The sequence below is a fragment of the Mustelus asterias genome, chromosome 6, assembly GCF_964213995.1.
Source record: "Mustelus asterias chromosome 6, sMusAst1.hap1.1, whole genome shotgun sequence".
In the NCBI taxonomy this organism is placed as follows: Eukaryota; Metazoa; Chordata; class Chondrichthyes; order Carcharhiniformes; family Triakidae; genus Mustelus; species Mustelus asterias.
Genome location: NC_135806.1, coordinates 61,219,946 through 61,364,124, shown reverse-complemented (window position 1 = coordinate 61,364,124; position 144,179 = coordinate 61,219,946). Strand labels below are relative to the sequence as shown.

Sequence of the window (144,179 nt, the reverse complement as noted above, 5' to 3'; positions counted from 1 at the left end):
CAACTCTGGTGGGGGTTCAAAATCAAGCCAAGGTGTCAGTAAGTAATCCTCATTCAGAAATCATTGGATCAGTTGTCTTCTTTTTAGCCTGAGAACACTGAAACCACTTAGTGTAGCTCCGCGGTTGTACACAGACTGGAAATTGAACATGACAAGTCTAATGCTGAATTTCTTGTGTTGTTGTGAAGGTCTCAATTGACCATTATACTGATAGTATCTGAGCCAACGGGTCATAATAAGGACCCAGCTGCCAGGAAAGTGGAAAAACCACTGCACAGATATGAAGATTTCAATTAACTTGCAGGGAGTGCACTCTACATTCTGCCTAACTGATGACAGGATAGTGGGTATGAGCAGGATTCATATTTAACTCCTTAAAATTAACCGTGGCAAGGAATGGGGGAAATGACAATAACGTTAAAGATCAGTGTCAAGACCCACCAATTTCAAAATCCAGAATAAAGACCCTCCCCTAACACTCTTTCATCGCCAGAGCAGCTGCAATGGAATTTGTTGGCCTTTTTCTCCAGGTTTCCCAGTGTGTGTTTTGGAATTAGCCTTTAATTGGCTGAGTGGGGTTCAAAGGTCATTTTCTTCTGTCAATAGCAATACCAATTACAGTTTGATGAGTGACATTGTTATGTCATAAATATGCCCACAGACCAATTGAGCTAATTCCTGAGTGGTGCTCTAATGCTCCAAGGATTAAATTTATTTCCATCCTTCTATGTCATGGTGACCGTCTGATTTTTTTCAAACCATTCTATAAGTGCCATTCCGTAGCCGACTATTAGAAAGTAAGCAAGCAATCCAGATTGATTCCCATTAACTTTGCTAATGGATTATTAATAACTAAAAATAGATAGTTTGGAGAAATGCTGGCGTGAATCCCCATCCTATGATCCTGGACACATAAAACAGGCAAATTAGATGAAAAGTATCATTGCTGTTTGCTGATCTAATAGAACATGTCCAATAATTTCCCATTATCCTTTCAACAAAGTGTGGGGCAAATCTAGTCACAGCTGGCTGAAGAGCTGTTCAAATTGGATTTTGATCTTACACGAGGGACTAAAGTCTCAAGCTCAATGTCAAATCCAGAGCAACCATAAAACTTCTCAAGACCATTAGGCAATTATGGATGCATTCAGCCAAAGGACTATTCAAGATCAGTTACACCATTATCAATGAACTACATTGCATGGGTTATACCATTATTGCTAAGGCAGAGTCTTCCATTTCCACTAACAGAGGAATTTGTGGTGGGTAGGGGCACTTAATTTGACAGGATGCAAAAAATCTCTTTCCTTTTGGCGGGATATGGAATTTTGTTCATCCTGCTTTCGAAGGTATTAGCATCTCATGCATGCTACCTCATCGAACTCTAGTTCGCCTTCCAAATTAAGTGCCCTCCAGCAAGAATTTTTAACGTTCAGTTACATGACTGTATACAAGTGGTGTGCACCAGGCAAGCTTCACTTCTTTTTGAGATCAGCAAATGTATCTTTCACCTTCTTGGGGATCTCACATAACTTCATTCATATAGGATGGCAGTATCTAAAGCTGCACCGAGGCTGGATACGGGAGACAAGTGAAGTCTGAGGTTGAGGAGGTTTGGAGGGATGGAGCAAAAGCTGGACAGGGGAAGCTGGCTGAGTGGGAAGGGATGGGAGGAAGAGTGTCCAGGGAAGGGGGAGAGAGAGTGTCTGGGGTGGTCTGGTCTGGTCTTAGAGGGGGAGGTCGGTATTGTCGAATCTAGGTTCCTGGGGGTTGAACTCCGAGGACTGGTGATAGGAGGAAACAGTGATAGTTAGAAGGGGTAGTGGGATGTGGTAGGGTGGCAGGCCCAGGATGAAGGTCTCAAGGAGGGGGGGATGGGGTGGTGATCACAGTGGGAGACTAGACAGGTTGTTCAGATAACATAAGGGGATGGTAATGGGTGTTGGCTCAGAGAAGACATGTGGTGTCATAGAGTCATAGAGGTTTACAGCATGGAAACAGGCCCTTTGGCCCAACTTGTCCATGCCACCCTTTTTTTAAAACCCCCAAGCTAATCCCAATTGCCCACATTTGGCCCACACCCCTCTATACCCATCGTACCCATGTAACTATCTAAATGCTTTTTAAAAGATAAAATTGTACCCGCCTCTACTACTACCTCTGGCAGCTTGTTCCAGACACTCACTACCCTGTGCGAAAAAATTGCCTCTCTGGACACTTTTGTATCTCTCCCCTTAAACCTATGCCCTCTAGTTTTAGACTCCCCTACCTTTGGGAAAAGATATTGATTATCTAGCTGATCTATGCCCCTCATTATTTTATAGATTTCTATAAGGTCACTCCTCAGCCTCCTACGCTCCAGAGAAAAAAGTCCCAGTCTATTCAGCCTCTCCTTATAACTCAATCCATCAAGTCCTAGTAAATCTTTTCTGCACTTTCTAGTTTAATAATATCCTTTCTATAATAGGGTGACCAGAATTGCACACAGTATTCCAAGTGTGGCCTTACCAATGTATTGTACAATTTCAACAAGACGTCCCAATTCCTGTATTGAATGTTCTAACCGATGAAACCAAGCATGCCAAATGCCTTCTTCACCACTCTGTCCACCTGTGACTCCACTTTCAAGGAGCTATGAACATGTACTCCTAGATCTCTTTGTTCTGTAACTTTCCTTAACGCCCTACCATTAACTGAGTAAGTCCTGCCCTGGTTCAATCTACCAAAATGCATCACCTCGCATTTGTCTAAATTAAACTCCATCTGCCATTCATCAGCCCACTGGCCCAATTGATGAAGATCCTGTTGCAATTGGAGTTAACTTTCTTCACTGTCCACTATGCCACCAATTTTAGTGTCATCTGCAAACTTACTAACCATGCCTTCTATATTCTCATCCAAATCATTAATATAAATGACAAATAACAGTGGACCCAGCACTGATCCCTGAGGCACACTGCTGGTCACAGGCCTCCAGTTTGAAAAACAATTCTCTACAACCACCCTCTGGCTTCTGTCAAGAAGCCAATTTTGTATCCATTTAGATACCTCACCCTGGATCCCGTGAGATTTAACCTTATGCAACAACCTACCATGCGGTACCTTGTCAAAGGCCCTGCTAAAGTCCATGTAGACAACATCAACTGCACTGCCCTCATCTACCTTCTTGGTTACCCCTTCAAAAAACTCAATCAAATTTGAGAGACATGATTTTTCACTCACAAAACCATGCTGACTGTCCCTAATCAGTCCTTGCATCTCCAAATGCCTGTAGATCCTGTCTTTCAAAATACCTTCCAACAATTTACCCACCACAGATGTGAGGCTCACTGGCCTGTAGTTCCCAGGCTTTTCCCTGCAGCCCTTTTTAAACAAAGGTGGATCAAGATAGGATCCAGAGTAACAGAAGGAAGTTCAGGGATGACAGAGGGGAGCGGAATGGCGTTATTGGGTTGTTAAGGGTGATGGAAAATGGTTGGTGACAGGGATGAGGAAGGAGAGTGGAGCGAGTTTGAAAGGTGACATGCACTATTTTTCAAATCTTTGACTTTGACCACACAGTTAGTGAGATCACTCAAAGTGGGAGGATGATTTATTTTGGGTGGGTGGAGTTCAAGATCAACACAAGTGGCTGACTAAAGGGAGACCACAAATGTTATGAGGCAAATGGATGTCAACCATGCTGAATTGTCTTCTCCTCTCCATGGTGAAGCCCACATGGCTGCAGGTTTGTTTCCAACTCATGAGACATTGAGATCCCAGCAAGGTGTGGAGTTGTTGTTTGTTCTGTGCTATTTGCCATCGGCTGCAGTCAGGGACAGGTTGAAGGGAGGGAAGGAGATGGATGCCTCCAACAGGCCTGGCTGGTGGTGAGCAACCAACTCACAACTCCAAACCACCATCCTCCTGTGTAAATGGTCATGACTGACAAGGGTCCATACAACTCGATTTTCCATGCTGCCAAGGCATTGGTCACTATAGTGTTGAGAGTAGTGGAGGCAAGCGTGTGTCAAAGGAAGGCTTCTCACACATGGTTCATCATCCTGCTCAAAGAGCAATGTCTCCATAAGTATTTTCATGTAGGAATTGGAGGAACACTCATCTCTGCTCCTTCACCTGGAAGGAGTGGGGTGCGGGATATCATGTCTAGATGGAGGCCAGATGAAGGGCTGAGCACTGACCTGCTGGATTTGAGCTGGAAACTAAATGTATCATTTCAATTTCTTCAACTTGTTCACACATCCACTGAAGCGTCAATGATGCAGCTACAGGAAACCCTGCCTTGGTAATGGCACTCATCCAGATTAGGAGGAAGCTCATTGCCAGTTGGCACAGGGCCAGGAGGAGCAAGGTCCTACGAGAAAGAGGCAGCAGGAGTTCAAGAAGGACTTCAAGATGCTGGCACGTGTGGACCTCTGCAATGGCGAGCATTGGCTCAAGCATAGGTGAATCTCAGGTGGTGTCCTTATCTAGAGACGTGCAAAAGGCAATGCTGGAGGTGCCCTTGTATGTCCCGGGATGTGGTTGCTCACATCTGCCAGCTTCTCCAGTATAGCCTGTAGCCACAGGGCTCAGGAGGAGTAATGTGAAGCTCCTGGCCAGCATTGAGTGAATGACTGTCTAGGTGCCATTTAAATATCAGGTAACAGCAGGCAGGTGACTTCCTGCCAGCTGTGCCATGTGATTCATGGAGCTCCTTGTGGATGCATAATTAATGAGCTGAACAGCAGAAGATTGCACATGTTCAACCCTATTGCCGCTCATTGGGAATTACGCTGACTTTCCAGCCTGCCATCGGACTCCACAATGGAAGATTCTGCCCTAGATAACCAGAAAAAGCTCAAAGTTAAATTACTGGTTGCATTCTTTTATGCAGAATATGCAGTCTAAAATTACGATAAATAATATTTTTTGACTCTCATCTCCCAAGTAATGTGCAATTAAAGCATATAAATCCAAAGGTCTCAGGCATGATTCCTGGTCTCAGCGTGGGCTGTATTTTTAGGTGCCACAACAGACGTGAGTACCCTCGATTATGGAGGTGGGAAAGGAAGAGGGATCCCCGATTGCTATTTGGTAACCTATGCTATAAAATGTGTGTCATAGGAGAGTTCGGACCACATTGCGGTGATGCTGTGTTTTCACATGAAAAATTAACAAGGTATCCAAAAGATGGGAGAACCCACTTTCAGCTCCAGAATCTGAGTTCCGGAGTGCTGGGGAGTTAAATGGGAATAAAAGAATACTTGTTAAACACCTTTCATTTTGTGATTTCATGATAACAGACTATAAAAATAAAAAAGAGTGCCTGTGAGGATGGAGACATTTGGCCACAGTTTGGTGCACTTTTAAATTAGTTTGGCATTCCTCACTGTAACTGGTAGAAAACATATAATTGGACATTAAATAAAGACAAAATTAGACTCCTAGAAACATAGAAGGTAGGAGCAGGAGGAGGCCATTTGGCCCTTTAACCCTGCTCCGCCATTCATCACGATCCTAATCCTGCTTTCTCCCCATAACCTTTGATCCTATTCACCCCAAGTGCTATATCTAACCGCCTCTTCAATACATTCAGCTGGCATCAACTACTTCCTGTGGTAATGAATTCCACAGGCTCACCACTCTTTGGGTGAAGAAATGTCTCCTCATCTCCATCCTAAATGGTCTATCCTGTATCCTCAGATGGTGACCCCTGGTTCTGGACTCCCCCACTATCGGGAATATCCTCCCTGCATCTACCCTATTAGAATTTTATAAGTCTCTATGAGATCCCTCCTCATTCGTCTGAACTCCAGCGAAAACAATCCTAACCTAGTCAGTCAAGCTCTCCTCATACATCAATCCCGCCATCCCCAGAATCAGCCTGGTAAACCCGGTTGACTCAATACTTATACACTGTGGTCAAATAGCCTGTCCATAAGACGCAGGGGCAGATGTAGGCCATTCAGCCCATCAAGTCACCTCCACATTTAAAGGCGATCATGATTGATCTAATATAATCCTCAACTCCACTTTCCCACCTTATCCCCATAACCCTCGATTCCCTTACTGACTAATAATGTCTATCTCAGCCTTGCACATACTTAAGGACCAACCTCCACAGCCCTCTGCAGGGAAAAGGCGGAGGGGAGGGCCGGAGTAAGATGTTCTTTTGGAGGGTTGGTGCAGACCCGATGGGCTGAATTCTCTCTTCTGCCCTGTAGGGATTTGATGGTTCTATGGAAACAATTCACAGTATTTCAGTTGTGGTCTAACAAGGGCCTTATATAGTTTCAGCAAGATACTCCATTCCCTTTGAAATAAAGGTGAACATTCCATTTGCCTTCCCAAATACCTGCTGAATTTGCATGCTAGCTTTTTGTGATTTATGCACACAATCCCTCTGTGCTGCAGCTTTCTGCAGTCTTTCTCCATTTAAATAATATTCAGCTCCTTTATTCTTCCTTCCAAAGTGCATTACTTCACATTTTCCTACATTATATTCCATCTGCCAAGTTTTTGTCCACTCACCTGTCTATATCCCTCTGAACACTATTTGTGTCAGCCTCACCACTTGACTTCCCACCTATTTTTGTGTCATCTGTAAACTTGGCAATAGTACATTCACTTCCCTCATCCAAGTCATTATTACATATTATAAATAATTGTGGACCCAGCACTGATCCCTGTGGCATTCCACTAGTTACAGGTTGCCGTCCTGAAAATGCCTCTTATCCCAACTCTCTCTGCGGAATTTTCCTGTCCCGCCCACCACAGGAATCATAGTGGGTGGGACATGAACCATGCAAAGGTCCGTTGACCTCAGGTGGGATTTTCCCATTTTGGGGCGAGTGCAGCTGGAAAATCCCACCCTCCATCTTCTATCAGAAAGGACAGTCCAAACTTCCACATTAAGAATTGCATTTTTTGTTGGGGTAGAGGTTCAAGAAAACAACCAGTGTCCACGTCTACCCAACACGACCTAACATTTTAATGGGAAAATGGATGGTTAAAAAAAGATATTGAAGCTTTTACAATGCTCCAGTTCTGATCAGTGAAGGCTTTGTAAACCTTTTATTCATCTATGGATTATGAACTAACCTTGGCTAATTTCACTGTGAGCCACATTTTGTCACCGTGCTGCCTATTTTAAATTTTCTTTATGAAACATAGTGTGGTAAAAAGCCACATTATATTTCTCTACCACCTGCTCCTCGATTTTGTTCACTACCCTCCTGATAGTATTGGCTTAAGCTGGAGTGTGAGCCTACATGTAATCAATCACAGTCCTTAATACCCAATTGAGCGCGTGTGACAGCTTTCCCCATTCCTGCACATATTCAATGATTTAGATGCAGCCCATGTGTGTGCGTGTTGGGTAGAGGGCTAGTATAAATGCCTGGAAGAAAAAGCATCAGATTTTATTTTGTGTGGATACAATAAATCAGGTAAGCGATTCTATTTGATACTTTTTCATTCCCACCTATCCCATAACAGTCATTGCACCTGTAATAATGCTTTCCCTTCCCTCCCCTGAACCGTCTGTGCCTAAACGGCAGAATTGCTCCCGTGTTTACAGTCAAAAGAATTGATGCAATAAATAATTGTTCAACTCAGAAACTAAATAAAGTTATCTGTAAAAAACATATCAGCTTCGCTCCCCCCCCAGCCCCCGACTTCATACAGTCTGTGTTTCTGTAGTGATAAGATCAGTATGAAACATAATGGAGGTGACTTTCTCCCACTTGTCCACCATAACTTCAGCAGAAATGCTTCTTTTGTATTATTTCAGGGTTACTGCAGCTCCTCTGCCAAAGTTACGGAGCAGGTGAATGCAAGAGTCACTGCAGAAATTCATCCCGATCGATATCATTAATCATCAATCCAATGTAGTTTACTGTGATGTTCCATTCACTATTTCCTTGATTATTTCCATTAAGTTATTGCAAAACGTAAGCTGGTTCATAAAGTCTAAGCCAGAAACGCAATGTTTTCAGCAAAGTGACTTCTACAACATCAACCCCAAGCTGTCTCTTGAATTACAACTTATTTGCAAAATAATCAAACAACGCACCGACTTAGGGCACTCTTATTCAACCTCATCCTTTCCTGCTCCAGCCACTCCGTTTGCTTTTCAATTCTCTTCTCCCAGATAGCTTTCAGGTCATACTGGGGGCCAGCTGCTCTCTCCCGGCTGGACAAATAAGATAACCTGTCCATTTCCTAAAAGAAATAAGTACATGGTGACTGGAGCTCATGATGCTGTGCATTACCATCAGTTTTACAGCGATAGGTCCTGGTTTCCTCAGGGTTCAGCTAATACAGTTATGGTGACTTTCTACCTTTCTGATGCCCACATGTATCAGTTTAAGAAATGATACGCTGGAATTGGTTCTTTTTTGTGCACCAAGAATCTGGGCATTATTCCCTGCGAGATCAAAAGCTCCTTTAAAGTTCCATTAAATTTCAATCTTGGAACAGTATCCTTGACTATAATACAGGCAGATGTGAAAAATTAATTTATTAGTTTTCTTGAGGGTGCATGGTCCCTAGTGAAGTGAACTTGGATTTTCTTTGCTGTTTTTGTTCACTTTTACATGTCTCGTGTCCCTTTGCACGGTGCTTCCTTTTTGTTCTCTCTCACCATTCAAGGTACACAGCCATGATGTCACAAAATGACAGAAAATCCAGGGGAAAGAAATCCTCTCATAGCCATGTTTTTGTACCTTCATTGAAGTTTGCAGAATAAACCTCTTGATTCCTCAATATCCATTTACAGAATCACTACCCAATTAATTGCCCTGCAAACCACCCCCGCTTGTCACCTTCCTCCAACCAACAACTCCTAGTGTACGTGGGTAGAAAATCTCCTTGTTGCTTTTAGATTCCAGTGCTTCTGTCAGTTGAAAATCAAGAAGTAATTTTTCCAATTTCATTCTTAATCCTTTGATTTTTTTTTCTATTTGCGTTCCTGCACGAAATATTCAGAAATATAATTTTGGAAAATGAAAATGACATGGAGAATATGACTTTCTGGAAAATTATCCTAGATATGAAAGATTTACTTGCAAACTCCCCCCTCGATGCCAGGTTGTCCTAGTCCTGAAGGTGTTGATTCCCTACTGGGGTAAATTCCACAGTCAGTCAATCTAAAGCACCAATTATCTGAATAGACATTCTTTAAGGGCAACACAAAATAGCAGAAGGTCTACCCCAATCCTGTCTTCACTTGATGTTCACATATACATCCCCAAAAGCTGGATACCAATCAGGAATAGGAACATTTGTCACTTTGTTTCTTCACTCATTGATAGGCCAATAAGGACAACTCTGGTATTACCAGCTGCTAAGATCTGCTAAAGCAGCAGAGATCAGGGAATAAACCTGGGCCCCTATTGGTCTGTGTGGCTCACTGTCTTAGTCAGCTGAACCTTTAGAGGAACATATGCAATTTAGGGTTTTGAGTCTAATTAATACCACCTCATCCTTTGCAAGGATAGTGCGAATATAGGGTTGATTTTATTTGTTAAATGAACACCTGTTCATTTTAAAATTTTTTACACTGGCTCCCCAAGTATCCTATAAAAGTTGAACACCGCTTTAATCTTGTATTTGAAATACTGATACGTTCATTCACAAATGCACGATAATGCAACTTACGAGTACTGTCACTTACCATCGATATAAAATTGTTACACCTTCATAACCAAATTCAGTTATAGCATCAGAAGGATGGTATATTTCAGTCAACCTTTGTTTTAAACTTTGAATTTGTACCATACTTAATTTGGCAGTAAACCTGCACTGAAAACAAGTGTTAAATCTTTAAACATTTCACAAGATTGATGAGATGAATGTATAATTTTGGAACATATTTCACCGAATTATTTTATGTAGCTATAGCTCAGCAAGTTGAAATTCAGTCTCGTGACATGATTTATTGTACATAGTTCCTAGAACTTAGATGGATCTGATACGTTGAAAGATTGGTTTAAATCAGGATAGGCTTCCAGCTGAGAATATTTGGCAGTCATATCCAACACTCGCGCTTAACAATAGTGCATTTATTCAACAACCGCCTTGCATCATACAAACTCAGTCAATGCAAATGGTTGGAAACACTATAAATACCTCTAAATACTTAAAGACACACAGACACAATTGTGAAGCACAGTAATCTCGGAGAGGAATTTCGCATCAAAGAGAGTTAACTCAACATCAGAAATTACAGTAACATTTTAAAATACAATTCACTTACCAGAAGTGGATTTTTCTGTTTGCTCTGGCAAAGTGGTTGTGCCTCGAACCGTGGTGATGCCTATCTGTTTAGGGACGTAACCAGAGTGAGTAGTAGTGAGCCTGCACAAGCAACATTTCTTTTTGTTGGGTCTCCGCCTTGTTTATAAGAGAGCTGGTGACAAGTCTATTTTGAATACAGATCTTGGATCAGGGGGCTTGTATCATTCCATGCATTTTGTACCATAGTATGCATGATGACATTATAGACTGAGCTCCAGAAACATCGTCCATGGAGCCGGATAGTTGCTGGCAGGTGTCATTAGACGCCTGCAAGCCAATCATAACTTGGCAGGGATGAAATGGATATTTCTTTGAAAAGCACATCATTCACTTCAGTGCAGCTTTCAGGAGTCTTGCTCAATTTGCTTTTGGCCTAACAGGAACTGCAAGTGTGAAATAGCTGGTGTAACAATTCATGCTGCAGTATCACATAACCTGGAAACTGGCAGAGAAAATACATCTGATTCTTGACTTGTGATATAGTCAAGTAAGACTTCAGAATTTAACTGTTAAATGTCACAGGGTCACTCATTAAAGTACTGCAACAGCATCCTTCCATGTGTCAAATTCCGTTGTAGATTTAAATGCTCCGGTTGATTTGTAGCTATCATTTTAGATCTTATGTTTCCGTCACCATCACTTAAGTGAAACGAAACACAGCAAGAAAATTTGGTTTACAATGTTACTGTCTTATAAGAAACACAGGTGATATTTTCAATTATTCAAAACCATATTTTACGGAAATGAACAATCATGCAGAATTTGCTTTCATTCCTTCTCCAAACATAGGGTGGGATTTTCCAGCCAGGCTCGTCCCAAGGCTGGAAAATCTCGCCCAAGGTCAACGGACCTTTGCACGGTCTGTGTCCCACCTGCTACAGTTCCTGTGGCGGGCAGGACGGTAAAATTCCACCCAGTGTCTCACGTTGGATACGCATCCACAGGCCGGAGTGGTCATTCAACGGAGAGCGACTTGGTGGCACTGTGGTTAGCACTGCTGCTTCACAGCTCCAGGGGCCCGGGTTCAATTCCGGCCTCAGGTGACTGTGTGTGTGGAGTTTGTCAGCCCCATGTCACTATATATAAAGTCCAGGAATCCATATAGCTTTTTAACCATTTTTCCCAAACTGCCCTACCATCTTCGATGATTTAGGTATATACTCCTAGGTGTATGCTATTCCCGCATATCCTTGAGCTTATATTGCCTCTCTTCATTCTCACTACTAAAATGTATCACTTTATTGTATTAAATTGTTTGTCAAATGTCCACCTATTCCACCGTACTGTGTTTCCTTGAAGCCATTCACTATCCTCTCAGTTCACAAAACCTCCAAGTTTTGGGTCATCTGCAAATCTTCCGTTTTGACATTTTCATGCGAGTCTTGACAGTGTGTGTTCTGGAAATATCTGACGATGGAGGGTATCACACATACACACCCACCTGTAGATATGCAGAGTTATAGAGCATGAGATCGTAGAATCCCTACAGTGCAGAAGGAGGCCATTCAGCCCATCAAGCCTGCACCAACAACAATCCCACCCAGGCCCTATCCTCGTAACCCACATATTTACCCTGCTAATCCCCCTGACACTATGGCCATGTTAAAGTTGATCCGATCAACCTAACCTGAACATCTTTGGACTGTGGGAGGAAACCCACACAGACATGTGGAGAACATGCAAGCTCCACACTGACAGTGACCCAAGCAGGGAATTGAACATAGGCCCCTGGCGCTGTGAGGCAGCAGTGTTAACCACTGCGCCGCCCAAAGATATTTGACACAGTCACTAAGTTGTATGTAGAATTCTGCTGTGTAAAGTGTTATATACCCATGTCCCAAAATGTTTCATATGCATTCAGTAGGATGACCATCACTGAATCCCCCATTATGAAAATCCTGAAGATTACCTTTGACCAGAAACTGAACTAGCCATATACATACCGTGGCTACAAGAGCAGGTCAGAGGCTAGGAATCCTGTGATGAGTAACTCGCCTCCGGACTCCCCAAAGCCTGTCCATCAACAAAGCACAAGCCAGGGCTATCATAGAATATTCTCCATTAGCCTGGATCAGTACAACTCGAGACATCACCTTCCAAACCCATGATCACTATCACCTAGGACAAGGGCAGCAATGCATGGGAAAATCACCACCTGGTCATATGTTCTGTCAAACCTTCCAATCTTGTGTCACACCAGTGGGAAATCAGGTCGGAAAACACAGATGGAGAAAAGGATCAGCAACATTCTGGGAATCCATTATCCCAATCCAAATCAATGACTGGGAGTTAAGCGCGGAGGGTGAAACTACTTTATAGACTGGGGAAAAAATGAAAAAAAACAAAAACCTGATTGATAAAGGCAGCCTTCAGTTCACTAGAGACTTGGGGCTGAGTCCAACATTGTCTTAGTGCTGCGCCTGATGTGTTGGTCATCGTTCTGCTGGAGTAGCCTGTTCCTGCCTCCATCTCTATGCTGAACTAGTCTTCATGGACTGATGCTGAACCCATGGACCGTCCTGTGTCACGGAGTCAGATCAGTACTGAGCCTGGGGATGGGAAGTACAGGGGGTTTCCTTGCCCCTGGCACCACACAGCAGTTTCTGGACAGGACTCATGCAGCCCCACAACAAAGGCCCAAAGTTTGACAGGGGATGGAGTATGAGGTGAGGTGGGAGGGTGGCCTGACAAAGACAAAGGGGGGCAAATGTGAAAGGAGGGCTCAGAATGGTAAGCAAAGGGGAAGGGAGGTGGATGAGGGTGATGCACAACAGAAAGCAAAGAGAAGACCGAGGGGAAGGAAGGGCACCTCGACAAGGCTGTATGCAAAGCTCACAAATGAGGGGATCAAAATGAAACCACATTGTTTACTGTAAGGGGATGCAGAAAGATTCCAGATACGATGGGTAGAGATCCAAGTGTCTTGCAGGTGATGGGCTCTGCCGGGGTGGGGACAGTGAACAGATCTTGCCTTTTCCCTCTAGGTTGCTGACATTCTGCTCAGTCCGGCGAGGACAGGTGTGCCGGACTGGGATTGAAATACAGCTCCAGGATCTTCAAACCTGCAGGCCGACAGCAGGCAGTTCGATCAGCTGTCAGCCTGCCCTCGAGGGGGAAAAATGTGCCTGTGCAGAATATAATGAGGTTCCAAGCACAGACCGTGGCACAGGATCGCACCATTCTGACCAGTGGGATAGGTGCAGCCAGAGCTGCTCGCCACTGCACTCAGTCTCAAAATGGGAGAATTCCACCCTTTGTTCCCAAGGAAGCTACATCCTTTAGGATAGGGCGGCACGGTAACAGTGGTTAGCACTGCTGCTTCACAGCTCCAGTGACCTGGGTTCGATTCCCGGCTTGGGTCACTGTCTGTGTAGAGTTTGCACATTCTCCTCATGTCTGTGTGGGTTTCCTCCAGGTGCTCCGGTTTCCTCCCACAGTCCAAAGATGTGCATGTTAGGTTGATTGGCTATGCTAAAATTGCCCCTTAGTGTCCTGAGATGCGGAGGTTAGAAGGTAAATATGTAGGGATATGGGGGTAGGGCCTGGGTGGGATTGTGGTCGGTGCAGAATCAATGGGCCAAATGGCCTCTTTCTGCACTGCAGGATTTCTATGATTTGACTTGGCCCATGGCTAGGGGCAGGAGGGCGAGACGGAGTGAGGCAGGCATGGAGGTCAGGAAGGTAAAAGTGGTGGAGTCACAGCCCTTGCAATTCTCCACAGGTCAAGGTTCTTGCAGTCAGTATGAACCAAAGCAGGAGCTGCAGAGTGACTGAGGGAACTAACCATCTTGTTACATAATCCAGAGTTCATAGGAACACATTGGTAGGTAACAATATAGTCAGGGGGATTGACACTTCTCTGCAGTGGAGCAGGAGACTAGTAAGTAGTGTTGCCTGCTTGGTGCCAGGGTTCTGGACATCTGCTCTGGACTAAAGAACAACTTGCAATGGGAAGATTATCCAGTTGTTGTGGTGGGATATCAGTACCAATGACATAGGCAGGATTGGGTCCTGCTTTGAGAGCATGAGCAGCTAGAGGTTAGATTACAGCAGAACCTGTGTCTGCGTTATTACCCAAGCTGTGGCAGGGTAAATAAGATCAAAGAATTCCTCATCTCCAGGGACCCTGTTCAATTCTGGCCTTGGGTAACCATGTGGAGTTTGCCTGTTCTCCCCACATCTGCCTGGGTTTCCTTAGTCCCAAGATGTGCAGGTTAGGTGAATTAGCCATGGTAAATGTTTCTGGGTTACGGGGATAGATGGGCAAGATTATTATAGACTCATTGGGCTGAATGGATTTTAATAAATAAATATGGGGGAGAAATGAGTGTTCGATTCATGGGGCACTGGCACCAGTACCCCCTGGGGCAGTGTAGTGGAGATGTACCATTGGGACCAGTGTTCTGGCAAGTGCAACTAGGGCAGTCGAAGTGGGGGGGGGGGCGCGCTTGGTTCCCAAGTGAGGAAGGATATGGTAAACAATGGAAATGATAATCAGCACAATTCACAATAAAAAGGTAGATGAATTAATAGCACAAATGCAAGTAAACATAGATTAGGATGACAGATAGGATGCAAAGCTGGGCTGAAAAATGGCAGATGGAGTTTAACACTGATAAATGTGAGGTGATTCATTTTGGTAGGACAAATTTAAATGTGGATTACAGGGTCAAAGGTAGGCTTCTGAAGACTGCGGAGGAACAGAGATCTTGGGGTCCATATCCACAGATCTCCAAAGGTTGCCACTCCAGTGGATAGAGCTGTGAAGGCAGCCTATAGTGTGCTAGCTTTTATTAACAGGGGGTTGGAGTTTAAGAGCCGTGGGGTTATGCTGCAACTGTACAGGACCTTGGTGAGACCACATTTGGAATATTGTGTGCAGTTCTGGTCACCTCACTATAAGGAGGATGTGGAAGCGCTGGAAGAGTGCAGAGGAGATTTACCAGGATGCTGCCTGGTTTGGAGGGTAGGTCTTATGAGGAAAGGTTGAGGGAGCGAGGGCTGTTCTCTCTGGAGCAGAGGTGGCGGAGGGGAGACTTAATAGAGGTTTATAAAATGATGAAGGGGATAGATAGAGTGAACGTTCAAAGACTATTTCCTCGGGTGGATGGAGCTATTACAAGGGGGCATAACTATAGGGCTCATGGTGGGAGATATAGGAAGGATATCAGAGGTAGGTTCTTTACGCAGAGAGTGGTTGGGGTGTGGAATGGACTGCCTGCAGTGATAGTGGAGTCAGACACTTTAGGAACATTTAAGCGGTTATTGAATAGGCACATGGAGCACACCAGGATGATAGGGAGTGGGATAGCTTGATCTTGGTTTCAGATAAAGCTCGGCACAACATAGTGGGCCGAAGGGCCTGTTGTGCTGTTCTATGTTCCAAACAGGTATGATCTATTGCCATAATGGCAATGTGACCAAGGACGTTCCACATTTAGGAACAATAGGCAAAAAGGAAAAAGTCAAGATTTTAGCAAAAAGATGAAATCAGTGAGGGGGATCTTAGATCAGAAGATCAAGATGTAGAATCAGTTTGGGTGTCGCTAAGAAACAGCAAAGAGTAGTAAACATTGGGAGTTGTTTATGGGCCAGTGGTGGTAATGTAGGAATGGCATAAATCAGGAAATTAGAGGTATATGTAACGAGGGTAATACAGTAATCAGTCAGCTTGCAACAGAGGCCCTTTGGCCCATCATGTCTTCACTGGCCATCAAGCATCCATCTATTCCAATCCCATTTACCAGCACTTGGTCCATAGGCTTGTATGTTATGTTTCACTTGCTCCTCAAAATGTTGTGTATGGGGTAGCTGCTGCCTCTACCACATTAGGAAGAGCTAACATGGAAATTGTGTTTAACTAATCAAGCTACACTTCCAAGTGACTGCTAACTTGATCCCAAACAATTCTGGAAGCTTGAAATCACTGAAATTAAACTGACTGATCTACGCCTGCTGGGCTTATTCTTACAACCTTTTTTTGAACAACTTTCAGATAGTGGGGTATTTCAATCTAAATATAGACTCTGGGTAAACATAATTAAACTGATGCGGTGGAGGATGAACTCCTGGCAAGTATACAAGGTAGTTTTCTAGAACAGTATATTGGAGGAACCAACTAGAGAACAAACTATTTTAGATGTAGTATTGTGCAATGAGAAGAGGTTAATAAATAATCTATGGAAAGAGTGATCACAAACTAATAGAATATTGCATCAAGTTTGAAAGTGGTGCATTTTAATTCAAAACTAAGATCTTAAATCTAAACAAAAGGAAACCACAACGTACAAAGGGCAAATTGGCAGTGGTAAATTTAAAGTGCATTAATAGATATGATAGACAGGCAATGTCTAACATTTAAAGAATTAAAACAGTTCACAACAAATTTACATTCTTGTGGTACAAAAGGTGATCCAACAAATTACCAAAGTAAGGAGGATCAGGAAACCAAGAGAAATAGCAAGAAACAAAAACTGAAAATCTTTTATAGGTACTTCAAAAAGGAAAAGATTAGCAAAGACAAAAATGTGGGCTCAGAGACAGGCAGAGACAGGAGAATTTATAATGGGGAATATGACGGTCTTCATGGAAGACACAAAAATCCTCAGGGATATGAGAGCCAATAGCAAGAAGGAACTTAAAGAAATTAGTATTACCACTAGAGAAATTAATGGTAATTCCTTAGACTTGATGATCTACATCCTAGAGTATTGAAAGGTGTCTGAAGAGATAGTGAATACATTAGTGGTCATTTTCTAAATTTCTATAGATTCGGAGATAGTTCCCAGATTGGAATGTAGCAAATATAACCCCACTATTTAATAGAGAGAAAATGGGGAACTCCAGACCTGATGCCAGTATTATAGGTTCTCACATTTTCCTGACTGAAGGATGCAATAGCTATCCTGGAGAAGGCAGCAGGTCATCTCCTCGAATCCTCAGGGAGAGGATGCTGGTTGGCAGCCTCTGGCAATGTAGAGATGGTTATACAACAGATATGGGTTTTGGACTCCAAATTAAAATAAACTCAAAGGATTGCAGGAAATGCTAGTGTTGAGCGTCAGAATACCTTTGTCCAGATGTTGCAGCCCTAAATGAACTTTCTGGGCTGCATTCCCTCCTCCACACTAATGCTCTTGGCATCACCAGACTTTAATCCTGCCTGCATGCAAACAGATGAAAGGCTCTGTTTGCTGTCAGTAACTCCAGACTGTCCCTGATTTACAGTAGACAATTTACTCCACTGGAAGTTTGTCATATTATTCAGTCGTGGGTGCAAAGGGTCTTCAGCTTGTATTAACCATGGCATAGTTGACCTTAACATTTGATATTCCTAGGAAGTTCTATTTATTCTATCCTAGTGCAAAAACCAAAATAAAAATCAGTGAAATTGAATTTTTGGGAAGACATTTCCCCAATATAACTTAAACACTAAGATACAAATTGTAAGGCTCCAGACACAGGTTGGTTTTTGAATTACCACAAGTGTTGTACTTCTGTGATCCAGACTAGTGTCCAACACAGCACTAGAAAGTTAAATATTTTCTGCCTTTAAATACAAAAAATATGAAAAGTGGAGTTATGATAAAAGGCCTCAACTGGAAGTGTTTCTCTCCACAGATACTGCCAGACCCACTGAGTATTTGTAGTTTTTAAAAATGAGAAAGTGAGATCATTTGGCTGGACTGAGGAAGATCAATCATCCACTAGATGGCAGCAATACTTTGTCTATCGCTGCCTATTTATTTTTACACTCAAATCAAGACTGAAGGACTGCCCCATCTTCAGGCACAACTAGACATCCCCAGAAAACAACTTTCAGCTCCAAGTAAATGTAGATAGGAATGACGTTTAATTGCATCTTATTTCTGGCTTTACTGCCAGACATTAAAACAAACCATTCACAGAAAAAATTAGCAACATACTAATTAAAACTGATAAAAGATTTACAAGTTAAAACTAACATTTGCGGCATTGGAAGTATTTACATCTAATTTGTACTTAAATGTTCCACTGAAAGTTATTTTCCAACTTCAGTGAAGTGGCTTTCATATGGCCCTGCTTTACAAAGTATTGATATTGATTTCTGATCTCAGTACAAAATTGAATAAGGCTAACAATATACTACACAGAAACAGCTTTACATAAAGACATGCATTGTCTGCAACTGAACATTTTTTCGCCACATTAGAAAATCAGAGCTGTTGCATAACATTTTAGAGTACTTACATGACCATTGCACAATATTCCAGGGGCAGGGAGGGAAGAAATTAATTCAGACTGGCAAAACATCATTTCAGGATGGTTCTAATCTTTGCAACCTCCACCAGCCTTGCAATCAGTGCTAAATTTGGCTTCACATTGTTCAGGATGGTGGAGGGAGAAGAGCAGCAATGGGAAAGTCAGGATTCCAAATACTTGGGGATTATCCAGCCCCAAGTACAGGAAATACCAGTGTGGACACAGGTGAATATGTTACAAGACTTTGGTGTTGTATTGAGTAGTTTGTCAAAACTCACCATATAGCCTTTCGAATTAAGTCACTTGCATCATGTGCTAGAAATGATTGATGGTGTCTAAGGAGACGGAGAAATTTCCACCAAATGAAGCAACCACATAGCCAAGGGCCTGCCAATGTGTCTATTAAATATTTTGTGTTGTATAAATTCTATGAGATTCATAGTACAAATGCTATGGCAACACACATCACAGACAGCAGCAGGGATCTTGTTGGGATCAGGCCAGAGGCATCAGCAGTCAATGTCTCATAGTAATCATCCTGGTCTGGATCTAGAATGTAAAAATAATGAGATGTCACTTGTTTAACATGCAAGGATTGGAGAACAAAGTATTTCTGCATAGGTTCAGGTCAATTGGAAACATTCATAACTAATAGGTCAATGATGCTAGACAATTTTTCCTAGTGTTGCATTTTCATGTAAATTATCAGGCTAATGAGGTTTGCAACAGTCAAACCATCTGACAGAATAGAAAATAGCAGCCATCAAGCAAGTCTGGACAGGAGACCAGGAAGGAACCATTTCCTAAAACAGTAGGAAGCACTTCTGAAACTATGCATATCAAATATCCTTGGGGGAGGGGCAGTGAATTTAGTTCCATTCATTGATAGGTGTCATGGTTTATTTGCAAACCAAAACTTTAGGATAAAAGCAAATTACTGCGATGCTGGAATCTGAAACCCAAAGAAAACACTGGAAAATCTCAGCAGACCTGGCAACATCTGTGAGGTGAAAGAGCCGATTGAGTCCAGAAGACCTTTTGTCAAAGCTGATACACAGGGCTTTGACAAAGTGTCATTTGGGCTCAAAACATCAGCTCCTTTCTCCCCTTACAGATGCTGTCAGACCTGCTAAGGTTTTCCAGCATTTTCTCTTTCGGTTTCTCAATTAGGATTTTTAACCAAAAAAAAAATCACTGCACAAATGAAAAGCAAAATATTGCAGATGCTAGAAATTGAAAATTTTGGTAAAAGGTCTGGCAGCACCCTCCATTTCAATGAAAGGTCACTGGCCTGAAATGTTAACTCTCCGCAGATGCTGAGAGAGACTCACTATTTAAAGCATTTTCTATAATTCTTCCTCCCATCTCCTCCCCCACCCCAGTTAACAGCTCACTTTTCAAATACTGTCTGCCCTGCCCCTTCGAGTCATCAACTTAAACATAGTCTTGACCACCATCTTCCCTAATGACAAGTTATAAACTAACCTTTCTCAACTGGCCTCCAATCTTTGGCATGATAAACCACACTACCTTCTCCCATTGTCCAGCTGGATTGGACTGTTCTCACTTGTACAGATAATAATGGAACCAGCTGTAACCAGGGAATCACTTCCTATGGCATCTCTTCCCATTTACACAACTACCAAACTCCTTCAGGATCCATCCTTGCCCCCTCCATGTTGTTCGATAGATTTCCTGAACACAAGCAGGTCCCACATTATGGACTGCAGCTTTACCAACACCTCTGCTTTGATTTGTCATACAAGTGACATAAAAACTGGATGAACAGTCCAGCTAAGGGATGCCATTGTCTTTGATCCCTGTCACAAACTGTTCCCTAGCCACCCCAACTCCATCCTGCTCATGTTTTCTGTACCCTCATCCATATGCCTTTTCACTTCCAGGCTTAGAGCTTGTTGTTCATTTCCCGAGTAGCTTTCCATCTTCCACTGTACGAGCTCAGCCAAACATCTTGTGCACATACTCAGTCCAAGCCCCATTTATCCATCACTCCTGTGCTTGCCGACCTGTATTTTCTGTGTCCAGCAGAACTGTCTATTGCCTCAGGCATTCCAACAGTCCAAGATATTCTTGCTCTTCCCTGATGGTCAACCCATCATTTTGGCACATGGGCCTTCAGTTGCCTGGACCTTAAGCTCTGGAATTCCCACCCTAAATCTTTCCTCCCAAATTGTTCCTCAAAATCAACTCTTTCGCCAATATTTTGATCTGTCCCAATGTGTCTGGCATCAAAACTATTTCTCCCCCCCCCCCCCCCCCAACTTGTATAAAGTCCTGGTGATCACCCAATAACCTTTCCACCAGGGCTCATACTCCTGTGACACACTGCTTGGGACATTTTATCTTTTAAAAAATCTATAAAAATGCAAGCTGTAGTTCAGGACAGCAACTCATCACAGATGGATTAACAGACCATTTGAGAGCTGGCCTCATCAAGCTAACCAGTTTCAGCATAGACCAACTGACTTCAGTCACCTCAGTGAGCAGAGAAAGAGGGTGTTGCAGATGGAGCATCACCAGGATTTCTACTGCTCATTATCTAGTGGCACTTGCTTGAAAACATGGACAAGATCCAATTTACCACCAATGATCTTTCAATACCACCAAATGTCATTGCTGAGACTCAGAATGGTCCACGTGGAATGATACAAGGACTCTAAACAAGGGCTCATGGAAAGTTTGTATAAATGTGAGAAAAGAGATTAAAAGTCAGTAAGTCAAATACATTGACAACTTCAAGTAGTAATTAAAACAGGAGCACAAAACATTGAAGCAGAAAGACAGGTTAAAGCTGCTCCACAAGGCGAGCAGGCAGTCATTAAAGGCCTATTTAAACCAGGGATTAGAGGGACACTTGGGATTTTCCAGTATCTGGGGGTGGGGGTAAATGTAGCAGATGCAATGGTAGATTGCATAAATGTAGAGATTAGACAAGCACATCATAAAAGCACTGAGGGAGAATAAGCAGACTATGTTCTTGTGTCAACAAGATGCTATGCCATATTAAAATTAGCAATGAGTCAGATTTAGTCATAGTCTAAGTGTGTGTGAACATATCCAAGTGATTAAAACAGTTTAGATTTAGACAAGATGTATTTGAATGAGACTGTTCTTTGTTAACTGGGCAAGCCCAGTTAACGGCCACAATAATGGATCAGTGGGAGGTGGCTGCATTAGGCTGTGTGTAGATCAGTGTTGTGAAGGATGGGTCTGACCACTGCTGTGGAATGCTCCAAGTAGTTGGACCTTGCCGTACCACCTGTCCAAATGTGGAAAAGTTTATGCAGAAGAACACTTGACCACAAGTCCATCAGGCAGTGGTCTGCATGCAACATTCTAGAGGTCTACAGAAAACAGGATGATGGATCCTGTCAGATGGTAGCCTGAACAGACTGTCATCACTGGAACTTTCAAAACAGCACCAAAATGTAGCTTGACTGGTGGCGAGAAAGGCCCTCTGCCAGATCCTTCCTAAAAGCCCCGAGTCTCACCCCATCTGCATGTTGCCCTTAGTGATAGTGAAGGGGGGACCATTGTGCACCTTATGGAATGTGCCTTTGCAAAGTAGGTTGCAAGAGAGGGGTAATTTTTGTTGAGGTTCATCCTGAGCAGCTGTGCAGAACAGTAGCAGTGGTTAGCACTGCTGCTTCACAGCTTCAGGGACCTGGGTTCGATTCCCGACTTGGGTCACTGTTGAGTTTGCACATTCTCCTAGTGTCTGTGTGGGTTTCCTCTGGGTGCTCTGGTTTCCTCCTGCAGTCCAAAGATCTGCAGGTTAGGTTGATTGGCTTTGCTAAAGAAAATTGCCCCTTAGTGTCTGTCCTGAGATGCATAGGTTAGAGAGATCAGCAGGTAAATGCATAGGGATATGGGGGCAGGGCCTGGGTGGGATTGTGGTGGTGCAGACACGATGGGCCAGATGGCCTTTCTCTGCACTGTAGGATTTCTATGATTCTATGGGCTGTTCCCAGGGACACAGATAAACATCAGCTGTTGCTGGAAGATCTTCAACTCAGCGAAAGATGCTCTTTGGTCTGCCCAAAACTTCTTGTTGGTCTTCCAGTGCAAGAAGCTGTCCTTGAACGAGTGTTGCAGACTGACACATTCCAAAGCTTGTGACTGCATGCTGAAGGATGCACTAAAGCTTGGGGCAGCCACTAGAGGTACAATGGGGAAGGCCACTGTCAAGACCTTTCAGCCACAGTGAACCAAGGGGAGCTGAATGACTCACTGAATACACGTCCTTCTGCTGTTGGAGATTCTAAGTCACTTACTGCTTAGGCTTGCACAGAACAATTGCCATTTGAAAGAACTGAAAGACAGCTAGTGTCTATGGAATTATACCCCAGTGGAAAAATCCCTTCAGAATTAAAAAGGAGAATATTGGTAGAAAGTGAATATATAACTTGCTGGCACCTATTATTTAGAGTTTGGACTTGTGCAAATAGGTATTCGGACAAAGTGCTGGATGCACTTTATATGCAGGAGGTGGTGGCATAGTGGTATTCGTCACTGGGACGAAATCTCAAGGCCCAGGTTTGAATCCCATAATGGCAGATGGTGAAACCAAGTTATTTTTAGGGTAGCACAGTGATTGGTGTTGCTGGTTGAGTGCCAGGGACCTAGGTTCAACTGTGGCCTTGGATGTCTGAGTTTGCACATTAGCCCCATGTCTGCATGGGTTTCTTCCCCATTCCCCAAAAATCAGAATCCCACAGTGCAGAAGACCAGTCAGCCCATCAAGTCTGCACCAACTCTGACAGAGCAGGTGAGGTGGATTGGTCTTGCTAAATTGCTCCTTAGCGTCCAAAGATGTGTCGGTAAGGTGGATTAGCCATGGCAAGTGCACAGGGTTAAGGGGATAGGGCAGACAGGAGGGCCTGGATGGGTTGCTTTTGGACAGTCGATGCAGACTAATGGGCCAGGTGGCCTCTTTCTACTGATAGCGAGATATTTGCAGCACCCATACCAGTTCCACCACCCTAGGCTTCACAAGCTAATTTTCACTTACCACAATCCTCAACCTTCCCAAATGCTCCAATGCAGTGTAGACTCCCATAGCTACACATACACCACGTACAACGCTTTAAAACCCACTGGCCATCTTTAAATTTGCCACAGTCCCTGCCAATGACATGACAAACAATTTAGTCCAATTAGCACAACACTACATAAATTTGAAAACGACATGAGAAATATCTTCTTACTTAAGGCGCTCATCCAGCTCACAGTATCGCCCAATAAAGTGAATTGGACAAGCACAGAAACTGCCCAGAATGCATGTTCCACCATTCCTGCAGCAATTCCTATCCAGGGTCCTGCCTGGAGGCCAAGAACACAAATTAATTCAAAAATCTCTACAAAGTAGCAAGCAAGCTAGAATCAAGGCCAATAGCTCAGTTATATAATATATAGACTATGCTGTAAAGCCAAAACCACTTAACAGATTATGTGCTGCACCTCAATGTTGGATTAAGCAGAAATACCATGTTGGAGAATAAATCCTGAGGCAGCAGCATTTAAAGTGTAATAAGTGCAGTTCTTTATTAGAAAAAGGACCATAACACTTCACAACCATTAAACATTAACACTGCATCCATACATAAATGAGCAATATACTTACAAAATGTCACTGGCTGGACAATCAGGAAGTTAAATAGATCCATTGCACTAATGCACCCTATCCCTATACACATTCTGCTGAGTTAGTACGGCAACATTCAAAATCTAGGTAAAGAAACTAAAGCGTTTTGCAATAACCATTACAAAAGTTAAAATAAGAATGAGGTTTGAAAACTGAGAATTCGGTTTTTATTTCCAGATAAACCTGTTTACTATTTGATTTTGGAAAGACAATACAGATTTACTGGAACATTAAATTTAGACCTTAAATGTTAACAATTTACCGGTTTCTAAACAGAAAGATAGTCGAAGGAGGCTCAAACCCGACTTATAACAAGCATACAACTTACTCTCTGTCAAGCCAACGAAGCGAATGATGTTGGCAGTCTCGGAGGAATTCGGTTCTTGATGCCCGCCGTTGAGTCTCTTAAATTCAGTTAAAGATTCGGGGCTTTTGCCAAGTGGTTTTTGAAAAGTGGATTTTGCAATCTGTCGCTCACAACTCCGGTCAGCTCCACAATCTGAAACGGACAATACAGAATGTGGTCGGCTGAAATAGGTTCTAGTCGATATAGTAAATTGATCAGCAGACAAGAGCTCCACGGGTCACTTACCATTCCCAAAGCTGGCAGCCTGGAAGAGGAAAAACACTAGAAGATACCTGCAAAAAGCAGGGGCAAGATTACTAACTCAAATCCAACCATGGTTAAGGTTTTATTGTCGTTTGAAAAAGATACAAACTTACCGAGTAACTGCTGAAAATGTCATTATTTCACATTAAAGAACAGACAATCACACAACTTGTTTCTGGTTTTGAATGTGGAATCTGGAGAACAATGATCTGACCCAAGCTCCAGACAGTCACCAACACAGACCCCATCAACAATTATCAGGTCATTCTCACCTCCACCTTCCCAACAGCGCACCTTAAATACCAACTTCTGCATCCAATTAAGAACACAATTCATATTCGACAACCTGCTTGAAGGACAAAAGATAAGAACCAATTCACTGATAATTATGTCTCCTCCCAGCATGACATTCCTTCCTTTCTCGTTGCAAAAAAAGTAATTCTGCCTTAAATGGTTTCCATTTTCTTACCAAGTGCCCACACAAACCGCAATTTTATATTGAAACCGAAAGTTGGTATTTTTTGATCATGACATCTTTTCATTCGTTTATAAGAGCCAGTATTTCATAATTTTCTGAATAGAGAATAATGTTTGACGTGACATTTAAATAAGAAATATGCAAATATTTCTTCAGCACGCAAAAGATGATATCAGGGTTTACAATTTGACTGCTTTCGGGTAGAGACCACGGTGCAACGCAAGTATTGATAGTTTAATTCCATTTACACCGTATACCTTTTAACTTCCAGTTACATAGTTGTCACTTTCCTCAGTCAATTTAATCAAGTCTTGTAATTGGGGATATGTTACTCGCTATCTCTATTTATTTTGTCATTGTCTTTAATGTTCTTAATCCCTTTGCTGGGGATAATTTAATCAGTTATTTGCAACCCTCCTCTGATTTAGCGTAATGCTGCTGCTGATCTGGGTATATAAGATAATTGTCTTTTTCAATTGTCACCATTCAATGCTCTTGGGCATTATGTTCAAAATCAACCCATAATAGTGGAAATAAATTAGTGCCGATAAAAATGAATGACTTTTTTCAGTGTGTGGCCAACACCAAGGAGGAAACATAATTGCTGTGGTGATGGGCCTTTAACCTTCATTGATTTAATCACAGACAGACTCTGGATTTATTTTCATCAGTTTATCTAAAATAAAGGCTGGCGTGGTGGCACAGTGGTTAGCACTGCCGCCTCACAGCAGCACGGACCTGGGTTCAATTCCCAACTTGGGTCACTGTCTGGGTGGAGGTTGCACGTTCTCCCCGTGTCTGCGTGGGTTTCCTTCGGGTGCTCCGGTTTCCTCCCACAGTCCAAAGATGTGCAAGTGAGGTTGATTGGCCATGTTAAATTGCCCCTTAGTGTCAGGGCAACTGGTGGGGTAAATATGTGCGGGTACAGGGATTGGGCCTGGGTGGGACTGTTGTCAGTGCAGGCTCACTGGGCCGAATGGCCTCTTTCTGCACTGTAGGGATTCTGTGATTCTAAATTATTTTGAGAGGGACACAAATAATACAACCCAGATTGTACAAAAGGAAAGAAGCTCAATAAATTAAATGTTATTTGCCTTTTTCCTTACACATTCCACTCCCTACAGAGAGCAGCTCAAACAAGCATTAACTTAAAAAAAAGTGCTAATTGCTAATTAAGTGAACACGATTCACCTGTATTGACCTATCTTTATATTTTATTATTAGACAAAATCTTCAGAACCCCTTGACTGGTCATCATCCCCTGTAACCAAATTTTATTAAGTTTCTCAAATGTTTCTTCAGCAGTCATGGTAAATATTTTCCTAATTTTTAGTTTTTTTGTCTCTTTAGTAATTCTCACTTGCCAGCATTGCCAAAGCGTTCGGGCATTGTTTTACAGGTTAGCAAACAACAACAAAAAATTATATTTTTATGTATCTCCTTAAATGTAATGCATAGGTCCCAAGGTACATGCAGGAGCATAACACCACAAAGCATGACACCAAGTCACATAGGCAGCTTTTAGGTCAGATGACCAAAAGTGAGGTTCTAAGTGTCTTAGCCATAGAATGCCTACAGTGCAGAAAGAGCCATCGAGTCTGCACTGACTTTCTGAAAAAGCTTCCCATCCAGGCTCTCCCATCCACCCTATCCCCATAACCTAGCACATTTAGCATAGCCAATCCACCTAACCTACACATCTTTGGACTGTGGAAGGAAACCAGAGCACCCAGAGGAAATCCATGCCAACACAGGGAGAAAGGTAAGTCTAATTTGTTGCATTATCCATCATATTATGATGCAAATTCTGCATTAGATCTGTTTCTGTCCCCCCATTCTGAAACTAACAAGGTCGCACATAAAACACTAAATTAAATTGTCAATGCGATGGCCGGGTATTGAACCCAGATCAACTGCTTGGAAGGCAGCTATGCTCACCACTGTACCACCTGGAGGAAGGGAGGTGGAGGGAGGGCATTCCAGAGCTTTGGGCCGAGGCAACTTAAAGCACAGCCACCAACGATGCAGCAATTATAATTAGGAATGTACAAGAGGCCAGAATTAGAGGGATGCAGATACCATGGTAGGGTTGTGGGACTGGAGATGATTGGAGATAAGGAGGGGCAAGACCATGGAGGGATTCAACTCATAAATTAGCTTTAAAAGGGGCAAATAACAATAACATTTAAAGGTGTGTTTTTTGGAACCTGAACCCAACCTTGCTGGAGCTCATGTCATCCAGCCTATGCTGTATCCCACTGAGATGAGAAATGGGAATTCTAGGGAATCTCCCGTTCCCAATCCTAGCCCCCCTTCCCAATCCTAGCCCCCCTTCCCATTCCACCAACCGTCAACCCCCTACCCCCTCCCCTTCACCCTTCCCCCTTACTTCCCTATCTCCTCCCCTCTACTCTATTTTCCCCTCACCCTTTTCCCCTCACCAATCTCCCCTTCCCCTCACCCTTCTCCACCCGTTCTTTCCTTCTCCCTCCATTTCCCCCTCTCCCTCTTTCCCAATTCTCACTACAACTACCGCCCCCCCCCTTCAATCTCCACTGCACACCACTGGAATTACATAGTGATGGGGTCTAGCAGCCTTCGATTTGGAACCTATACGCTCATTGATGGGAAGACCTGGCCTGAGCTTTGTTTGTCAAATCTAAAAGATTGTTTAAAATTGATTTGTTGAGGAAATGCAGTTGACGTAATGTATATACTGTAGGTTTTCAGAAGACACTCAGTAAGGTGTCCCGCAAGGGACTTGTTAGAAAATATCAGATGTGACATATAAAGGAAAATGTAACAGCATAGATAGAAAGTTGGCTGATGGAAAGGTTTGCAGAAAGGTCAACTTAATGGACCTACCTCACACTAAGTTGATCTTTCTCTACACCCTAGCTATGACTGTAATACTACATTCTGCACTCTCTCCTTTCCTTCTCTATGAACGGTATGCCTTGTCTGTTTAGCGTGCAAGAAACAATACTTTTCACTGTATACTAATACATGTGAGAATAATAAATCAAATCAGAAACCTAGAGTTTGCTCAGATAGGGGGAAGGTTTAAGTGGTGTACCCGTGGGGTCAGATCTAGCTCCACTTTTTGTTCTAATTGCAAATGGATGATTTGGACTTGAGGATAGAAAGTAATCACCAAAGTAACTAAACAATGAAGCGGACTGTAGAAGATCATAGAATCCTATAGTGCAGAAAGAGGCCATTTGGCCCATTGAGTCTGCACCAACCACAATCCCACCAAGGCCCTATCCCCATAACCCCATGCATTTACCCTAGCTAGTCCCCCTGACACAAAGGGTCAATTTAGCATGGCCAATCCACCTAACCCGTACATCTTTGGACTGTGGGAGGAACCAGTGAACCTGGAGGAAACCCACGTAGGCACAGGGAGAATGTGCAAACTCCACACAGACCGTGACCCAAGTCCGGAATCGAACCAGCGTCCCTGGCGCTGTAAGGCAGCAGTGCTAACCACTGTGCCACCCAAGATTTCAGGCAAGTACATGCAGTTTAGCAAAATAGTCATACAAGTTGTTGATGCAATTTAAGGTAGCAAATTGTGAGGTATAGCACAGAAGGGATGGATGTATAGAGAGATCAGTGATTGAACTACAGAGTTTCCTGAAACTGAATGCAGGTACTTTAATTCATTTAAAACATCCAAAACAATTTTGGGTTTTTAAATAGGAGCACAGTGTATAAGGGTAAATATGTAACAATGTTGATAGGTCACAGAGCACTGTGCATCATTTTGGACGATTCATTACCCAGGTTGACTATTTTGGGTGGGCTCATTCTGTAACATTGCATCATATGATTGTTTGTTTCCAGCTGTCCACCCACCTACCCACCGCCGCCCCCCACCCCTCCCCCCAGGCCCCTATGTAGATAAGAGCTGACATCGGATGTTGTCACACATCAACTAGGAGGCCCAGGAGCAGTAACACAGGATCTAAAGGTAAATGACCTTCTATGCTTGAAGGATTAGAGGAACTATAGTGAGACAATATTCTCACAGCTGCACTATTTAAAAAAATTACATAGGCCTTTTGGCTAAGATCGAGCTTAAGATCAAGTGTAAGATCATGCATAAGGACAGATACCTGTTCTTCTTACCTTGGATCTGCCACATCCCTTGTCTGGGGACCTTGAATTGAATTGGTTTTTGGAACAAGGAAATGGATTAGGGGCTTGCCCTGTTCACTCCGCGCATTGGCTTAGTAGTTCTGAGAAAGGAATAAGAAAAAATATATAGTATGTTTAATAGACTATTTTCTCTCTCTTAAAATCTGAGATTGAACACAATGATATAGCCGGAAGAGTTTTAGGCAATAATTTCAAGTTGGAACAAAACGTAGTTGCACAGCACCTTCTCTCACACTGATCACCTAGATCTACAATCCAATACAAACTATCGGGCAAGTATTCCCATAGAATCCCTACAATGAAGAAAGAGGCAATTCAGCCCACTGAGTCTGCACCAACTGTCGAAAGAGCATCTTACCCAGGCCCTCCCAGCATCTGTGGAGAGAGAATAGTGCCAATGTTTCGAGTCAGGATAACTCTTCCTCAGATTGAATATAGTTCAATCTTTCATGTTTTAAATGCGTTACTGTATTTATGGGTGAAAGTATAACTGCTCAATTCCCTTTGTTTTTTCTTCTGTGTTGCCTGCAGCAGGAGATCAATCTCCACTAGCTGGAGATTACAGAACAGTCCAGGAGAATTGGCAATCCTACCCAATACAGAAGAGGCATGGAAGTTGTCAGGACTGCACAGATTGATGGATAACTGGAGTTTGGAGGAGTGAATTCAGATAGTGGGATTCTTTCAATTGGGGAAGAGGAGGATAAAAGGCAATCGAATGCAAGTTTTAAAATTTATCACTAAGAGTGTGAACGTAAAGGATAAAAGAAATTGAATTAAAAAGGGGATTGCTTGGCATGAAATGTTTAGGATTAGACAAAGACCTTGGATCTGTATTTGTAAGGGAAAAGTTAAGTGATTGAGGAAGCGGAAGATCTCAGACTATGGGAGAGAATTCAGCTGTGGATCTGGTTTTGGATTGCTCGACTAAAGAGACAGCAGAGACAGAATGGGTCAAATGTTCTCCTGTGCTATAAACCATTGCTTTCTATCGAGGTGAAGTCCTCCATGATTGAACAACTTGCCAAGATTCACAAGGTGCTCATGGGACTTCAGTCTCTCAGTGGGAGGAAGCCCGCCTTTGACCCAGCCAATCTGATTTACAGGTATCTCCAGCAGTAAGAAGTCCCACAACACCAGGTTAAAGTCCAACAGGTTTATTTGGTAGCAAAACTCACTAGCTTTCGAAGCGCTGCTCCTTCATCAGGTAAGTGGGAGTTCTGTTCACAAACAGGGCATATAAAGACACAAACTATTGAGTTTGTGTCTTTATATGCCCTGTTTGTGAACAGAACTCCCACTTACCTGACGAAGGAGCAGCGCTCCGAAAGTATTCCCCAGACTTACTGTGTTTACCCCAGTCCAACGCCGGCATCTCCACATCATCTCCAGTAGTCCCAACATTGCCAGAACTCAGTAGTGGACACTGTTCAGACTGCAAGCAGGCCCAGGAAGAAGAGAAAATGGATGTCAGGGAGAGGTAATTGGGCCTTTTTGGGAGGAACTGAGGGAGAGCGGGTGAGAGGACATGGGGCTGGTTTTGAAGGAACAAAGGCAGGGGTAAAAGTTTGGAAGGGTGCCCTCAATGGACATGACTCCTTTCATTCCTGCCTTTTAATACACTTGTTTAAAAAGCATCCTGCCCCCTCCCATCAGCCCGCCCTTGCCAGCCAGATTATATCTTAGTTGTATTGTACAGGTTAATTGACTTGTTACCAAACTCAAGTAACGTTTAATTATTTATGGAAAAATAACGGATGGTCTGCCGATGATTGTTGGGTGCAAAGTTGGTGGGCTTAGCACCTGTTATATTCCATGTTCCTTTCCCCCTCCTGGTGGGGCAAATCCAGTCTCCAGTGTTGAGCTGGCTTCACGTGATTTGGGGCATTGGATCCCTTCAAACGTCTCGAATTCCAAGTGAAATAATTATTCTGGCTTGGTAGAACTGGAGTGGCAACTATTCACATACAATCTCGACACATTCAATAGAACAATGCACAGTGCCTGGAAACTACTGAATAAAGACATCTCAGAACTGACCATGGGATTAACATAAATACTATACAGACACAAATGTGTGAATACCAAAGAAAGGTTTTCAGCCTTTAATCAGGATACTGATTTAATCTGTTGGCCCATTGCTACTGTTTATATTCAGCATAGAAACTGTATATGTGTAAAAATAAATCACACATCTTCCAACCAATTATATTTGTTTTAATTTTTAATTGTTTGAAGGGCAGGGTTTTCTTCTGATATCTTGACCAATATTTGTCGGATAAAAAAAAATGTAGCCACTTACTAATGTATTTGTTGTGGGACCTGTGGTTGCTGACTACAAAGTGACTGAACTTCAAAAGTAATCCAGATTGAAAGATCACAGGATGTGACATGGTGTGAGGAACAGTGTGTCACCTCTCTCTGCTTCAGTCAGGATGTCTGCATTGAAATCTGGCATCGGCTGCAGTCACAGCAACAACTTCAATGCAGAGCAATGACCTGCCATTGGCTGTGAAGATAACTTCATGAACTTTCATATGTCATGCATCTTCCAGGCAGATATTTGCACCATCTCCCAGTTTACTATCCACTGGTGCAGAAGACAGAAAAATCATAAAATCCCTACAGTGCAGAACGAGGCCATTCGGCTCATCGAGCCTGCACCGACAACAATCCCATCCAGGCCCTATCCCCATATTGACCCTCCTAATCCCCCTGACACTAAGGGGCAATTTATCATGGCGAATCAACCTAACCCACACATCTTTGGAATATGAGAGGAAACCAGAACACCAGGAGGAAACCCATGCAGATACAGGGAGAATGTGCGAACTCCACAGTCACAAATAGGCCGGAATTGAACCCGGGTCCCTGGCGCTGTGAAGCAGCAGCGTTAACCACTGTGCACAGTGGTTAAGGGGTAAGGGTTATTGAGTCTCCAAGCTGAGCTCTTTGAATTCCCTCTTGTCAGAGAGAAACAAGTGGAGCAACAAGTGGGCTTTGTGAGGATTGCAGATTTCCCCATGGTACAGGGTCCATCACAGTAAGAAGTTTAACAACACCAGGTTAAAGTCCAACAGGTTTATTTGGTAGCAAAAGCCACTTTTGCTACCAAATAAACCTGTTGGACTTTAACCTGGTGTTGTTAAACTTCTTACTGTGTTTACCCCAGTCCAACGCCGGAATCTCCACATCAGGGTCCATCAACAGCATGCATGTTGCTCTGCAGGTGCTACGTGTAAACTCTGAGAGATGTATTGCAAATAAAAGAGGTTCCACGCTCTCAACCTTCAGCTAGTATGTGGCCATCCACAGTGAATCATGCTGGACAATGCTCGGTATCCTAGCAGCAACCATGAAGTGTTCATTTTGTGGCAGCTTGGCCACTGAGCCACGTGTATTTGAGCCACGTTGGCTATTCAAAGAGTAACTATTGGGTGACAAGGGATATTCTTTGATTACTTGCCTCATGACTCCAGTGTGCAACCCATGCACAGGCGTGTAACATGCAAGTAATGAAAGCCATGCCATCACATGGAACCTGATAGAGCAGACCATTGAACTATTCAAACAACCTGGGGAGTTTTGGATGATCCCTGTAGTATTCAGCAGACCCTGTGTCAAAATTTGTGGTGCTCTGCTCCATGCTGCATAATCGGCCCCCCATTAAGGGCATAGTCCTTGGCTCTGGCGATGTAGCAACTAGGTGATACTGAGGAGAAAGCAACCTGTACAGCCTCTTTCTGGGTGGGCTGACCATGATTGTTGCAATGCGAAATCTCCATTCACCAACAGTCCCAATGCTTTATCTTCTTGTGTCACTGACCTCATATCACTCACTTCATTCACCACATTGCCAAAAAGTAGCCATCACAAATTGGATGTTCCAAACCAAAGATATAAATCAAAGTATACCACACCGCATACAAACATCAATTAATCACCCTTTTCTTTTCCCTATGTGCCTGTCTTAAGGGTGCCTCAGCTTGTCCTAGTACTCATACTCATATCATAGAATCATAGAAACCCTACAGTGCAGAAGGAGGCGAATCGGCCCATCGAGTCTGCACCTACCACAATCCCACCCAGGCCCTATTCTTGTAACACCTCACATTTACCCTACTAATTGCCCTGACACCAGGGTTAATTTAGCATGGCCAATCAACCTAATCTGCACATCTTTGGAGTGTGGGAGGAAACCGGAGCACCCGGAGGAAACCCATGCCGACATGGAGAGAACATGCGAACTCGACACAGACAGTGATCCTGGGCCAGAAGTGAACCCGGGCTCCTGGCGCTGTGAAGCAGTAGTGCTAACCTCTGTGCCACCCACCATCCACGCTGCTCAATCCACAACCCACACTGCTCAATACACCACCCACACTGCTCAATACACCACCCACCCACACTGCTCAATACACCACCCACCCACACTGCTCAATCCACCACCCACACTGCTCAATACACCACCCACTACCCACACTGCTCAATACACCACCCACACTGCTCAATACACCACCCACCACCCACACAGCTCAATCCACCACCCACCACCCACACTGCTCAATACACCACCCACCACCCACACGGCTCAATCCACCACCCACCACCCACACTGCTCAATACACCACCCACACTGCTCAATACACCACCCACTACCCACACTGCTCAATACACCACCCACACTGCTCAATACACCACCCACCACCCACACGGCTCAATCCACCACCCACCACCCACACTGCTCAATACACCACCCACCACCCACACTGCTCAATACACCACCCACCACCCACACTGCTCAATACACCACCCACCACCCACACTGCTCAATACACCACCCACCACCCACACTGCTCAATACACCACCCACCACCCACACTGCTCAATACACCACCCACCACCCACACTGCTCAATACACCACCCACCACCCACACTGCTCAATCCACCACCCACCACCCACACGGCTCAATACACCACCCACCACCCACACTGCTCAATACACCACCCACCACCCACACTGCTCAATACACCACCCACCACCCACACTGCTCAATACACCACCCACCACCCACACTGCTCAATGCAGCACATGCCATCACACACCGCAGCGGCACATCCTGATGCTTAGGATTCACCCCTAACGTCTGTGATGCACTATCAACACCCAGAGACGGAATCTGGAATAATAGGCTTTTATTAACTATAAAAGGGAACTAACTCTACAGTGAACTCTAACCGAGGGACCGGACCAGAATGAGGCGAAGGGGAGGAGCAGCCACCTTTATACCCCAGTGAACAGGGGAGGAGCCTCAGGCAGCACCGGTAGGGGTGTGTCCAGTCATCAGAACATAACAGTGGTTATCAGGACATAACAGTAGTTTACCACATTCACCCCCTGTTTAAAAAAAGAGTCCAGTGGGGGTGAGATGGGTGGAACTATATATACAGAGTCACAGATTAAGTCGGTTCGGTGGCTTGATCCGCTGCTGCGACCGCCATAGTGTAGGTTGCAATGTCGGTTTCGATGGCCGCGGAGATTGTGGTGTCGGTTCGGGCGCCAAAACCCGATTATTGGACCCATCTACAGCCTCGTCCAACTGCCGGGTGCGTGGTGACGGTTCCCGGGCCTCAGGCGGCTGTACACAGGGGTGAGAGGAGTGAGCAGTGACCCTGGCGCTGTTTGGAGATCAAAAGAGTTTGGGGCTGTGGGGTTGAGGGGCGTAGTGGACTCCGGGGCACCCGCGGGTGCCAGGTCTCGAATCGAGACTGTGTCCTCTCTCCCATCGGGATACGCCACGTAGACATATTGGGGGTTGGCGTGGAGGAGCTGGACCCTATCGACCAGGTGATCCGACTTCCAGGTCCGAACATGCCTCCGGAGCAGAACAGGGCCGGGGTACACCAGCCACGACGGTAGGGATGTCCCCGAGAACGACTTCCTGGGGAACGCGAACATTCATTCGTGGGGAGTGGCATTGGTTGCTGTGCACAGGAGGGACCTAATGGAGTGTAGTGCATCAGGGAGGACCTCTTGCCAGCGGGTGACTGGAAGACCCTTAGACCGCAGAGCTAGTAGAACGGCCTTTTAGCAGTTCGATTGCGGCCGTATACGTGTCGGCGTCCCGGATGGTAGCATACACGACGGCGCTTACTCGTGCGTGGAGCACGTGGAGTTTGTCAGCCTCAGACTGGACGACAGCGGAGGTGTCGAGGAAAGCCTGGAAACATTTTAGCCAGCGTTCAAAACTATCAGAGGCTCCCACGGCTTGAGGGTCCAGTTCGAGTTTGCCTGGCTTCAAGAGTTGCTCCATCACAAGAAAATTTTAATATAGTTAATAAAATCGATGCACTATCAACACCCAGAAACGGAATCTGGAATAATAGGCTTTTATTAACTATAAAAGGGAACTAACTCTACAGTAAGCTCTAACCGAGGGACTGGACCAGAATGAGGCGAAGGGGAGGAGCAGCCACCTTTATACCCCAGTGAACAGGAGAGGAGCCTCAGGCAGCACGGGTAGGGGTGTGTCCAGTCATCAGAACATAACAGTGGTTATCAGGACATAACAGTGGTTATCAGGACATAACAGTGGTTTACCACAGTCTGTTTACTACATCACACAGACACACACACACTTTACAATCATTCCTGTCATGCACCCCTACACATCTCCACGAACTTAGTTATTCAGCTATGGTAGGCACATCGCCCAAGCACATTGACACACTATCACTATGGGCCTTCGTTCTTGCAAGAGAAGGCGACCCACGACATGAGGGAGACCCACAGGACTGGTGAAAGACCAGCGTGCCTGCATCCGCTTTGTTTCCTGGTGGGGGGCGGGGTGGGGGGTTTGGTGCATAGAATAACCAGGATCAATGCCAGAGCCAGTGGCAGAAGCCAATGGCAGATGGTGCAGCCAAGACCATTGTGGGCAATGGTAAGTTGGTGCCTTGTGCACTTTCTCCACTCATTCCTCACCCTGAAAAGTGCCATGAAATAGAACACACAGATGGAGTCATGGTGGAACAGCTGCTTTCCTTCCCATCCCCACCTTCCTTCACCCTTATGCTTTTGTGTTTCCAGATAATCAATAACTGCCCAACCCCCAAAGGGGCACATGGAAAGGAAACCCCATCAGAGTCAAGAGGATGCACTGGAACTTGACCTTACACTCGCAGCCATCACTCATTTGCGAACCTTAAGCTGGTATAGCATCGGGATCATCATGTGTTGATTCGCCTGCAGCCAGGTCGGTTGGATGATACAGCTTGTATGCATTCTCCCCAGAAGGTAAGGTCACATTACTTTTTCTACAGGTATTCAGGTGAAAACCTCTTTAGGGTGGACTACAGGAAAACACCAGTAATGGTGATCCCCACTGAGCTGCTTGGTGTATCAGCAGGCTTTCAGCTTGCCTCCATTCACAGGGAAGAATGCAGGAATCAGACTGCAACATGGCAGTGAGTGTTACACAGAGCTTGGAGACCCTTCTTTCCACTGTCGGAGTGGCAGCACTGCTGTACTGACCCATGATGGAGAGCCTGCTGGTCACGCTCTCAGCTTCCACTGCAACGTAGACCTCCTGATATCTGACTGCAGCAGTGGAAGTTCAGACAGAGGTCATGAGATCCCCGGTCTGCCATGCAGTCTCAGAGTAGGGTGTGGATCTCAGTGCTTCAATAGGCACCTACACAGGCCATACAGGAAACAGCCAGGTGCAAAGTTTTGGGTGGGCCTTAGCCACACTAAGCAATGCAATCTTGTGAGAAAAAGTGGCAGAGAGATCTTTGTGAATTCTATTTCTGACTTTTACAATTAATAGACTTTAATGACTTTTCGTAGTCACAGAACTTTGCTTTAGCCAAATTAATGTTGTCAATTTTTTGAGTGATTTGATAAGTTTGGTTTCATTTTTTTATTTTGACTTCAGTGAGAAGTAAAATTGGGCGAGGTGTAAAACAGATGGCCAATCTGATTCTGTCAGTTTCGCACTGGCCACATTAGGTTAAAATCACTCCCATTGGATGTCTAGGCAATTCGACAAGTGGTTTTGAAAGTTTTTAAACTTTTTTTTAACCAAACAAGTTCTTTATTCTTCTGGGTACCAACAAGTTAAAGGGTTACATTTCAAAACCTACTTAATTCCCAGTCAGATGGTCATGGGCCTGACTACAAATCCCAGCCCGTCTTCAAGTGCACCTGTTGTGGTGGATGAGTTGTATCAGCACTTGGTCAAACCACTAGAGGGCGAGCTACATTACAAATGAGCAGTATATCCTAAGGAGCATCTGGCCCCAACATAATCACTCCAGTTCTCTGTAATCTTAGTTACAAAGCACCTTTCTAAAAAAAAAATAGGATTCAGAGTTTTCCCAGCTTGTGCTGCACCCATTTTTCACCAAAAATAAACCAATGTTTCTATGTGTGTAAAACACTGCTAAAGATAGGCTTGGGTGGGATGACTCTTGTCGCTAAGTCAGGTTGTCAAGTCTGACTGTAGAGCAGCATTGGGCAATCCAGGCTGGTGAGTGAGCCACATGAGTGGCCCTCCTTCATCTCAGTGGGCCGCAAGACTGAAATCGGGCTTGTTCACTAACCAAGACCCCATGAATAAGATTAAATACATTTAATACATGCTGAATGTTTCATCAGGAATTATAGAAAATGTTTAATCATTTATATATTAATAGAACTATCATCAACTTCAAATAGTAAAAACAAAAGAAATATTTGTTGTGTGCAATCAGCACGCACCTCACTTCACGTGCCCTTGCTTTACGTGCATATCACTTCAGTCATTCAGGAAAAAAACTAGGTGGACGGGAATCAGCAGAATGTGGCCACCTGCGCGTGGGCAACGGTCAACAAAATGTCTGGTGGGCTGCACTCAGAACCCAGATGGGCCATATGAGGCCCCCGGGCCCACCACTGCTGTAGAGACTTCAGCACATACTCCAGGCCGACATTCCACTGCAATAAGGTGGGAATTCTGTATTGCTGGAGTTACTGCCAAACTAAATAAACCTAAAAAATCCCATGGCATTATTTCAAAGAACAAGATTCTCCCTGGACAAATATTATTCGCCTTTTCCATAATCCCTTTTATCCCATCGAAATGTCCTTCTCAGCTCTCATTTTGCCATGTGAAACTCTTTTCATTTTGGTATCCTAATTTCTGCACAAAACACCCTCCCTTCTTAAAGCCAACTTGCTCCACTTAAAGGAGAGGTGCACTCAGGCTACAGCAGCTACTGAGGGAAGACTTTGATGGAAGGAAGAAGACTGGTAATGCAGCAACAGGCGAGGGAGAGGTCTCCCATGTTCTCGGATACACTGTTGGAGACTTTAATCCCAAAGGTCAAATGAAAAGAGAGGCTGTGTTTCAGAGGGGATCAAGAGGCCCACAGACAAATCCTGAGAACAGAAAGGGCATGTGACCAAGGAGATAAATTCCTGGAGTCTGGTCCCGAGGATCTGGCTGTAGTGCCAGAAAATGTTCAATGACCTCACACGAGTGATTAAGGTCAGTGGATCCATTTTCAAATGGCATTTCCAATATACCACATCTCCAAACTCACTCTCACCCATCAACAATTAAGGTACATACCTAACATTCAGATACTCCACCTCTCACTCAAACAGCCAGCCTCAAAGCCAAATCTCACAGCTTCCCACTCTCTTTCAGGGTAAGGCCGTTTATAACCACAAGGAGACAGCAGAGAACAGGCACGTCTACATTTCCTGACTCTTCTGGAAGAAAAGACACTCCCCATCATGGGGCCAGGAGTGACTGAGGCCCTTGTAGCTGATGCCATTGAGAACATTCAGGATGATGCTCTGCTCCTGCCTCTTCTCAAATCCCACTTCACCCTCACCCTGCTTTCTGACATGAAGTGTAAATTACAGATGGTGTGAACATGGACCTCTTCCTTCCTGCCCCCATCTCACTTCTCTCAGCCCAATCCACACCTCTGGATTTCTGTTTTGAGATGCCTGTGATTTTCCAGGAAGTGAAATGGTATCTTGGACTTTATTTAGGTTGGAGTATAGGAGTAAGGATAGTGCCTGGGTGGGATTGTGGTCAGTACAGACTCAGTGGGCTGAATGGCCTCCTTCTGTACTGTAGGGATTCTCTGATTCTTGCTGCAATTGTGCAGGCTTCTGGTGAGACCGCACCTGGAGTACTGTATACAGTTTTGTACATTTTGTATCTATCAAAGGATATACTTAGCTTATGGAGGTTGCAATAAAATTTCACTAGATTGATTTCAGTGTTGAGAGGATTCTCCAATGAGGAGAGATTGAGTAGAGTGGGCCTATGACAGTAACTTCATTTCAGTGTTAATGTAAGCCTCCGTGTGACAGTAATAAATAAACTTATACTGCAGTTTAGAAGAATCCTATGATAGAGTTGGTACGGTCGGGGCTGAGAGACTGGCTAGAGAGTCTAGAACCAGGGAGCATGGTCTCAGGATAAGGGGCCGGCCATTCATTTAGGAGCAGTTCAGGGAGAGGAAACATTGACTGGAATTTTCCAATCCCTCCCACCAGCTCAATCTTCTGGTCCCACTTGAAGTCAGCAGACATCTGAGTGGCTTGCTGCATCTGCCACGGGGGAACCTAGAGCACGAAGGCGGAAAATCCCACTGTTGTTTCAGCTCACCAATTCTCTCTTATAACATATTGGGGGAATTTTACTGTCCCATCCGCCACGGGAATTGGAGCAGGCGAGAGGCGGACCATGGAAAGGTCCGTTGACCTCAGGCAGGATTTTCCGGTTTCAAGTGAACACGGCCGGAAAATCCCGTCCATTGTGGAGTAACATAGTTTTTATTATATGCATGCTGCCCATGTGTATGTGCACTGGATTAAGGGAATGCACGTAGAGAAGACTACTTCTGAGTGAGGTGTTGACTGAGTGTAGAGTTGGGAATTTGGTTCACGTGGGAATTCAATGCCCTTTTGTTACCATTTCTCAGCCTCCAGTAGCTGCAGAAGAGAAAAGTTACTTCACAGAAATGCAGGGTATCTCTTTTAAGGTACCAACAAATGAAACTAACTCAAATTAACTAAGGGACAAAATAAAAGGGGCAGCTCCCCAAAAGGAGGGGGAACAGCCCGAACCAAAAACAAAGTCGAAAGAAAACGTAAAACATTAAATCAAAAGGTGATTATCAGGGTCGATAATACACCCCAGCCCCTGCGGTGCCCAGCGGGCGCGGAAAGAAACGCAGGGTAAGTTAGAGATAACAGTGAAAGTTTGAGGAGCTGGGAGGGTGAGTCTGAGGGTGAATCAAGGTGTGTCATAACAGTAACGAAGGTAAGTGATTGATTGGTTAACAAGCATTTTCTCTCTTTCTCTTGCCTAAGCTAGGGAATTTTAATTAAAGCATAACATCAATTGAAATAATAAGAAAATAAACATAATTAAGATGAGAGGCATTGGTTAAAAGTTAATTAAGAAAATAATTATTTTTAAATTAAACCACGGCAGCATGATGGCACAGTGGTTAGCACTGCTGCCTCACAGTGACCTGGGTTCAATTCCAGCCTTGGGTCATTGTCTGTATGGAGTTTGCAGTTCTCCCCGTGTCTGCGTGGGTTTCCTCCGGGTGCTCCAGTTTCCTCCCACTGTCCAAAGATGTGCGGGTTAGGTTGATTGGCCATGTTAAATTGACCCTAGTGTCAGGGGGGATCAGCAGGATAAATATGTGGGGTTATGGGAATAGGGCCTGGGTGGGATTGTGGTCGGTACAGATCCGATGGGCCGAATGGCCCCCTTCTGCACAGTAGGGATTCTATGATTCTATGAATAAGAATGCAGAGCGGGCCATGTAGAAGCTGGTGGGCACCAGTGTAATCCACAGTAACTGTAGTAGTGTCTATGGCTTGAGGACTCCACCTTAGAGTTCATGAGTTGGAGGCCGAGCTTTGAACGCTGCAACATATCTGGGAGGGCCAAATTTATCTGGATACTTTGTCCAGCAGTCAGTCACATCCCTTCGATTTGGTGCATGGTCAGCGTGTGCCTGCGAATGAAGCAGCTATGGAGATCAAGAAGGTACAGGCGGAGGAGCCTCAGGCCTTTAATTGTCCAACGGGTTTGAGTTTCTTGCAGCTTATATGAATAAGAGTGGGGGCTGTCAAGGTGGATGAATGAACTGACCACCGCATCGTCATGGTCAGGGTAGTAAATAGAAATGTAGAGGTAGCCAGAGGTGGCATAGTCGGGGGATTGGCACAGTTCTTCACAGCTGAAAGCATGAGCCCAGAAGGCAGTGTTGATTGCCCAGTGCCAGGGTTCAGGACATTTGCTCAGGATTTAAAAGGAAGTTGCAGTGGGATGGGGAGGATCTAGTGGTCGTAGTCAACGTGAGTATCAACAGCATAGACAGGACGAGGAAAGAGATTCTGTTTGGAGACTATGAGCAGCTCGGGGCTAAATTAAATAGCAGAACCACTAAGGTAGTGATCCTCGCATTACCACCTGAGCTACACACAAATTGGCATAGGGTTAACAAGGTTAGAGAGTTGAATGCATGGCTCAAAGATTGGTAAGTGGTAGAAATGGGTTTCAACGCATGGAACACTGGCATGAGTATCGGGGAAAGTGGGAGTTGTACTGTTAGGATGGTCTTCACCTGAACAGTGCTGGGATCAGTGGAGTGTATGTTAGAGAATATAAGCCTATTCAACTAAATCTCTCCTCATAGGACAACCCTTGCCTCCAGAAAACAATCTGGTGAACTTTTGTGTGCCAAATGTATGAATATATCCTTTCAGAGGTACAAACAGTCACTCTGCTAACTTCCAGCAGATACTCGCACCTTGTGCAGTAAGGCGTTCATAAGTATACTGTACATTTCCGTTAACACCTGAAATGTGGGAACCTGCCACAGACACCACTTTGGGGGCAATGCAGAGAAGCCAGTTAATGCAGAGCCAAATCTATGTGCCACATTTTTTGGGTGAAATGTTCATCTAAGGTCGCATCTGATCTCTGCAGTGGTTGTAAGATGTTCTCGGGCAGGGAACATTCCTAATCTCCTGAATAACCTGGATCTGTCAGCCACACCATCAAAACCATTTCCCTTGGGTGGAATTTTGCTGCCCTAGTTTTTGCTGGAACGGCAAATAGAAACTGGAGACGGGAGTAGCAGGCCGTCCGGTTGAACTTTCCAGAAGTTGTCCAATTAGGGACCCACCTCCAACATTGCCATTAAGTTAGGGATGGTTGACGGAATGATGAATTGGAATCATGGTTGAGCATGCAGGATTTAAAGGGCCATTGGCAGCCTACACAATGGCTTCACTGATATTTGTGCTGTGGAGGAATTACCACTTAAGAAAATAGAAAGGTGACAGGGAATGTCTGTCGTCTTATTGAGTTGTGAAAAACTCTTGCAGAAACTGCCTGCCAGCAATGCTCTACCGAGACCACTATCATTAATAACAACCTCAATGACCTGCTCCTGTCATGGCTAGCCTCTGCCTCTAGCTGACCTCAGGATTGTCACTTTCCTCTTTCGTAGTACTGAGTTCTTGTCAGCCTCAATGATATTCGGTTGTGCATCTGCCATGTGACCTTTCTACTATAGACAAATTGCCAGTGTGGGCACAACGTTTTCCTAAACTGTTTCCTTAACTATTTTAATTGCTTCCTGCCACTGCTGAGAAAACTCCCAACCCACCCCTGGGAAAGATCAAAAAAGCGGTCACGGGCATTCGGCCTCTGATCTTCGGGTAAGCGTTCTCCAAGGCGGCCTTCACGACACACGACAGCGCAGAATCGCTGAGCAGAAACTGATAGCCAAGTTCCGCACACATGAGGATGGCCTCAACCGGGATATTGGGTTCATATCACACTATCTGTAATCCCCACAGCTTGCCTGGACTTGCAGAATTTCACTGGCTGTCCTGTCTGGAGACAATACACATCTCTTTAACCTGTCTTAATGCTCTCTCCACTCACATTGTTTGTACCTTTAAGATTTGATTAGCTGTAAGTATTCGCATTCCAACCATTATTCTGTAAATTGAGTTTGTGTCTTTATATGCCCTGTTTGTGAACAGAATTCCCACTCACCTGAAGAAGGAGCTTAAGGCTCCGAAAGCTAGTGGCTTTTGCTAACAAATAAACCTGTTGGACTTTAACCTGGTGTTGTTAAACTTCTTATTGAAAGACCAAAAAAGGCAGGAAGATGTCAGGGTGGTATTTTTCCCAATTTTCCTGGCCCTTTCACCTTCAAACTCACCTCCTACAGTCTGGGACAGTTCCCCTTCATTACGGCTCGGGTCGCTGTCTGTGTGGTGTTTGCACATTCTCCTCGTGTCTGCGTGGGTTTCCTCCGGGAGCTCCGGTTTCCTCCCACAGTCCAAAGATGTGCGGGCTAGGTTGATTGGCCATTCTAAATTGCCCCTTAGTGTCCCGGGATGCATAGGTTAGAGGGGTTAGAGGGTAAAATATGTAGGGATATGTGGATAGGGCCTGGGTGAGATTGTGGTTGGTGCAGACTCGATGGGCCGAATGGCCTCTTTCTGCACTATAGGATTCTATGATTCTACTGTTTGTGGGATCTTGCTGTATGAAAATTAGCTGCAACATTTCCTTATCTTACAACAAGGGCTACCTTTCATTGGTTGTAAAGTATTTTCAGATGTCCTGACATCATGAAAGTCAAAGTATAAATGCAGTTTCTTTCTTTCTTCCCTCCCTCCCTCCCTCTCACTCACTCCTTCCCTTCCTTGATTTTTACATTCCTTGAAGCTAAATGTTCTGTTCCCTCTCTACTCTTTAGTCATCTCCTTGCACATTAGTTGAAACGTTACAACTAATTGCTGCATTATTTCACCCTCTCCACAAGGATCTGAGTGACATTTTGGTTGAGTTGCCTTCCCTTGTTCAAGAACTTACTGGCATGTTTCAAGAATGTGAAATCTTCTCAAAGAAACCCTGCAACATACTATTGACATTTATTAAAGTCTCTTTCAGAGTTTTTACCCAAGTACCTCTAATACGTAATTGAAGAGTCTCAGTTGTATTGGCATCAATGTGAGCAAAAGATCCACAGGGCCTTAGGACTTGCCTGAGCCTTGAGTTTTCCATTATCCTTTGGAGCTTCCTGGTTCAGTTGAAGCACTATGGCCACGATCTTACAACCTTGTCCCGCCCGACTTTCAGCAAGGTGAGATGGCAAGGTCGGGTGGGAGGTAAAAAATCAGCTTCCTGCCTGGTTTTTCGCCTCCCCCGATCTTACTGGCACTATTTTGCTGGTGAAATCGACTTGGCGCCCAAATATTAATGATATCATTTGAATGTCCTTAGCGAGTCCCAGACACATCGTTAGGGCTCACCTACCTGTACCACCTCACCAGCCAAGGTTCTCCCCGACTAGAATCACGTAAGGACCCCACCAGTGGCCTCACTGGGGGGATCAGAGGCCATCGTAACCCCTGGGTGGTCGGGGCAGGGTCCATGGGACAGTGCCAGCCTTGCAGTGCCCACCTGGCACCCTGGCAGTGCCCATCAGGCACCCTGGCACTGTCCACTGGACACCACTACTGTGCCAGGGCAGTGCCAAGGGGACAGAGCCAGAGTGGGTGCGGAGCCAGAGTTCTTCAGTGGTGGGAGGGAAACTCTGCCAGGGTGGGAAGGAAGGGGAGAACTCTGCCGGGGGGGGAGGGGGGGGGGGGGGAACTCTGCATGGGGGGGGGGCAATCTGCAGGGGGGGACGGCGATGTCCGTGGGGGGGGGGATGGCAATGTCTGTCGGTGGGGGGGGGGGGCAATTTCCTGATATCTGTGGGGCAGGTCCCAATGTCCGTGGGGTGGGTGGGGGGACTGTGGGAGGCAGGATACCTCCCAATAAACTGGGAGATCAGAGCGCTTGCGCAATGGCGTTCCTAGACCTCAGCAGCCGACTTCACTGGCAAACTTATGCTACCAGCTCCCGCTGCTGGTGAGAATTGCGTCCTGGCACTTTTTTTGCACTAAGTGCCATAAGATTGCATTTTCAAACTTGCCCAAAGAGTGAGTCTGAAACTCTTCCGTTTTGCGCTCATTCAGCGCTTAGAATTTTTTTTTGTAAGATCACACCCCGTGATTTTGTTCCATTCAATGTTAATGAGTTTTTCTGGAATATTCATTTAAAGTACAGGTTCTGTTTTCATAAAATCGAAAGGAATCACACACAAAAAAATCATAGGGATGATTTTCTTGTCAGGTATAGTGCAAGTAGTGCTTTAAGAGGTGTAACTTGTATCTATCCTTTGCCTGGACCCCTGATCCAAGTTCATTGCTGTAGTCAGGGTAATTTTACATGTGTAGGGCAGTCACTGGGGCCTTGTATGGCACTTTCCCCAGCTCGTGGGAGGAGGAACTGCAGCTTAAGATAATGAGCAACTGAATTTTTTTTAAAATCTTACCGATCCATTTTAAATAAATAGAAGTCCTCACAATAAACATCAGTGTGACTCTGTGCACTTTGAATCATTGAATGGTGGCAACATACTCAAGAATAACATTCTCTATAAGGGGCAATGTCAAAGCACTGTGCGGCACTGTGAAAAACGGCAATGGCTCTCAATAAAAATGTCTTTTCAATTAGGCTAATCCCAGATGGAAGATAAGAAAACACAGTATGATACAATTGTTCCTCAACTTGATAACTACAAGTTCAGTTAACTGTTTGACCTTTCAATCTGTCAGTGTTGATCCACATGTTTTGAATGTTTTGTGGAACACGTGTATCTGGTGTACAGTTTACAGATCACATCAACAGAATATAAAAATAGTATATTACAGCAACCAAGAGGAGAGTCACACTAGAGGTTTGGCAACTCTGACCCACCATGCAGGGGATGCTTGTCAGAGAAGCTATAAACATCGAGGTACCTATCAAATCTAAGCGGAAAAATCTGGAACTTTCAGCAAGCAAAACATTGTTTTCAATTTGGTGAGTAAAAGGGTTGAAACGGCCAGCTGATAATTATGTTCTAATTTCCTGATGATGATAAAGATCATGTTATTATTGTGCTTCAAAGCAGAATTCAACTGAATTCACTTCACTGAGATTCAACATAATGGATTGTGCTTAATTCGAGATCTTGACAGCAAGAAAATGCTATGCTGCTCTTTGAAGTGGGATTATCAATTCCAAGTTTTAATCTTAGTTTTAAATTGTGTTGAAAATAACTTCTAATCTCTATGGAGCTGGAATGAATCTAGATTGGAATCCACCTGGACTGACTGACTGGGAACCGTTTGGGAAAACATAAAATTTGTGTTAATTTGATAGATTTAGATTTGCATCTGTTGGCTGAAAAGCTTGGAGGGAAAGGAATTCAATTCTGGCAACGATGCCGGACTACGCATCCAGTCCCTTTTTGTTTTAACTTTTTAATGTGTTAATCCCTATTAGACTAAGAGTTCATAGCATCATTGTCAGGTGTGTGTTTAAATCTGATGGCTTACACCAAAGAAGTATGTAGTCTCATAGTCTAGATCCTTCTTTCCAATTGATGTTAATCTAGTGAGGAATGCTGTAGCCAATTTGGGCACAGCATCATCCCACAAAGAGCCACGAGAAAAATGGTTAGGTAATCTGCTTTTGATGTTGTTGGTTGAGTGATTAATGCTGGCCAGGGCATATGGAAGAAATCCTGTGCTTGTCTTCAAAAAGTGTCAATAGATATTTTCTGGGTGGACGCAGCCCTGTTTTAATTTCTCATCCGAATAGCAGCATCTGCAACAGAACAGCACTCCCTCAGTACTCCACTGAATTGTCAGCCTAGGTTTTATATTTAATTCTCTGTAGTGGAGCTTCAGCTCACACCTTCAGAGGCAGGAGTGCTATCAATGAGCTATGTACAATGCCTATTTGATACCTGATAACGAGTGTTAGCAGGCCATTCAGCCAGAATAGTTATCACCCAGGACACCCACTTCTGGAGCACCAAAAATAATTATGGGCAGAATTGGATGGTGGAGAAGGGTTCCAGGTGAACAGCAGTTGAACATGGGTCAGTCAGTCCTAAGAGATAGGCTAATTAATGGGGCAGGAAGGTGCCTGGGTGGAAAGCCTTCTTGGCTCCTCCCAATTATCTCCAAAGTGGGAAAAGTTGGCCTTTCCAAACTTAGGCCAATAGATGCTTTTAAGTGGCCAATTAAGGGGTCCATACCATGTGGGCAGGCCATCAAGTATACCCAGGCAAGCTTGCCTGCGGCCTTGCAGGAAGGAGGTCCCTCCTGCTCAGGCACCTTGTGTCCAATGCAGGGACCTGCCAGTGGCAAGGGCCACACCTGCAGGAAAACTCCGGCTACCCTTACTGCCCTCAGTGGAGCTTGCCTGACTGCCCTCTGATGCACTATCAATCAAGCAAAGACTAGTTTGTATGCAAGAACAAATAGGCTTTTATTCGCAAAAGACTTGGAGCACACCCATGCTGATGAACTGGTCCAGAGAGTGAGGAAGGGGGGTTGGGAGCAGTCACCTTTATACCTGGACCAGGGAGGGAGGAGTCTCAGGCAGGGCCGGCAGGGGCATGTCCAGGCATGTCTCACACACACACAGGCAATAAGCTTAACAGTGGTTTACCACATTCACCCCCTGCTTTTAAAAAGAGTCCGGCGGGGGTGAGGTGGGTGGAACGATATTTACAGAATTACAAATTTACAAATTCAGTCTCTCTGGGGGCTTGATCTGCCACTGCGACCGCCGTAGTGCCGGTTGTGGTGTCGGTTCCAGTGGCCGCGGTGTTGGTACAGGCGCCAGGCCGTAGTCGCTCGAGTCGTCTGTAGTCCCTTCCGATTGTCGGGTGCTTGGTGGCGGCTCCTGGGACTCAGGCGTGCTGTATACGGGGGTTGGGGGTGTAGGGTTGTGGGTCGATGTGGTCCCTGGGGCACCTGCGGGTGCCAGGTCTCGAATGGAGACCGTGTCCTCCCGCCTGTCGGGGTACGCCACATAGGCGTATTGGGGGTTGCCGTGGAGGAGCTGGATCCTTTCGACCAGGGGGTCCAACTCATGGGTCCTCACGTGCTTCCGGAGCAGGACAGGGCCTGGGGACGTCAGCCACGACGGTAGTGAGGTCCCCAAGGAGGACTTCCTGGGGAAAACAAACATTCTTTCGTGAGGGGTAGCATTGGTAGCTGTGCAAAGGAGTGATCTAATCGAGTGTGGTGCATCAGGGAGGACCTCTTGCCAGCGGGTAACTGGAAGACCTTTAGACCTCAGAGCTAGTAAAACGCCCTTCCAGACTGTCGCATTCTCCCTCTCTACCTGTCCGTTCCCCCTGGGGTTGTAGCTGGTGGTCCTACTCGAGGCTACTGTCGCAGCTCATCACTCATAAAGGAGGATCCCCGGTCGCTATGGATATAGCTAGGGAAACCGAACAGGGTGAAGAGGCTGTGCAGGGCCCTGACGACCGTGGCCGAGGTCATATCTGGGCAGGGAATAGCGAAGGGGAAACGTGAATATTCGTCAATGATGTTGAGGAAGTATATGTTGCGGTCAGAAGAGGGGAGGGGGCCTTTGAAGTCGACGCTTAGGCGTTCGAAAGGGCGGGTGGCCTTTATGAGGTGTGCTCTGCCTGGCCGATAGAAGTGCGGCTTGCACTCTGCGCAGACCTGGCAGTGTCTGGTTATAGACCTGACTTCCTCAATGGAGTAGGGCAGGTTACGGGCTTTAATGAAGTGAAAAAACCTGGTGACCCCCGGGTGGCAGAGGTCGTTGTGGAGAGTCTGCAATTGGTCTATTTGTTTGCTGGCACATATTCCCCGGGACAGGGCGGCTGGGGGCTCATTGAGCTTCCCGGGCCGGTATAAGATGTCGTAATTGTAGGTGGAAAGCTCGATTCTCCACCTCAATATTTTATCATTTTTGATCTTGCCCTGCTGCGTGTTGTTAAACATGAATGCGACTGACCGTTGGTCCGTGAGTAGGGTGAATCGTTGGTCCGTGAGTAGGGTGAATCGTTTACCAGCTAAGTAGTGGCGCCAGTGCTGTACAGCTTCCACAATGGCTTGGGCCTCCTTCTCGACAGAGGAGTGTCGAATTTCAGGGCCTTGGAGGGTTCATGAGAAGAAGGCCACGGGTCTGCCCACCTGGTTAAGGGTGGCAGCTAGGGCGAAGTCAGATGCATCACTCTCCACCTGGAACGGGATGGATTCGTCTACAGCGTGCATCGCGGCCTTCGCGATGTCTGCTTTGATGCGGTCGAAGGCCAGGCGGGCCTCTGCCGTTAGGGGAAAAGAGGTGGATTTGGTGAGCGGACGGGCTTTATCCGCATAATTGGGGACCCACTGGGTGTAATATGAGAAGAAGCCCAGGCATCTCCTCAGTGCTTTGAGGCTGGTGGGGAGGGGAAGTTCCAGGAGGGGACGCATGCGGTCGGGATCGGGACCGATGACCCCGTTTTCCACAACACAACCAAGGATGGCAAGGCGGCGTGTGTGGAATACGCACTTCTCCTTATTGTAGGTCAGATTTAGGAGTGTGGCGGTGTGGAGGAATTTGTGGAGGTTGGCGTCGTGGTCCTGCTGATCATGGCCGCAGATGGTGACGTTATCCAGGTACGGGAAGGTGGCCCGCAGCCCGTTCTGGTCTACCATTCGGTCCATCTCACGCTGGAAAACCGAGACCCCGTTGGTGACGCCGAAGGGGACCCTAAGGAAGTGATAGAGGCGGCCATCCGCCTCGAGGGCAGTATATTGGCGGTCTTCCGGGCGGATAGGGAGCTGGTGGTATGCAGATTTTAAGTCGATGGTGGAGAACACCCGATATTGCGCAATCTGATTAACCATGTCAGAGATGCGGTGAAGGGGGTACGCATCCAGCTGCGCGTATCGGTTAATGGTCTGACTGTAGTCAATGACCATGCGATGTTTCTCCCCAGTCTTGATAACTACTACTTGGGCTCTCCAGGGGCTGGTACTGGCCTCGATGATCCCCTCCCCTTGGAGCCGTTGTACTTCGGACCTGATAAAAGCCCTGTCTCCAGCACTGTACCGTCTGCTCTTGGTGGCGATGGGCTTGCAGTCGGGGGTGAGATTTTCAAACAGTGAGGGAGGGGCGACTTTAAGGGTCGAGAGGCTGCAGGTGGTGCGCGGTGGGCGATCTAAGAACTGGTGATTGCAAACAGAGAGCGGGGGAAAAGGCCCATTATACTCCATGGTGACGCTCTTAAGGTGACACAGGAAATCTAGCCCCAGGAGTACGGCAGCGCAGAGTTGTGGCAGCACGAGGAGCCTGAAGTTTTTGTACACTGTGCCCCGTACACTCAGGGTCACCACGCAGTACCCGAGGACATCCACCGAGTGGGACTTTGAAGCCATGGAGATCGTTTGCTTCACTGGCAGTACTGAAAGGGCATAGTGACTCACTGAGTTAGGGTGAATAAAGCTCTTCGTACTCCCACAGTCAAATAAACAGTTTGTAGTGCGACCGTTTACCTCGATGTCCATCATGGACCTGGCGAGTTGGTGAGGCCTGGACTGGTCCAGCGTAATCGAAGCCACCGTTGGATTTTGCGATGCGGCTGACGGCATCCAAGATGGCGGCCCGCACGGCTCATACACAGCTGAAGGCGTCCAAGATGGCGGCCCGCACGGCTCACACGTGGCTGAAGGTGTCCAAGATGGCGGCCCCCGCGGGTCACATGCGGTGCTACTGGGCTTGGAGGTCGACTTCGCCCTGCATACCTGATGCGCTATCAATAAGGCGAAAGACTACCGATATGCCAATATAAGTGTAGGCTTTTATTCACAACAGAATCAGGAGCAGATCCCAACAATTAACCGACCTGGACTGAACAAGGGGGAGGAGACAGCCACCTTTATACTAGGTGCTGAGGGGAGGAACCAAACTGGAAGGGGATGTGTCCAGGTATGACAAACACACACAATGGTGGTCCATATAGGACAAAGGCACAACTGAGGTCCACCACATTCACCCCTTCCTTTTAAAAAAACAACACGGGGGTGAAGCGGAAACAATATCACAAGTCCAGACGAACCGGTGGCTTGATCCGTCGTCGCGATCGTCGTAGTGCAGGTCGCAGAGTCGTCCGAGCAGGGAGCGATGTCGGCCCAGGCTCCGTACAGTGAGCGTCGAGAGAAGGCGCTGGGTGGTGTGAAGCGGACCGATCCGTCGTCCCGTCCAGTCGTCGGGTACTGCGTGGCGACGGCTCCGGCGACTCGAGCGAGCTGTACATAGGGGCGAGAGGAATGGGCTGTGGCCCTGGTGGCGTATGGGGAACAGTGGGAACCGGAGCTGGGGGGTGGGGGGCTGCAACAGGATCTGGGCACACTACATTGGGGACAGGGACTGAGGGAGGAAGAGGCGTAGCAGTCTCCGAATGGACGACACCAGGGACCGTGGGGCGGAAGGACGTGGTGACCTCCGGGGCACCCGCGGGTGCCAAGTCACGGACAGAAACCGTGTCCTCCCGCCCATCAGGGTACGCTACATAAGCATATTGGGGATTAGCATGGAGCAGTTGGACCTCCTCGACCAAGGGATCTGCCTTATGGGTCCGGACATGCTTCCGAAGCAGGACGGGTCCCGGGGACATCAGCCAATCCGGGAGCGAAGTACCCGAGGAGGACTTCCTGGGAAATGAAAACATCCGCTCGTGAGGGGTCGTATTGGTCGCTGTGCACAAGAGTGACCTAATGGAATGTAATGCGTCCGGAAGGACGTCTTGCCAACGGCTGACTGGAAGGCCCCTAGACCGTAACGCTAATAGAACGGCCTTCCAGACGGTTGCGTTCTCCCGCTCTACTTGACCATTGCCCCTGGGGTTATAGCTAGTGGTGCGGCTGGAGGCAACGCCTTTGGCGAGCAGGTACTGCCTCAGCTCATCACTCATGAAAGAGGACCCACGGTCGCTATGGATATAGGCTGGGAAGCCGAACAGGGTGAAGAGCTTGTTCAGGGTCCGAATCACTGTAGCCGTGGTCATGTCCGAGCAGGGGAAGGCAAAAGGGAAACGTGAGTATTCGTCAATGATATTCAGGAAATAAACATTGCGGTTAGAGGAGGGGAGGGGGCCTTTAAAATCAACGCTAAGGCGCTCGAACGCGCGAGTGGCCTTCACAAGGTGCGCCCTACCTGGCCGGTAGAACTGCGGTTTGCACTCAGCGCAGACCCTGCATTGCCTGGTAATCGTCCGGACTTCCTCAAGGGAGAAGGGCAGGTTACGGGACTTGACAAAATGGAAAAATCTGGTGACACCCGGGTGACAGAGGTCGTTATGGAGGGACTGTAGCTGGTCTAGTTGGGCACTGGCACATGATCCACGGGACAGGGCGTCTGGGGGCTCATTGAGCTTCCCAGGCCGGTACATGATGTCATATCTGTAGGTGGAGAGCTCAATCCTCCACCGCAAGATCTTGTCATTCTTAATCTTGCCCTTTTGCCTGGTGTTAAACAGGAAGGCAACTGACCGCTGGTCCGTAATTAAGGTGAATCGTTGGCCCGCAAGATAATGGCGCCAGTGCCGGACGGCTTCCACGATGGCCTGGGCCTCCTTCTCGACGGAGGAGTGTCGAATCTCAGGGCCTTGTAAGGTCCGGGAAAAGAAGGCCACCGGACGGCCCCTCTGGTTAAGGGTGGCAGCTAGGGCAAAGTCAGACGCATCACTTTCCACTTGGAATGGGATGGATTCGTCCACAGCGTGCATCGCGGCCTTCGCGATGTCCGCTTTGATGTCATCGAAGGCCCGACAGGCCTCCTCCGCCAGGGGAAAAGAGGTCGATTTTAGGAGCGGACGGGCTTTATCTGCGTAACGGGGAACCCACTGGGCATAATAGGAGAAGAAGCCCAGGCATCTCCTCAGTGCTTTGAGGGTAGTAGGGAGGGGAAGCTGCATAAGGGGACGCATACGGGCTGGGTCGGGGCCAAGGACACCATTTTCTATCACGTACCCAAGGATGGCGAGGCGGCGTGTCCGGAAAACACACTTCGCCTCATTGTATGTGAGGTTCAGGAGAGTGGCCGTACGAAGGAATTTTTGTAGGTTGGCATCATGGTCCTGCAGGTCATGGCCGCAGATGGTGACGTTATCCAGATACGGGAAAGTGGCCCGTAGTCCGTGCTGGTCCACCATTTGATCCATGGCCCGTTGGAAGACTGAGACCCCATTGGTGACACCAAAGGGGACTCGGAGGAACTGGTAGAGGCGGCCATCCGCCTCAAAGGCAGTGTATGGGCGATCCTCCGAGCGGATAGGGAGCTGGTGGTAAGCCGATTTCAAATCGATCGTTGAAAAAACCCTATAGTGCGCGATGTGGTTGACTATGTCCGCGATACGGGGAAGAGGATATGCATCTAGTTGGGTATACCTGTTTATGGTCTGGCTGTAGTCAATCACCATGCGGTGTTTCTCTCCCGATTTAACTACGACCACTTGCGCCCTCCAGGGGCTGGTGCTGGCCTGGATAATCCCTTCCTGGAGCAAACGTTGTACCTCGGACCGAATGAAGGCCCGGTCATCCGCACTATAGCGCCTACTCTTGGTGGCTATAGGCCTACAATCCGGGGTGAGGTTATCAAATAACGGGGGGGGGGTGATCTTGAGGGTCGAGAGACTGCAGGTGGTGCGCGAGGGGCGCTGCCGTGACGGCGCCTTGCAGACGGAGAGCGGGGGATAAGGGCCATCGTACTGCAGGGTGACGCTCCTATGATGGCTGAGGAAATCTAACCCCAGCAGTACAGCTGCGCAGAGTCGCGGCAGCACGAGGAGCCGAAAACGCTCGTAGACTGTGCCCTGTACCGTCAGCGTCACCAAGCAGCACCCGAGGACGTCCACTGAGTGAGAATTCGAGGCCATGGAGATGGTCTGGCTCCAGGGTCGCACGGGAAGGGCATATTGACGCACTGTGCGAGGGTGTATAAAACTTTCCGTGCTCCCACAGTCAAACAGGCAGTTTTCTGCATAACCATTTACCTTGATCTCCATTATGGACTTGGAGAGTTGATGTGGCTGCGACTGGTCCAGGCAAATCGATGCCACTGTTGAATTAAAGAAGAATCCATCTTCGTCGCCGTCTGATGACATCACGGATGAAGCTTCCTGCTCAGCTTGCCTTGATGCCAGTCTCAAAGATGGCGACTCCCGCACTTCCGGTGACCCCATCAAAGATGGCGATTCCCGCACTTCCGGTGACCCCATCAAAGATGGCGATTCCCGCACTTCCGGTGACCGCATCCAAGGTGGCGATTCGCGCGCAGCCGCCGCCTGCATCAAAGATGGCCGCGCCCTCGGAGCACACATGGCTCCACGAGTCTTCAGAAGCGGCTTTGCTCTGCAGACTTTAACAAAGTGGCCTAGCTTACCGCATCCGGAGCAAATCGCGTCCTTTGCCGGGCAGTGACGCCGAGGGTGCTTAGGGAGGCCACAAAAGTAACATTTGGGCCCTGCTGGAGCAGCCGTCGCAGTGGAGCCGTCGGTGGAACGGGATCCAAGGTAAGACCCGAGATTATGGGAGGCTGCTTCTAATGTTTCAGCCATCGTGGCCGTTTTCCGGAGGTCTAGGTCATCTTGTTCCAGCAGACGCTGCTGGATGTATGTAGACTCAATGCCCGCAACGTAGGCGTCGCGGATCAGATCCTCCGTGTTCTGAGCTGCTGAAACAGCCTTACAGTCGCATGCTCGGGCGAGGACTCGCAGGGCGCGCAGAAATTGGGCGCACGATTCTCCTGGCTGCTGTTTGCGGGTAGTTAGGAGGTGTCTGGCGTAGACCACGTTCGGGCTCTTTCGGAACTGCCCTTTTAGGAGTTCGATAGCGTCCGCGTAAGTAGCAGCGTCCCGGAAGATTCCATAGACAGTTTCGCTTACCCGGGCGCGGAGCACGTGGAGTTTAGCAGCGTCGGTGTCGATGGCCGTAGCGGTGTCGACGAATGCTTCGAAGCAGTCCAACCAATGATCAAATTTATCAGAGGCTCCAACCTCTTGAGGGTCTAATGCTAACTTGTCGGGTTTTAGAAACTGCTCCATACTAGTAACTGTTGTGAATAAAATTGATGCGCTATCAATAAGGCGAAAGACTACCGATATGCCAATATAAGTGTAGGCTTTTATTCACAACAGAATCAGGAGCAGATCCCAACAATTAACCGACCTGGACTGAACAAGGGGGAGGAGACAGCCACCTTTATACTAGGTGCTGAGGGGAGGAACCAAACTGGAAGGGGATGTGTCCAGGTATGACAAACACACACAATGGTGGTCCATATAGGACAAAGGCACAACTGAGGTCCACCACAATACCTTCGTGTAATGGCCCTTCTTTCCACACCCGGAGCAGATCGCATCCTTCGCCGGGCAGCGTTGTCGGGGGTGCTTCCCCAGGCCGCAGAAGTAGCACTTCGGGCCTCCAGAGACTGCCGCAGCGGTCAGGTCATTGGTGGGACGAGGCGTGGCGTAGGCCTGTGGCCCTCCCGGGTACAGAGGTGGCGGTGACTGCGGCATCCACGATGCGCCCCCATGGTCGGGGGTGTAGGCCTCGAGATTACGGAAGGCCACCTCTAACGAGTCGGCAAGCGCCACAGTCTTTTGTAGGTCCAGCCCACCCTGTTCCAGCAGTCGTTGTCGGATATAGTTTGACCTGATACCCGTGACAGAGACATCTCTGATTAAGTCCTCAGTGTTCTGGGTGGCTGTTACGGCCTTGCAGTTGCAGGCCCTGCCAAGTGCTCGCAACGCAATCAGGAATTGGTCGCCCGATTCTCCTGGCTGTTGTCTGCGAGTAGCCAGAAGATGTCTGGCGTAGATTACATTATTCTGTTTGTTGTACTGGCCTTTTAAAAGTTCGATCGCATCCTCGTAAGTTTCAGCGTCTCTAATCATCGAGAATACTTGATCGCTTACCCGGGCGTGGAGCACGTGTAGCTTGTTGGTTTCGGTCCGGACAACGGAGGCGGAGGTGGTGAGGAAAGTTTTGAAACATCACAGCCAGTGATCGAAGCTGTTAGAGGCTCCTACGGCTTGAGGATCCAATTCCACTCCATCGGGTTTTAGTATCTGCTCCATCCCAAAACGTTTTGCGAATAAAATTGATGCACTATCAATCAAGCAAAGACTAGTTTGTATGCAAGAACAAATAGGCTTTTATTCGCAAAAGACTTGCTGATGAACTGGTCCAGAGACTGAGGCAGGGGGGTTGGGAGCAGTCACCTTTATACCTGGACCAGGGGGAGGAGGAGTCTCAGGCAGGGCTGGCAGGGGCATGCCCAGGCATGTCACACACACACAGGCAGTAAGCTTAACAGTGGTTTACCACACCCTCTCATTTACCAACATTCTGGCAATCCAGTGATACTCCTCTTCCTGGGCTTCCTGCTGTACCGGCAGTGGCCACTACTTCCGCTAGCGCTGCTGGTTCAGAAGAGTTGCTGGTATCTGACTGGCAGGACTTTCATTGTGTGGGCTGAGGGAATATTAATGGCAGCCAGGTAGGTGTCTGATTGGCTGTATATCATATTGGGACTCAGGGAAATGGCTGCAGTGGGTTTGCTGCCAGCTCTCCAGCTGGTCAATGATCCAGCTGCTGTGGCCATTAACTCCAGCTGTATGTGTCCCACTGTCACTATTGTGTTGAGAGTTTTCTAAAATTCAGGAATACTGGTTATTTGATCTCAGTCATTGTAAATCAAGAATTAATTGTCAGTCCCGTTGTGTTTGATTGTCCAGCCTGATGCCCATACAACACCTTTGAAACAAGGATTGTTGGATAGCAATCAGGAGTATAAAGATTGGCAGGTTTTATTCTCCTTCCCTGTAGTCAGCTGAAGAATCACTAAAGGTGCAGTTGAAGAAACCAGTTCATTCAGCACCGATTGTCAATCAACTTCAGGGGTGGAATTTTCTGGCCCTTCTCATCCCAAGTTTGGAAAATCCCGCCTAAGGTCAATGTACCTTTGCATGGTCTGCCCCGCCCACTATGATTCCCATGGAGGGTCGGACGGGAAAATTCCACCCCAGATGCTCCCATTTTGGTTGGGTCAGCTATTCATTACCTTAACTTGCCAAGATGGCAGAGGGGCCAAAGAGTGTTATGTTAATGAAATATTTCACCTTTTGGCTTTTTATTTGTTTCATTTGCAAACACATGATATGATGATATAAGTCATGTTGAAATGTTGGGATTGGGTAATTTGGATGTGACATTATCATGCCTGAATGTTTGCTTATCCTTCTTCTTCAAATGTAAGTGGCTTGCCAAGTAAATTTCAAGTTAACTGCGCTATCAAGAATAGGCCAACCGAATCTATAGCCTATAGGCAGAGTACACCATGACGTTCTGCAGAGTGAGTGTGGAATTTTAACTGTGGCGCAACATTCCCAACATTGGAACAGGAAGTGGCTGCCACATCTGCTCTCGCTTTTTGTTTGTTCTCATATGATTACAATAAAAATTGAGATGCCGGTGGTGTACACGTGAGACACATGTGATCATGAGGCATGGGAAGCTTTTCAGTGGTGAAACTTGCCATCAACTAACAATACAGCAGGTATGGGCAGGTAATAAAAGAGCCTCCAATACAAACAGAAGCTCTCCTTCCCGGCTACAACTTTGCTGCCTGACATAGAAACCCTACAGTGCAGAAGGAGGCCATTCGGCCCATCGAGTCTGCACCGACCACAATCCCACCCAGGCCCTACCCCCACATATTTACCCGCTAATCCCTCTAACTACACATCTCAGGGACAATTTTTAACCTGGCCAATCAACCTAACCCGCACATCTTTGGACTGTGGGAGGAAACCGGAGCACCCGGAGGAAACCCACGCAGACACGAGGAGAATGTGCAAACTCCACACAGACAGTGACCCAAGCCGGGAATCGAACCCGGGACCCTGGAGCTGTGAAGCAGCAGTGCTAACCACTGTGCTACCGTGCCGCCATAAGACTAATGGCGGCACCATTGTTAGCACTGCTGCCTCAGTGCCAGGGACCTGGGTTCACTTCTGGCCATGTGTGGAGTTTGCATGTTCTCCCTGTCTCTGCGTGGGTTTCCAACAAGTGCTCTGGTTTTCTCCCACAGTCCAAAGAGGTACAGGTTAGGTGGATTGGCCATGCTAAATTGCTCCAAGGTGTGTAAGTTAGGAGTACTTTTTTTTGCCAACAATGCAGAGGGAGGCTATTCGGCCCATTGAGCCTGCACTGACAACAATCCCACCCAGGTCCTATCCCTGTAACTGCATGAATTTACTCTGCTAATCTCCCTGACAGTAAGGGGCAATTTACCATGGCCAATCAACCTAAGCTGCACATCTTTGGACTGTGGGAGGAAACCAGAGCACCTGGAGGAAACCCACGCAGACACAGGGGGAACATGCAAACTCCACATAGACAGTGACCCGAGACCAGAATTGAACCCAAGTCCCTGGCGCTGTAGGCAGCAGTGCTAACCACTGTGCCACTATATCACCTATATCAGCTATTAGGCATTAGCCATGGTAAATGCGCAGGATTGAAGGAATGTCTGGAGAAGTCTGGGGAAGGGGCTGGGTAAGGTGCTGAGTCAGTGCAGACTCGATGGGTTGAAATGCCTCCTTCTGCACTGTAGGGATTCTATGATTCTATTGAGAGCATAAACGTGGCAAAGGTGTTTCTCAAACTTAAATTTCACTTGTAAATATTTCACTTTTCTCATGTGCGTATCATTTGCATAGTCCGAGAGCTAAATATACAGGCACAACTCATAGTTGGCACATTTTGATGGCTACAGTAGAATTAGATATTTCTCGTGGAAAAAACAGCATTTGCCAAGATTTTCTGGTCACTGCCGGTATCCCCTGGTTCTGCCAGTATCTTCTGGTCCTGTCAGAAGTCTGTGCAATTTTGATTGGCCCACAAAATCCCCCATGGTGGATCCCACCACAGCAGAGCCAGAAAATCCCAGCTGATGCGTTTTTGCATTTACTCTTTATTGAATGGTCATGTTAGTTAGGATGCCAACTGCAATGTATTCCCAGAGGTTTCATCACATGACTTCATGGAATCATAGAATCCCTACAGTACAGAAGGAGGCCATTAGGCCCATCGAGTCTGTACTGACCACAATCCCACCCAAGCCCTATACCCATAACCCCACACATTTACCCTGCTAATCCCCCTGACACGAGGGTCAATTTAGCATGGCCAATCAACCTAACCCGCACAGCTTTGGACTTGACCAATGCTCCAGCTATTAGTCGGCCAACACATCCATCCTTGTGACATACTGCCTTCTTACGCTAATTGGAACACAAAAAGACTCATTACCCAATTGGATGATGTTTGACTCTCAGCCAAACAGTCTTTTTAAATCCATTTTCAATCTTTTTATATCTCGTGAAGAGAAATTTTCAATGAAAATGAAGAAAAAGTATTTTTTAATACCCCTGTAAACTTTTTCCAAAATTGCTAACAGCATTGTCCTGGAGATTGATCTTCAATTCCTAGGGTGTCCAAGCTAATACTGTAGGGTTGACAACCCTAATACTGGTGTCCAGTGTTGTATTCGCCACTCTGTGGGACCTGGCTGAACTTGCAGGCTCAGCTGTCCTCCCTTTATACATTCTAAAGGATATTATCGGAAATCACTCTCAGTGGGAATAATTTAAATGTTGTAGGTGAATTCAGAGCACTGTAAGGGCTCTGCCAGCCAATACCCTGAGATGAACACACATTTGGGCAATACTGAAGCTGCCCCTTAGGCCCCTCATTTTCTTACATTGACTGAGTACTCCCACCACATCAGGACACTAAGCCTTTCCCATTTCATTCTTCCCCCACCCTCTTTCCTCCCTTGGATCTTTCCTCCACTCCTCCATGCTCGTGCCTCCAAATCCTCACCCTCTCATTACTGACTAACCCTTGCCAGTCTCAAGCCTCCACTCAAGCCACCATCCTCCTGCCCTACTCCCTTGTGCTGCTGAGTTCAACAGGGAAACCTGATGAGCTGCAACACAACGGCACAAATCCAACTCTTGCATGCCACCTTTAAATGAACCTGAAGTGGGTGCCATGAGATTCTGATGCATCGCTAACTTTATCATGTAGGCAGGGTGTAATTACAAAATGTTTTAATATAATAAGTATTTCCGGCATGCAAATGTATTGCAAGTAGGAACCGCCATGGGCAATAAGAGGCCCCATCCCCCCATAAATATGATGCTGAGTTCATCTCTAAATTTGAGTCTGCTACTCGTAAGGTGAAATTTCAGCTCCCGCCCAATAAAGTCACTGTGAACCGTGTTTCATGCTCTTGCAGGCACCATAAAATCTCCCCGAATTTCCATCTTTCCCAGTGCAAAGTCTGAATCAGCTGCAGTGAGGCTGAAAATCTGAGGGTCAATCCACTTTGGCATAAATATTCCGGAATACCATCATCGATCCTGTCAAAGCTGATGGGTCTGGGAAAGTCTTGCAATTCGCCTAGTCCTGGCAGACATGGAATGCATCTGGGAAAGCAGCCCCCTCCTCCCCCCCCCCCCCCCCCCCCCAATACCTCTCTCCCCCACCCCCATTCACAACAGAGTGGGGATATCAGGTCTTTCGTCCCTGGTAGAAACTTCCAGCAATTCGCAAGATGTCAAATTATTTACAACAACCTAGGAAGGTCATAATCTTGCCCTGGGTCATACAATATGCTCCACAACCTCAGGTTGGGTGATCTCAGCAGGCATATTTATGCTAACCGTACGCTAAATCCCTAAATCGGCCTGAGGTGCAGGATCTCCAAACTCAGGAGTCCCTAACCTTAGCCCTTCTTATCTGGATAGACCTGTAAAGGGGTGGGCAGGAAATCTGCTACACCAGGCCCTTCTAAACAGTGTGTGAGCTAAATTTGAATCCAGTCAGCCTCTTCAATTTTCCATCTGCTTGACGCACACCCATTAACGTAATGGCAGGAGTTAGCTGGCATGTTCAAAGCTTTCACCCCCAGTTTAAAGATGGTACCTCAATCATAACAGGAATAAACCTCCAACCCGCCATGGAGGTGTCCCTCCCCACCACCAGTCAGAATCAACACCCCCTCTCCCTTCCACATTCATTGTCCCACCCCCCTCCCCTGGGGACTATACTCACCTTTACACCCCTGGGGAGACCCCCATGACAGATTCACGTGTGGATGAATCTGCTGTAGACAGTGCCGATGTGACATCACGTCGGCACGGCCTCAATATATGGCAAGGGTGGATTTATGATAGTAAACTCCATTCAAATTAATGTAAAGCAGGTTCACGCTATTATGGGCCGGTGAGGGTTGGGGAAGATCCGTGATCGCGATTCGCCGGTAAGATCAGCGACTTCCGGATCTTGAGCCCCCACTGGCTCAAGACGGTGAACACGGGCTCAAGATCACCCGTAGGAAAATGAGTCATTTAAGTAATTGCAGTCCAAGTACATACCTCGCTGGATCAGCCTGACATATCCTGCTGTATTCATTCTAACAGTTACAAGACAAACAAGTCTAATTCCATTTGTTCTTATCTCAAATCAATGTTTCCTTTCCTAGTTCAGTTCCTGCCCATGTACATGCAGGACTGTTCTGATGTCAATTTATCAAAATTCGCTGGACTCTGGGTTAGTGCCGGCTGACTGGAAAACAGCTACTGTTATGCCGCTGTTTAAAAAAGGAAGTAGACAAAAGGCAGGTAACTACAGGCCGGTTAGCTTAACGTCCGTAGTTGGGAAGATGCTAGAGTCCATTATTAAAGAGGAAATAACAGAGCACCTGAATAAGAATGGTTCGATCAAGCAGACGCAGCATGGATTCATGAAGGGAAAGTCGTGTTTGACGAATCTACTGGACTTTTATGAAGATGTCACTAGTGCGGTTGACAGAGGGGAACCGGTGGATGTGGTGTTTTTAGATTTCCAGAAGGCATTCGATAAGGTGCCTCACAAAAGGTTGCTGCAGAAGATTGGGGTACACGGAGTTAGGGGTAAGGTGTTGGCGTGGATTGGGGATTGGCTATCTAACAGGAAGCAGAGAGTTGGGATAAATGGGTGCTTTTCTGGTTGGCAGTTGATGACCAGTGGCGTGCCGCAGGGATCGGTGCTGGGGCCTCAATTGTTTACCATTTACATAGATGATCTGGAGGAGGGGACTGAATGTAGGGTATTCAAGTTTGCTGATGACACGAAGGTGAGTGGGAAAGCGAATTGCGTGGAGGACGCGGAAAGTCTGCAGAGAGATTTGGATAGGCTGAGCGAGTGGGCGAGGATCTGGCAGATGGAATATAACGTTAGCAAATGTGAGGTTATCCACTTTGGAAGAAATAATAGTAAATTGGAATATTATTTAAATGGAGAAAAATTACATCGTGCGACTGTGCAGAGGGACCTGGGGGTCCTTGTGCACGAATCGCAAAAACTCAGTCTGCAGGTGCAGCAGGTGATCAAGAAGGCAAATGGAATGTTGGCCTTTATCGCGAGGGGGATAGAATATAAAAGCAGGGAGGTCTTGCTGCAACTGTACAAGGCACTGGTGAGGCCGCAACTGGAGTACTGTGTGCAGTTTTGGTCCCCTTATTTGCGAAAGGATATATTGGCCTTGGAGGGAGTGCAGAGAAGGTTCACCAGGTTGATACCGGAGATGAGGGGTGTAGCTTATGAGGAGAGATTAAACAGATTGGGTCTGTATTCGTTGAAGTTTAGAAGGATGAGGGGTGATCTTATAGAGACATATAAGATAATGAAGGGGCTGGATAGGGTAGAGGTGGAGAGATTCTTTCCACTTAGAAGGGAAACCAGAACTAGAGGGTACAGCCTCAAAATAAGGGGGGGCTGGTTCAGAACAGAGTTGAGGGGGAACTTCTTCTCTCAGAGGGTAGTGAATCTCTGGAATTCTCTGCCCATTGAAGTGGTGGAGGCTTCCTCGTTGAATATGTTTAAATCACGGGTAGATAGTTTTCTGATCGATAAGGGAATTAGGGGTTATGGGGAGCAGGCGGGTAAGTGGAACTGATTCGCTTCAGATCAGCCATGATCTTGTTGAATGGCGGGGCTGGCTCGAAGGGCCAGATGGCCTACTCCTGCTCCTATTTCTTATGTTCTTATGTTCTTATGTCCTCCACCATAATCCAACACGCCAGTTCAACTACCCGTCATTACAAAGGGAACAGTCCCTCTTCACCTCTATTTCTCATCAAGACGGCCTATTGCTGTTTCCTCCTTGCACAACCATTCAATCAGTCCCCACTCACCAACTTCCAGGTGGCTGGAATTGTTCTCACATTGAACAACTTTTCTTTTAACCCCATACACTTCCTCCAAATAAGAGGTGTCATGATGTGAACCCACATGGACCCTGGCCATTCCCATCGTTTTGTAGGATGTGTTGAACTTCAAGACCTACTCCAGTCCCTCTTGTAACCTTCTCTTCCAGCACCTGTTTTTTTCAAAATTCATTCTTGGGATATGATCATTAGTGACAAGACCAACATTTATTTTCCATCCCTAATTGCCCTTGAGCAGGTGATGATGAGCTGCCACTTTGAACGACTGCAGTCCGTGTGGTGTAGGTACACCCACAGTGTTGTTAGGGAGGATGATTCAGTGACAGCGAAGGAATAGCAATGTGGTACCAAGTCAGGATGGTGTGACACTTGAAGGGGAACTTGCAGGCAGTGGTATTCCAATGCTTCTGCTACTCATGTTCTTCTATTTGGCAGAAGTTGCAGATTTAGAAGGTGTTGTTGAAGAAACCTTGTCAAGTTGTAACTTGTAAATGGTACACGCTGTTGCCGCTGGACACCGGTTATGAAGGGAGTGAAAGTCCAAGGTGGTAGATGGGGTGCCAATCAAGTGAGCTGCTTTGTCTTGGATGGCGTCAAGCTTCTGGAATACTGTTGGAATTGCACTCATGATGTAGAGATGCCGGCGTTAGACTGGGGTAAACACAGTAAGGAGTCTAACAACACCAGGTTAAAGTCCAACAGGTTTATTTGGTAGCAAACGCCACTAGCTTTTGGAGCGCTGCTCCTTCGTCAGGTGAGTGGGAGAACTGCTAACAAACAGCAAACAGAGCATATAAATCTTTTTGGAGATTCTCTCTGCTTTATATGCCCTGTTTGTTAGCAGATCTCCCACTCACCTGACGAAGGAGCAGCGCTCTGAAATCTAGTGGCGTTTGCTACCAAATAAACCTGTTGGACTTTAACCTGGTGTTGTTAGACTCCTTACTGAGTTGCACTCATCCAGGCAATGGAGAATATGCCATTACACTCAGAATCACAGAGATGTTACAGCACAGAGGCAAGTTATTTGGCACATTGTGCCTGCACCGGTTTTCCAAGATCCCAAAGCCACACCACAAAGCCACCAGCTTCAAAATCTCAAAGCCATACCACAACAGCCTTCAGCCTCACTTTAAGTATGTCTATCCCCTTTGACCTTCCACTCTATTGTTTTTTTCTGTCCTCTAGAATTCCTATCCTTATTACTTTATGGCTGCTATTTATATGAAGTAAACTTATATTTTGCCTCACACATTTATGATTTCCAAATTGTATATGTTTCTTTTGAAACCCACCAGTCAATTTTAAAACCACCCTCTTATCTGCCTAATGTAAATTCCTAGTCAAGCTGTTTCCCTGACTCGCTCGTTCATTACCATTTCAACCACCTTAACTACTTGCTGCATGAAAATATTTTCTCTCATATCACTTTTGCTTCTTTTGTCAATTACTTTAAATCTGTGCCATCTCGTTTTTGATTCTTTCATGAATAGGAAGAGTTTCTCCCTACCCACTCTGTCCAGACCCTTTATGATTTTGTATACCTACATCACATCTGCACTCTCTCCAACGTTTTCACATCCTTCCTAAAGTGTGGTGCCCAGAACTGAACACAGTAATCCACCTGAGGCCAAATCAGTGCCTTATACAGGTTCAAAATAACCGTGTACTTTGACTTGTGCCTTGTAGATGGTGGATAGTCTTTGGGGATTCAGGAGTTGAGTTATTCAGTGCAGAATTCCCAGCTTCTGACCTGTTCTTGATTATATGTCTGGTCCAGTTATGTAGCCAGTGATAACCCCGAGGATATTGGTAGTGGGGGATACTGCAAAGGCAGTGACATTGAATGTCGGGGAATGGTTAGATTCTCTCTTGTTGGAGTTGGTAATTGCCTAAAGCAGACATCACTTGCCACTTACCAGCCTGAATTTTGCCAAGGTCTTGCTGCGTGTGGGCAAGGACTTCTTTCGTATCTGAATAGTTGCAAATGGTATTGAACAATCATCAGCAAACATCCCCATTTCAGGCATTATGCTGGAGGGAAAATTATTGATGAAGCAACTAAAGATGGTTGGGCTTAGAACACTACCCTGAGGATCCCATGCAATGACAACTTGGCTCTGTGTCAGAGAGGTGAAGAATTTACTATCTGCTATATGTTAATTGTATGCAAGTGGTAGAAATTAACTAGGATTCACTTGTGCTCCGATTAAAAAAAACTGAAATTGTGGTTGTTGTTGGGGATGTGTATCTTTTTATTGTGTACCTATGTAAATAAATATTTTGAAAAGTATGTCAATCTGGCTCCAGTTATATTCTTCACCACCTGGCTTTTTGAATTGTGATATGTAGCAGACAATAGCTCCTATCTAAAGGCCTCGCTCAAGCGAGGCCGCAAATTCCTGCCCGAGGTCAATGGACATTTCTGTTGTCCGCCCCTTGCCCCCTCAGATTCCGTGGTGGGCAAGGTGGTAGAATTCCAGCAGAAGCTTGGAAACCAAGAAATTTCAGACAGAAAAACTAAAGTCCTAATGGCCATAGTGGAAAATGGGAAGAAGCAAGTGTAAACTGTTGAGGTATGATGAACCTCTAATATTCTCAGAGTCTGAGCTTTATTATCAGTGGAAAATGTAGTATATGTGGAAACAAGTTACGTTCCTACTCAAGAGAAAATAAGGTATGGTCTTGGCATTGTCCTATAAAAAATAAAATCAGATGTAAATATTTTGTGAGATGGATGCCCTTCAGTTGGATGGTGATGAAGGTTTTGACTTTATTTGTGCTTTCATAGATAAAATTTACAAAAAATGTGAATTGTTAAGTGCCTCTGAGGCATAGTTACAATTTTATAAATTTCAGGAAACTGATTGTCATTTCATATTCATGGACTTTCACAGATTGCATTAAGGATTGAAAGATTCTATTTGAGGATCGCCGGATCAATGGTATTATTTAAATTACTGAATTGTTCCAAGTTGGCTCATATGGACTGGCTGGTTCTAACAGGTGTTCTATTCTCTGACAAGGAGACCCTATTGGATCAGATGTCTGCTGCCTTCAAAAAGATTCCTGGGGAAACAGTCATTTCCTTTAACCTTCATGGAACAAATGAGACATTCTGCAGTGACATAAAGAATAGCTGACTCAATGATTGCCAGATTTCAAAATAGTCCAGATAGTGGATTCAGGCATTAGTACAATGGAAGGATTAAAGACACGCATAAAGAGGATGAAAGCACCTTTAGAAGATCTGGCTGTTGCAGCAGAGAACAAAATAGGAGCAGCAATAACAGGCAAATTAATTCCAGGAATACTTAATGTGCTGTGAGAAGACCATAGTAAAGTTGCAGGCAAATTTAGATATTGGTTAAAGTGTTCAGGTTGAAAAGCCAACAGTGTAAAATGGGCCTCTTGCAATGCTATATAAAAGCAAATTACTGCGGATGCTGGAATCTGAAACCAAAATGCTGGGAAATCTCAGCAGGTCTGGCAGCATCCATAAGGAGAGAAAAGAGCTGATGTTTCGAGTCCAGATGACCCTTTGTTAAAGCTCTTTTGGGCTCTTGTAGTGCTGTATGACTACAAATATCATTAATTTCCTTCTAACTCCCACCTCTGTCTTACCTTAAGATGGTCCATCTCTGATGTTCTACTTTGCTTCCTACCTTCTCAATCTCCATCTCTGGGGATAAATTACCCAGAGTTATCAATAACAAGGCCACTAACTCCCACAGCTACTTTGATTATACTTTTTCTTACCCTGCATCCTGCAAAATTTTCTTTATAGATCATAGATCATAGAAACCCTACAGTGCAGAAGGAGGCCATTCGGCCCATCGAGTCCGCACCGACCACAATCCCACCCAGGCCCCACGCCCATATCCCTACATATTTTCCCGCTAATCCCTCTAACCTACACATCTCAGGACACTAAGGGGCAATTTTAGCATGGCCAATCAACCTAACCCGCACATCTTTGGACTATCATTCAAACTCTCCATCTCTGACATATCCCCAGAGCTTTCAAAGTGCCCTCCTTTTTCCTCTCTCCAGACTGCAGGGATCTCACCTCTATCTGTCCCATTTCCCAAAGTCGTGACCTCACTTTTCTCCTCCCTCCTAGAATGATGATTAGACGCTCTTTGACCTCACTCTCATTCTATCAGTCTCTGCATTCAATGGATCTTCCCCTACCAATGCCACCATCTCTTGAGTTTTCCAATCACATCGCTCCCTTTCAGCATACCAAAGGACCATACCGATACCCTGGAACACCCCTCCATCATCTCCAGCACTTAAGGCACCTGTCCTTTCAGCACATTCATTCACCTCATCCAAGTCTCAAAAATTTCCTTCCGGATGAAAGAGTGATTTATTTGTAGTTCCTCCAACATATACAGTATATCGGCTCACGAAGCAGTGTCCTCTACACATTTGATTGCTTTGATGATCACCCCATTCTGTCCACAGGTGTGACCATGATCTTCTGGTCTCTTGTAGTCTTAATTCTCTTTACCACTCCCACTTGGCCCCTGCACTGTTCCAATGATGCTGAAGTTGAACTTTCCACAAGGCATTTTACAGCTTTCCAGCCTTACCAATAATTTTAACAACTTCAGACCTGAAACATTGCTCCCATTTTCTCCTGGACGGAGGTTCTGGTAATGAAGAAAGGGTTCCCAAGAGCTACTCAGAATGGGGGTGAGATAGGATGATACTTAGACATCTTCTACTAGTTCATAGCTGGTAAGCAGCCGGTGAAATGGTCCGTAACCGTGGGGTCTACCTGCCTTCCTCCTTCCATATTTCTGGGTCTCGGGAGCCCTCTCTGCCTTGTCAAATTTTCCAAACGTCATCATGTGGAAAATGATGGGAATCCAAAGGTCAACTTGTTTAACCTTCCATTAGAAACAAAAATTGGGTGATCTGCAACAACTTGTATTTCATCTGGGTGTATAGGCAAAATTTCACCTCAGGGTCACGAGTAGCAATCAGGGCCATTAGTAAAGATAGAAAATGCTGGCAATACATAGAACATGAATTAGTATCTGAAAAGCAATGATAGATTTATGTTGGGGATAAAGACTCTTCACTAAATCAGAATTAGGAATCTTTCCTTCCCAAAAATGATACAATTGTACCTTCCCAATTGCTGTCTTAATAAAGATGAGGGATTAAATCTGGAACCTTAGGAGACAAACTTACATAATTAAAGAGTGATCTCACTTGTGCTGCAAATGTGAGAAGAGCACTTATGTTGTTCCATTTTGAAACTTGAGCCTTCTGAACCCCAAGAATAGATTTTCACCCTGGAATAAATCCACACTCTGTGTAATTAAAGAAATCATTACCAAACATTCATTCAAAAAGTTGTATACTTTTCCCTTTCCATTTTGCTTTGTGAAAACATTGACTTATTGTTGGTTCCATCCACAAAGCTGGCACAAGTCGTTATTGTTCTTTTGTCAAAACCTTGATCGTATCAGCAGCTTATTCAACAGTGAGGGGACATCACAACCAATCCTCAGCCCAATCTACCCATGCCTATTTCCTGCATTGGTTAGCATTGAAGGACGGAAAATCTGGCCAACTCTTCCCTTTCTTAACCCAGAGTCCCCAGAGTCAATTGCAATGCACCTTCTGCGAATCCCAACTGGGATCACCTAATTCAGGCCAGATCTCGGATCATACATGGAACTCAACTATTCACTGTGTTAAGTCTGCTGAGCACTGCGGCATCAAACACTGAAATTCTGAACAGAATTATTTGGCTGAGGCACTGCTGTTTTTGTCCATTCCAGGTTTATGAGGTAAGCTGGCAGTTGAAATGACAGCTGAAGTGGTACAGTGTGACATTCACAGGAGGTTGTTAACCTTGAGATACAATTACTGAAGGAAAATTAACTATGACCAGTATTAACTGTATTTTGTTTAAAAGAAGAAAACAGATTTACATGAATGTAGCATAATTTCACAACTCAAATGAAATAAATTATTCTGAAATGAAATGATTGTTGTTACAGAGGCAAAGGGAATAGCATTATGCACACAAAAGACCCAGCATTAATTAATCTGTTTATTAATGGTTTGGCTTGATGGAAGCATTTTAGTTAGAGAGGGAATTTATTTCTTTCTGGAAAATATTGTGGGATATTTAACATGTATCTCTGCCAAAACAGGTAAAAGGGGCTTCATTATAACAACACGTTTGAAGAACTCACCTGAGACACTCCCAAAACTGTACCGATGTATCGGTCTATATAATGGGCTCAATTGCTTTTAGTTTTAGGAACATCACCGCAGGAAATGCATATTGCCCTCGGATTAGGCATGGAAGAGATTCATCAAAATGATACCAGTTGCTCAAGAGTTAAAGTCTGAGGAAAGATTGAATTAATGTGGTTATTTGTATTTCCTTGAGTTTTGAAGTTTGATGAGTGGTCCTCCCAAGGTTTTCAAAATCATATAAGAGTTTGATTTAAATACTGACAAACGATATCCCTTGGTGGGAAAATCCAGAACGAGTGATGTAACTAGAGCTAGGCTATTTCAGAGTGAAATCAGGAAGTACTTAATATCACAAAGAGTAGGGGGAAATCTTGAATTCATTCCCTATAAAGGTTGTGGAAACATCAATTGAAATTTTCGATCGATAGAATTTTGTTGGGTGGGGGAAGAAGTGGTATGAAGCAAAGATGGATAAATGCAATTGAATCTGTCCTATGCCTAATCCAAGGGCAGTATGCATTTCCTGAGGTGACATTCCTAAAACTAAAAGCAGTTCAGCTCACTATCTAAGTCGATACAGTTGAATGAATTCTATCGATCTCAGACTCGAAAATTTCAATTGCCTTTTGAGAGAATAAATTCTAGAGTTCCCCTACTCTTTGTGATATTAAGTCCTTCCTGATCTCTCTCTGAAATGGCCTAGCTCTACTTATATCCCTTATTCAGATTAATCCTGATCTAATTGAATGGCGAAACAGGCTTGGAAAGTTGAATGCCTACCTCTAGCTTTCTTCATTATTATGCATTGAAATTGGGGTATGAACTTTGAATCTTTTGATTAATAATAAAATTGAGACTCCTACTGAGATGAGTGATCACATATAGTCTGGGATTCTGGAAATGGTGCAAGACCATTATTGGAGGCAAATTCTACAGATAAAGCGGTAGAATTTCCATGCAAGAAGCAGGCAAGCGCACATATTAGGAGATACAGGTGTCTCACATGGCTGTAGTTAGCAAGTCAAGCTCATTGTGGAGTCTCTGTATCCACAGAAGGATATGGCACTGAATAAAAGAGATTGAATTGAAGATCCACATTCCATCAGAAATGACTGAATCAGTACAAAAGATCAGCAAAGTTCAAACATGAGTAAGTATTCCCAAAACCACCTACAGTGAAAATTGTGATGAATCAAATTCAGATGATGCAAAATTCTGGTTATGTCAAAATCATTAACCAATCCCATTAGCAGAATAGCAAATCCCAGAGAACGATGGCCACAATAAACTGAAATTTCCCACTGGTAACTCTGGATTAATCAAATGTGTCTAAGCTTGCCATATGACCATGCCACCTAATCAGAATGGAGTGCCCATGGAGCGCTGGGCAAACCATCAATTGACAGCGAGATCCCCCTGTGAAAGAACAAGGAACAGTATAGCACAGGAACAGGCCCTTCAGCCCACCAGGCCTGCACCGACCCATGACGCTTTTCTAAACTAAAGATCTTTTGCCTCTCTGCGGTCTCTGTATCCCTCTATTCCCTGCCTATTCATGTATCTGTCAAGATGCCTCTTAAACATTGCTATTGTATCTGTTTTTATCACCTCCTCTGGCAGCGTATTCCAGGCACTTACCTGTGTAAAAAAACTTGCCTCTCGTATTTCCTTTAAACTTTCCCGCTTTTACCCCTAGCAATTGACATTTCTACCTTGGGAAAAAGACTCTGCCTGTCCATTCTATCCATGCCTCTCATAATTTTGTAAACTTCTATAAGGTCGCCCCTCAACCTCTGACTTTCAAGTGAAAACAAACCAAGTTGTCCAATCTCTCCTCATAACTAATACTCTCCAAACCAGGCAACATCCTGGTAAACCTTTTCTGTACCCTCTCCAAAGTCTCCACATGCTTCTGGTAGTGTGGCAACCAGAACTGAATGCAATATTCCAAATGTGGCCTAACTCAAGGACATGCAACGCCTACAAGTATGGCCAAATCTGTGAGAAAGCTAAAAGGGTTGTAAATCAGAGGGAAGGTGAAGTTGATACAGCATGTAGAAAACAGTGGCACAAAGTAGAAAGCGGACTTTGTGAAGAAGTGGGAGATTCCACCATTGAGTTTGTCACCAAAATGAAACACAACGCAATCTTGGAACAGTCTGACATGCAGGTGACTTCTCCAGCAAGGAAGAAGATGAAGACAGCTGCCGATCCCGACATTGAAGAAGTTCTGCTAAAGTGGTTCAAGGTAGCCTGAGCAGAGAACATTCCCATCTCCGGTCCAGTCCTGCAGGAAAGAGGAGCCACACTGACAGAGAGTATACCATGGAGTACACCTGCAGCAACAGATAGCTCGATTGATTCAAAATTAGGCACAACATTGTCTTCCAAGTGGGAAACAGTGAGTGTGACAGATGATTGGTCCAAAATGGTCCTGCCCATGTCTTGAACGATTCTGCACCGTGAGACATTTTTAATACAGATGAAACCAAGCTGTTTTACTTCATTTTACCAAACTACTCTTTGATATTTAATGGTGAAGCATTTAATGATGGAAAGCAGTGCAACTTATGCCGTGTGCCAATATGGATGGCACTGAAAAGCTGTCACTTCTTGTGATAGGAAAGTCCAAGAAACCACATTGTTTCATGAATGTCAAGCCACATCAGAATGAGGTTAGCAAGACCACCTAGATGACCTCCAGCAGTTCTGAGGCATGGATCAGTATTAGCGATAGGAGAGGATGACAAACTGAATTTCTTTCCTCTCACCAACTGTCCAAAAGCAGAAGGCATTTTGAATTACTGGTTTTGTTTTCAGGACTGATAATGTCCCAGCCTTTAGCCTTTGAAAGAGTTACCAACCATTTGAGGTTTTTGTGTCAGGAAGCCATTGGGGGTGATTTTATGAGAAAATTTCTAAATGTCCATCTAGCATGAATATGGGAGAGTTTCAGATCCGCAAGTGTTTACTCCCATGCTTATGGACTTAGACATTGAAAAAGTGGGCTGGACCATTTCCATCCAGTAGAGGCAGTGGGCAGGGCTTAAATCATCAGCCAGTTAGCCCTAGCAGTAGAGGGAGCTATTGCACATGTGCAGACCTCTATGGTTGCACATGCCCAATTGCAACAGCGGAGATCTGGCAGGCCTCTGCTGTTGCAACCAGCCTCAAACGACCTCTCCCAGCTATTGCGGGGGCCAGCAGCCGATCGCAAGACCCACAGCGCCCGGAAATATTGTCCCCAGCACCCCCCCACCACCCCACCAATCTCCTGCAGAGAGGCAGTGGGCACCCCCTCCCTCCCCATACCGACTGCATGCAGAGTGGCAGCGAGCCCCCTTTCCCTCCCTATACCAATCCCTCCCTCTTTGAACAGGCTGCCCCAGCCTGGCCCTGCCCCTTCAGGCCCTGCCCCCATCAGCCTCACCCCCTTCAGGCCCTGCCCACTGGCACAGCTCAGTGGACATTACCAAGATGCCAGGCTAGCGGTGCCAATGTGTCAGGCTCGTACTGCCAGGCTGGCACTGCCCAAGGGGTACCCCCCCTTGCCCTCGACTTCCCGGGGGGGCTTCAATGGCCTCCAGTTCTACCAGCAAGGGCAGCAAGGGCAACATGACTGTTACCCCATTGCTGGGGACCAGGTGTTTTCTTCACTGGAGAGAACCTCTCCCGGCGAAGCCACAAAAGCAAATGAGTCTGGATGCTTGAGTCCCGGGCTGGCTAAACAGATGTAAATGATGATTTAAATAAATTTAAATAAATAATTCAGCCTCTCGCCGGAAATGGGTGCGAGGCTGATCGCATTGGAAATCCGATGCCGGTAAGATTGAGAGAGCCGAGAAATCGGGCACGAACCTGATTTCTCAGCTCTCGTGCAATTTTACTGGCTTGCCCCTCCCATCGATGGGTGGGTCGAGCCGGTAAAATCATAGCCATTGTCTATCAGACCCTCCCCTAGAGAAATAAACTGATCAAGATGCAAATAATGTCCATTGTCCCTCAATAATCCCCTTTTAAAATGGACTTGGACAGTCCCAGGTGTGACCTTAGTCCATTAGCTGCTCTGCAGGCGTAATGAGTTTCAATCTGCAAGTTCACTGGTTTCGTGATGATGTTCTTACAATTGGATGTGAGATTCTCTGATGATAGGAGGAGGATTATTTTGTTCTTGTAACTCCTGTTTGTATCTTCTAGAACAAAGGGGTAATCGTTTGATCATGTGACTTTTTTGGTTCAACAGAAAGTCCATTTTCAAATTAGCAAAGAGAATAAATTTTTGATACATACAGTTTTGGATTTCTTCATGGACACAACAATCAGGAAAATGAACGAAATGTATCAATGAACAAAAAGGAAGATTATCATCATTACAGACAGGTGCTCTCCACACCCCAACATCCTTGGCCTCAATAGCATCAATTTGAAGTCAAGCTGAATAGGAATCAAAAACCCATCACCAACAGCAGCTGAGCTCTCAGTTTTTTGAGGCTGTCAATAAGAAGCAGGAAAACAATCCAAATATTCTCGAGGCCCTGTTATGATGAAGCAAGTGTGGAAGATGGCGACGGAAGGCACAATTGCCAACTGCTCCCACCGTGCTGGGTATGACTGCGCAAGGCGTTGAGAACAAGAAAGAGCAGGGTGATGCCAACCAACCTGATCACAAGGTACCTTTTGCTCGCCTGTGGGGGGACTAACTGGTAATTCCAACAGGGACAATCATGGAAACTTACACAGGTGTACAATGCTGTACACTGCACAAGGGAACTGACAGATAATATCATCCTAGATGTAGTACGTTCTTCAACCAATGTCTCCAAGGGGACCAAAGACCCTGAAGAGTCTGATGAATAACTGACCACTCACCATCTGTTTCCCTAGCTGATGGTGCAATGGCTGTAGAGACCCTCCAGGATTTCTCACTGAAGAACGAAAACTCCCAAAGTCATGTTTGGCTGCATTGACGGCATGGTGGACTATATTGCCCCTGTCCAAAGATTTCTCTTCACCCTACCTATAACTGCAACATTATAGTCTGCACCATGTCCTTTTCCTTTTCCCCTATGTACTTTATGAACGGTATGTTTTGCGTGCATAGCACGCAAGTAGCAATACATTTCGCTGTATCTCAGTACATGTGACAATAATAAATCAAATCAAAGATAGCAGGCGGGATTTTAAGGCATCGCTCATCCCGAAACCATAAAATCCCAACCGAGGTCAACGGACCTTTCCATTGTCCACCCCTCGCCCGCTCTGATTCCCGTGGTGGGCGTGACAGTAAAATTCTGGCCGGAATGCCAGCAGAAAAAGATTAACAAGTTTTTCCAGAGCTAACTTCTGGTATTTGTCAATGCAAAGCTCCAAACTTTTACAAAGTCAGTGTATTATAAGATGTGAACAAATTGAATAAAGACGTTTTCACACATTTAATGCTTTACTGTGTGTTCATTTGGCATTTGAATCTATTGATTTTGATGTTGTTTTGAGACTGTGTTTGTTGGCATATCAGGTTACATGGCGATGCATTCATGTGGAAATGGAGCCTCCTTGGTTATCACGAAGCTCTGTTTAACATGAGTTTGTGGGCGGATGCCTTGGGATTTGACTCATCAGGTTTTTACTGCACATCAGGAGTTTTCACAATCTTTTATATCAGTTGAAGTCAGGCAAAAGATCTGGCCAAACCCTCAGGTCAACGCTGAGGAATTCTGTGATTACGCTGGTTAGGGAAGGCTGTTCAGATTACACTCATTTTCTTAGATTTCAAGGCACCTTTTAAAAGACTTTGAGCAAAAGATAACATGCAAAGAAACTGACTAGTGCACGCCAGTGAATCTAATAAGTGGTTTGGTACAGTTTTCTGTCATTAAAGATAGGTTGCTCACAAGCGGAGTACTGGGTACTTTAAGCTGCCTTTTTATTGTGAAAAACACATATTTGGCTGAATGAATGAAGCTGCTGCAGCAGATTAGCTCTCAAATACATCAATGAATATTTGTTCATGGAAGATCTTAAGTTTGTGAGTACACAAATATATTTCAGTGGAAACTTGAATTGCAAACTCTTCACTGCCATTTTGGTGGCACGGGTGGTTAGCACTGCTGCCTCACAGCGCCAGGGACCCAGGTTTGATTCCTGGCTTGGGTCACTCTGTGGAGTTTGCACGTTCTCCCCGTGTCTGCGTGGGTTTCGTCCGGGTGCTCCAGTTTCCTTCTACTGTCCAAAGATGTGCAGGTTAGGTTGATTGGCCATGCTAAATTGCCCCTTAGTGTCAGGGTGTTAGTAGGGTAAATAAATAGGGTTATGGGGATAGTGCCTGGGTGGGATTGTGGTCGGTGCAGACCCGATGGGCCAAATGGCCTCCTTCTGCACTGTAGGATTCTATGGATTTTAGGTGCAATTTCTCAATTGTGGCCAAAGCAAAGAGTCTACCCAATAAATAACTAATTGAAAAATCCTACAACCTATAGTGAGCAAGAAACTTACATCATTGGAAAAATGCTAATTTGTTTCTGGAGCAAGTTTTATAATGCTGTAGACTGAAGTGTCCAGAAATTGGAGGCAGAATCTTTATAGCCGGTGGGGGAAGAGGGGGAATGGGGGCTGGGTTCAGGTGAGCGCAGGGATTTAAAGCCCCCAAAAAGTAGTATCAGGTTGGAAATCCAGCATGATCCTGTCCAATTCCAAATTTAACTGGGGCACATTTGGAGTTGGAGATTGTGTTGGTTAGCATATCCGATTACATGGCGATGCATTCATGTGGGAATGGAGCCTCCTTGGTTATCACAAAGCTCTGCTTAACATGAGTTTGTGGGCGGATGTCCCTGTGGCGATCTCGGGTAATTAAATGCAATATTTACAAAGGGGAAGAATTTAACTCAGCATTCTGGTTTTAACAGCCAATGCATGTGTTTTTCAAGCTGTGTGAAGCTCACCAGTGTCAATAAGGCAAAGACATGTTTAGTGAGGCAGACAGACAGTCTTTAAACAGTAAAACTGCTTAGCTGCAGGACAGCCTATGCAAAAAGCTTGTGCTCACAGCACTCATTAAAGAGACAGTTTTTGCTGCTTCAGAAATGATTTCCATCTTTTTGGAAAGCATTTAGCCTACCATTGACTTTACTCAGCTTGATCTGATTTTCCCTTGCTGTCAGCCTTCACAGCACAGTAAGAAGTCTCACAACACCAGGTTAAAGTCCAACAGGTTTATTTGGCAGCACAAGCTTTCGGAGTCTCGCTCCTTCATCAGGTGAGTGAGGACTTGTGTTCACAAACAGGGCATATACAGACACAAACTCAATTTACAAGATAACGTTGGAATGCGAGTCTTTACTGCAAAACACTGCCAAGCAGACATGTAAAGACTCGCATTCCAACCATTATCTTGTAAATTGAGTTGGAGCAGCTTATACAGCTCTAACTTGAACCCCTGATAAGTTACAGGAGCACCAGGAATAGTCAGTATGATGTTGTGGTCATAGTGGAATTTGGCTTGAAGGAGGACAGGAATGGGCATTAAAATTTCTTAACTAAGCAGTATTCAGGAAAGATCAGGAAGGAAAATAAACGGGAGATATAACCACATTGAATAAGGAGTGCATTTCAGTTCTGGAGAAAGAACATGTCCCAGAGGGGTCAAGGACAGAATCTATTTAGTTAGAGCTAAGAAACAATAGAGGTACCATTACATATTCTGTATGCCACCAACTAGTGGGAAAGATATAGGGGAATAAGTTTACAGGGAAATTACAGAGAGGTGCAAGAATTATAGAGTAATCATAATGGGGTAGGGGAAGCTTTAATTATCATAATACAAACTGGGATAGTAATAGTGTAAAAGGCAAGAGACGAGCAAGAATTTCTACATTGTGTTGAGAACAATTTACTACATCAGAATGTTCTCAGTCCAATGAGGAAGGAGGAATTGTTGCATTTTGTTCTGGGGGATGAGGTGGATCAGTTGGAGAAAGTGTCAGTGGAGGAACATTTAGGGAACAGTACCATAAGGTTTAGGATTGCTTTGGGTGAGAACAAGGAGCAATTCAGAGTAAAAATAATTAATTGGGGAGAACCAACCTCAATGAAGTGTGAATGGACCAGCCCAGATAAATTAGATCAACGATTGGGAGGCAAAACTAAACAATAGGCTGCTTTCAACGAGAGGCAGTTCAGGTACAGGCAGGGCAAATTTTCCCAAGGGATAAAGGAACAGCGCACAACTGCGCAACTCTCATAGAGAGTCATATGAAACAGAAAAGGGGACATGGGAGATGTCAGATGAATAACACAATTAAAAACTGGACTCAATATAGAAGATTCAGAGCGGAAGTGAAAGAACAATTAGAAAGAAGACTGGCAACTAACATAAAAGGGAATCCAAAAGCCTTCTATAGGCAGATACATAGTAAAGGGGTGGTAAAAGGAGGAGTGAGGCCCAATAAAAGGGGATTTATGCTTGGAGCCAGGGTTTATGGCTATGATATTAAATTAATACTCTGCACTGGTCTGCTGATTCATCCACCATTTCCCCACTGTCCCCCAAAGGAGGGAAAATGTGGTTAAAGACCAAAACAAGCATATAAAAAGACATTGATGAAGTGTTACTCAACAGGCTTGTCAGCAAATTCAGTACTCATGGTATAAATGAGCTGGATTATATGCTGAGTCTGGGCTGTCCACACCCCAGTGTAAATGTTGGGAATGAGCCTTACTCACACTAATTCTTTGACTGGCAAGCCTTTTATTACTTTGAGGGGAGACTGCTTCCTCTTTTCAGGATGACTTCCTGCCTCATAGAGCTGCTGACTGATCAGATGTTGGAAGCTCTGCAGTAGTGGCAGTGACACTGGGAGTGGCAACCACTGTCAATACTGCAACTCGGACAAGGAAGAGGCATTCAGCAATGGACCCAGAACTTCAGCAATGGACCCAGAACTTCAGCTAAGTGTGGGATCCCGCCCGGGCTGCAAACTCCATAGAGGGGAATGAGTGAGGTAGTGAGGCATGTTGGACTGGGTTTTGGGAGGATGAGGATGGGGCTACATTGGTGGGGAGAAAGAATGGGACTAGGGAGGGAAAACTGTGGGGGGAGCAAAGCTGTACATTGGGCACGGGCCTTTCCCACAGTTGAGGTGGAATGAGGCCTTTAAGTATTGCCCACTTATTCTCGATTTTACCATGGGCAGGCAGCTTATCAACGCTGCTCATAAAGTCACGGTGGGGGCTGAGACGGGTGCTGGGGTGAGTGGATCGGCAGCGGGTATGCTGCTGATGGCATGATGCCCTATTTTGCAAGTCCATCCATCTGCTTTCCCACCACTGTGTGGTCCATAAAATCGGCACAAAGGGACAGTGGCAACATGGATACAAAGCTGACTCAGTGACAGGAAATAGGAAGTAGGAAATGTTGTTTTTTGAACTGGAGGAAATTATTTCGTGAATTTCTCCAGGGGTTGGTGTTAGGACATCTCCTTCTTTTTGTATAAATTAATGAACTAGACGTGGGAGTACAGGGCACAGTTCCAAAATTTACAAAAACATATTCTGAGGCGGAAATGCTGGATTTGAAAAGGACATAAGACAGGTTGGTGAAATGGGCAGGCAATTGGCAGATAAAATTTAATGTGGCAAAGTGAGAAATGAGTCACTTTGATAGGAAGAATGAGTAGATGCAATGTAAAATAAAGCGTACAATTCTAATGGGGTGCGAGAGCAAAAGGATCTTTTGATATATGTGCAGAAATGATTGAAGGTGGCTGGGCTGGTTCAGAAAATTATTAATAAAGCAAACAGGATCTTGAGCTTTATAAATAGGGGTACAGAGAATAAAAACAAGAAGTTGTGAAATCTATATATAACACTGGTTCAGCCTCAACTGGAGTACTGTGTCCTATTCTGGGCGCCACACTTTCGGAAGGATGCAAAGGCATTAGAGAGGATGTGGAAAGGATTCACGAGAATGATTCCAGGGATGAGGAACTTCAGCTATTGGGGTTGTCCTGCTTGGAGAAGAGAGAATTAAAAGCAGATTTGATAGAGATATTAAAAATCATGAGGAGTCAGGCCTGAGTATGTTGGGCGAAACTGTTTCTGTTGGCAGAAGGATCGAGAAACAGAGGACACTGAAATAAGATGATTAGCAAAAGAAGCAATGTTGACATGAGGAAAAACGTTTTTACACAGTACTTGGTTAGGATTTGGAATGCACTGTCTGTGTGATGAAGGCAGATTCAATTGAGACTTTCTAAATAGAGTTAGATAATTGTCTGAAAAGGAAAACAATTGCAGGGCTTTGGGGAGTGGGCTTAGATGAGTTGTTCTTGGAGAGCTGACACAAACATAACAGCTCAAATGGCCTCCTTTGCGCTGCAAACATTCCATGATTCTATGATTCCAAGCACGCCTTCACTGTGGAACAGGTAGGCGTGTTTTGCCAGTCACTGTCAAGATGACAGCCAGTAGAGGGTCGCTCCTGGTTCTCTGTCTTTCCCTAGTGTTGTGTGCTCTTTTCTGTACGAGGGGCAGCAGAGAGTTATGAGTGTGAGAAAGGAAATGTGTTGAGAGAGAGAAAAGAGACTCTTTGTGGAGGGTGACTGTGAGGCATTGGTGTGAAATGGCAATAAGATGAGGCGGAGTAGCTACTCAGCTGAGGATGTAAGGAAGTGCTTGAAGGGAGAGGAATGAGTGGAGCTGCAAGGTGTGAAGGTTTGAGGGTGCAGTGCATGATAATGCTGCAGAATTCAGGATATGGGGATTGACACATGGAGTGTGCAGCCTCCCCTGGTCTCCTTTTCATCCTTGTGTTTGCTGAAGGCTCAGTTATCTTTGTACAGCTCAGCCATTCCCATTGTGAATTTGAATCTGGCCCCAAGACAAAGGAATCATCAGGCATCTGGCAAAAGCAACCAAGCAGAGTAAACAGCTAATCACAATGAAGAATTTTCACAGACGGCAATCAGGAAGTAAAATGCACTGATTATCATTTTTATTGTATATAGTGAAATAAAGATTGGAACACACACATTAGAAACTGAAATATCATAAACAACCTTTAAAAGTAATAATTTGTATTAGATAGGGTGAGGAATTTTACGGCATCTCCTGCCAGTGGGATTTTCCAGTCCTGTTGAAATCAATGGACCTTTCAACGGCTCGCCACATTTTCTGGCCATTCCCCTGCCCCGTTATGGCCATAAAATTCCACCACGCAAATTTATGAACTTAATGGAAAAAAATGATATTACATAAATAAAAAATTAGTTTTCTAGGGCCAGAGAAGAACTTCCACTGTAGTTAATTAGTACATGGTTAAAACCCCAGTTACAATTTATTAACAATGTTTAATCTTTCCAGCATGTTTTAACAGTGATATTGCAGTGCAAAAGGGTAAGCTCTCATCAATTCAGTGATTTCTATTTGATTTTCATCTGCACAGTCTGTAAAGCACAACCTCGAGGGGAGCATAGAATCACTGAAAACAACTTCTGAATTTCTATGTTTAACTGCACATATATTGGGGAGCACTTCAGCGGTCACGGGCATTCGGCCTCTGATATTCGGGTAAGCGTTCTCCAAGGCGGCCTTCGCGACACACGACAGCGCAGAGTCGCGGAGCAGAAACTGATAGCCAGGTTCCGCACACACAAGGACGGCCTCAACCGGGATATTGGGTTTATGTCACACTATTTCACATAAATATTTCTGCTTTTTTCCTCCTGAGTCTTTATCATGCGATCCTAGAATCAGAATTTATGTCACACTATTTGTAACTCCCACAGTTGCGTGGACCTGCAGAGTTTCACTGGCTGTCTTGTCTGGAGACAATACACATCTTTTTAGCCTGTCTTGATGCTCTCTCCACTCCCATTGTTTTGTTTCTTAAAGACTGGATTAGTTGTAAGTATTCGCATTCCAACCATTATTCATGTAAATTGAGTCTGTGTCTTATAAGTTCTGTTTGTGAACAGAATTCCCACTCACCTGAAGAAGGGGCTCAGAGCCTCGAAAGCTTGTGTGGCTTTTGCTACCAAATAAACCTGTTGGACTTTAACCTGGTGTTGTTAAACTTCTTACTGCATATATTCCCTCCCAAATTTGCTGTCAGTTTCAGATGATTAGTGACGGCAAATGTTGACAGTGTCACTGTCATTATTTCTGTAAAATCTGAGTTTATAATTCTGTATTTAACATAACTTTCAGCTAACAAGTAACTGTGAGATTAACTCAAATTCTGTATTTATAACTCAGAAAAAAGAATAAACTACAAACAACCTAAGTGTAGACTGCTTAATCAACAGATAAAAAGAGGCATCGGAAGACTCCAAAATGGCTCCCGTTGTTGTTGTTTATGATTTGTCGTCTGTCAGAAGCATGTGGGAAGGAAGAATAATAAAGCATAAAGAACGGCAGAAGAAAGAGAGAGAAAGACAGGAAAAAAGTGCATTGGTAAAGTAAGTTGTGTTTGTTGTTTGCACCAAATCAATTCATGGACCAAAAATCTAACCATAATTCTCAGATGCTTATCTCTTTTGCTTAATCAATGTGCAAGTTCTTTGGTAGCATAACTTCAATGGTAAACTGTTCATAAACTGCATCCACTGACAAAAATATGCACACTGGGGAGGATTCACCGACCATGATCACCGCGGGTAGGAATCCCAATCACCTGCTGAATGGGACATGGGCCACTCCAGTTTTCCCGCTGGTATGGTGTTAATAAATCTTCAGAGGTAGAAGTCCCTTCACCAAAATCCCTTTATTTACAATGCCAACAGCAATACACAGAGTGCTATCAGTCAGCAGTCTACCTTCAGGAGTGCCAGAGGAACTGACACTCCATGTTAACTACAAGGAAAAAGACTCCCTTATTGGCCCATCAATTGACTCCTTAATCAGGGAGTTCATATTCCAATAGGCCAATCACAATGGCCTGATTGAAGTCATTACATGTGGGCACTTCGTGACAATTCAGGTGAATCACGACCATTGTGTTTAATCTCTTGTTGATAATGGCTTGAAAAGCTTAATGCTTAAAGTTTTAAAAATGTTAATTATCTGGTGAAAGGCAACACTGGTTCACAATGACATCAGAGAACTTCAGACTGGTAATATTTTAAGATATAATCAGAGCAATTGGATAAGGCCAACAAATGGGTGCAGGGATCCCAATATACAATTAAGTTTCCCCCATTCATTGTAATGCAAAGCAGCAGACAGACTTTGTGCTGCCTGCTAATTTAAAAGATAGTTGCAAAGATAACTTACTGCTGAGTGGCTTTACATCTCAGCCAGGGTCCCGTGTTAGTTCAAGGCTAACCTGCACAATTTAAATCAAGCCTACACCTCTTAAAGGGAGATGCATTCTGACTGGAGGAGGTGATGGACATGCCTTGGGGAAAGTGTCTGACCCATAAGAGTGAAGCTAGTGCCACAATGGAGGGAATATTCTCCCAAGACTCTTAGATCTTGTTGCTGGGGGTGGACAGGAGGAATGATGTCCTCTATCCACAGGGCACCAGGAGACTCTCTAAAGAATGGGAACAGATCTCCAACACAATCACTGCCAGAAGTGTAGCCTGAAGGATGCAATGCTGCAAGAAATTCATTGGCCTCACATGGGTGCCCTAGATCAGTGAATGCATCTTCAAATATCGCATCCTTATAACTGAACAGTAGCCTCATTCACAGCTCCACTCAACACCCTCATTTCATTTTCAATCCTTCCAACATTCTCTTATATTCTTAGCTTCACATGACCCTCATGCATGTGCCAGTGCTGCAAATTTCACATCCACAATCTCAAAGCTTGCTCACATTTCTAGTCATTGATCAATCACAAGCTCATTGCACAAACACACTGCACCACATTCACTGATACACTTGCCTCTCTTTTGAAAGGCAAGGTCATGCTGAAGTGCAGGCAGCAGCACCCAGCCGCTGGGGGTGCGAGTGGGGGTGGGGTAGGCATGGTTGCATGTTCTCATCTTGATGGGGAAATGGTGCTGGAAATCATGAAATCATTGGAGAGGCCTTGGCTAATATTGGGGCTGGAAACATAAAAAGATGTTGGTAGGTTCCTACCTAATCCACCTTTTCACATCCCCTTTTCCACTCACTCCATCCATATCTTCTGAGTTCCTTGCTGCAGGTGATCAAAGTATGCACGCCACTGCATCCCGACTCTTGTGCTTTCTCCTTTTAGATACCCAAGATTTGCCACCTAGCCAGATATTGGTATCAACATGAAGTCCAAGAGGAATAAGAGACTGTGATCTAGGGCTCGCCTAGATGACAAGCTAACAGTTCAACCCATTGGGTCTACCGCTCTGAAAGAGAGTCTTACCCAGGCAGGCAGCCCATTTCCGCCCCCCCCCCCCCCCCCACCCTTGCCCTATCTCTACAACCCTGCGCATTTACCATGGCCAATCCACCTAACCTACACATGGACACTAAGGGACAATTTAGCATGACCTATTCACCTAACCTGCACATCTTTGGACTGTGGGAGGAGACCGGAACACCTGGAGGAAAACCACGCAGATACTGGGGGAAGGTGCAAACTTTTCACAGTCACCTGAGGCTGGAATCGAACCTGGGTCGCTGGCACTGTGCGGCACCAGTGTTAACCGTTGTGCCACCATGTCGTCCATATGTTGTAGACACCAAATTTGCAGAAATAAATGAAGGAGTGAGATGAATGTTGGAAGGGGAAGGGTAGCCCCATGGACATGCTACTCAAAGACATGTTGGAAGCTGTGAGGGTATGAAAGCATATTCTCTTTCCGAAGGGTGACAGGAGGAGGCCAGCCAGCCATAAAGCACTTGGAACCCAAGACTCCCATGTAAGGACACAGTCTTAAAGGTCAATACAGCCAATCTCTCAATTGACCTCAATGGAATGACACCAAGTTCCTCTTGTTGTAAACTATCCAAAAGTACTTGATTCAATGAGCTGTTATCATCACTGCTAGTATTACATTATGGCTGGCACACTTCATGCCTTTCAATGATGGTGGGTTGCACTCTCAATTTTGCCCACTGTGCTCTCACCAGTCTCACCTTGTCACACTGCCAACATGGCGTTTGACCAGTGCAGTGTTAGGCAAGAGACATTGCACCCATAAAATGACTCTTCATTGGCTTCTTATTCATCCTGATAGGCTATGTGTTATACCCAACATGACAGGCAACCTGGGAAATCCAGAGGGAGACGGAAAAGCATCGGGTTATTTACCCAAGGCATTTATTCCCCTTTTGCACCACCTCCAAAGGCCTGGGAATATTCCCTCCGGTGAATCACTGGGCATGAGTAGGCTGTAGCCGGGTTAGGGGGAAAGGTGCCAACAAAGCTGCAAATGGGTTTCACTGCAGAGGACTCAGGTGGAGATTTCTATGGCATGGCATAGAGAAAAAGGTTAGTGGGTTAGCAGAGTGAAATGCTCGGAGGATTGACTGGCCTGCCAGAAAGCCCTGATGTCATTGCCTAGGAGCATGGAGGAATCCAACTACAAATTGGCACAGGGCCGAATGTAGAGCTTGGAGCCCATCACTTTGCAGCTTCGTAATGATGCCAACTCCATGAGAACACTTGCAGACACAACCATGATGCAGGTTTGATGGCAGATGTCTCAACTTCCATTGCAGCACAAGCAGATGCCACGCTGGACTGGAAGCTCAGAGGGTGATCTTATCAGCTTGCCACACTGGTCAATCAACATGGCGAGCTGGTAAGACCGGGGGAGGGGTGAAATATTGGACTCACACATGATTTCCTGCCTCTCGTGCTAATACCGGCACTGAATTGCTGGTGAAATCAGCCTCGTTCCCGGGAAGGATGTGATGCTGATTTAAATATTCACTGGAAAATTTCACTATAATTAGTGAGTCCTGGAAGCAATCGTCCAGACTCACTTGTCCTTACCTATTCGTCCATGGAGGTTTTCACCAGCGAGGATCACGTATGATCGCCACCAACGGGGACCTGACATGATAGCCTCCCAGGTGGGACCGGAGGCTATTGAGGACCCAAGGTGGATGGGCAGTCAGTGCCCCTTGGACAGTGCCACCCTGGCACTGGGCAGTGCCCACTGGGCACCAGGCTGTGCCAATGGGATGGAGTCTATTGGGCGGGGAGGGGCCTGAAGGGGGTATGGCCTTCAGGTGGTGGGTCCATGGCGGAGACACGGGGGGGGGGGGGGGGAGCTGTGTGGGTGGGTGGGTATTCTGCATTGCAGGAGGTAGGGATCAGCTGGGAGGGGATCATGGGTGGCGATTGGCCGGGGTGAGGTGATCAGGGGCAATGATCAGTTGGGGGCTGTTTGGGCATTGCATTCAGCCGGTGAGGGGGGTATAGGGGATGGCAATTGGCCGAGGGTGACGATGAGAGGCGGGCATCTGGACGGGACAATATCCAGGATGGGTGGGGTGATATCCAGGGTGGAGGGGGCAATCAGGTGGGGGCCATGTCCAGGAAAAGGTGGGTGGAGGGAGTGACAGATCTCCCACACTTTACACAGTGCATTGGGAGATTGGGGCACCTGTGCAATGGTGCTCTATAGCTCTGAAGCCGGGTTCCTGATGTGAATAGGCACCGCCTACTCCCTCTACTGGCAAGAATCACATATTGCCTCATTTATTTTCTAAGTGCCATATGATTGCGTCTGGGAGCTCGGCCAAAACTGGGCACAGTTCTCTCTCCATTTTCACACTCATTTGGCACTTAGAACTTTTTTGGTAAGATCGCACCCTCAGACTGCCATGTAACTGGAACTTGCTGCCATGGAGGTGCACTGCTGCCATCATGGTTGCAGATACAAGTTCTTAAAGGAGCTTGCAAGTTCCTATGGCAGTCTATGAGAATTGCCGGTGGCACTGTGGAACATTCACATGAAAGCGAACATGAGATTTTATTTTCCCACAACCACTCCACTTGCTGTTGGTTGTCAGCCCAGGTTGCTGCTGTCTGTGGGTGCAGTCCAAAGTTGAACCTTTAGAGCCAGACCTACTCAAGAGCATCTTCTGAGGCCAAATGCATTTCCCCTCCCTCGAAAGTCAGCAGCCTTTCACCAGACAGGGTGCAGCTTCTGCATGAGAACATTAGTCATGATGTGGAGATGCCGGCGTTGGACTGGGGTAAACACAGTAAGAAGTTTAACAACACCAGGTTAAAGTCCAACAGGTTTATTTGGTAGCAAAAGCCACACAAGCTTTCGAGGCTCTGAGCCCCTTCTTCAGGTGAGTGGGAATTCTGTTCACAAACAGAACTTATAATGACACAGACTCAATTTACATGAATAATGGTTGGAATGCGAATACTTACAACTAATCCAGTCTTTAAGAAACAAAACAATGGGAGTGGAGAGAGAAAATGCTCTCTCCACTCCCATTGTTTTGTTTCTTAAAGACTGGATTAGTTGTAAGTATTCGCATTCCAACCATTATTCATGTAAATTGAGTCTGTGTCATTATAAGTTCTGTTTGTGAACAGAATTCCCACTCACCTGAAGAAGGGGCTCAGAGCCTCGAAAGCTTGTGTGGCTTTTGCTACCAAATAAACCTGTTGGACTTTAACCTGGTGTTGTTAAACTTCTTACTGAGAACATTAGGCCAGGGACACCCAAAGAACAGGCACTAAAGATTGCCTAGCACCCCCCCCTCCCCACAGTGCACTCACATCACGGCAGCCCCCTCCCCCACCACTAACACACACGGAACCCATGGCAGGCTGTTTGTAATTAAGTCCTCAGAGGCAGAAGTCCCTTCACCAAAATCCCTTTATTTACAAGTCTAACAACAGCATACTTTCAGCATACAGCATGCTTTCAGTCTACACTAGGAGTCCCAGAGGAACTGACTCTCCTGGTTAACTACAAAGCAAGAGGCTCCTGGATTGGCCCATCAATTTGACCCTTAATCAGGGAGTTCATGTTCTAACAGGCTCACCTTAATTGCCTGATTAAAGTCCCTTAGATTTCTTCACAAGAATTGATCATCCCTCCTGCACCAAAAGTGAGCATACAGCAAGAGCACCATTTTGGTATAAAAACAGCACAATTTGCAGGTGCTACAGATCTGAATTTTGTGGTCATGATTTTGAATTTACATGATTTTGTAGCACAATGTTTAAAATCTTATGTCATTTTATCATTTCTTATTTAAGGATTAATGAAGACTGGACTCTGAGACTTGAACGGAGAAGAAGAGCCATTAACAAGTACATTCAGCGGAGAAAAGATCAACTGAATGGCGAAGTGCATGTTGGAATGAACCACCTAACTAACACTGGAAACCACATTTTACCAGAATTGAGAAAGAATATCATCATCGAGGAGAGAAAATTTATTTTTGAACTGCAAGGAGTAGAGTGGAAGGTTTGTGCAAAAAAAATTCTTATTGTTATAAAATTCACTAATTATATTTTCAGAACTGGATTGAGGTGATCAAAAGAAGTTTAAAATCTAGGCTGGACTGAACAAATGAAAATTTCTTTGGTTCTAGTTGAAGTAGGGTAAATAATATCCAATGTTGAGTCTGAACTAGCCACCACAAAATTGCTCAGAGTGTGGCAGTGAAATTTATACCCACTCAGGCAACCTGTAAGATAAAATAAAGATAGTGCCACAGGTCCTGTAATGGCAGGTGGTTGTGGCGGCACTGTTCCTGATGGCCAGACTGGTGTGAAGTCCCGCCTGATTCCACGCTTGGAGTCTCATTAATTATGCACAAACGAGTATCTTTCCAAATCACCTAGCAGGTCAAGAGCTGATTTGTCCATCCGTCAGCTGGTGGGCTCGAAGGTCCAGGCACCATATTTAAAAGCCAGCCCACAACACTCTCTCCAGCCCAGCTGTCTTCATGTTGTCCAGAACCCAGAGGCAAAAGGCTAGCATCCTCAAGAAGAAATCTGTACTTCGATTCAACCACCATCCCTCGAGGCCTTGATCCCAGGAGTCAGCGCAGAGAGGCATGTCCACTACCCTAGGGACACCAACATCACCTCTCTGGGTGGGAGGCTGTTGCCCAGGATGTCAGCGCGGTTGGCAACTGTGCCAGGAGCCCCACGCAGTGCAGAAAGGGGATAAACGATCTAACTTGTTCCACCAGGGTAAGTCTCTTCTCAGCTCTCTCCGCTATCAAACCCTTATCATGGCATCATGTACTCAAATGGTGAATCTCTTCGCAGATTGCACACTATCGGGGATTAGCGGGGAACACATATTGGCACTCATTCTCTCATGGACACTTTCACACCACCACCATCCCATTTGTCATGTTGTTCATACTCCATCCTCTGTCCCTTCTGGGAGGGTTCACCACACACAGGAGACATGCATTTTATTCAGCATCTGCTGCATCCCCTCCGATCACATGCCTTCCTTTTGTCTTCATACTGAGCAAGCTGGCAGACAACAAGTGAGAGTGAGCCCAGACCAGGAGAGGGATGGTAGAGATCATCGCCCTGAGGGAGATTGAGGGGGGTGCAGCCAAGCTTGCTGGGGAGGACTGGGATTGCTCCTGTGGCAACACCGAGACTGGCCTCTCCCAACAACCTAGTAAGGATCACAGCTCCATCACTTCATCAAATCCTGACATTCAAAGTGAGTCAAATGTACACTGAAATAGCTTCAGCTCATCCACTGAAATTGTCACTTATTTCTTGTAGGCACGAGCAGATCGCAGCCACCCAGGCAACTGAGCAGCTCTCCCAGCTTCCAGAGCACTTCTGAGAATGAGGGGGATCATGAAGAACTGTCACAGCACTCACCCGAACCCTCCACCAGCACAGAGGCACACGCTTGAGTGGGGCATAGCTCTGGTCACTTTCTGGTCACACACATATCCCTGCAGCAGCCCAGGTCTCTGGCACTCAGTGAGTTGCTGGAGACCACCCACCTGCTTAGTCCCTGTCAGAAGATGTGTCTCTGGAAGTGGTTGCCAGCTCATTGATAGAGATGCAACGGCAGGCAGCAGAACTTCAGGCGGAGGTTCGAGAGTCACTCAGCAGGCTAGAGTTAATGATGGAAGAGTCTGTCCGCGTTCTATCTGATGTCGTGGCTCTGACACACCAGCACGTGAAAGTCACCGCAGGAAGGTTGGCGACAACTGTGGAGACCTTGATCCAGCAGGTCTTACTGGGTTGGTGCTCTGCCCTACACTGCATGGCCATACACTCTGGTGGGCACCATCAGGATGTAGGTGACATGAAGCACCCTCCAGGAGTCAGCCAGAGACACACTGGCACCCACGGCGAGGATGAGCATCAGCCAGACACCTTGGGGGCCTCCACTCAGGATATTCCATGGGTGTGCAGCCACTCAGAGTCCCCTCTGCCTGTGCCCGCACCTACACCAGTAGTGCAGGCCACCAAGAGCGCCTCTGACCCTGAGCAGGAGGCCCTTATGAGGCTGGGACACTCCAGGGTTCAGTCACCAGAAGACATCCGCCAAGGTCATCAGAGGCGTCAGGGTGTAGCAGTCAAGAGGCTGCCTCGACCTCTGCTGCAGATGTCAGTCTGCACCAAGGCGCGTTGGTAGAGTTAGGTCATCTCTGGTTCACGGGCGTGCTACCACTGTAAATAAATTGCACATATTAAACTCATCGGATGGGTTTGTGACTGTTTCAAATGAAAGTGTTTTTATTTTGAACTCTGGAATCCCCTTATCTTGAGGTTCAGCCATTCTCACACTCAGTGTCCCATTTTAAGATTCACATTCATGACAGACAAACATAAAATAGAATAAATTTAACAATTAGGAACCAATAAGTGGTGAAATACTGACCAATGAAAAAGCTACATTTTTTTCCAAGTTAACTTCAGAGTTGTTATTTTGAATTCTCCCTGAACCTTGGAATTATGTGGAAAATGAAAGATTTAGTGGGCATGATCCTACTGGCTCATCCCACTGGTCAATGAGAGAGGCACAAAACCGGGATCACACCCGATTTCCCGCCTCTCGCAACCTTACCAGCCCTGGATTGCCGGCATGATCAACCTCGCGCCTGGGAAGGTGTGAGGCTGATTTAAATATTGAAATTTGAATTTAAATATAATTAGTGAGCCCGGGATGCAATCATTTGGGCTCACTTGTCTTAACCGGTGCTCACCAGCGAGGATCATGTATGGTCCCCATCAATGGGGACTTGATGTGATGGCCTTGCCAGTGGGAAGGAGGCCATTGAAGCCCCACGGGAGGTTGGGAACAGGGGGACAGTGCCCTGCACTGCCAGCCTGGCACCCTGGCACTGCCCGCCGGGCTCCCTGGCACTGCCAGCATGGCAGTGCCAATGGGCAGGGCCATTATGGCGGTGGGGCCATGATGGGGCAGGGCCTAGAGGGAGATAGGGCCGAGGCAGGGGAGCTGCGCACTCTGCAATCGAGGATCGACTGGGCTGTGCGGGGGTCAATCAGCCGGAGGGTGTTGGGGGGCCAATTAGCAATGGTGAGGGGTTGCGGGGATCGGCCAGGGTCGGTATGCGGGGGGGTGGGAATGATCCATTGAGGGCCGAGGGGGTTATCGGGGTGAAAACCAAGGGGGTGGAGGGAACGAACAGATCTCTATTCTGTTGCACAGAATAGGGTTGTCTGCACATGCATGATAGCACCCTCTAGTGTGGGCAGTCGGCTTTTCTGTCCACTCCCTCTACTAGCATGAATCACACTTTGATTCTTTTTTTTTGCACTAAGTGCCATAAGATCATGTCTGAAAACTCACTGAAAAAAATGGTGCGATGTTCTCCTATTTTCACACTCATTCAGCACTTTGTTTTGGTAAGATCGCCCCCTTGCTCTTTCTGTTCACAGAACAGGTTATCTTTAGGTCCCAATAGGCAACCCGGAAAAATATAACTGTTTTACCAGGGAATTTATGAACAAGATAGATTTATTTGTCACCTATGACCGGCATGCTCCATAAAGTTACCATGGCAACAGTTTCAAGAAGGTGGTGATTGTTTAAAATGATTTGTAAATGCCCAATTTTATTGCGTGACCAAACACTATTAAAATTTTGCTTTGCAATATGATTATATCTTGTTTTTGCAGGAACTTCCTGAAAGTTTAAAGGACAAGACTTACCTGAAAGAGTGGCATATTAAGAAAACAAGTATAGAACTCATCCCATCCTTTATTGTCATGTTCCAGGACTTGATTGTGATGGATTTATCCAGGAATTGCATAAAGGAACTTCCAGCCGAAATAGGTACTTATGGTTTCTACTGAATTGAGAAACTGTGGGCTTTAAATTGCTCCAGAAATCCTATGTTTTCATATTTTTGGTGCCGGTCCTTCAAAATATGATTTCATAGAAATCATAGAAACCCTACAGTGCAGAAGGAGGCCATTCGGCCCATCGAGTCTGCACCGACCACAATCCCACCCAGGCCCTACCCCTACATATTTACCCGCTAATCCCACTAACTTACGCATCACAGGACTCTAAGGAGCAATTTTTAACCTGGCCAATCAACCTAACCCGCACATCTTTGGACTGTGGGAGGAAACCGGAGCACCCAGAGGAAACCCACGCAGACACGAGGAGAATGTGCAAACTCCACACAGACAGTGACCCGAGCCGGGAATCGAACCCAGGACCCTGGAGCTGTGAAGCAGCAGTGCTAACCACTAACCGTTTGCTATTGGACAGTGGGCAATGAAACCTATCCTTTTAATGGGGCAGTCCAACATAATTCATTAACGCTGCAGTAGGTATGAATCATTCATAGCGTGAAATGCATGTTCCATTACCCAGCACATTACATTCTGTTCATTTTATTCATCCCAGCAAGTACAATGTAGACAGAAGACAGCAGAGCAACGCTAGTTTTCTTAACGGAGATCTTAGATACCAAGAATTCAATACTGCCTAGAAAGACAAGAGGAGCATAGAAAGTGCAGGGGTGCAGGGTGAAAAGGCAATTAGGAAAGTGAAGAGAATGCTTAAAAACATGTTGGCAAGTAAAATCCATGAAAGCCCAAAGATGTTTTTTTGAATAGATAAAAGCAAGAGGATAATGAGGAAAGAGTGGGGCCTAGTAGCAGATTTTCACAGTAGCTTCATTGCAGTGTTGATGTAAGCCTCCGTGTGACAATAATAAATAAACTTTAAAAAATGATTTGAGACTAGAATAGGTAACCTGTGTATGGGGGGGTGGAAGACATGGTTCTTAATGAATACTTGCACCTGCCTTCATAAAAGGAGATGAAGCAGACATTGCGATTAAGACAGAGCAGCGTGAAATATGGGATGGAATAAGCATAGTGAGAGAGGAAGTATTAAAAAGTTTAACTTCTTTGAAAGTAGATAAATTGCCAGATGAAATCATTAAAACTTCAGTCTGTAACTTCAGTCACTGGGTAAGTCAGTATGGCTTTGAATATTTCAGTACTTGCTCCTATGAAGTGTTTGCCCAAGATGGCATCTTGTACAAAGAAACTAGAGTCATTGTTCCTAAGGAGGTGAGGAAAGAGATGCTGAAGCACATCCATGCAAGTCATCAAGGAATCAAGTCTAATCTGCAGAAGGCAAGAGAGGTGCTTTACTGACCAAACATGAGCAATGAGATCAAGGACCATATTATTCAGTGCAGTGGCAAAGCTAAAGAGCCTTTCAAGACTCATGAGAATATAGACAGACCATGGATGAAGGTTGGAATAGATCTCTTCACTCTCTTTGGAACTGACTATCTTGTTTCCATTGACCACTATTCAGATAACTGGGAGTTAGACAAGATGACATCAACGACCATCAATGAGATTGTAGAATGCCTGAAAGTACACTTCAGTCTTTATACATTCCTGACATTGTAATGAACGATAATAGCCCTCAGTTTATGAATGAAGAATTCAGGCGCTTGATAAATAATTGCGAAATTCAGTAATACGCATCATTTCTGCACTATCTGCGCGCAAATGGACAGGCTGAGGCAGTGAAAATTCTCGCATTCCAACCATTATTTTGTAAATTGAGTTTGTGTCTTTATATGCCCTGTTTGTGAACAGAACTCCCACTTTCCTGATGAAGGAGCAGCGCTCCGAAAGCTAGTGGCTTTTGCTACCAAATAAACCTGTTGGACTTTAACCTGGTGTTGTGAGACTTCTTGCAATGAAAATTACCAGAAGTTTCATCAAAAAATGGAGTAGATCCAGCATAAATGTGTACAAGGCAATCCTAGATTGGTGAAACCTTCCTACAGAGGGCATGAAAAATAATCCAGTTCAGCTTCATTATCACACTGCTTCCACACTGCTTCCAGCAGCGAATCACTACTGAAACCAGAAGTGATGACAGGCATGAATATCAAAATCAAATTGAAACAACAGAAAGCAAAATTTCACTTCGATCAAGCTGCCAAATCATTGCCAGGGCTGAGAATTGGAGAACCAGTCAGAGTGCAAACATTCAACGTTCTCAACAGAAATTAGCCTATTCGGCAGCTTGGGATCTGTCTAGAAAATATGCAGTAAATATGAATGACCAAATATAATGTCATAATCACAGGCATATACATGGAACTGGAGAAGATGTTCCTTCACTGATGAGAAAAATGTGGTTCACAAGCCGCACAAGGAACTGAATAAGACCATGAGACCACAAGACATAGGAGCAGAATTAGGCCACTCGGCCCATCGAGTCCAAAGATGTGCGGGTTAGGTTGATTGGCCAGGTTAAAAAATTGCCCCTTAGAGTCCTGGGATGTGTAGGTTAGAGGGATTAGCAGGTAAAATATGTGGGGATAGGGCCTGGGTGGGATAGTGGTCGGTGCAGACTCGATGGGCCGAATGGCCTCCTTCTGCACTGTAGGGTTTCTATGATTCTATGATTCTATGATCCGCCATTCAATCATGGCTGATATCTTTCTCATTCCCATTCCCCTACCTTTTCCCCATAACCCCTGATCCCCTTATTAATCAAGAACTTATCTATCTCTGTCTTAAAGACACTCAATGACCTGGCCTCCACAGCCTTCTGCGGCAAAGAGTTCCACAGATTCACCACTCTCTGGCTGAAGAAATTCTTCCTCATCTCTGTTTTAAAGGATCGTCCCTTTAGCCTGAGGTTGTGCCCTCTGGTTCTAGTTTTTCTTACTGGTGGAAATAGCCTCTCCACGTCCACTCTATCCAGGCCTCGCAGTATCCTGTAAGTTTCAATAAGATCTCCCTCATCCTTCTAAACTCCATCAAGAACAGACCCAGAGTCCTCAACTATTCCTCTACGACAAGCTCTTCATTCCAGGGATCATTCTTGTGAATCTCCTCTGGACCCTTTCCAAGGCCAGCACATTCTTCCTTAGATACGGGATCCAAAACTGCTCAGAATACTCCAAATAGGGTCTGACCAGAGCCTTATAGAGCCTCAGAAGTACATCCCTGCTCTTGTATTCTGGCCCTCTCGACATGAATGCTAACATTGCATTTGCCTTCCAAACTGTCGACTGAACCTGCACGTTAACCTTAAGAGAATCTTGAACAAGGATTCCCAAGTCCCTTTGTGTTTCTGATTTCCTAAGCATTTCCCCATTTAGAAAATAGTCAGTATGCAGTACTCCTTCTTCTCCCACTCCTCCTTCGAAAGTGCACAACCTCACACTTTTCCATAGTCCCAGAGGTGAACCATTCCCCAACAAAGACAATGGATCAGCAACAACAATTATTAACACAGCAACACTCGCCAAGACAGTGAAATTATCTGGAGAAGCAATGTCACCCCAGGAATGAGCAAACACCAGGTGAACGGCTAATGAATCGTACAGGTCCCATTAGAAGACCTGCACATTTTAATGATTTTGTGTGAAATGCATGTGTAAGGAAAGACAAAAGTGGGTCAGACTAAAATAACCAATTTTCTGTACATGCATGATGATTTTCATTGTAGAACGTGTATGTGCCTGACTTGCAAATGATAGTATATGCAAGTGTTTTTTTATATGAAAAGAGGGATGTTTGGGGAAGTGCTTTGGTGCAATGTGGCCAAAGGCCTGGCATAGCCATCCTTGGTGTATAAAGGCTTGAGAGCAGAAGCCATTTCATCCACCACTTGGAACAACCCAACCCAAACCATGGTGGGGGAATTCACTTATGGTAATGCCAGTGACCATTGGTAAGGGATGGTAGTTCGATTCTCTCTTGTTGGAGATGGTAATTGCCTGGAATTTGCATGACATGAATATTACTTGGCATTTATCAGCCCAAGGTGAATGTTGTCCAGGTCTTGTTGATGTGAGCAGACAGAATAGAACACTGTGCAATAATCAGCATATATCTCCATTTTTGATTTGATTTGATTTATTATTGTCACATGTACGCTGAAAAGTATTGTTTCTTGCATGCTATACAGACAAAGCATACCGTTCATAGACAAGGAAATGAGAGAGTGCAGAATGTAATGTTACAGTCATAGCTGGGGTGTAGAGAAAGATCAACTTAGTGCGAGGTAGGTCCATTCAAAAGTAGAAGGCAGTAGGGAAGAAGCTGTTCTTGAGTCGGTTGGTACGTGACCTCAGACTTTTGTATCTTTTTCCTGACGGAAAAAGGTGGAAGGGAGAATGTCCGGGGTGCGTGGGGTCCTCTGACCTTATGATGGAATGAAGGTCATTGATGAAGCAATGGAAAATGTTTGGACCTGAGCAATTTCTGCAGTGATGTCCTAGGCTGAGATGATTGGCTTTTGATGCCCACTGCCATTTTCCTTTATGTGAAGTATGACTCCAACCATTGGAGAATTTTCCTCCTAATTCCTATTGATTCCAATTTTACTAACACTCCTTGATGCCACAGTCGGTCAAATGCTGACTTGATGTGCTGTGCAATTACTTTCACCTCACCTCGGAAATTCAGCTCTTTGGTTCATGTTTCTAATGAAGTCTGGAGCCAAGTGAATCTGTTAGGACCCAAACTGAGCATCAGCACATAGGTTATTGATGAGTAAGCGCCGCTTGACAACACTGTCAATGACACCTTCCATCATTTTTGCTGATGATTGAGAGTAGACTGGTGAGGCAGTTATTGACTGGATTGGATTTGTCCTGCTTCTTGCAGCCAGGACATACCTGGGTAATTTTCCACATTGTTGGGTAGATGCTCACACTGTTGCTGTGCTGGAACACCTTGGCTATAGTGCGACTTATTCTGGAGTGCAACCAGGATATTGCCTGGGCCTTTGCTGTATCCAACGCACTCAACTATTTTTGATATTAGAGGGAATTGGCAGACAAGTACTTCCATGATGCTGGGGACCTCAGGCAGAGGCCAAGATAGATCAACAATGGAGCATTTCTGACTGAAGGTGGTTGCAATCACTTCAGCTATGCCTTTTAAATTCATGTGCTAGAGTCTGTCATCATTGAGGATTTTCATAGAGGCTCTTTCTCCCATTAGTTGTTTAATTGTTCTCCACCATTCATGACTAGAGGTACCAGGACTGCAGAGCTGTGATCTGATTCACTGCTGTCTTCCGATTACTAACCCCTGTCTATAGTTGTTACTTCTGCGGTTTAGCATGCATGGAGTTGTGTGTTGTAGCTTCAGATGTTGTCACCTGATTTTTAGGTATGCCTGGTGTTGCTTTGGGAATGCCCCTTTACATTGCTTATTATCAACCAATATTAATTGACTGGCCTGATGGGAAGGGCAGGATGAGAGTTCTACTGGATTACAGACAGTAGTAAAATACAATTCTGTTGTTGCAAGTAGTCTACAGACCCTCATGAAGGCCCTGTTATGACCTTCTCGAATTGTTCTGAATCTTTCTCATTCAGTGCCACACAGCACATTGGAGGATGTCCTTACTGTGCAGATGGGACTTTGTTTCACAAAGTAGACATGCCCAACAAAGCTTTCATGGCCAGATCCATCCACAATATGTAGATTGGTAATGATGTAGTTTTTCCCTGATGTTGGTTCTCTCTACTTGCTGCAAGCTCAGTCTGAAAGCTATGTCCTTCTGGACTGGCTTGTTGATTTTACACTCCTCTAAAATTGACACAGTGTGATCTAAACTGTCCTAATTCCCATTTCTTTGTTTTTGTCAATGGGCTCAGGCACTATGTGGGAGATCTATAAGAATGGATGTGCAGATAAAGACTGTAAACAGGTGCAGTTTCACATTTTTTTTGACCACACAGTATAAAGGCTGTGTTCTGAGCTGCAATGGTAGTTAAGAAGAAAGCATTTAAAAGCATCTTGGGACAAGACAGAGGCCATATTTTTGCTGTGCAATTCTTGGCCTTATAAATTCAGCCACACAGTTCACATTTTTTGACTGTTAACCGGCCTACTAAGCACTCAATATAGCAGGCAGAAAGTTAATGTGTGTTTTCAGCCAGAGGTGCACAACCCGCTCTTTGGGAAATTAAAATTAAATATTTGTAGACTGTCTATGCCAAAAGAGCTACAGATGCACAAAACTGCACTTTTATGTCTTGTTCTTTTTCCGAACATTCCTTGAGCTAATAACTTCTAACTTGTCCTCTCTCTGTGTTTTGGGAAGTAGTGGCTTATTAAAAACTCCACACCAAAGTGTACAGAAGTGGACACTACACTACAGCAAGGGTGTGAACACATTGGAGAGAGTAGAGAAGAAGTTTACAAAAGTGGTTCCAGAGATGAGAAATTACAGTTATGAGGATAGATTAGAGAAGTTGGGATTGTTCCCCTTGGAGAGAAATAGACTAAGAAGACATTTGATAGAGACCTTCAAATTCTTGAGGGGGCTGGACAGAGTGGATGGGGAAAAACTGTTCCCACTCGTAATAGGATCAAGGACAAGAGGGTACAGATTTAAAGTTATTTGCAAAAGAGGCAAATGAGATGTGAGAAAAAGCTTTTTCACAAAACAAGTGGTTCGCGTCTGGAATGTATTAACTGGAAGTGCAGTGGAGGCAGATTCAACAGAGGCATTCAGGAAGGCATTCGATAGTTACTTGAATAAAATCAATATGCAGGGGTACGGGAAAAGACAGGGGAATGGCACTAAGTCGTGATGGATGTTTGGAGAGCTGGTGCAGACATGATGGGCCAAGTGGCCTCCTTTTGCGCTGTAACAATTCTGTGATGCCACATATTGTGATAGTTGTAGTTTAGTTGGGCTAGCACAGTGTTGTTCAGTGGAAATTATTGACTAGCTACAAGTGTGGCTACAGTGAAACTGTTTTAACTGCATTCACTAATTTTAGTAGACACACCTTACATACACTCCCTCGGTACAGGCAAACGTACTTCTTGTGTATATCTACTTAACCAACATCTACCACAATTCAGTAACCAAGGAAACAAAACAACAATCGAAAAACACTTGCATTCTTTGCTTTTCATCTTATCATTATACCAGCAAATGCAGAAAATGTCAAAGTACACAGACAAATACTGCATGCTCATTGTCCATTACTCATATTTAATATAGCGATTTGAAATGCAATTATCTATTCTCAATTCCCAATTAGTCCATGTAGCTAGTGGCTAATGTACCGGACAATGCTGGGCTAGAACCACATCCGGTTAAAAAAGTAATCAAATCCAAATGAAATGTCCACTACACAAAACGTTAAATGCTGAAAATTTGTCTCAGGGATGGGAAAGAGGCTGGGACTGTTTCCAGGTCCCAAAGCCTCCCCCAGGGGAAAGAGTCACTCACTGGAATTTTGACCAGGCAGCCCTTTAATACACATTGAGACAGATTCTGATCCTATCAAATGCAGTGGGTGGGCTCTCAAAGGCCGAGGGCCCTCTCACCCAACTGTTTTCAAAATTTAATTAAAAAATGGAGAGAGCATCCAGGCCACCATTGTTGGGAGTTAGGGGTGGATGGCAGGGGGCAGTGGAGAGCTCCTCTCTACAGGAGGATCTTTGGGTGCAACCCAATGCAGGCAAGCAGGGAGGGTCTATAGGCCTGTCTGGAGCATTGGTACTGCAGCCTGCCACTGGATGTCTGACTTTTTAAAAAATTCATTCATAGAATCTGGGCGTCACTGGCAAGGCCAACATTTATTGCCCACCCCTAATTGCCCTGAACTGAGGGACTTGCTGGGCCATTTCAGAGGGCATTTTAAGAGTCAATCAGACTGCTGTGGGTCACATGTAGGCCAGACTGGGTAAGAATGGCAGATTTCCTTCTCTAAAGGGTATTAGTGAACCAGATAGGTTTGTACAACTATTGACAATGGTTTCATGGTCATCATTAGGCTTTTATTTCCAGATTTTTATTGAATTCAAATTTCTCCATCTGCCATGGTGGGATTCAAACCTGGGTTCCAAGACCTTTGAAAATCCCTAGAATCTGCGACTGCCCAAGGACAAAACTGCCATGCACACTCTCTGGGACGTGTTCACACATGCATGATGTTTATGCGGTGATCACACACCGCAGCACATTTCGGGAGTGAAACTCTTTCCTGTTGATGCTACAGGGTGCATAGAGGCACATGAGTGCCATTGATGGTGCCCTGCATCTGTGGCAGACCAGCTATGGAGACAAATCCCGCAGGCCTTCCATCCTGATGGATCTGGCCAAGGTCGAAGTTAATGTAGTACAAGGCCCTGGCATAGAGTGCATCCATCACCTCACAAATGTATTTGTGTTGTCCCATAAGGTCACCCATTGAGCCCTGGAACAATCCAGAAGCATAAATGTTCAGGGTTGCTGTGACCTTCACAGCCACAGGGAGCGGGTGCCCTCCTCCTCCACATGACACAAGGTTTGAAAGAAGGTCATACAGGTATCGAACTGTCTCCCTGTTCAGATGGAGTCTCAAAGAACAAAGAACAAAGAAAATTACAGCACAGGAACAGGCCCTTCAGCCCTCCAAGCCTGCACTGACCATGCTGCCCAACATAACTAAAACCTCCTACCCTTCCAGGGACCATATCCCTCTATTCCCATCCTATTCATGTACTTGTCAAGACTCCCCTTAAAAGTCACTACTATATCCGCTTCCACTACCTCCCCCGTCAACGAGTTCCAGGCACCCACTACTCTCTTGTGTAAAAGGTCTGTCTTGTACATCTCCTTTAAACCTTGCACCTCGCACCTTAAGCCTGTGCCCCCTAGTAATTGACTCTTCCACCCTGGGAAAAAGCTTCTGACTATCCATTCTGTCCATGCCTCTCATAATCTTGTAGACTTCTATCAGGTCTCCGCTCAACCTCCATCACTCCTGCATTACATGTTGTTCAACAGCTACATGAAGGATACATGGGTTCTGAACACCCTTGGTCTCCTTCTTCTTCACCTTCGAGATACCTCTTTGGGCAGCCCTTCAGGCCTCCTGGTGCTGGAATCTTCCTGGGTATGGCTTGTCTGAACTGCTGGATTCTGTGATTATTGTAATCGCCAGCTCCACTGGTTCCATCCTGAGATACTTTGGAACTCTGCGAAGGATGAGAGACAGAGAGAAAGAAAGGTTTTAGTTCCATCCTGTTATCCTCACACCCTCCCAACACTCCTTGTCCTCCTCGTCCTCAAAGCTGTAATTCCCACACCTTTTCCAGCAGCCAACGCTCACTCACATGTCTGGTGCCCTTCCAGCTTCGTCACTTGGCCTGCCCCAATTAATGCCAATGTCCCTTCAGAGTTACTGAAAGCCTCCCATCTGGTTGGTCCCTCACTTAATATCTACTTCACAAGGGGTTCTGGCAGGTTGTTTCAATGGCCGCCCATCCCTCATATGCAGGGTCAACTGGGTACCACTGTAAACATTGAGGGCTGTTGGATTCTCTATAGCAGATGCATTGTGCGGCATGGAGGGACAGGGGCAGACAGTGCCACAGTGATTAGCAGTTGCCTCACAGCTCCAGGGACCTGAGTTCAATTCCCAACTTGGGTCACTGTCTGTGTGGAGTTTGCACGTTCTGCCCGTGTCAGCGTGGGTTTCCTCCGAGCGCTCCGGTTTCCTCCCACAGTCTGAAGATGTGTGGGTTATGCTAAATTTTCCCTTAGGATCCTGGGACGCATAGGTTAGAGGGATTAGCGGGGTAAATATGTGGGGTTACGGGTATAGGGCATAGGTGGGATTGTTGTCAGCACAGACGCGATGGCCCGAATGGCTTCCATCTGTATTGTAGAGTTTCTATGATTTATATGACTTCTATGCTGGGTTGCAGCTGCGAAGCTCAATATAATCCCTCCCAATGCCCTGCACCCAACCTTTAATCCTTGATACATAAATTTTCACCCCACTCCCTGACTTTGAGAATGTGGACAGCTGACATTTTTAAGGCTTAAATCATGATGGCCAATTAGTTAGACGAGAATGTCTCAGGAATGTTAGAGGGCACTATTACTCTCTGAGGCAGAGACAGGCAACACCAATAGACACTGTTCATAGTGAGGACTTGTCACCCCAAGATCTCATTGCTGTCGGGCCTTTATCCTTAAAACTCTTGAGCTGCCAAATGATGTTTTTCATTTTTACAAGCCACCGAACCCAAACCCATTTTTGGGGGGTTAAAAATTCACAGGTCAGAATGATAGAAAACTCTTTTTCAGGGTCCATAATGTGTCCTTGCAGTAATCAAGAGCATAGCAATACCTTGCACATTTTACATTGAACTGTACTGTGTACTTGGGAGAAGTTCCTGCTACCTGCTAAGTAAACACCAAGAGAAGGCTCAAACCTGTTGTGTCAGTTGTCTAATGACCACTACCTTTCAGAAGAAGATAAGTGAGTTCTCTTTGCGTTCTAATGATTCAAGATAGCATACCCCGTGATGGGAAATTGAAGTCCTCTTTTGCAAGCTCTGTTAGCTGAAACTGGAGTCAGGCAGGTTTGTAGTTCTCCAGGGTGACATTCACAATTAAGCAGCCAGTCTAATTCATTGATCAGACATGGAGGTGTAGATATATTATTGGTGTCAAGTCACTTTTTATGTGTTAACCTGAATCTTGAGCGTCACTGAGCCAATGCCATATGGGGACATTTAGCTAAATTCTGTCATCACCAGACATCAAACTGTATATTTTCAGCAGGGAGCATTGAATAGCAATAAGTAGTAGCAACTCTTGCAGATATTTGCCTTCCCTGCCGCATGAATGCTGAGGACAGCTATGCCACTCAGTGCTGTTCAGGCTGGGCTAGTTTAACACAGAACTAAGGATAAAACCTGACCAGTGCGCCTCAGTTTCATACGGCGCATGCCTGAGTCATAATTGCAAAGATTCCATTTTTCAAAGAATAATAGCCTAGAAAGTACTGTTTGTGATATTATCTTAGAAACACTTAATCCGTGCGCATGAACTGTCTGCTAGTTCAGCAGTGTTGTTAACCTGCTTATTTCAGTTGTGTTAATGCCCTGGAATGCCATACAAATGTGTTAAGCACTTCTTTTCTATTGCCGCAAGCAGTGATTTGTGGGCTATTATTACTGTCTCTTGCTTCAGCAACATATTTCACTGCACCACAGCACACAACCCAGTTCTGCAATTGTCTCACATGATTGCTGAAGCTGTTAGCTCTTGTTCCAAAATTGTTCAATTGAGATAATTATTCAATATACAGTAGCTTATTTTTTGAATATTAAAATGAAATTGGCAGTTGTGAGATACTTTAAATAGTTCTTGATGGTTGTAGTCTGAGGATACAGAATATTGGTAGAAGCAGAACAGCTTGTGAAAATGGTATTAGGTTCAGTTTTATCACTGTGTTCCTTTGATTCATGCTTTAAAGTTCCCTCATAGAATCCCTACAGGGCAGATAAACACCGTTTGGCCCATTGAGTCTGCACTGACCCTCTAACAGCATCTTACCCAGGCCTTATCCCCATAACTCCATGTGTTTACCCCACTAATCCCCTAATCTACACATTTTGGGACACTAAGGGGCAATTTAGCATGGTCAATCCACCTAACCTGCATATCTTTGGCCTGTGGGAGGAAACCGGAGCACCCAGAGGAAACCCACGCAGACACAAGGAGAACGTGCAAACTCCGTACAGTCACTCAAGGCTGGAATTGAACCCGGGTCGTGAGGGCTGTGAGGCAGCAATGCTAACCACTGTGCTCCCATGCCTCCCTCTCCAGCATAAGCTGATAATAGTGTCAATAAATCTCTTTCCCTTCAGCCAAATATGCCAGCAGCATATAAATGCCGCAATGACACTACAACAAGGTTAACCTAGCTCACATTATTACCCTTCATACTACATTACTGATCTCAAAGGATATCAGTTCATTATCATGCAGTATTAATTTATAATCTTTCATACATCTGCACAATTTATCATATGCATAATTTAGGCAAAATCTAAACTCCAGAGAAACAATAATTCTTTTATTCACTGGTCTCTTAATTTAATTATAATTGAAATTCTCACTATTTCATATTACTGTGATCAAAGCATGCTGTGTTCATCCAGTTAAGCTATCTGAATTGATATTATATCTATTTCCTGTTAAGATTTAGTCATAAGGAATCACACATCAAATTTTCCGATTGCATGGAATTAATAGCAGTGTAACGCATTGTGGCATGAACACCAGTTCTTTGTTCAGAGTGGATTATTTCTTTAAGTGCCCTTTTGAATTCCTGAAATTCTGGAAAGCATCACAGGATTCAAGTATTTTGGCACCTTTCTAAACAGTTGTTCCATACGCTAATCAGTTGCAATCATCTAATCTTTGCTACAACGTGCATTTCATGAAGAATTCTGCTGTAATTTTTAAATGATCAAAGTCAGAGTGATATTTTCCACTGTTCCATGACGCACACATCAGCTCGTGTATTCCAATATTAAATTCAGCCACTGCTACATGACTTCAACGTGAACAGAACCATATATCATATCGGAGTGTTTGACTCTAATGATTTCCAACAGACCCACCTTTCACTTGTTCTTAGCTTTCGTTTTTAAAAAAATAAGCCTATTTAATCATTCACTACATGCTATAAAAACAGACTTGACTGTTGACAAAAAGTAAAAGATTTTTTTAAGCGCAGATGAGTTCTCGGTGTCCTAGACAATAATTATCAGTATACCAACTTTCCTTAAAAAAATACAGATAATCTGGGCTTTATCATATGCTATTTGCGGAACCTCATGATGCCCAATTTGGCTGTTACAGTTGCTATACTACAGCAGTCACTATGGGCAGAATTTTCCCATGGGCTTTGGGACCATGACGTCAGAGCCATATGGAGCTCCCCAAGCGTGCACTTGCCAGGAACCAGTCTGGCTGCACTATACTCCTGAAGGTGGCCTAATTAGCTGCCTTCACACTTTTGGGCAGGCTCCCGATGTTGTCAGGGACAGGAGGATGTGACGACAAAGGAGGCAGGTAAGAAAGTAGAAGTAGTGGAGCATCAGCCCTTGCAATTGTCCAACACATTTGAGGTTCTTGCGACTTGTGGGAATGAAAATGGAGGCTGCAGGGTAGATGAACAAACTGACCACGATACCATGGTACAGGGAGACTTTCAGGTTGGGGGAGTAAATAGGAACCTTTTGGTAGTAGGTGTCTGATAGTCAGGGAGTTGAACACAGTTCTCTGAAGCTGAGAGTGGGAGTCTAGACGGCTGTGTTGCCTGCTGGTGCCGGGATTCAGGACAAATGCTAAGGGCTGAAGAGGAACTTGCAGTGGGAGGGGACGGATCCAGCTGTCGTTGTCCACATTGGTACTGATGACATTGATACGATTAGGAAAGAGATTCTGCTTAGGGTTTATGAGCAGCTAGGGACTAAATTAAAAAGCAGAACCTCAAAGGTGATAACCTCTGGATTATTACCTGAGCCATGAGCAGATTGGCACAGGGTAAATAAGCTTAGAGAGATAATTTGCCTTTCTATTTTTTCTGCCAAAGTGGATAACCTCACACGTATCCATCTGCCAAATTTTGGCCCATTTTCCAGCCTATCTATATCTGTCTTATATCCACTTCACTGCCTGCTTTCCCAGCTATTTTAGTATCATCCACAAATTTTGCTATGTTACACTCTGTCCCTGCTTGCAGATCATTTATATAGATTGTAAATAGTTGAGGTCTGAGGACTGACCTCTGCGGCACCCTGCTAGTTACATTTCACCAGCCAGAGAAGGACCTATTTATCCTATACATCTGTTTTCTGTCAGTCGGTCAATCCTCAATCCAATCTAGTGCTCTACCCCCAGTTCCCTGCGATCCTACCTATAGGATCAGTCTTTAGAGCTGCACTTTGTCAAACACCTTCTGGAAGTCTAGATATATTATATCCATAGGCTCCCTACTATCTACCTTGTTGGTTACATCCTCAAAGAACTCAAGCAAGTTTGTCAAGCATGACTTTCCCTTCATAAAGCCATGCTGACAATGGTGGATTGAGCTTTGTCTTTCCAAATACTCAGTCATTTCCTCCCTGATGATTGATTCCAGCAACTTCCCCACCACAGAAGTCAAGCTAATTGGCCCTCCTTGCCAACTTGCCTAGTTCCATTGACAGTTCCTTGACAGGGTTGACAGTTCTTTAACCAGTTGACAGTTCCAATTGATTTATACATAAACATATCTACTTTTTTAAAATTCTAAAAGTTTCCTCACATCCCCAAAGTGTGTCTTATCTCCCCTAAGATGCCCATTACCATATCAAAGATGTACCTTGCTTCTTCAAAGGGGTACTCTTGGCTATTTAAACAAATTCACCAAGTTCAGACCTGGTCTTACCTGGTTTAATCTGCACACTTTGGGTTTCACACTCCTGGCCTACCAAAATCTCACTTCTGCAAATAACCAGTTGCCTCTGCGAACATGAACTCTGCCCTGACTCTGCTCCCTCCCCCGTGAAATTGAAACATGCCATGTTTGAGGCTGGAACTTTGATTTCTGATCATTCTGATATTCTCACCACAATGTAGACTCTCTGTCGTGATGAAAGTCTGGCCCATTATTACATTGGGACATCTGCACTGTTTCTAATGTAATAAAGTTCCAGTTGGTGTAGGTGTCCTTTATTTGGGAAAGGAAAAGTTAGAGAGAAGAAATTGTCTTGAGATTCTGCTGGTAATTTCCATTTGGAAGAGTATCTTGTAGTTTCCAATGTGGATGTGCTTGGGATTTGATATGATGCCCCATGGGAGTTTAAGAGCTTGGCAATATTTAAGCCTGACACATAAATCATGGTCACTTGGATGGAGCATCCAAGGATAGAAACACTTGGATTTGTACAGCGCCCTTCATGACCACTGGAGGTTCCAAAGTGCTTTACAGTCAATGTAATACTTCTGAAGTGTAATCACTGTTGTAAAGTAGGGAACTCACAGAGTGATTATTATCAGATAATCTGCTTTTAGTGATGATGTCTGAGCAATAAATATTGGCCAGGGCACTGGGAGAACAACATGGTCTTCTTGGTGTTATTGCATCCACCTGAAAGGACAGTTGAGGCCTTGGTTTAACATCTCAGTGGAAATATGGCACCTCCGATGTTTTAGTTCTCCCTTCATGACTGCACTGAGTGTTAGCCTGGATTTGCAATAACAACGTTCTAACTCAGAGGCAAGAGTGCTATCAACTGGACCTCAGCCGACATCATGGTGACAGATGCTCATGGAATTGTGTCCTTTAGAAATGCTGGATAGTAGGGAACCAAACTGGCAGAGTGAATAAACAAGCATTAAATCATAAAGAACATCTTGTCATCCAATTGCTCACTCAGTAAATTGTACCTGCCATTCTTCCTTACAGTAAAGATTGATGGTACTGATAAATAAAGATCTGATGCTTGTGCTTTGACAGGAAAAATGACCAAACTGAAAGAACTGAATGTTAGTTATAACAAGCTGACGTCTGTTCCACTGGAGCTTGGGTGCTGCGAGAACCTCGAAAAATTGAATTTATCGAGTAACCTGGAACTGACAGAGCTCCCATTTGAGGTAATGTCTTTGGATGAAACAACTAATGGTCTCCATGCTGGGGATAATTTAAATCAAGACCTGTACAAGCCTTATGCCACAAAGAACACGTGGTGTGTTTGTATATAGACTTGTGCTTATTGGTTCAGTTGTTCAACTGAAGCTATTTAAAGTGGTTGCTCTTTGTGTCGTGTGGTACTACTGTACAATTATCAAACTCTGACTTCCAAAGTATCCTTAAAAACAAGGCGCTGGATATCTTCTAATCCTGTATCATCACCTGATATTTTCAAGCAATGTGTAACTGTCTAAAAATGAAGTGATTGGCCATTTGTTTAACTAAGCAGGACGCACATCTGAAGAATGACATTAAAATATCCAGAAACAAATTTTAGTTACAATTTTAACCTTTATCCATGCAAACTATAACCTCTCTTTTCTATCCAAGGTCCTTGAATGTGTCGCACTCTCTTAAATGCATGCCTACTCTCCCCATAGCTCTGTTTGAACCCCTCCAGCCAGTTTCTATCCCAACTGTAGAACTGAAACGGCTCTTAACAAAGTCACAAATGGCATCCTATGTGATTAGGACTGAGGTAGATTATTCCTCCGAACCCTTCTCAGTCTGCCTGCAGCCTTTGACATGGTCTGCCATCCAGCTGGGTGGGACTGCTTTCCAGTTCCATTGCTATCTATTCATTGAGAACCAGAGATTCACCTGCAATGGCTCCTTTTTCTTCTTTTGCACTATTACATCATGTGTTCCCCAAAGATCTATCCTTGGTCCTCTCCAATTTCTCAGCTGCACACTGCCCCTTATAATATCATACAAAAACGTGTAAGCTTCCATAGGTTCACTGACAACACCAGCTTGCCTCAGCACCTTCTCTCACAACTCCTCTGCTGACTCTGATTTGTCAGATTGCTTGCCTGACATTCAGCCCTGGACATCCAATTAACTATTGGGAAGATTGAAACCTTTGGTCTCTGCCACAAACTCCATTCCTTAGCCACCAACTCCATCCCTCTCCCTCATCACTGCCTGAGGCTAAAAGAGATAGTTCACAATCTTGGCATCCTATTTGACCCTGAGATGAGTTGCTGACCACATATTTGCCAAAACCATCATCCCTCCATCACATTGCCTGCCTTCACCTGCCCTCAGCCTATCCATACCTTTGTAAGCGCTAGACTTTATTATTCACAGTCAGCCTCCCATCTTCCACCCTTCTGAACTTATTCAAAATACAGTTCCCTGTGTCCTAACTCACACCAAGTGCTGTTCACCCATCACCTTGTGCTTGTTTAGCATTCTGCTCTGTTGATTTTGAAGTGATCAGGTTTGTTTTCCAAATCCACCCAGGCCTTGTTCCTCATTATCTCTAACTTTCTCCATCCTTACAGTCCTCTGGGTTCTCTGCAATCCTCCAATTCTATGCCCTTGGACATTCCTGATGTTAACCGGTCCAGCATTGGTGGCCATGCCTTTAGTTACCTAGGAACTAAGGCCTGAAACTTCCTCCCTAATCATCTCTGTCTCTCTCCCTCTCTCTTTTTCTTTAAGATGCTCCTTAAAACCTATCTCTTGGACCAAACTTTTGATCATCCGCCTTTATATCTCCAGCTGTAGTTCACTCCTGTGAAATGTCATACCAGAGTGGATTTTCATCTTCACCAATTGCACAGTAATGTGGTGGAACAGATTGCCCGTTTATTGTAAAGCCTTCTCGACTTTCATTCTTGTGAAATCAATGGAAATGAAAATCATGTGGTTTTAAATAATGTCCAGTGTAGGAGTTTGGATTTGGGGGCCACAGATACTTAAAATAGGTATTTGACTATTTGCAAGTAATTTTAAGATAGTGTATTAAGTTTATTAAGAAGCAACAGTTTAGATAAGATGCAATAGTTAATTAAACAGATAAAGTATCATGACAGTTGAGAGCAGTTGAGCCAACTGTGCATCATTCCAGAGGAATGAGTACAGAGTATTGAAAGCAGAATTCTACTCTTTACTCAAAGTGTTAGGAAAGTCTTCGCTTGCTCTTCCCCCTCCTCCTTTGATCCACCATTCCATCTGAAGGAGGTGGCTGCCTCATGAGAACTGGCACTTCACAGGGACTGTCCCCTGTCCCCGAGCACTTGTTAATTTGCCCTTTTTCTGGGGTCGGTAGCTTACCTACTGCCAATCCTAGCTCTAATCCTAACCTAATCAAATCCTGCTGACCAATGGATACAGGACAGGTGCCCAAAAGGTCAGGGCAGTCACATCCCCCACTGCGCAGGCTCAGCTTTTTAATTTACATCATGTTGTGGGTCTGACGCTTTCTAAACATTTACACAGATTAGGGGGTGCACAAGACACCATCTTATCAATTGAGGAATTTCAAGATGCAAATCTGAACTAAGCGGCCTGATATTTCCGGAGACTGTTCAGAATTGTAACTTGTTTAGAAATTATCTTTCTAGAGAGACAGAAAATCAGTGTTGTATTAGCTAATCTCATAAGGGCTCTATATAATACACAAATACCAATTTAAAGGCCCTAATTTCTCATACCAGGTAATCAGTTTCCTCAATTCTGTGCCCAATGGGTAAAGATTAAGGTTGCCCCCATTGGTTTGCCTCCCGTGAAACACTTTGGGATGTTTTACAATGCTAAAAGTGCTTTGTATATACAAATTGATATTCTTGTCTATTCAGATTTACATTTCATTGAAGATCTGTATGTTCCAGCATGTGACTAGTACAAGAGTTACCTCCAGAGGGCAGCTCTGTACTTGTTTCATACCAGCTTTGGACTAACTGCATACAGCATCCACCCTTTAAAACTGTTTGCCACTGTGGAGAATGTTGATAATTAGACGTTACGTTTAAAGTTGTATAGAGTCAATTTTTAAGCTTATTATATCCTGTGTGGCGAACCTGTTATGCAAATTGTTGGGCAAGAAAAGACCGATAGAGCACATTTCCAGTGGCTCTCGAGCTGTGCATAGGAAGCACCCACTGAAACAAGTGGGGGCTCCATTCAGATATTAAATATGAGTAACTTTGTCAGACAACTAATTTTCTGACATTCATGCACGAAGAATGTTCAGTTTTAATCAACTTCATTAAAAGCAATGGAGGTAAGCTTTGTCTTTACCTACTGGACAGTGAATCAAGGTAAAAGATCGCCAGGGCAAAATAAAAATCATGATTTTCATTTGCATTGATTTCAAAGGAATGAAAATTAAGAGCATTCTTCAATGAACCGGCAATCTGTTCCAGCAGATTACCATAGTGAAGATGAAAACTGGCTCTGGTATGTCATACTTTAACTGATGCTGTATATGGCATTATAGTCTAATTGGTCTCATCCCAATTATATTTTCAAGATATGAAACACCAACTTGGCACCCATGGGGTACTCCTCTGCTGGGAAGCTAAAGTTGTGCTTTTTGCTGCAAAGCCACTTGCAGCTATTATGTGATATAAGCCTGGCACAAGCAGAAAGCAATGTATCTTTGGCACTTCAAGCCTCTCTCCACCTCTTTCCCAGACATGCAGTAACGCTGATTTAACCTGCTCTAAGCTTCACTTTATAGGTCGTCATGGAGACAGCATTGTTTTCTTTCTCTAGGTGTGTCACTGGAATTCGTGCCAGTGCTGAGAAACCCACACTTGGCCAGCACCTCACAGTATCCAGTCTCGCCCACACCTGCCCAATTTTCTGGCTAGGTTCTCTTAGGGCAGCACTTAACATGTGCCAGGGCCTCCCGCCCCCTCCATCAAAAAAGTCAGCGGGGAACTCACGCCCTTTTTGTACAACAGCCCTGCAGCCATTTAGCACTGTAAGGAGCATTATTTCACTTGAAACGAGACCTCCGCCCCATCTGATTGTCGGGCAGCTCTCTGGCATTACCAGACAAAGGCCAGGTAGTGAGAGAGCACCCAATGGGGCAGGAAGGCGATAGTGAGGGAGATTCCGATTGTGAAAGGGGGCTTGATAAGGGCACACTCCCCCTTTCTTGCACAAGGCCCGAGCAGGCTGCCCCCTCCCATCCCATCCATCCCAACCTTGTTCCCGACCTCCTCCCGCTGGGCAAATGAATTGCAACCAGGGTTGGAAGTGACCGTTAAGGGTTTCAATTGGTGTGAGGGTTGGAGGGCGGGAAGCCTTGTCTGTAAAATTACAACAAGGTCAGGGGAAGGCAGCAGAAAAACCACCTACAGAATTTTACATGCCCCTGTAGTGGCCGTAAAACTCTGCCCCGATTTCTGCCTTTAAATTAATTAAGTGCAATTGATACATTTATAAGTTCAGAGAAAGCCAGATGTAAAGGTCAACTTCACAATAAGTGCTTGAATAAAAGATTATAATGTAAGTTTGAATTTTGATTTTTTTTCAGGTACAGTTGGTATAGTCTATTTAAATCGGATTCAGTACGACATAGGAATTACACATTATAGTCAATAATCATAAAACCACACCCAGAAATGAAGCACTGAACTTGAAAAGGTGCTACCTCTGTTCAACTGAAGCTTCAACTGTTGCTAAAACATTGGTTTTGTTTATCTTGTATTCTGAATGTGTATATTGTACTTCCTCAAAAATATAATTTATTACAAAATCAATAACCTTGTTCCAAAGGATTCAATTGGGAAGCAAAGTAGAAAGTACTTTGCAGGGAGGCAACAGTCAAGTGATAAAAATGAGTAAGTGTTGAGTGCACAGCGTTTACTCGATTTTTGCTGAAGATGAAAACGTTTGTACAGAACTATTCACTAAATAAAATTTTACAAATAATATTCTATGATTCACCTTTTAAATAAGTGTCCACCTGAGCTATGGCTTTTTTGCCCTCTGGTGGATCCAATGTGCCTATTTAAGACAAAATCAAAGCAATAATGAAATTATGAGTCAATACTATATTTTACCTGCTTGATTCTGCAACAAATGGAAAGATATACACCACCAAGTGAGCTGACGTGCTACTGCCTACTGATGTGACAGTGTCTGGGCTGGTGCTTGGTGCTGAGAGAAGGCTGGCTGGCTGGCTGTGGATGATGGCTTATCTGAGGGATGAAAACAATTGTCCAGAACTATTAGTCATAGCGCACAGATTCAATGCCCATGATCTGCAGCCCAGTGTGATTGGTATCAATGGCATTACTGTGGCTCAGTGATTGGTGCATTACTGAAGTTCTTATGAGGGCTGAGATGCCCATACATTTGTTTCACCTTCAGCCTGTCTTGCTTCAGCCCACTGGGCTCTTACTTTCTCCAGAGAAGCCAGCCTCTCTGAGACTTGGTGACCACCTGCTCACACTTAAGCTCCAGGGCTCCCAGCTCATGGCTGCTGGGGATTCCCAGGTTCGGCATCCCACCACCAGTGGCAGATCTTGCAGAGTTGTTATGGCTACATTTCTCCTGTTTCCAACCCCTTTGCACACTTGATCTTTTGATGGACCCAGAGCTTCAGAAAAAAAAAATTAAAATTTTCATTCACTTTTTTTTCCCCTGTGTGTTTAAAAGAGCAATTATGAGTGTGAGGCCAGTATGTTGTTCCCAATGTAGGATGTGGGAGGTCCTGCAGGCTCCTAGCCTCCCGGACGACCATATCTGTGCTGGGTGTGTTGAGCTGCGGTTCCTAAGGGACCATGTTAGGGAACTGGAATTGCAGCTCGAGGACCTTCGCCGGGTTAGGGATAGTGAGGAGGTCATTGACAGGAGCTATCGGCAGGTGGTCACACCGGGACCACGGGAGGAGGGTAACTGGGTAACAGTGAGGAAGGAGAAAGCTCGGTTGATGGTGAGCACCCCGGTGGATGTGCCCCTTAATAATAAGTACTCCTGTCTGAGTACTACTGGGGAGGACAGCCCACCTGGGGGAAGCAGCGGTGGCAGTGTCTCTGGAGCTGAGCCTGGCCCAGTAGTGCAAAAGGGTAAGGAAAGGAGGGTAGTGCTAATTGGGGACTCTACGGTGAGGGGGTCAGATAGGCGTTTTTGCGGACACAGACGGGACTCTCGGATGGTGGTTTGCCTCCCTGGTGCAGGGGTCCGGGATGTCTCTGGTCGAGTCCCAGAAATCCTGAAGGGGGAGGGAGAGGAGCCGAAGGTCGTGATGCATATAGGTACTGCTGACATAGGTAGGAAGAGGGAAGGGGTCATGAAAAGAGAATATAGGGAGTTAGGTAGACAGCTGAGAAAGAGGAATGCAAAGGTAGTAATCTCGGGATTGCTGCCTGTGCCGCGGGAGAGTGAGAACAGGAATTGGTGGAGAATGAATGCGTGGCTGAGGGACTGGAGCAAGGGACAAGGATTTGGGTACTTGGATCATTGGGACCTCTTTAGGGGCAGGTGTGACCTGTTTAAAAAAGACGGGTGGCACTTGAATCCCAGGGGGACCAATATCCTGGCGGGAAGGTTGGCTAAGGCTACTGGAGAGACTTTAAACTAGAAAGGTTGGGGGGAGGGAATCGAAATGAAGGGACTGAGAGCGAGGAGGTTAGCTCGCAAATAGATAAGGAATGTAGACAGGGTAAGAGGGAGGTTAGACGAGTGATGGAGAAGGGAAGTGCTCAGGCTGAAGGTCTGAGATGTGTCTATTTTAATGCCAGGAGTGTAGCGAATAAAGTGGATGAGCTTAGAGCGTGGATTGCTGCTTCGAATTGTGATGTGGTGGCCATTACGGAGACTTGGATGTCTCAGGGACAGGACTGGGTGCTTCAGGTGCCGGGTTTTAGATGTTTCAGGAAGGACAGGGAGGGAGGCAAGAGAGGGGGGGGAGTGGCACTGTTGATCAGGGATAGTGTCACGGCTGTAGAGAAGGTGGACGCCGTGGAGGGATTGACTACGGAGTCTCTGTGGGTGCAGGTTAGGAACAGGAAGGGGTCGGTAACTTTGCTGGGTGTTTTCTATAGGCCGCCCAATAGTAACAGAGATGTTGAGGAGCAGATGGGGAAACAGATCCTGGAGAGATGTAGGAATAACAGAGTTGTCGTGATGGGAGATTTTAATTTCCCAAACATAGATTGGAATATCCCTAGGGCTATGGGTTTGGATGGAGAGGAGTTTGTTAGGTGTGTGCAGGAGAGTTTCCTGACACAGTATGTGGATAAGCCTACTAGAGGAGAGGCTGTACTTGATCTGGTGCTGGCTAATGAACCTGGACAGGTGGAGGATCTCTCGGTGGGTGAGCATCTTGGGGATAGCGATCATAATTCTATCTCCTTCACGATAGCATTGGAAAGAGATAGGATCAGGCAGCCTAGGAAAGTGTTTCTCTGGAGTAAAGGGAAATACAGTGTCATCAGGGAGGAAATTAGACAGGTAAATTGGAAGGAGGCATTCTTGGGGAAAAGTACCGAAGGAAAGTGGAGGATTTTCAAGGAATGTTTGTCTGGAGCTCTGCATGACAACGTTCCAATGAGACAGGGGGGTGTTGGTAGGGTACGGGAACCGTGGTGCACGAAGGTTGTGATGAACCTGGTGAATAAGAAAAGAGAGGCGTACAGAAGGTTCAGAGAGCTAGGAGGTGTTAAGGATTTAGAGGAGTATACGGGATGTAGGAAGGAGCTTAAGAAGGAAATTAGGAGAGCGAGAAGGGGTCATGAGAAGACCTTGGCGGGTAAGATTAAGGAGAATCCCAAGGCTTTCTACAAATATGTCAAGAGTAAAAGGATGAGATGTGAAGGCATAGGACCCTTAAAAGGTGAAGGGGGAAAAGTTTGTGCGGAACCGTTAGAAATGGCGGAGGTGCTTAATGAATACTTTACCTCGGTATTCACGGTGGAAAGGGACCTGGGTGGTTGTACTGCTGGTTTGCGGTGGACAGAAAAGATCGAGCATGTGGACATAAAGAAAGAGGATGTGTTGGAACTATTGAATGGCATCAAGGTTGGTAAGTCGCCGGGACCGGATGGGATGTACCCCAGGTTACTGTGGGAGGCGAGGGAGGAGATTGCGGAGCCTTTGGCGATGATCTTTGCATCGTCGATGGAGAAGGGAGAGGTTCCGGAGGATTGGAGGATTGCAGATGTGGTCCCTATATTCAAGAAAGGGAACAGGGACAGCCCGGGAAATTACCGACCGGTGAGTCTAACCTCAGTGGTTGGTAAGTTGATGGAGAGGATCCTGAGAGACAGGATTTATGATCATCTAGAGAAGTTTAGTATGATCAAAAGTAGTCAGCATGGCTTTGTCAAGGGCAGGTCGTGCCTTACGAGCCTGGTTGAGTTCTTTGAAAATGTGACCAAACACATTGACGAAGGAAGAGCGGTGGATGTGGTCTATATGGACTTCAGCAAGGCGTTCGATAAGGTCCCCCATGCAAGACTTCTTGAGAAAGTGAGAGGGCATGGGATCCAAGGGGCTGTTGCCTTGTGGATCCAGAACTGGCTTGCCTGCAGAAGGCAGAGAGTGGCTGTGGAGGGGTCTTTCTCTGCATGGAGGTCAGTGACCAGTGGAGTGCCCCAGGGATCTGTTCTGGGACCCTTGCTGTTTGTCATTTTCATAAATGACCTGGATGAGGAAGTGGAGGGATGGGTTGGTAAGTTTGCTGACGACACCAAGGTAGGTGGTGTTGTGGATAGTTTGGAGGGATGTCAGAAGTTGCAGCGAGACATAGATAGAATGCAAGACTGGGCGGAGAAGTGGCAGATGGACTTCAACCCGGATAAGTGTGTAGTGATCCATTTTGGCAGATCCAATGGGATGAAGCAGCAGTATAATATGAAGGGTACCATTCTTAGCAGTGTAGAGGATCAGAAGGACCTTGGGGTCCGGGTCCATAGGACTCTTAAATCGGCCTCGCAGGTGGAGGATGCGGTCAAGAAGGCGTACGGCGTACTAGCCTTCATTAATCAAGGGATTGAGTTTAGGAGTCGGGAGATAATGCTGCAGCTTTATAGGACCCTGGTTAGACCCCACTTGGAGTACTGCGCGCAGTTCTGGTCACCTCATTACAGGAAAGATGTTGAAGCCATTGAAAGGGTGCAGAGGAGATTTACAAGGATGTTGCCTGGATTGGGGGGCATGCCTTATGAGGATAGGTTGAGGGAGCTTGGTCTCTTCTCCCTGGAGAGACGAAGGATGAGAGGTGACCTGATAGAGGTTTACAAGATGTTGAGAGGTCTGGATAGGGTAGACTCTCAGAGGCTATTTCCAAGGGCTGAAATGGTTGCTACGAGAGGACACAGGTTTAAGGTGCTGGGGGGTAGGTACAGAGGAGATGTCAGGGGTAAGTTTTTCACTCAGAGGATGGTGGGTGAGTGGAATCGGCTGACGTCAGTGGTGGTGGAGGCAAACTCGTTGGGGTCTTTTAAGAGACTTCTGGATGAGTACATGGGATTTAATGGGATTGAGGGCTATAGATAGGCCTAGAGGTAGGGATATGATCAGCGCAACTTGTGGGCCGAAGGGCCTGTTTGTGCTGTGGCTTTCTATGTTCTATGTTCTATGTTCAGATCATCTCTGCAGCCTTAACATACAGGGGAAGAGGTGTGTTCTGAGATTCCCAGATTCCCACATGTTTGAGTGTAACTCTGGACAAGCCCCTTCCTCAATACTCCATTCTGGACAACTCAGAATTCAGCTTTGCCGAGCGTAGAAGATCATCAAACCTTTTCCGACATTTTATCTACATGTGCTGGACAGGTCGCGCCCACTGAGCTCAGCTGCCACTTCTGCTCAGGCCTTCTTAATTAGATGGGGTGACCTCCTCCTTCCATCCCTTGGCATCAGGATGTCCCTCCTGGCTGTCACCACCTCCACAAGGGCATGCAGACACTCTCTGAAAAACAGAGAAGCCTTGCTGCCCACCTTGCGGCGCTCCTGCCTGGATTGTCATCCTGGTGTTGCAGCCACCATGATGTAGACCTCCCTCTGCCTCCTCCATTGTCTTCAGCAGCTTCTGACAGCCGCCTTTAAACTTTGCACCAGGCCACCATTGGACCCAGCGCCCATTGTGCGTCTGCTCTGCCGGCCCCGCTGACCCTATCTGGATGCTATCCTCTTAAATGGCCAACCAGTGTAATATCATGAAGGATAATTGATCTCAGGTGGGATTGTCAAACTTCTGGTCCTGCCCGCCATGCACACACATCGCGTTCAAAATTCAAATCCATGTGTATCATCATGTCAACAGCATTACCCTCTTCAAAAAATCTCCAGGAAGTTAATCTCAGTAATGGCGACCACAAAACTATCATTGATTTTTGTAAAAACCCCTCTTTGGTTCACTAATCTCCTTTAGGGAAGGAAATCTGTCATCCTTACCTGGTCTGGCCTACTTTTGACTCCAGACCTACAGCAATATGATTGACTATTAACTGCCTCTGAAATGGCCTAGCAAGCCACTTGGTTCATGGGCAATTAGGAATGGACAACATCCCATGAAGTAATAAATTTTAAAAACATGATTTTTCCCTTAACAAATCCATACTGGTTTTCCTTAATTAACCTGCATTTGTCCAAGTGACTCTTAGTTTTGTCCTGAGTTAACATTTCTAGGAACTTGCTCACGTCTGAGGTGAAACCAACTGGCCTGTAGTTGCTGGACTTGTCTTTCCACCTTATTTTGAACAAGGGTGTTGCAATTCTCCAGTTCTCTGGCACCACTCCTGAGGCTAGACTGGAAATTAGGACCACATATTTCCTCCGCAATTTCCACTTCCACTTCCCTCAGTGTCCTTGGATACATTTCTGCCGCTCATGGTGCCTTATCAGCTTTAAGTACAGCCTATTCAATACCTCCTCCTTATTCATTGTAAACCCTTCAAGTGCACTAACTCGCACCACCATGCTGCTGTTAATGGTGACAGTTGGTCATATTAGAAATCATAGAAACCCTACAGTGCAGAAGGAGGCCATTCGGCCCATCGAGTCTGCACCCAGGCCCTACCCCCACATATTTACCCGCTAATCCCTCTAACCTACACATCTCAGGACTCTAAAGGGCAATTTTTAGCATGGCCAATCAACCTAACCCGCACATCTTTGGACTGTGGGAGGAAACCGGAGCACCCGGAGGAAACCCACGCAGACACGAGGAGAATGTGCAAACTCCACACAGACAGTGACCCGAACCGGGAATCGAACCCAGGTCCCTGGAGCTGTGAAGCAGCAGTGCTAACCACTGTGCTACCGTGCCGCCCCAAATGCAAAAAGCATTGCAGCTGCAACCAACATTGCCACCATTTTATTGAAATAGTTGAACAGGAGGCTTCTTCACAACCAGAGAAATAGTTGGGATTAATGAAATAAATATTTTGGGATTGTGTCTATGAAATACCAAAAGGAAGTAGTCGTGGCCGAATGTAGAAATTGCATTCAGTGGTAAACAAGAGATGGAATCAAAATGGAGATGCCTGATCAATGTAGGAAAAGTAGTAGGTTTGAGATTCAAATGCTAACATTCTAAACCATGTGACGTACATCACTTCCTGTGGTCAGACAACTGATATCAGAAAACTTGAGCTGAATGTTACTCCAGTGAGATTTTACAGTCCCGCAGAAGCCAATGGATTTTTGAATGGCTCACCGCATTTTACAGCCCCGCCTCAGCTGCTAATGGTGCCATAAAATTCTGCCCTTTGTGCAGGTGGAGGGATAGGTCTAACAGTTACATTGGCCTTGTTGAGTCTAGAAAAAGGAGCAAAGAAGATCTATTTAAATGGTTAGTTTCAACCTCATGTGGGAGATAGAAGGTCTTGACTATGTTTATAATGTACAACCAAAATGATTTGAATTTTGTTTGTGTTTCAGCTACGTGACCTGCAAAAACTCAGCTGCTTAGATCTGTCCTCAAACCAGTTTCTGAGCATACCTATCTGTGTGCTTCGAATGTCAAACCTCAAGAATCTAGACATGAGCAACAATAAGCTGAAAGACCTGCCTCAGGATATAGACAGGTAACTGCCTGATTAACATGGAAGAGAGCTGTGCAAAACCTGAAGTGGCCAAAATGGGCACACAGTAAAGTTTGTTTTATTATTCATTCACAGGATCTGAGCATTGCTGGCAAGTTCAGCATTTATAGCCCATTGCTAATTGCCCTTGAGAAGGTGGTGGTGAGAGACCTCCTTGAATCATTGTAGTCCTTGTGGTATAGGTTCTTCTCATGGACATATGTAAGCCGGAATTCTCCAGCCTCGCCCACAGTTAGGATTTTCCGTTCCCACTGAAGCGAATGATCATTTGGCTGAGCGCAAAACTCTCCATACTTGTGGCAGCGGTGGCGGGGCGTACAACATCGGAGAATTCTGGCCATCATGTTTTGCGACAGAAAGTGGATGCAAGAAGGTCTATGTCACAACTCGGCCTCCATCTTTGATCCTTGATTGAAATCAAATACAAACTAATGGGATGAACGTTTTGCCAGACAATGGGCCCGATTTTACCAAAACTTCGCGCCCAGGTTGGGCATCGGGCCTATGCCGCAATCAGCACCCGATTCCTAGCGGATCGCGCCTTTACCAACGGCTGATTCGGGCGCCGTTCCGGTGCGCACCCAAATTGGCATGCATTTAAATCAACTTAATGAAGCGCACGCCCAACTTTACCATCAATTTCCCCTTTACCAGCGTTCGGCCCAATTCGCGTCTGCGCCTTTACCGACCTGATAAATAAAAGTCCAACTTGTACTTTTATTCGGCAGGGGAATCGCCGTGGCCCACCCTTCGCGGACACCCCCTCTAACTACTCCGGCAGACGGCCCCCCCTCCCGGGATCGGACCCCTCTGGGAGGCAGGCCCCCCCCAGCAGAGCACACCCCTAATCTACCTCGATCGTGGTCTCCCTCCACCATCCTTCCCGCTCACCTTCAGTCCTTCGACAGCCTGCAGCACGTTCCTGGACACTGACTTCGAGCCACGGCTGAAGTGACCGGGCTTCACACAGGTCCGCTGGCATCTGCCGGAGGGGGGAGTGGGCTGAGTGGAACTCTGGTGGGGGTGGGGTGGGATGAGGAGAGGGGGCAGGCCCACATCGCCCTCTTGGAGGGGGGGGGTGGGAGGGGAGGGGGGTGTGATGTCTCATCCTCTGGGTGGTGGGGGGTGGGAGGGGAGGGGGAATGACGTCTCATCCTCTGGGTGGTGGGGGGTGGGAGGAGAGGGGGGGGGTGTGACATCTCATCCCCTGGGGGGAAGGGGGTGGGAGGGGAGGGGGTGTGACGTCTCATCCTCTGGGTGGTGGGGGGTGGGAGGAGAGGGGGGGGTGTGACATCTCATCCCCTGGGGGGAAGGGGGTGGGAGGGGAGGGGGTGTGACGTCTCATCCTCTGGGTGGTGGGGGGCGGAGGGGGTGTGACGTATCATCCCATTGGGGGGGGGGTTGGGGGGGGGAGAAGAGGTGTGATGTCTCATCCTCTGGTGGGGGGGTTCCGCTGACTGTCTGCGGCCGATCCCTCCTGGCACCATCACTGGTACCCGACCAGCCACAGCCATCTCTCCCGCTCTCTCGCACCTGCAGGGAAGAGTAATCTGTGGCTGGTAGTGTACCAGTGATGGTGCCAGGAGGGATCGGCCGCAGACACGCAGCGGAACCCCCCCCGACCAGAGGATGAGATGTCACACCCCCTCTTCCCCCAGGGAATGAGACGTCACACCCCCTCCCCTCACCCCCCCCCCAGGGGTTGATAAATCACACCCCCTCCCCTCCTCCCACCCCACCCCCCCCGACCAGAGGATGAATGGCAGAGAGGCTCTCTCCGCTCTCTGCTTTTTATTTCGCGCCCGGGCACGTTCTGTCAGATCTTTTCTGAACTGCGCATGTGCAGTTCCGAGCTCCTATCATTCTGGCTGAGCTAAGCCCCACCTACTGGACTGGCGCTCGAAAAAAGCGTATGGGCGCGCTGGAGCCCGGCCTCCAAGCTTGGATCTATTTGACGCCCGCACCCGGCACTTAGTCTCTAAATGTTAAAATCGGGCCCAATGTCTAGAGTTCTCAGTGAAATGTATTTTCAGTCACAATTCAGTCCTCCCAAGGCTCTGGTTTGATACAATTTGGAGTCCTAAAGCCTACAGAATGTCCAATGTGGACAGTGTTCTGTAAAAGAGCCAAAAATACCTCCAGCAATTGGACTTTATGAATTGGGTTGTGCACCAGGATTATTAGAGATCAATTTTTACACTAAAAAACAGAGGACCCCAATATTGTGACTTCTGCACCTGACCAGTACTGTATGGCTATAATAGGAACTGCAATGTAAGAATTTTCCCCTCAGATGAATGTTTTTCTCATAAAGGTGCATTACTGGGAGTAATAGGATTAATAGGATGCTGCAGTTGGCTAGTTGGTGTTTTGCCTTCGGATTCAAATCCAAGCCAGACTGCTAAACTGACAGCTTCCTCTAAAAATTCTGTATCTGGGTAATCTCAATTCTCTTCCCAGTAGAACTGTGACATTTTTGTTCCCTTTTGTTTTTTCCTTTCGTAGGATGTGGGTGTCGCTGGCTAGGCCAGCATTTATTGCCCATCCCTAATTGCCCTTGAGAAGATGATAGTGAGCTGCTTTCATGAAGTGCTACAGTTCATGTGGTGCAGGTATATCCACAGTGCTGTTAGGGAGGGAGCTTCAGGATTTTGACCCAGCGGCAGTGAAGGAATGGCAATATATTTCCAAGTCAGAATGATGTCTTACTTGGAGGGGAGTTTGCAGTGGTGATGTTCCTATTAACCTTGTCTTTCTCGTAGTTAGGTTGTAGCTTTAGAAGGTGCTGCTGAAGGAATCCTGGTGTGTTCCTGCAGTGCATCTTGCAAATGGAACACATTGCTGCTACAGTACCGGTGGTGGAGTGAGTGAATGTTGGTATAGATAGGATACTGATCAAGCGGGTTGCTTTGCCCTGGATAGTGTCGACCTTCTTAAGTGTTGTTGGAGCTGCACTCATCTAGGTAATTGCAGAGTATTCCATCATACGACTGACTTATGCCTTGTAGGTGGGCAGGTTTTGGGGAGCCAGGAAGTGAGTTACTCACTGCAGAATTCCCAGCCTCTGACCTGCTCCCACACCGACGTCTCTGAATGAGAGTGCCAGTCATTATCAGCCTGATGCCAAGTACCCATTATGTTAAGCCCACCTGCCAGCCTAACTCCAAGAAAACCCCTCTCATTGAGCAGTACGCCACATCTCCTCACATCAATCAATTCTCTTCCCAATGTTCAAATGCCCCATCGTTGCCTTTCCAGTGCTGCCACTTCCTAAGTCTACTTTCCCACCACATGCACACTGAGCATTCCTTTCCTCATGCTACCACACTCCATCACTGCAAATTCCATGCTGCCACAACCAAGTCCACATTCCCACTGCACCCAGTGTTTCCCTGTTAATATTACCACATCCCAGATCCACTTTCCCATTCTTCCCCCGCACAGAATTCCACTTAGTTCTTCCAAATAACTCTTCTATTGACCCGTTGCATGGCTGCCTCTGCTAGATATCATACATCCTGCAATTACTGAGGAAAATCCCTCCCAACCTTGCCAAGTAACTCCAGCTGCAACCAGCAAGCCTCACTCCCACCCAGCCCCCCCCCCCCCCCCCAAAAAAGGCCTACTCCTTGCTAAAATTAGTTTCAATCAATTTCTGTCTGATTTTTGATTTTTTAGCTCCCCTAACTAAAATATCTGCCCAGGCCGATATGTTCCCCATTTCCATTCTTCTAATTTAACCTCAGCCAGTAGTGTTACCCACCTTGTTGTTACCACTTTCAACATATTTCACACTCCTCCAGGCTCCGCAAAAAGCACCCATTTACTCAGCACCCCCCGATGATCCATTTAAGGACAACTAGACAGGCTGCTTAATGCCTATTACCAATGGGAGGAGTGTATGTGGCACATGCTCCAAATATTAGATCGTAAACATGGCATTGGGGTCCTATAATGATTTGATACATTTAATGGAAAGTGACTCAATAGATTTAACTATTTGATTACAGTTCCTGCCTCTTTCAATTGGAGCGCTAGTTTCCCATTTTGAAGTACGCCAAGTGTCAGGAAAAAAGTCCAGATATTTATTAGCCTTTATGTGAAAAGTGCCTCCTTATTTTGCTCCTGAATGGCCCAGATCTACTTTTAGGAGTATGTCCACATAATCTTGAGAAGAAATCATTTCTCTGTATCTAGCTGCAATTCATTGGGGAACTCCACCCATATCGCACCCCTTGCTTGGGTCAGAATGCACAAAGAACATATCTAACCATTATATGTTATAAGCATTTCTTGTTGAGATCTTTCTCTGGAGGTGCTACTAATCACTGGATATTGCTACTGCAACAGAACAGGGGCAGCAAATGGTTAGCACTGCTGCCACACAGCACCAGGGACCCGGGTTCGATTCCCGGCTTAGGTCACGGTCTGTGCAGAGTCTGCATGTTTTCCCCATGTCTGCGTGGGTTTCCTCCAGGTGCTCTGGTTTCCTCCCACAGTCCAAAAGATGTGCTGGTTAGGTGCATTGGCCATGCTAAATTCTCCCTCAGTGTACCCGAACAGGTTCAGGAGTATGGTGAATAGGGGATTTTCACAGTAACTTCATTGCAATGTTAATGTAAGCCTACTTGTGACTAATAAATATATTTTAAAAACTGCATAATTGGCCTCAAAATCTTACATGTAAAAATACTAAAAAGCAGCCATTATTTGTAGGATACAATTTTTAAAACATTTTAAATATTGTGTGCTATTTTTATAATTTACAGACTTAGTGAGCTAGAGTCCCTGTTCCTTCAGAAGAACAAGCTGACCTATCTCCCCAAAGTCTTGTGCAGATTGACTAAACTGAAGATGCTGGCAGTCAGTGGTGATGACATAAAGAAGTTACCAACTTCTCTGACAACTGACCCCAATCTAAAGTAAGTGCTGCAATACAATTTTTCCTTTATCCATTTTTATAAATATTTAAATACTCTCCCTCTCCCTTTTAGCCCTGGTTTTGCTTCAGAGACCATCTCATTCTTCAACTTCAATAGTCAGTACTTTCACAATGTCCTTAATGCTACTGTAAAACTGACTCAAAAATCAGCTAATGTGAGAAGTGGATAGTAGGACCAGTTCCAATAGAACATTCCTACCACCTTAACTTGGACATTTTATTGCTTTACAATTGTTCATTTAGTGTAAAGATTCTGACTGACAAAACTTATCTGGTGTCCCAAAGTTGAGATTTAGGGTGGGATTCTCTGATCTTGTTCCTTCCCGCCCCACTGCCAGCGAAAATGGAGAATTTGGCAGTCAACCTAAACTCCATTCACCGCAGCGGCACCAGAGAATCCCAGCCACGGGCAAAGTCGGAGGATTCTGGCATTAAAATCTTGGCTCACTATTGCTATAAGGCCACTCCTGCATGTTAATCATTAACAGAATGTCCGCTGGTGCACATGAATGAACAACATTTACTGAATGAACAAGATGTACTGAATGTACAACACTTACAGCAAGAGTGCTGGGAAGATGTGATCTGGGGCCAGGGGTCCAATGTTAGTAAAAACAGGTCTGTCCATGAAACAGCATCACTTTGGACTTATTTAACATCATTAACAAGGCCAAACATCCCAAAGATTTCCACAAAAACTGGAAAAGGGATGAACACCAACCAGGAGTCGGAGAACAGTTTGAAAAGATAATTAAAGGAGTATCAAATAGATTGTGAGAAGGCTGTTGAAGAAGAGATGCAGCTAGAAAGAGGGTTTGGAAGAAGAGGTGCATAGAGCTAAAGCTCTGACTCAACATTCGAGTCAAAGGTGCACACAGTAGTCTCAAGAAAACAGAATGAAAGATGCTGAACCATTAAACTTGCAGAGGTTTTACTGGATGGTTTTCTGCAGTGATTTGAAACTGAAGGTATAATAGTTAACACTGGCACAACATAACTTGTCAAGCCACTGTTTGAGACCAAACCAGTCAATTATACAGGTTTATCATAACATCCTTGTTATTATACTCTGGATGGGATTTTCAGGGCACGCTCAACCCAAAACCGGAAAATCCTGCCAGAGGTCAACGGACCTTTGCATGTCCCGCTCCCACTCCCCCCACTCCCCCGCCCCCCCCCCCCCCCCCGCGCCCCCCACCCCAACTGCCCGCTCTGATTCCCATTTTACTCCTATATGTCATTCTGCTGATCCACATCCATATTCATTGTAATAAGCTTGCAGAATTGGTAGGTAATTGGCAAAATCTTTTCAATACAGCAAAGTAAGGTAGTGCATTTTATGGGTGGCACAGTGACACAGTGGTTAGCACTGCTGCCTCACAGTGCCAGGGACCCGGGTTCAATTCCGGCCTAGGGTCACTGTCTGTGTGGAGTTTGCATGCTCTCTCCGTGTCTGCGTGGGTTTCCTCTGGGTGCTCCGGTTTCCTCCCACACTCCAAAGATGTGCGGGTTAGGTGGATTGGTCATGCTAAATTGCCCCGTAATGTCAGGGGGACTAGAAGGGTAAATAGATGGGGTTAAGGGGAAAGGGCCTGGGTGGGATTGTGTTCAGTGCAGACTCGATGGGCTAAATGGCCTCCTTTTGTAGGAATTCTATGATTCTACGATTCTAGGAGAAATTAGGAAGCTGCACATTCCTTAGAAAGTAAGAGCCTAAATGGAGTATAAAAGTGTGGGAATACAGAAATCACTAAAGTAACAATGCAGGTTACTAAGGCCATAAAGAAAGCAAATAGAGGACTGGTGTTAACTTATCGAAGAATGTAACTGAAAAGCAGGTAAATGAAGTTCACTTTGTATAGAACCTTGGTTAGATCATATTTAAAGTATTGTGCACAGTTTACATCTCAATTAAAGAAAGATAGATCGACACTGAAGAAAGTACAAAAAAGATGAACTAGAATGATACCAGAATTGAGAAGCTATACCCATCAGGAGAGATTGAACAGGCTGGGACTTTTTGCTCTAGAAAAGAGAAAGCTGCGAGATTACTTAATAGAGGTCTTTAAAATTATGAGACGGTTTGGTAGGTTGGACACAGAGAAGTTGTTTCCATTTATGAAGGGAGGAGACCATAACTAAGCACCAAATGGATAAGATGGTCACTGAAAATCAAGTAGAGAATTCAGGAGCAATTTATTTATCCAGGGGTAATTGAGGCAAATAATACAGATGCACTTAAGGTGAAGCTAGATAACCACATGAGGAAATGGAATAATGGAAAGTTGTATTGATAGGGTCAAAAGAAGAGTGGTGGTGGCCTTAAGAGGATGATAAATACCAGCATGGCCCAGGTGGGCACATTTCTGTGTGGTATAGTCTATGTAATTTTATGTAAAACATTACCACCACTATCAACTTCCGTATCTGTAATCTACAAATCTTACCACAACAACATTTAATTATGTTTTAAATATCTTTCCCCCATTGATTTGAAAAATTGTGTAGGAGATGGCACAGAACCAATAAGGTGAGCAGCTGGAAAATTTGGGAAGGTTTTTTGGAATTATTTGGGTGACAATTAAGACCGTACCTCTGATGATGTTTATATGTCAGCTTATTCTGGTTGCACTCCTGCTTCTCGGCTACTTGGTTGTGGGCTCAAATCCAATTCCGGGATTTAAAGTGTATAATCTAGTGTTGAGAGAGTGCAGTATTATTGAAGGCCATATCATTCAGTTGAAATGTTACACTTGTCATGTTGGTAAAAGTGTTGCTTAAAAATCCCATGATACCAATTAAAGCAGAGCAGGAGAGAGCTCACAGTCAGACACGTCTTTTTCTAAATTCGACAGTATATAAAAGAATGCTCAATGTTTTGATTTTGTCCTGAATAACAAATGAACATACAAATTAGAAGCAGGAGTAGGCCACTCAGACCTTTGAGCCTGTTCCACCACTTGACAAGATAATGGCTGATCTGATTGTGGCCTCAATTCCATTTTCCTGTCTACCCGCTATAGCCTTTGACTCCCTTGTTAGTCAAGAATCCATCTAGCTCCGCCTTAAAAATATTCAATGAGTCGGCCTCCACCTCTCTCTGGGGAAGAGAATTCCACAGACTCAGAACAGTACCATTTATTTTAGCAACCTGGGATATAAACTATCCAGAAATGGTGACTTATCCACACTAGGCATAGCCAACCTTTCCAATAGACCCTTTCTATCAATTTTCACTCCACGCATTACCACTACCATCTCTATTTCTACTGATAATTTTTGTCAGTATCCTCGTGAGAGCATGGGGATGTGGTACTGATCTTACTGTGGATTAACCACATCCATGTTTCAAGATGACACCAGAGCGTGGCGACTCTTTGTGAGCTTTGTATGGTATGATTTGTGTGGGCAGCATGCAAAACAATACCTTTCACTGTATCTCGGTACATGCGAGAATAATAAATCAAATCAAACCCTCTGAGAGATAAAAAATTATCCTTATCTCTATCTTAAATTGAAGACCCCTTATTTTTAAATTGTGCTTCCTAGTTCTAGTCCCTCCCACAAGGGGAAACATCCTTTCAGCATCCACCCTGTCAAGTCCCCTCAGAATGGTATCTGTTTCAACATGTAAAAAAAACAACATCCAATACGGTCAATGGATTAATCCTCTTCTCTTTCCTATTGACAGATATATTGATCTGCGGGAAAATCCACTCGAAAGCTTAGAAGACAAGATGCTCAGTGAACTCTTTGAAGATGATGACGAGCACGAAGACTTTGAAAGAGATTTGATGCAAATGTACTTTGAAGATTTGAAAGAGAGAGGTAACTGCTGGAATAAATTTACAATCTCTTCTTTATAAGAGAAGGGATGTAATGATGTAAAGATAAAGGACTGGATTATACCTCTGGGGTGGAAAACAGAGTTTGGGACAGTTTCTGGCTCACAAACCTGCCTCTGGGGGGAAAACCTTCACTTATTTTTGATTATCCTCAGCAGCAGCCAATCAGTGGCCAACGGGCAGATTCACTGTCCAATTAAAGAAGGTGGGTGGCTCTCAAAGCTGGAGGGCCAATCTGGGGCTCTCCAGCTTGAGAGGAGCAGCAGGCTGCAATGAGGCAAGGAAGAGGGCAGTTCAAAATGGAGGCGCACTCTCTCCATCTTTTAAAAATCTTTAATTTAAAAAATAGTCATAAGCCAGGACATCACTGTGGGAGAGTGGGGCAGGCCTGTGGCTACTGCTGCACTCAGGCAGGCAGAGAGGGCCTCCAGGCCTACTTGGACTGCTAGCACCCGGGTCTGCCACTGGGATCTCCTCTCCAGGCACCTAAACTGGCTCCCGTCACCTGCTGGATGCTGACTGGAAAAACTCAGTCAGCCACATTTAATTGGTCTCAATGAGCCTGATTAGCAGCCCACCATGTGCAGGCACGTAGCCCTGCCAGCCCTGATCCTTGTTCCACATAATGACACAGAGGTGGAATGGAGGCAGAGAATCGGTATGCCCAATGGTGGAGCTAATTTTAGCTCCAGTCTACCTCCGATCATTAATATAAATGACAAAAAGCAATCATCCTATTACTGATCCCAGTGAGGACCCCTATATATTTTCCTTCTGTCTACAAAACAACTTCATGTTTAAATGCAGGTTCCAGTCTGGATATCTGAAATATCTGTGCAGTGGCAGCTCACTGGGTCCTGGCTGGTGAATATCAGAAATGCTGGAGGTTGCCCAAATGCCCCCCAGGAAAGTGGTCAGGGTGCAAAAGAGTTATTAAAAAAAAGTCACAACCAATCCACATCCGTATTATTTTTTGATAATCTAAAACAATCTATGTTTTGCTTTGCCGCAGATACAACTCCGGCCTATACTACAAGGGTATCGCTAAGCCTACAGCTCTGACAAGATGCATTACCAAAATTCATCAAAACGTAAACTGGAGCTCAAGAGAACAAAAGATGTATGATTTGTGAAGAATCCATCCACTCCAGTGAGAAATTGCTATAGAAAGCTGGCCATGGAATACTAGAACTCACTTAGAATCAGATTTAGGTGTATGGAGGACTATTAGAGCATCATTTTGCTATTGTCTTGATTTATGGCACGTTCAGTGGCTGAGCAGGAGGTGGTTTGTTGATGGAAGTAAAATGTTCAGAGGGTTACATGACCAAATGTTAAAGGTAAGCAATAATGTTATAATCTGGATGTCTGTAACATGGATGTATTATACTTATTTTAGTCATAATAGAAAAATTGTTAAAAAATAAATAAAAAATGTGTCTCTCTTGGCCTGATTTTTAAATTTACAATACTGCAGTAGAACCATGTCTCAATTGGAAAGCTATTTTAGCACACTCACTCAGTTCTATTTCATTTATTGCAAAATGAGAGCATTTCGACAGCGCTCACACATTTATTCCACTTTATATAAGACAATATTTAATGTTAAAAATACAACAGGATAATTTAGGATACTCTTTAAAGTTTGTAATAAGATTTCACTGTTTTTATTTCCACTAACTCCCTCCATTGAGTGAAGGTCTATCACCACAGCCTTCCTTTATTTCCCTTCTTTCTCATAGTCTCTGAAGACAAACATAAACTACCCTATTCATTTACTGAACATATTACAAAACAGCCCCAAAGTATCTGCTTGTTTTTCTCTTCTAATGAACAATAATTGAGCTTTCGAGGTTTAGTGGCTCTCAGCAAAAGGAATTGGTATAATAGACTAACTGGTCTTGTCCCAGTTGACAGTAGCATCGCTGAATTATAGCGGGTAGGTCACTATGAATACTAAACAGTCCCACTTTCTGTATTTTGCTGAAATCTATCTGTGAATGCTTTTTATAAGAGCAGGAAAGATGGAAACTTGGTTCCAGTGCCTTTTTACTATCATTGGCAACCCCTTTATTGATGATGCCAACTCAGTTTCTATTTACCCCCAGTAGCAAAAAGGATCCAAAATGTTCATCTATTGAATATTGTCACAAGTTTAAATTTGTGCTAGATGCTCTCCAATTTAAATAATTTGTAAGTAAATGATTGTGACCCTTGTTTAGTACCATAACACACAAGCTAAACCAAATCATCTTTTTGTATCACAATTAATCACTCTCCATATGAATTTAATATTCCAAACTGAATTGTTTCAATAAAATAAATGCAGCTCCTCTTCGGAAAAAGTTCAATTGCTGCAGTGTGTGAAATTAAATCGTAAAGACAGTTCAACGGAACTGTATTATGCTTTGCCATACAAACCAGGGAACCCCCTTCATGTTCAATTTTTGGCCAGTGTTAAAGTTGCCAGTCTCAGCCAGGGAAATAATAGTGGTCGTTATAATTGGCTTCAAAGTTCGAGTGAGTGGGAAACATTCATGGAGGTTCCCAGTTGTGATAGCTATCTTGTTAGAAGTGCATGTGTATGAATGTTAGATGCGGGCAGGGTTAAGTTTGACTGTGGTACCCCAATAACATTCACCGTTCAGGCTCACACATGAAGGATAGCCACTTGAATGAGGTCCCAGAGGGTTGCTGCCATCTATGAAATTATATCCCACTTCAGTGGAGGTAGCCCAGGAGAAGAAAATAGGAAAAGGAAGAAATGAATTAAAAAATGCATAAAATGCAGAATGGATATTGAATATTTTTTAACTTCTTGTAATGTTATCTTGGTTATATTACATTTAATATGTAGCAACTTAATTTTTTAATTATGTTTTAAACAGTTTAAATTTATTTTTGCAGTTTATTCAAATAGTAGTTGGCATTGTCCCTGCTATTGCCTCATAAATGAAGCACATTCTTCCAGCATAGAGCTCTTCATTAGGGCCTTTGTAGGATCTGTGTAGGAAGGTCTTGTGGTGCCGTGGGTGGCATCCCTGCCTGAGCCAGAAGTTCCAGGCTCAAGTGAAGTATTTATGTTATGATTGTTTATGACAAATATATTAGAATGTATGAAAATTACTCAGCAACATACCGATTCTGGTTAACATTAATAACTGATGATATAAACTGCCAAATGCTTATTGCAAAATATTCCTCACTATTCTGATGTATTTGAAATTCAATTAAATACATACAAAAAATGCTTACATTTCGCAGATAGTCTGTCAATCATTTTGTGATAAGTGTTATGGCTTGTGACACAAAAATATGTATAAACTGATTTAACATTGGACAAAGGAGATCTCCCGGTTCAGCAATGCAATTCTTTTTTGCAGGGTACCCAAAAGGGAGGAGACACAGGTTGTTTTATAAACGCATCTGTTATTTTCTTTTTCATTTTAATTTTAAGACAGTAAAATCATTGTACTAGTGAATATTCCAATTCCCATGGAGATATTCCATGTGGCTATTAAAAGCCTGCAGTTTACTCATGGTTTATGGCATATTTGGGTTTTAAAGCCACATGTTGCCAATTTTATGGGCTGAGAATAATTTGCACTGGGGTTTCATCCCTTAATAGCTGCACTATAGTTTATAAAGTGATCAGCTAACATGAAATGTGATGTTAGGGATCCCAAATCCCATGGCCTGCATTCCCATTGCACCAAAGATAGACTAGAATTAAATAATAGAGAAATAGCTGCTGCTGATATCAGTTGAGATTGATGGAAGTACAGAATTTTGAAGTCTGCATCCTGAAGAAACTTTGAAGAGCAATTGTTGGATTTGAAACAGATCTTTTAAGGTCCTGACCTTGCTATTGGCAGCCCAAGAGCCATGTGAGACCAAGGGGAAGTTTATATCCTTACCCACAGTACAGAAAGAGGTTCTGAGTATTAGGCATGGAATTCCCGATGGGCATTCTCTTGACTGCGATTTTAATGGAAAGGTGAAGAAGGATCATTGCAGGATAAAAAAAAGAGAATGAGGGATTTGAAGTGACAGGAAAGCTGGAATAAAAATTCAGAAGATGAGCATTCATCTGAATGAGTCCAAATCAAATAACGTCAGGATCTCATTTGATGCAAATCATCTTGCCAGCTGGATTATTTGTAATTGAAATCTTCATTCACCTTTTCTGTCAGGAAGCTAGCCTTTGCCTACAAGATATTGATTTCATCACCAACCCATTCTCACAAAGAATTTACAGGCCACACAGATCCTTCTTTCTGACTTCTCTGCCTGAAGGCAAATCTGACCCACGATCTCCATCACAGGTGGGGCAAGGAGGCGGATCCCAAATCCACCCCAGACAGAACGAGGATCAAACACTGTGCTGTTGACAACAATGTGATCCATGCCAGTCCTCCAGCCACCAAGCCAACCTGTTCCCCCAAGGAGCCTGAGTTTTTGTGACAACATACACTTAAACATGCATGTAGTAGTTTTAGACAATGATGAAAGAATCTCCAATTTCCTTTTCGTCATACTGTTGCGCAGGAATTTCTCCTGGGCTTACCGCCTGCCATTGGCGTACGTTGGAAGGAATTCGCAGTTGATAATCAACCTGTTTGGTCACATTTTGGACAACCTTCCTTGGTCATCAAGTCTTGGATTGGGACTTGAACCTGGGATTTCTGACCCAGAGGCAGGGATGCTACCACTGTGCTACAAGACCTTGCTACACAGCTATCCTCTTTGTGATTTTTATTAATGACTTAGAGGAGGGGCCTGAAGGGTGGATCAGTAAATTTGCTGATGACACCAAGATTGGTGGAGTAGTGGATGAGGTGGAGGGGTGTTGTAGGCTGCAAAGAGACATAGATAGGATGCAAAGCTGGGCTGAAAAATGGCAAATGGAGTTTAACCCTGATAAATGTGAGGTGATTCATTTTGGTAGGACTAATTTAAATGTGGATTACAGGGTCAAAGGTAGGGTTCTGAAGACTGTGGAGGAACAGAGAGATCTTGGGGTCCATATCCACAGATCTCTAAAGGTTGCCACTCAAGTGGATAGAGCTGTGAAGAAGGCATATAGTGTGTTAGCTTTTATTAACAGGGGGTTGGAGTTTAAGAGCCGTGGGGTTATGCTGCAACTGTACAGGACCTTGGTGAGACCGCATTTGGAATATTGCGTGCAGTTCTGGTCACCTCACTATAAGAAGGATGTGGAAGCGCTGGAAAGAGTGCAGAGGAGATTTACCAGGATGCTGCCTGGTTTGGAGTGTCGGTCTTATGAGGAAAGGTTGAGGGAGCTGGGGCTGTTCTCTCTGGAGCGGAGGAGATTGAGGGGAGACTTAATAGAGGTTTATAAAATGATGAAGGGGATAGATCGAGTGAACGTTCAAAGACTATTTCCTCGGGTGGATGGAGCTGTTACGAGGGGGCATAACTATAGGGTTCATGGTGGGAGATATAGGAAGGATATCAGAGGTAGGTTCTTCACGCAGAGAGTGGTTGGGGTGTGGAATGGACTGCCTGCAGTGATAGTGGAGTCAGACACTTTAGGAACATTTAAGCTGTTATTGGATAGGCACATGGAGCACACCAGGATGGTAGGGAGTGGGATAGCTTGATCTTGGTTTCAGATGAAGGTCGGCACAACATCGTGGGCCGAAGGGCCTGTTCTGTGCTGTACTGTTCTATGTTCTATGTTCTAAGACCCTAATGAACAAAAACAAAGAAAAGTACAGCACAGGAACAGGCCCTTCGGCCCTCCAAGCCCGTGCTGATCAAAGAACAAAGAAAGTGCTCAATGTTATAAGAGTGTGCTTCACTTATGAAGCAATAGCAGCTACTATTTGAATTTCAAATTGAACGGGAGAAACATAACGAGTAAGCAACACAGCACATAATACAGAAATAAAACTGAATATTGATCAGCCTGTTATTCACCTCTTCAGTTCCATTTATTGATAGCCCCTTATTCTTTAGTTTGGAAGGATACATTAATGACATTTTGAAGAGTTCCAATCCACCTGCTGGGGCATTTGTACACTCTGAGTTTCTGTAGTATGGAACAAACCAACTGGACAGGCTGGGATTTTTTGGTGGACAAAACATGCTTTAAAAATGTTTTTGTGTTGGATCTTGGCAGGGAATCCTGGTTTGTACAGAAATTGAATTTGGATTTGCTTCTTTGCAGTCCGCTGTTATGAATTCTAGAATTAGCTTGTAAAATGTGGTTTGAAAGTGACCGAGCAATAATGCTTTCTGAGTTTCTTTCACAGAAACTGTGAAAGAAAATTTTGATGGAATTAGTCCATCCAACAAGATAACTAAAATTCTTAAGTGAAACTTTGCTTTAATTAGATTCAAATTTACTATTAATCAAATGCTAGTCTTCTGGTATTTTACTCCGGTATTTCTAAATCCCTTCACAATTGTTTTTTTTTGGCACAGAACTGATTGCTTTTCACATCAGCCCTGACAGCTTTCTCACAATGCCTTTGAAAAGTCCATTTATCACAGTACTGAGTGACAGAAGGAATTGTGTTGAGCTTCTTGGATTTTGTTACTCTGTGTGACAGATTGTACAATGGCTAAGTGCAAGTATTTTGGTTGTCTATACCTTATTGACAACAAAGATGCTAATGAATAAAACTGAACTACATTGAACTGGTCTAGCTTCCATGGACAAGAGAACTGGGATTTTCCAGACACTTTGAGGATGGCTTTGGAGATAGGGGGCAGGGAGTGTATAATATTCCACGCTTAAGTGGATTGGATCAGAGTTTCAAGGTCAACAAGTCAGATTAAATTGTACAAGGGGCAGATGGCATAGTGAGACAAAAGGATGTAGAGATCTGACATAAAGCTAATTAAGGCACTTAAATGCACAGAGACTGTGTTTTTATGTGATTGTCTCAATTTAATGCATAGTGCACCGGGGCCGTGACAAATGTATGAAAGCTGCAAAGAGGTGGCTGGTCAGATCAAGACTTTGTCATCCACTGGGTGGTGCAGCGTGCCTTGACAGAAAGGCTAGAGCAGTGCAGCTAATGCACTAAACTAGAACACTTCTCCTTGCACCAAGATGCCACTCAGACATCAGGAGATATCTCATTATCTGTCTGTAGACCCTCACTGCAGGGCTTCCTCTCCTTCACGTAGATGATGACATGCAGATCTGCACATATCTCCAGCATTCATGAAATGATCTGCTGGATCTCGCTCTCCAGGTAAATTCACCAATCTCTTGGTGGAGGAGACCAAGGCAGTACTCATGACCAGAATAGATTCCTCTACTGACCAAGCCTGTGTGAAGATATCCTCTTGAATCTCCACCAGATCGTCATTTACCTCGTGTTGTATGATCATCATCTGCCACCTCACTGATGTCTCCAGAGGCACATCATCAGTCTGTGGATCAGCTTGGGTCTTTGTCTCCCACAGTCATCTGACTGTCAATTGCCTCAGCTGTCACAGTCTCCATCAGATGCTCAGATGCCTCTGTGATGTGCTCACCAGCTTGTGACCTTGAATCTAAGTGTGAATGGATACCCATCGAGGTGAGAGTATCTGCTCTGGGAGAAGGTGTGAGGGAAGGATTTGACGGTGCAATCTCTGAGGTCCTCCCCTCCTCCTCAGAGCTAGATGACTGTCCCCTGAAAACAGGAGTTCTCTGTTCATGTGGTTGACCAATGTGAGTGAATAGAAAGACCAAAGGATATTTCCCTTCCAATATCAGCTGGTGTTTGGATTGTATGTGCAATGGAGGACACAGAAACAAATCCCTCTGTACAACCATGAGGTTACTCACTCTGCTGTGCCCACATTCCTGCCTTGGTGTCCACAATGGAGCAGCCATCATGCTGCCACGTCAATACCAGTGTCTCCTCTTCCATTGGTGTAAGGATGGGAGTAATGGCACCCCACTGCTGTCTGGGCCCTTTGTTTTGCACTGTGGGATTATTTTCCTGCAGAGACAGTGGCCTGACAAAGACAGGCACAATACCTTAGCATGTGGCAGACTAAATATTCATTCTGGGATCCTCAAATGCAGCTGTCTTTCAACTACTCTGGAGCAACCTCGATGCAGTCACTAGTAAATGACAGGCGAGCACCCGTTGATGGATCTGCATTCATTCCTCTTAGAGAGATCCTGTGAATTGACTGCTTGGTCATCAATTGGATGGGCTTTCCCTCCCCCAACTGCCACATCTTTGCTAAGATAAAAACAAATTACTGCAGATGCTGGAATCTGAAACAAGAACAAAAAATGCTGGAAAATCTCAGCAGATATGACGAAGAGTCATCCAGACTTGAAACATGAGCTCTGTTCTCTCTCCACAGATGCTGTCAGACCTGCTGTGATTTTCCAGCATCTTCTGTTTTTGCACCACATCTTCACATTTGACCATTTGTAAGCCCTGAAGAGTATCGAGTTGTGTGGCACTCACTTTGGTGGAACAAATAAGGTAATTCACATGCTCACAGAACTGCAACCAGGTTCTCTGGATGACCCCATGCTGCTGACCTCCTCTGTGATCTCCATCCAGATTGGCTTGATTAGTCATGGAGATCACCTCCTTTTCCTGGGGAAGAAGGCCACCTGAGCAGCCTGGAGGAGAACCTGCAGGAAGTCATTCCTGAACCATGAGGCCACCTGGGATTTTCCTACTGCCATGTCAATCAGTGCCTCATTCCTCCAGCCTTCAGAATGTCAACCTCAGTGACCAATGGGTCTTTTCAAACTGGCACAGCCAGACTGCAGGCTGTGGCTTCACAGCAAGCTGTGTGAACATAGGGCACTCTGCACCTTCAGGACAAGATGTGCTTTCAAGGCTGTCTTTAGCTGTATTCTTAGAGTCCTGGCAGTGCTTTAATGATAACACAAGGATATGCCTCTCTGCTTCTGGGAATAGTCACCGCCTGCATTTGAAACAACAGCAGTGGGCGCAGTTTTTCAGTGTTATTGAGTTTAGACCCTTTCACAACTGAATCTCAACAATGTGTTTTGGTGGGTTATACGGGAGGTGGTGACTATGTGGTAGCAATGCAGATGCCCAGGCTGATGTTCTGGAGGACATGGGTTCAAATTTCACCCTAGTATTTAAATTCAATTAATAAATCTGAATATAAACCTAGTCTCAGTAATGGTGACCATGACAACTACCATTGGTTATTGAAAAAGCCCATTCAATTCACTGATACCCTCACCCAGTCTGGCCTATATGTGACTCCAGATGGATAGCAATGTGATAGACTCTTAGTGCCCTCTGCAATGACCTAGAAAGCTATGAGCTGGCCACTTAAGGACCTCAATAGGCCCAAGGGCAGGTGGGATGCCTGATGCCTTTCCTGCCAACTGTAATAGGGCAGATATGTTGGGCTGGGTGGCAAGGCCACCCACTTTACTTAATGAGCACCCCCCCCCATACCGCTTTCAAATTTGCTCCACGTCTCACTTGCTTATTGCTTTCCACATATAGCCCAAGGTTGAGAACTCACTCCATGAGTACATTTCAAAGAAATTTAAAGTGCACTGTCAACACACTGTGGCATACTGTGCAAATGAACAAAATCAATGTTGCAAACAACAAGAACAACAACTTCTATAGCAGTTTTAATGTAATAAGTGCCTGGAGTGCATTATAAAGCAAAATATGACACTGAGCCACATAAGGAGATATTTAGGCCAGTTGACCAAAAGTTGCTCAGAGAAGTAGGTGTGCCTTAAAGGAACAGAGTCATGATGTGGAGATGCCGGCGTTGGACTGGGGTAAATACAGTAAGAAGTTTAACAACACCAGGTTAAAGTCCAACAGGTTTATTTGGTAGCAAAAGCCACACAAGCTTTCGGAGCTCTAAGCCCCTTCTTCAGGTGAGTGGGAATTCTGTTCACAAACAGAGCATATAAAGACACAAACTCAATTTACATGAATAATGGTTGGAATGCGAATACTTACAACTAATCAAGTCTTTAAGAAACAAAACAATGTGAGTAGAGAGAGCATCAAGACAGGCTAAAAAGATGTGTATTGTCTCCAGACAAGACAGCCAGTGAAACTCTGCAGGTCTAGGCAACGGTGGGGGTTACAAATAGTGTGACATGAACCCAATATCCACATATATCCACTAAAGACGGCCTCAACTGGGATATTGGGTTCATGTCACACTATTTGTAACCCTCACCGTTGCCTAGACCTGCAGAGTTTCACTGGCTGTCTTGTCTGGAGACAATACACACCTTTTTAGCCTGTCTTGATGCTCTCTCCACTCACATTGTTTTGTTTCTTAAAGACTTGATTAGTTGTAAGTATTCGCATTCCAACCATTATTCATGTAAATTGAGTTTGTGTCTTTATATGCTCTGTTTGTGAACAGAATTCCCACTCACCTGAAGAAGGGGCTTAGAGCTCCGAAAGCTTGTGTGGCTTTTGCTACCAAATAAACCTGTTGGACTTTAACCTGGTGTTGTTAAACTTCTTAAAGGAACAGACGCAGAGAGATATAGGGAGAGTTACTCCAGAGCTTGGGGCCTCGGCATCTGAAGGTGTGCCCACTAATGGTGGACAAATTAAAATCATTGAATGCCAGAAGACCAGAATAAAAGGAGAGCAGGATTCTCAGAATGTTGTGGGGTTGGAAAAGATTATAGCAATAGACAGGAGAGAACCAGGGAGGGATTTGTAAGCAAGGATGAGGATTTTATAATTAAGGTGTTGCTTGAGCAGGAGCCAATGGAGGTCAGTGAGTATAGGGGTGATGGGGAATGGGAATTGGTGCTACTTAAGACAAGGAGAGCAGAGCTTTGGGTGACTTCAAGCTTCCAGAGAGTAGAAAGTGGGAGAGCAGCATTGTAATAGTCAATTCTAGAGATAACAAAGGCATGCATAAGGGTTTCAGCAGCAGATAAACTGAGAAGGCACGAAGTTGGGTAACGTTACAGAGGTGGAAATAGGCAGCCTTGGCCCAAAGATGGATTAAGCTATTGACTGATAGCTTATTCACTGAACTGCTAAATGTTGTTCAATACAAGTTGGAAGGATTTTATTTTAACAAAGCAGTTTCCAAGTAAATTGAGTCAGGTAAATCATTTACAGGTGAAACTTGTAAAATAAAAGCTAATTGTACTAACTTGAGTATACTTTCTGAAGAATGGGATGAAGTCCAACATACTGTGGCTTAACAGTTGCTTTTAGATACAATAGATGTGGCATCTTGTATGTACAAATCACAACCTTTAGCTGCACTCATTACCAATATTGTATGTAATGCTATAAAAGACAAATATAATCTCACCACACCCACTGTTGCAACAGCAAATTATAAGTTTGACCAAACAAACCTCTGGTCAAAGTTACATTCTCACACAGGCACTCCCACAAATTTTCAGAATCACATATTTCGAAGCAAAGGGTAACTTATATTGTTACACCAGACCTTTTATTTTATGGAAACTCTGCAAGGGCAGTGCATTTTTTAATTAAATCATCAGATTGTAGGATCATTCATGCGACCAAAGTGGAACATTAATGCTACAAAAAACTATAAACACTAATTATGGTCTAAGAGGTTAATTTAACTCATTTGATAGTAATTTGTGTGGGTTAAACAAGAGTCTGCAAAGGGATGTAGGTAGGTTAATTGAGTGGGCAAAAAATTAGCAGATGGAGTATAATGTGGGAAACTGAAAGGTTTTCCACTTTGATGGGAAGTACAGGAAAACAGAATATTATTTAAATGGAGGGAGACTCTGGAATGTTGCATTACAGAGTGAGCTGGGTATTCATGAGGGGGGGGATGGGGGTGGATTTTCCAGGTCTGTTAGCTCCCGGCGCGTACAGCGATGGCTCGGATAATTGGGAGTCAGCAGAAAAACAGGGTCCGTACCGGTGGCCAAACCCGTTGTGACCCTCCCAGGCCGTGCTGCTGGCCCCGATTGGGTCCCCGGCCAAAGCGGGTGGAAGACATATAAATATTGAAATGGCCGATTCAATGGACACTTGATGCGCGATATAACACACGAGAGGCGTGAAGTACTCGGGAAATAAAGGCTTTTATTGCCAACAATAACAGAGCTACCATATACAGTACACGATCCCAGACTAAAGGGTCACCAGGCAGAGCAGTGACCTTTATACCTCTCCCAGGAGGCGGAGCCGACTGGGGTGTACCATAACAACTATATTAACAGGTAGAACGGCCCAACCCTAACCCCAACAGTAACATATATACAGACTCATAGTACTGGCCAGACCATGGCTCAGCACTACCTAGTGGGAACCAACAATGGTTCACCACAACACTCGAAATGCTTCCATCTCTCCAGCCGGAGGTCACACAGCTATGAATTGGTACAGGCCCTGAAAAGCAGGGGCCTGGTGGACTGGGCACTGAAGGAGAGATAAGTTGCCACTTGAAAGTTATACCGGGATGTACAGGGGGTCTTGCAAAGCACCAGTGGGTAGCAGCGTCTGTGCTGGTGGTTCGGGGGTGACCTTGGGGTGACCTCAGGGGTTCTGCACCTCCCCCCCGGGACACGGGCCTGGCTGAACGTCTCTGTGCTGTGGGGGAAGAGTTCAGAGAAATCACCAAGATGCCACTCTCAAGCAACTGACCTGTCATTATGTAGCTTTATGTCAGTTGCATGTTTCTCCTGTGATATCTCCTTCCCCAATGATAATGTCATGCTCCCTGTCCATCTGCCAGCCTGCATTACTCTCAAAGGAATCCACAGGTACACTGGGCTTGCCCATGGTTCTGTCAGCGACCCTGACCTGTTGGTACACCTCCATGAACTGCTCCTATTCAGTGGGGTCGTCGGGCGCTTTGGGGATTTTGCCCTTTCAGGACTTACTGTGGCCCATGTACAAACCCTTTCAATGTCTGTCAGTCACAACTGCAGACCTGGTTAAGGAGGGGGTCAGCCAAGGAGGGTAAAGTGAACAAGCACATCAGTCAGTATCAGCTGAATCATGTTCTGCCAGTCAGCCCATGTGATAGAGGCCCCATTAAGGGTCTCTTTTGTCTCAGCCCCACAGCTGTTCAATCTGGCCACATCTACAGGGCAGTCGATAGGATTTCTAAACCCGCAGGCCTTGCCCACCACCTCCCTGAGATATGAGGTGCTGAATGACAGCCCATAACTCCTCAGCAGTGGTTTCACTTCCCCAGCACACACGTTCCGGACACAGCTCAAAGAGGAAGGCCAGGGTCCCTCCATGAGCCACCCTCCACTGCGCTCCCAGGGAAATGCAGGCGGAGCTCAGCGGAGCCCATCATAGACACCTTGCTGTTCCAAACATGGGTTCTCCACGTGGACGGGAACATAACTGATATCTGAGGGTTGAAGCACCAATGAGCTGTCACCAGTTCACCTAGTGGAGAGGGTTGTCAAGTGAGGTGGGAGTCTGGAATATCCTGGCTTTCTTGGGGAAGGGGGAGTGCATATCAGCCAGGCATGAGTGGAAATGTTGCCTGTGACTTGTGTGGCCACACTGCAGTTAAGAATGTGACAACACCCAGTGAGGTTGGGGATCACGCAACCCAGAGGCCATGGTTGAGTCTGAGGGAGCAGGGGCCAGTGTCTGTGACCCTGCTATCTCACTCTTGGAGGAAGCAGTTCCTGTAATGTGTTGGCCAGCTGCAATGGAGAGGATTCGTCCACCTTCAACCGTACCTGACTCAGGGATAAAGGAGGACTTGAGGGCCACAGGGTGCTTGACGATGCTGAGTCTCTTTCTCTCTCTCTCCTTCCCCTTCTCCATCCTCCCCACAGAGAAAAGGTGAATTCTGGCTTACAGCCAGTCCAGCTAGCCTTCATAATATTGTCAGCTGCCGAGGCAGGTAGGTGTTGGCAACACCGCCAGGGTTATCCCATGCCTAATCCAGCACCTCAAGGGACAGACCCTAAACATCAGGGGGCCACCGCAGCGGCTCTAGTGCCAGCCACCCATCAGGCTGAAGAGGGGGCACAAAGCCAGCCATTCTGTAGGCCACAGCTGTAGAGGGGACGCTGGTCATTCAATGAACTGTCGGACAACACATGCTGCCAAAGACTGTGCCTTCGTAGGAAGATGGTGCAGCATCTGTGCCAGGTTTGAGACCACTTGGCACCTGAAGGAGGAGGAGGGCATCCGCTCTTGGTGGCTGTGAAGGTCACAGCTGCCTTGAAGTTTTATGCATATGCATTGTTCCAGGGCTTGAACGGGGACCTCTGCAAAATTTCTCAAACTTCCATGCACAGGTGCATCTGTGAAGTGTCAGATGCCCCATATGCCCGGACATGATTGCATCACCATCCGCCTGGACCAGGCCCATCAGGATGCCAAGGCTGAGGGATTCTCTGCCATCACCGGGATGCCCGGGGGGGTGGGGGAGTAAAAGATGGCACCCATGTCGCCCTTTTGGGCTCCGTCCCAAAATGGGATGCGCTTCATGAACATGAAGGGATGCCACTCCATGAACATCTAGCTGGTGTGCGATCACCTCTTGAACATTCTGTGCACGCAATCCTGGGAATGAGCACAACTCCTACATCCTGGGACAGTCGGAGGTACCGACATGTTCAAGGGTCAACGTCGGCTGAGGGAATGGCTAGTGGGGCTAACAGCTACCATTATCATAGCTGATAATGCCTGTGAGGAGGCCCCAGACCAAGGTGGAAACCCATTACCATGAGGCCCACTCTGCCACCAAGAGCATCATCGAGCGATGCATAGGCCTCCTCAATTTGTGGTTGTGTGGCTTGGATCACTCTGGCGGGACATTACCATATAGCATCCAAAGGGTGACACCTATAGTGACCGCTTACTGTGTGTTGCACAACCTCGCATGGCAGCGGGGTGATATGGCGAAGGAGGAAGAATATGCAGCCTCATCAGAGGGGGACCAGGACGGCGCAGAGGAGGAGGAGGAGGACGAGGAGGATGCTGAAGGAGCTGAGCATCCTGTGGCCAGGGTCTGACAGGGACATCGGATGAGGGAGACCCTCATTGCCTCCAGGTTCCAGTAGAAGGAGCTTCATTGTCTGGCAGATCAAACCCCACCATCCCCCAATCCTCATACCCTGCCTTGGCTGGGCCTTGTTTCTCCCTTTCCCTCATTCTGAGCTCCTTTCCACTCTCTCTCCCCCAATCCTTTAGTTCCATCTTCCCCTCCCCTACAATATTCCTCTTATTCACCACCCCCACACTCTACACTTGGCTGGTTAAGTGCAGCTCCAACAACACTCAAAGCTCGACACCATCCAAGACAAAACAGCCCACTTGATCAGCACACTACCCACCACCTTAACATTCACTGCCTCCACTGACACAGAGTAGCAGCAGTGTGTGCCATCTATGAGATGAACTGCAGCAACTCACCAAACCTCTTTTTTTATTCATTCAAGGGATGTGGGCTTCACTGACTAAGCGGGTATTTATTGCTCAACCCTAATTGTCCTTGAGAAGATGGGGGTGAACTACCTTCTTGAATCACTGCAGTCCATATGGTATAGGTACAGCCATGAAGGTGTTAGGGATGGAGTTCTAGGATTTTGACCCAGTGACAGTTAAGGGACAGCAATATATTTCCAAGTCAGGGTGGTGAATGGTTTGTGGGGGATCTCCCAGGTGGTGGCATTCACAGGTATCTACTGCCCTCGTCTTTCTGGATGGTAGTGATTGTGAGTTTCGGAAGTACTATCTAAAGGAGCCTTGGTGAGTTCCTGCAGTGCATCTTGTAGGTGGTACACACTGCTGCTACTGTGCCTTTGTGGTGGA

The 144,179-nt window shown here is 45.2% G+C and overlaps 2 protein-coding genes across 2 annotated transcripts; one reads left to right on the top strand and one right to left on the bottom strand.

The window, feature by feature from the left end:
- Window positions 1-18,117: 18,117 nt before the first annotated feature.
- On the bottom strand, window positions 18,118-24,933 carry LOC144494664 (cryptic protein-like). The gene is made up of 6 exons (XM_078213867.1): window positions 24,911-24,933; window positions 24,780-24,826; window positions 24,516-24,686; window positions 23,751-23,865; window positions 23,555-23,667; window positions 18,118-19,071 (listed from the first exon to the last, which is right to left on the bottom strand). Exons 1-6 carry the CDS (start codon window positions 24,931-24,933, stop codon window positions 18,959-18,961), a joined length of 582 nt encoding a protein of 193 aa, XP_078069993.1. The 3' UTR covers window positions 18,118-18,958.
- Window positions 24,934-46,236: 21,303 nt separating this feature from the next.
- On the top strand, window positions 46,237-131,674 carry lrrc2 (leucine rich repeat containing 2). The gene is made up of 9 exons (XM_078214398.1): window positions 46,237-46,401; window positions 82,210-82,362; window positions 88,071-88,281; window positions 91,953-92,109; window positions 107,603-107,739; window positions 119,468-119,613; window positions 124,401-124,553; window positions 128,265-128,401; window positions 129,431-131,674. The coding sequence occupies exons 2-9, from the start codon at window positions 82,238-82,240 to the stop codon at window positions 129,478-129,480; spliced, it is 1,116 nt and encodes a 371-aa protein (XP_078070524.1). The 5' UTR covers window positions 46,237-46,401; window positions 82,210-82,237; the 3' UTR covers window positions 129,481-131,674.
- The last annotated feature ends 12,505 nt before the right edge of the window (window positions 131,675-144,179 follow it).

Bases quoted from the DNA above. Each gene is read 5' to 3' on its own strand.
- LOC144494664 (XM_078213867.1), bottom strand. From the start codon at position 24,933: ATGACATTTTCAGCAGTTACTCG. The intron at 24,827-24,910 runs GTAAGTTTGTAT...TGCTTTTTGCAG, and splicing joins ACATTTTCAGCAGTTACTCG to GTATCTTCTAGTGTTTTTCC. The intron at 23,668-23,750 runs GTAAGAAGATAT...TGTCATTGGCAG, and splicing joins GAGCTGGATGAGCGCCTTAA to GGACTGTGGCAAATTTAAAG.
- lrrc2 (XM_078214398.1), top strand. From the start codon at position 82,238: ATGGCTCCCGTTGTTGTTGTTTATGATTTGTCGTCTGTCAGAAGCATG. The intron at 119,614-124,400 runs GTAACTGCCTGA...TATAATTTACAG, and splicing joins CTGCCTCAGGATATAGACAG to ACTTAGTGAGCTAGAGTCCC. The intron at 128,402-129,430 runs GTAACTGCTGGA...GCTTTGCCGCAG, and splicing joins TGAAGATTTGAAAGAGAGAG to ATACAACTCCGGCCTATACT.